This window comes from Brassica napus, chromosome C5 (genome assembly GCF_020379485.1).
Source record: "Brassica napus cultivar Da-Ae chromosome C5, Da-Ae, whole genome shotgun sequence".
Lineage (NCBI taxonomy): Eukaryota > Viridiplantae > Streptophyta > Magnoliopsida > Brassicales > Brassicaceae > Brassica > Brassica napus.
Window position 1 is genome coordinate 43,902,752 of NC_063448.1, and position 138,953 is coordinate 44,041,704.

Below are 138,953 nucleotides of genomic sequence, written 5' to 3' on the forward strand. Positions count from 1 at the left end.
AACCACTACTCCCTCCGGTCCGAAATGCAAGATCTTTAGAATAATTTTTATGTACCAATATATAAGATGTTTTTATCTTTCTAGGTAACTTTAAGTTTATCAAAAACTGTATAATCAATAAAATTTAATAGTTCTATTTTGTAATTGGTTGAATAGTTTTTAGTTTATAATTTTAATGATATATTTTAGGTAAAAAATAATTTTCTTCATAAGTATGTAATACCCAAAACATTTTACATTTCAGAACAGAAAGAATATTTAAATAATAATCCTACCACCCAAGATTCAAAATGTCAAATGCTAACACCCAAAGTATTTAAAATGTCAAATGAAAAAAAAAAAATCAACAGAAGCGCTAAAATATGAGACTTTATCCGTGACTTTTTCCTAACTTTATAAAAAACATAAGTTTCGAACTTTTTACCAAAAAATAAGAAAAGGGCATATCTTATAAGCGAAGGGATTGCGAATTTTGGAACATGATGTGCCCACTACAAAAGGATAACAATCATGAATCATATATTCAATTCAACAATCCTACTTGTCCAATACATGAAAACACTAATAAATAATACATTACATAAATTACTTATACTTATACTTATTATAAAAAAGTGGAAATGAAAAGAAGGAAAACGTAGACAGTTGTGATCTGAAAAACCAAAAAAAGGTCATTAATTTAACCAAAAGCAGAAAGTTAGTCCCCGAACATTGAAAGAGGGTCAAAATGGACCCTCACCTTCATTTTCAAGAAGTCATCCCCACAGCATTCAATTAAATACACCAAAATAAATATTCTAGGATTTAATGAAGGTTTAAGAAGTAAGTATCTTTCATTAAATATGACACGGTTTTCAATGGAAGCATGTGTTAAACCAATTGCACAAACTATTTGTATATGAAATTGCTAAAACCATGAAAATGAGATTTTAGAGTGTGAATTGTCATAAATGTGGCCGTGTGTGTGGACTCGACTCTAGAGGGGTCATCTTACTCTTTCATTATTTGCCAAACAAGTAGGATATGTTCACATTATTAACTTATTATTACTATGAATTAATGATAAATCAATACTATTAAAACACCAAAATGTTCATATTATCTTGATGAATATGAAACCTGTGAACATTATCTTGATGAATGTGAAACCTTATTTGATTTATTCTCTTTAGACTCTTTCTTATTTTGTTCACAGTATATTCTTCACTTTCTTCTACAAGTGGATGGGATCACGGCAGAGAAAGCAGATAAGAAAAAGCTAAAAAGAAACCAAACATATCTCCATAGATTGAAAAGAAAGATGAACAATATCAAGATTCGTCGTTAGACAATTGATTTAACACACTTAATGGTAGAAGTAAAAGCAGCAGGCAATTCTCCTTCTCTTGCCTTCACCTTACTCAAAATATTGAAGGTGAGAATTAAAGAAAAACTCAAACTGAAAACCAAATCCAAACTCCATACCATTATCATGTGACTAGTGAAAAAAGAAGAAGATCCATTTGGATCCAGTTTGAACCATTGTCTTCCGTTATGCTAATAAACCTGATTCCTAATCCAATGAAGCTCGCTAAAAAGGGTTAGCTTGAGTTACCGGCATATAAACACATTGCATCTAATCTTAGAATCGCCAATCATCATCAGCTAATGCTACCTTCAAGGGTTGTTTTAGTCATAAGCTTTAGACATCAACCTAGCGGTTAGCTTCAAAGCTCCCATTCTCCAATGCTGCAACTTTAGCCCTGTGAGCAGCAGACAACACGACAGCATTATTGTTCTTCCCTATCTCCTCTTGTGGGTATTCGGTTACAGAACCGGTCTTTAAATCAGCTGGCGGTATAAAGCAATCAAGAGACAGACCAGGAACATTAAACGCAACTTCCTCAATGGTCCAGCTCTCTTCCATCTTAGTCCTCGTGTGGCTCATCGCCTCTTCCCCAAACCTGAAAAGCGTCACAACCGAGTGTCCTGAGTGAGCGATCATGATCCCTTCCACCTGGCGATAATCGTCTAGGGACGAGTTGTAAGTTGTCTCCCAGAAAACAGTATCTCCACCGTTGGATTGGATCCTGGTCAGATGCGAGTCCTCGATGTGAACCAAGAGTCCAGTTTTCTGACTAAAGTAGCCGGAAAGGACGTGTCTTATGATCTCAGCTGGTCCTTCACTCCTCGCCTTCAGCGTCTCAGGGTCAGTGCATAGCTTGAGGATAAAGCAATCTTCACCGTTCACATTCTTTTCTCCTATACACTTGGCCTCCGCAAACATGGCAGCAGTAGTCCTCGGATCAAGCCCCTGAGATCACCCACACACCCAAAAAAAAAATCACTATTTGATCTCGTAGATTTGGATCTTGAAGATTTTTTACCTGAAGCCCACGGCGGAGAGGCCTAACGGGTCCTTTAGCGGAGTGAGAACCAAGCCAAGGAGTGTGTCGCCACACGAGCTTCCCGTTACAGCCAGCACGAACTTTATTACCACCAACAGAGAGCTCAACGTACCACATGTCCGGATCCATCTGCCAGAGAACGAAACCGCCGCTCTCAGCCTTCGACGGGTTCCGGTTCCTAACGGTTCTTGAAGCAGTTTCGATCTCGGAAGTGATCATCTTGAGCTTCCCCATAGCGTAAGCGTTCTTGACGGAGCTCTGAAGCTTCTGTCCGCCAGAAGCCGCAGTGTACTGTTGGAGAATGTACTGAGCAGACGATGTCTCCTGCAAAAAACGAAACGATGACGTCACTCTTTCACCAAAAAACGAGACCCTCTGAGAGAGAGAGAGAGAGAGAGAGGCTTACGATTGGAGTGTTTTTGATGCTGAGATGAGGCAAAGGATCGGAGGAAGAGACGTGGATGGGAGCGAGAGGAGCTCCCATGACTCCTAAAAGAAGCCTCAGATCATTTCTCCGACAAACGGCAGTCGCGGCGACGGAAGGAGCGCGTGACAGCTGTCCCTTGACCCAGTGGCCTAGACCCGACCCGAGCCGTTTCGAGTCTCCTACGTTCTCTCCTCCTCCTATTCCTCCTTCTTCGTCTGGATCGGGGCCTTCCATCACAGGTCTCAAGCTTCCGGATCTCCCGATTGAAAACTCCGGCTGAGACAGACAGTACCCGCCGGCGGTGGAGCTCTTCTTCCCCCAGGAGAGAGCTTTCATCGGGGAGCTAGACCGAGCGGGGCTAACTGAGCGAGACCGAGCCCTTGAACGTGCCGGAGAGAGACCTCTGAGAGCAGAGAAAAATCCTTGCTTTTTCTCCATTTTTCCAAAAAAACTCTGTTTCTTCTCTTCTTCTTCGCAACGTAAGCTTAGCACTACACACTTGAGAGCACTCAGAGAAGAAAGTTTTGATTTTTTTGTTCCGAGTCCTCGCAAGTGACCCGGAGAAAGAGAGAGTCTGTTTAATTTTAAGAACGGAGAGAGAGAGAGAGAGGGGAAAGCGAGAAGACAGAGATCTCCGGGTGAAATGACTATTTTGCCCTCTGTTTGTTAGCGGAATCTCCAGGTGGGAAAGACCACGCGCTCCCTGATGATACACGCGTTGATACGCGCGCAGAGGATATATTCTTTCCAACCTGGCTACCATGATGGACACGTGGACGGAGAGAGATTGCGAGTTTTCTGGTTTGACCGTACTCGCAGTAGTGTTGGAGTTTTGTGAGGTTCGCGCCGTTAAGAGTAGTGGTGGATGGCTATTGATTCTGAATTTCTGATGTTCTTTTTTTTAACAGTCGCATTGAAAAAAAATGTTGCAGCGGTAAATTAGGGATATGTTTGTTACTATTTTTTTTAATAAACTGCATAAATTCGCTTTGTACTCCCCGTCTTGCAATTTTATCTGACCAAAAATGATTTCCCAAATTCTTTCTTCTGTACTGTTCTTAAAACATTTCTATAAATGTTTCTTGCCAAAAATTGTTGGTCTCTTCTGATGGTTGGTATAGTAACTGTTTACTGTCGATGGTTTATAAATTTCATTTTTATGGGTTTAAATTTTTTTTTTTTCATTGACGTCGAATGGTCATTTTATTACTCAAGCTTGAGGTGGTATGAATAGCCAAACCGGAATAGAATAACCAATAAAATGTAACTTTTTGTGGAAGGATCTAGCAGTCTTAGCTAAAAAGTCTGAAATCTGGTTGTGCGCTCGTGGAACATGGATGATGTTGAAATTCGGGAAGCATATCTGTAGCGTCTCTATCCTCTCCAATTCTGTCGCAAAGTTTGGCAAAGCCTCAGGTTCCTTTATCATTGCAATCAGCTCCTTACAGTCTGTTAGAAGCTCAGACATGTTGAATGTTAAAGCATATTCTCCATCGCCCATCGCAGTGTTTCTACTTCCGAATGCAAGGCTGATTCGCGTCGAGTGAAATTTCTTGTTCTCATAAGTTGAATGTTCTCATCACTGTCCATATAGACCCATCCGCATCCACTAAAGTGAGCAGAGGATGTCCAAGACTCATCTAACAAGCAAATATTACCCAAGCTTATGACTTGGGTTTCGTCAATATTGTTATATTGTATTACTGGTTGTACCACTTCGTTTGCATCAAACCAGGTTTGGTTTTCACTTTTTGCATGTCGAACTAGCTCCAAATGATCTCTATCTATCCCCTGCAAAATTTGTCATTCATAGCCTTCCAAATACATCATATTATCCATAGATGAGGATCCATGTCTTGTTATGGCTCGATAATGCTGTTTTTTCTCCGGAATATGTAGTCCATATTTGTGTAGACCCTTAGTACTGGAAATATCTGGGATCGTTGTAGTTGATGATAATGACCAAACTTGAAGAGTTGGTGGACATTCGAATATGGTATGTGTTACGGTTTCTTCTAGTTCTCCACATCTTAGGCAGTAGTTGTCACACTTCATATTGCGTCTTGTTAAGTTCTTCGCTACTGCCACATGACCAGTTAACAATTGTCATATAAGATGATATATGTTCTTAGGCGCCTTTAACTTCCAAGCAAAAGCTTGGAACTTAGTGATGCTTGGCTCCAAAACTTCATTTTTTTCTGCTGTCTTTAATAAATTCTGAGCCACCCAATATCTAGATTTAACTATTTATTGTTCGAAAATTTATTGTTTAAAACGCCAAAAAAGTACTCAAATTTGCATAAATTTGTTATATCTACGTCTAAGATGACTAACTATGATCCAAGAAGAACGCTTTAAAAAGCATGGCATATACAAAAATCGTTTAAACCACATAGACGACCAGTTTTATGCATGTAAAATTTGGCTGTGACTCACTGTACTTTAAGGTGATCATATATACTTTTAAGGTGATCATTCATCTCGATTAGTATTGTAATATCATAAGATGCAGTCTCATATATGTGGTAGCTCGAGTCATTTTCTCTTGGCTTAATTCAGAATTTGTCTTGGCTTAATTCAGAATACACGCATCATGGCAAAGTATACATATCTTTCTTTTTATTTATCAGCTGTTGAACAGTACACCAGTTGCAAATGGAACAAAAATTTAATCAAGTATGACATTTTGTTTTATATTTATGACATATATTCGCTGCACACAGGAGGATATTTGAAGAATTTATTTATTTTGCTAATGGATATACTCCCTCCGATTTTTTATATAAGTCATTTTAGAGAAAAAAATTTGTTTCATATGACGTTTTCGGTTTTCTATGTAAAATTTATTAACACTTAATGTTATATGACCAATGATAATATACCTTCTATTTTATCATTGGTTGATTTGTGGTTAGGTAAAAAATTAATGATGTTTTTGTTTAGAAAATATAAAAAATTAATGATTTCTTAATATATATTCACAATTCTAAAACGATTTATATTAAAAAACGGAGGAGTATATATTATTACGTGAGTACTGTGTTTCTTCGAGAGAAAGGAACAAAAAAGAGGTCATAGGAGAGGGTTTCTTCTTTATCCGACAGAGAGAGCAGCTATTTCCGTGTGTTTTCATTGGCCAATTGCGTAAAGATAGCAACTCTTCTTCTTATATATGTCTCGATTTAAATTATATCATTTATTTCACAATCTACACTTTCGTTCGGTAAATGTAGTAATGATAGGGTATAGTGTGAATATAAGCTAGCTTATTGTACACTTCAATACCATAGCTTTCTCTTATTAAAGCTTCAATATCAACATTAAAGTTATAACTTATGAGTTTGATGTACAGTTAATAATTCCAAAGCTATTAATTTTGTTGTATTGAAGTATCTTTGTGTTAGGTTTACAATATGTGCATAACGCCACAACCTCTACTTTTATAATAATGGGATAGCAACAAACACTTAAATTTAAATGTAGAGTATTGGATAATTCCAAGCTCGTGAAAACTTAACATATTATTAGATGTTTAATATGTTAAGATAAACACAATAAGGAAACCTAGAAATAAGAAAATAAAGTTTCTATTTAGGTTAGGTTTGTGTTTTCCATATCCCACATGTTAAAGGGAATTGTCTTTCATATAAATATAGGTCTAATGGAGAGTTGTTACATATGATATAAGAGAAACATATTGAGAGCTTTAGTTTTGAGTAGTTTCTAAAGCTAATAAGAAAAGTTGTTCTTATAACTCTTTGTGTTTCTAAGAGATCTGAATTGGTATCAGAGCCAGGTTGGGCCGTTACCATCATTAAAAAGCCTCAGGTTGGAGACTCGATCTAAGCTTAAGTTGTAGCTTAAGATCCCGGTGCTTGTGAACAAGAGATCGCGACGGCAAGATGGCTGACGTGACTAGGGCTCCACGCACGAAGGACTTTGGATCTACATCCATCCAATGTCTGATGTTGTCACCGACAAACTACACAGTTTGGTCGATGAGGATGAAGGTTCTACTACGTGTTCATGAAGTGTGGGACACAATCGAACCCGGTTCAGATGATCAAAAGAAGAACGATGTTGCGATAGCTCTTTTGTTTCAATCTGTTCCAGAGACTTTGATTCTCCAGGTGGGAGAACAAACCGCATCAAAAGAGATCTGGAATGCCATCAAGTCGCGACACCTAGGAGCTGATCGTGTAAGGGAGGCGAGACTTCAGACGTTGATGACGGAGTTTGATAGGTTGAAGATGGATGATGCAGATACGGTCGATGACTTCACGGGGAAGATATCGGGCCTATCATCCAAAGAAACCTCGTTGGGAGAAAACATAGAAGAATCCAAGATGGTCAAGAAGTTCTTGAAGGGTCTTCCAAGACACAAGTATATCCAGATCGTAGCATCACTTGAGCAAGTCCTAGATCTCAACTCGACGGGGTTTGAAGACATAGTTGGAAGGCTTAAGGCGTACGAGGAGCGTGTAGGAGAAGAAACTCAGAAAGAAGACCAAGGGAAACTGATGTTTTCGAACAATGAAGACCATAGTCAGAGGGGCTATGAGAATTCCCGTGGTAGAGTAAGAGGACGGAACGGTAGAGGCAGAGGTCGAGGTAGGTCACACAACCAAAACCGTGCGTCACACACCAAAGATAACAACTCGAAGAAGAATCGTTCAAAGCTGATATGTTGGAGATGTGACAAGCCTGATCACTACGCAACTGTTTGTCCCGAAAAGACAGAGAAGAATCAAGAAACCAACCTAAACAAGACAGAAGAGGCTGATGCACTCTATGTATACGAGGTGGTGTTTTTGAACGAAGATAAGGTGATTCCGAAGAATCTTAATATCGACAAAGGCAGTGCAAGTGTCTGGTATTTGGATAATGGAGCGAGCAATCACATGACAAGGAACAAGGAGTTCTTTTCGAGTTTGAATCTCAACACCAAAGGGAAGGTGAAGTTTGGTGATGGATCGTGTGTTGACATTGTAGGAAAGGGTGTGGTTACCTTTGTGTGCAAGACTGGAGAGAAGAAGGCACTCAAGGACATATACTACATACCCGATCTGAAGCACAATATATTGAGTCTTGGGCAAGCAACAGAAAACGGATGTGAGGTTAACATGAAAGATGTCTACTTAACGCTCACAGATTCGCATGGAAGGTTGCTAGTTCGTGTGACAAGATCTCCAAACCGTCTCTACAAGACCCCTATGGAGATAAGCTACCCGGAGTGTTTACATGTCAGGGACGTAGATGCTACATGGAGGTGGCATGCTCGACAAGGACATATATGCTATGGAGTGATGAACAACATGGTAAGGAAGGAGATGGTCGTAGGAATGCAGAGTGTAACACACGAAGAAGGCGTGTGTGACACATGTCTCGCAGGGAAGCAAACGAGACACTCATTCCCGAGTGTAACACACGAAGAAGACGTGTGTGACACATGTCTCGCAGGGAAGCAAACCAGAGACTCACTCCTGACTAAGGCCATGGTTCGTACATCAAAGCCATTAAGATTATTGCTTGGAGATTTGAGTGAACAAACCGCACCACCAACGACAGCAGATAATCATGAGGCATTCTATCGGTTCAAAAGATCTCACACCGATAGAGGAGGAGAGATTGCCTCAGCTATGTTCAATCTAGGTTGCACCGATAGAGGAGGAGAGGTTGCCTCAGATGTGTTCAATCTAGGATGCACCGATAGAGGATGAGAGATTGCCTCAGATGAGTTCAACTTATCTTGTGAAGAAGATTGGGTTGAAGCTATGGAAGACGAGTTGGAGTCTATCACAAGAAACAAGATATGGGAGCTTGTAGATAGACCAACTGGTTCTGAGAAAAAAAGAGAAGAGGATCGAGTTTGTGTGTTACACAAGACGTTGCATGTGTTACGCCAGGCACCCAGATCATGGAGTGTGAAACTTGATCAGGTTCTCAAGGAGATGAGATTTGAGAAGTGCACGAAGGAACCATCAGTGTACTGCAAGACTGAAGGAGGAGACGTCTTGATCATTGCCATCTACGTTGATGATCTATTTGTGACAGGAACTTCACTTAAGGTGATTAGGCAATTCAAGGAGGAGATGTCTAAGAAGTTCGAGATGTCAGATCTAGGTAAGCTAATGTACTACCTTGGCATAGAGGTGATTCAAGGAGCAGACGGAATCAGAATAAAACAAGAGAGGTATGCTCAAGGAATCCTGCGTGACACAAAGATGGAAGCGTGTAACGCAACTCAAATTCCAATGGAGGCGAATTTGAAGATCTCAAAAGCTGGAGATGAGCGAGAGATAGATGCTACCGAGTTCAGAAGAATCATAGGATGTTTGAGGTATCTGCTTCACACAAGACCCGACCTATGTTACGCAGTAGGTGTTCTTAGCCGATACATGCACAATCCGAGAGACTCTCACGGACAAGCCATCAAGCACATATTGCGGTATGTGAAAGGAACAACAAACTACGGTCTGTTCTTCAAGAGAGATGGGTCAAGGAGTGTCGTTGGTTATAGTGACAGCAGTCACAACATTGATCTCGATGACGGGAGGAGCACGTCAGGTCATGCATTCTACTACGGTTCATCACTGATCACTTGGACATCGTAGAAGCAGCAGACAGTTGCATTGTCATCATGCGAAGCAGAATTCATGGCAGCAACAGAAGCAGCAAAGCAAGCTATATGGATCAAGGAATTGTTGAGTGAGATACTAAGCAAAGAAGGCGAGAGAGTCAAGCTTAGGATCGACAACAAATCAGCCATTGCTCTAACCAAGAATCCAGTTTTCCATGAAAGGAGTAAGCATGTACTCAAGAAGTATCACTTCATTCGTGAGTGTGTGGAGAACGGGCATATCGAAGTGGAGCATGTGCCGGGTGTTGAGCAGAAGGCTGACATCCTTACCAAGCCATTAGCAAGGATTATGTTCAAGCAAATGAGGAGCTTAATCGGAGTTCAAGAAATTGATCTCCCTAATTCAAGTTGGAATTAAGGGGGTGAATGTTGGATAATTCCAAGCTTGTGGAAACTTAACATATTATTAGATGTTTAATATGTTAAGATAAACACAATAAGGAAACCTATAAATAGGAAAAGAAAGTTTCTATTTAGGTTAGGTTTGTGTTTTCCATATCCCACATGTTAAAGGAAATTGTCTTTCATATAAATATAGGTCTAATGAAGAGTTGTTCCATATGATCTAAGAGAAACATATTGAGAGCTTTAGTTTTGAGTAGTTTCTAAAGCTAATAAGAAAAATTGTTCTTATAACTCTTATATCAAACATCTATAGGAAAAATGAATGAATGCTAGTATTATTTTTGTAGAGTAATTCTTTTAAAATTTTGCAGGAATGATTCCATTCAAGTTCTTTTTTTTTCCATTCAAGTTCATTAATTCGTAAGTTTCAAAAAGGAAAAAAAAAAGTTCATTAATTCATGTGTGCTTTGAATTTACGTAATCTGTTTGATATCTCGCAGAGTTTTTACTTGTACAAGTGGAGTATCTCGTATAGTTATTAACAAGGTTATTAACAAGGTTTTCATTTCGTCCCGAACTAAATCATTAGTAAAAAACTTAACCAAGAGATAATTATGTAGGAACTAGGAACTAATTATTTCGAGCTTATATATCTCATTCCCATTCCATGTGATGCGAACTTTGTAGTCTTCAAGGTTAAACGGCCGTAATATTATTCGTGATTAATTAATTCATTATTTTTTTACTAGTTAAATGATTGATTTTGATAGTTTATCAGTTTGGTCACTTTTTTTGGTCACAGATCAGTTTGTTTACAAATACTATTAAATAGGACTTCTAGTCATGCATCCACTCAACGCTAGAACTCCACCTCGGTCCTAAGTTAACTACAGCTGAACCGATCGATGGTACCAGTACAGTATGGTTCACTTGTGAAGGATGCATATATTCTTAACCAAAAAAATACACTAATAAACTATTGATACAATCTCAATGTTTGTACGATTAAACATTATAACTTGGTTGTCTAAGAATCAATACAGATGTCATAGTATATATTTGTATTCGTTTCAACTTTTTAGCATATGTTTATTTTCCATAGTGCAACTTGTTGTATAGAAATATTGTTTTTTTTTGTCAAGCATAGAAATATTGTTTATGTATAATTTTTCATTAGCTGTACGAGTAAATATATGTATAACTAATTAAAATTAATAAATGAATGATAATAAACGTGTAAATAATGCTTGGCTCTAATAAAGATGTTTTAATATGTTTCTAGTACTCCCTCCGTTTTTAATATATGTCGTTTTAGAATTTTGCATATAGATTAAAAAATCATTAATTTTTTATATTTTCTAAACAAAAACATCATTAATTATTTACCTAACCACAAATCAACCAATAATAAAATAGAAGGTATATTATCATTGGTCATATAACATTAAGTGTTAATAAATTTTACATAGAAAATCAAAAACGTCATATAATTTAGAACATAATTTTTTTTCTAAAACGACTTATATTAAAAAACGGAGGGATTAGTATTTTTGGGACATGGTAGTACTTACTTTCATTGGAGCTCGATTTATAGTAGAAACAACTTCTATGTACTTATACGTAAGTAGGTAGACCTAAGAGCATGAGCATCAAAGGTTCAAGAGGGAAGTTCTCACACATCCCAAAAAAATATTATAATAATAAAAGCTGGTGAACTCGTCTCGCCATGCTCCTTCCGCATGAACCCGGATCGTTACTGTTTAGCGGGTCCCACGCCACGTGGCGGCCTGCTATTGGTCCGTTTTTTTTCTTTTTTAAAAAAAATCAAACGAAAAATAAAAAAAATAATAATAATAAAATCAAATTGTGAACCCCAACCGGAGGTTCATTATTGCGCTTGCTCTAAGTGAAGATCTGGTGGATGGACAGGTTTTTCCGGTCAAGCTAGTGCACTGTCAGGATTAGTTGGATTCTTATGTGCTACCGGTTGATTTATGTTAAGGGTGGTTTTTGTATAAGAGGCTGAATTCATATCCTTCACCTAGTTAAAAAAAAAATTTATACTCAACTTTCTCTTCCATCAATTTTTTTTCTTGACTCACTTTTTTTTCTCATCACTTTTTTCTCGATTCAACTTTTTCTCATCATTTTTTCTCGAGCTTTAAACTATATTGAGTTATAATTTGACGTCTTGTCGGCGCATGAGACCTCCTTTCTCTCCCTTTCGTTTTTGCTTCTACGTATGTCATCTTTCTTATTTGATATGGTTACATCTAGAGTCTGAATTGTTGCGCCGTGGGAAACCACTCGTGAAGAGACCTACGTTGGTGATGACACTAGTTCTCTGATTTCTCAGCGAGGAATGGTGGAGTTTGCACTTGTTTGGAGTCGTTTTTTTTGGCTTATGAGGAATATGTTTTCTGGTTGTCTTCCTCTTTAATTTCACTGTGTGTGGGACGATGAGGTTTAGTGTGCGGATCGAGGTTTACTCTAACCTAGATTTGTTGCCATGTTTCGTCTGTGAGGGTTAGAGTTCGTCGTTTTGCGTTGTCGTGGAGCTCCATTCTCTTTTTCTCTCACATTCAAGTGAGCTTCGGTCGATATTTCTCCAACGGAGATGTGTCAAGAGCTGCCTGATGCAAGCATGGTGGTATGGTGGTTCTGCTCGTGGCATATTAGGGTTTGGCGAGTAGTTGGACGGCAGTCGTCTATGCCACCCAATGCTTGTCTTATGCTTCTCTGATTTTGAATCTCCTCTTCCGACTTTCTCTTTTATGGTCCTTGGGTTTGGTGGCAGCCTTCTTCCAATATTGTTTCTTGAGTTTGTAGGTCACCTTCCTCCACCTGACCCCGAGTTAGGTTTTGCAAGTCGCAATTTATGCTTTTTGATTCTTGAAGACTGTGAATGTTAAAGCTGTGGTCGATTCTTACAGTTTTTCTATGATTAGTTTCATCATTTGGTATAATGCATATCTTAGTGCCGGAATTTGGTCACTTGATATTTCATTGGTAATGTTGTTAGACTATAACTGTACCGGTTGAAGAACGTTTCAAGAGTGAGTGTGGTGGGGTCGTCAATCCCACTTCTTACATTTGCTTTCGTCGCAGAGGTTAGTGGTTTGATTTTTACCTCTTTTTCGATTGGTGTTTTAACGATGATGAAAATTATTATTTTTATTAAAGTTCATCGGGCTCTTAAAACGACATGGGAAGTCCCCGACATCCAAAGAAATAAGATGAATCTCATCTTCTCGTGATTATTGTTGGACCCAATTTTGGGTAATACCTTAACGGGCCGCGATCAAAGACATGGACCTTAGGGAGCTGAAGCCCATAGCAAATGGTCGAGTTCGAAGACGAGTCGTCGAGGTCGTCGGAGATCGCAGAACAAGAGACGAAGATCTCGGAACCGTTACGAACATCATGAGGTCGACTTACTATAAAGGAAGAAGAAGGGACATGAAGATGGATAGGTGGAAAACCCTAGAGAGAGCTACACACATACATCGACCTTGTTTTCTCCTGTTCTTAGATCCTTTTATTTACCGATCTAACTTGTGTAATTCGATCAAGTTCAACTTATTGTATTTGATCATATTCATCAATAAAGTCCATTTTTGCCTACTAGAAACTATTAACATCGTTTTGTTTTAAAGATATCGTTGCCTACATCTTTTGCCTTCCCTAGATCAAACTCCCGATCACTATCAAATACTTAGTGTAGATTTTAAGTTCTACATTTTGGCGCCGACTGTGGGGGAGATAAACGAAAAATATATTTGCTAAGAAACCGATCTAAGTTTCCTAAGCACGACTATGGATCCTAACCAGACCACCGGAACCGCGCCTTCAAGAGTCAACGACATCGATCCTGTCGGGCCCGACTCGGGAACCGGAGTGACACCAACTGGGTTAATGGGAGCCAATGACGCGACCAAAACAGCCCAGACACAACGAATCCCTCCAATCGGGACTTCGAGTCAAGATCGATCTCTTTCGATCAACAAGACGTCAATCCCGGAACGAGCTGGAGCTCGAGTCTGGAACCGCCCCAGAGACAGACAATCCTCCGATGACCTGACCCTATCTCAATCCAGACCGATTTCGCCGACTCCTCTAGCCCAAACTCGAGGAGAACTAACCAAACATCGAGGAATGTTGACGACTCTAAACGACGAAATTCGTGGTCAAAGGATCGCCAATCAAACCATTGCTAACAGACTGGGCCAAGCTGAAAGGGAACTTGCAGAGCATCGAGCTGCAAACATTCAAGAAAGAAATTAAATGCCCCTCGATCTTTTAAGAGCGACGTCAAACCCCCAAAGCACCGGACTGTTCGGTACTCCAGAGATCCCAAGCGCTCGATCTGGACGCTACACGGGAGAAAATTCACAATGACCCCCGCCGCAAGGCATGACCCATCGAAGCTTAAGCTACAGTGGATTGGACGAAATCGACACTGGGCTCCAACGCCCACGAAGCACTCCGATCCAATTCCAGAACGGATCAAGGGAAAGGCAAGGGGGAGCCAAGGACACGGATCCCACCATCGAACCATTCTATCTCCGAGAATCGAACTCCATCCGCAACGAGGACCTTCCATCAAGCGGGATTCGATAACCTAACGGAACAAGCTCGGAGACACGATCTTCGCGGTCCCGTCAATATCGACCCCCGAAGGGAAGACTTAGGGATCCCGAGCGAAACTGGGACGTTTCAGAATTATATCGAAAAGAACGACGCCGAGCTCAAAAGGATACATGCGATCGTGCATATGGCAACGAGCTCTGCCCCCGATATCGACATGGTCATCGAGGAAACGAGAAAGACTCCATTCACAAACATAATTGCCAGCGTAAGGCTGCATCTCGTCGGGAAACTGAAATTCCCGGAATACTCCGGAAACACAGACCCGAAGGCCCATGTACGAGCCTTCCATTTAGCGATATCAAGAGCACACCTCACCGACGACGAAAAAGAAGCAGGTTACTGCCGCTTCTTCGCCGAGAACCTCACCGGGGCCGCCCTCGAGTGGTTCGCAGGACTAGAAGAAAATTCAATCGACAATTTCACCCAGTTGGTATCTATGTTCCTCAAACAGTACTCAGTCTTCTTAGAGACAAGAGTTACCGAAGCAGATCTCTGGAATCTTAAACAAGCGCCTTTCGAGCCATTAAGAGCATACATAAACAAATTTCGAGAAATCAAGGCCAAGATCTCACATCCGAACGAGGTCGTTGCCCTCGCGGCATTAAAGAATGGCGCCTGGTTCTCATCCAAATTCAGGGAAGAATTGGCAGTACGAGCACCTGTCTCATTGGATGACGCCCCACACCTAGCCTCTTATTTTGCCACCCACGAGGAGGAGGTCGCAGCCTTGAAAGAACAGTACAACGCGAACAAGAACAACGCAACCAAAAAGCCTGCTACTCCTAAAGAGCCAACCACCAAAGGGCAACATTCCTATGCAATAAATAATTTGCCGCAAAAGTCTTCAACATACGACCTCAGAAAATATTGTGCCTCCCATGATCGCAACGATCACTCGACTGAAAAATGTCGAGCCGCACTTCACAATCAAAACGAAAATAAGAAAACCACTGAAGAAACCAGAGAAGAAGAAGAAGAGCCAGTGACTTCGAAATCCAACCGAAAGGCCAAAGTCCCAACAAACAAAAGAGGCAGGGAGATCGAGCAGGAATCACCGAGCTCTCCACCCCCAGCTCCGAAGAAAAGAGTCGACATGATTTCGTGGGGGCCAAATAACAACGCAACCGACAAAATCAAGAACCAGACCGAAGGGAAAATTCGTTTCAAGATCACAATAGCAATCCGCACATTGGAAAACACCGATGAAGCCACTCCCCCTCCCAGTGTCACTCAGTACAACCCAGACACAGAGTCACTTCGCGGAAAAATTCCCAACTTCAAACGAAAGAACAAAATGACCAAAATTCGCGAGCCATTAGAAACACCGATCGCCCTATAGATTCAAAAAAAGACAGAATACAAACCCTTAATTGCAATCTGTCTGGGGGGCAGAAACACTACCAACCACCACTGACTAAGAGATGAAATCTCCCGCCCCACAATAAAGGCAAAAAACGAATCGACTTCATTTACGGAGGCTCCAAGTTCTGCAATTCATTCAACTCGATCAAAGGGTACCAACGAAGAGCCGAAAACAGCGTAGGAATATGAGAGCCCCTATCAGGTACCTATTATGAAATCACCTTCGACGAAAATGAGACCACAAATCTCGATAAACCACACGACGATGCTCTCGTAATACGACTCGACGTCGGCGGATGTGAACTATCTCGAGTAATGATCGACACCGGAAGCTCGGCCGATGTCCTCTTATACGACGCGTTCAAAAGAATGAGATTCACCAAAACACTCCTAAAACAAGAACGAACACCCCTCATCGGATTCACAGGAGATACCACCTATTCCCTCGGGTCAATCGAACTCGTAGTAACCGCCAGAGAAATTAGGAAAATCATAGAATTCATCGTAATAGACCGTCCAGCCCCGTTCAACGCAATCCTTGGGAAGCCTTGGCTATATACCATGAAGGCAGTTCCTTCAACATATCACCAATACCTGAAATTCCCAACCCCGAAAGGAGTCGAGACTATCAGAGGAAGTCAGAAGAGCTTCAGAACATGCTACCTCGCAAGCTTCAAAGACATCGAGCAACACCCTAGCCGAGCGGCCAAAACCAACGACAAACGTACCCATGTACACGAACCACCGACCAACAGACCCTGTCTCAGGGAAAATAATTGAACTACGTGATGACTAGATCCCTCGTTGAGGGTACGTAGGCAACTCACGACACGAGTCCAGTCACCCTCCAACAACAAAAGCTCGAAGTAAGCATACCACAGCACCCGGGAAACAACGACGCGACAATACTCAGACAGTCTTCTTTTCCTAAACCTGTAATAAAACAAAACCCAACATCTTAATAAATACAGTTCTTAGATTTTGCAGCTCAAGGATATCAGACTACCTATATCTACAAATCGCAAAACCATTACAGTTGACCAAAAACCAAGACCTTGATCAAGTCTTCGGTTGCGGCCAACTCCGCCAATAAGCGCGATAAAGTTAGATAATATAATCTTTTGTTACACCAAAACAGTCGATAAAAGTATCCATAGCATAAACTCAAAAATAACAGCCAAACAAATCGGGACTCACGATCCACTCTTTATTAATAAATAATAAATAAAGCAACAAAAGCTAAAAGGAAAAACAGAACAAAAAACCCCTAAAGCTACTCTTCGATGTCGAATTTGCCATCCTCGAACTGACCACCCGAGCACTTCGTCACGTCATCCGCACCATTCGCCGCAGAAGAGTCCCTAGCAAAGAAATCTTCTGGCAGATCCTCCGAAATTTGAGGCAAATTGAGCTTCCCAACGGAAAAATCCAAAACCGCCATCACATCGAGCTCGGGTCCGAGCTCGACCTCCTTTGTTCGAAGTCGCAACAACTTGTCCAAGGCCAAGAAGCAAGCAGACATCTAGCAGGTTTGAAGTGCTTCACCAAGTGAGCAACACTGTCTGAATCTTCCGTAATAGGGCAATCCTTAGAGTGTGAGAACTGCCAATGAAACGGTTTAGCAACAGCCACTTCACCTGAGACACCGAGACGATGGTCCGAGCCATTCGTCTTTGCCTTCTTCAGGGGGCGGTCACGCCCCTCGGAACCTGTTGGGCTACTCGACTTAACACGAGCAACAAACTTTTCACCCTCGAGGTCCTTGGCCTCTTGGGTTGAAGCCCGCAAAAGTCGGGTCTCCTCACGAAGAACTTCTGTGAGCGCTTCACTCACGTCTCTGGATCGAATGCATTCCACATTAGCACTACCAGTTCGAGTTCGTACCCTATCAGAATCGCGGGGGTTTGATCTTCTCGAAGCCATGTTCTGTTGACAAGCAAAAATTAAAATTAGAACGACATACTATCGTAAGTCCCAGAACAAAGCAAAGCTTTATAAGGATCAAGGCCCCGCCGTATCTCAACGACCCAAACAAAGAAAATCTCGAAGGTTAAAAAAAAGGAGAGATATTTCGAAACATCATGCTTATCCGTTAAGAATATCCAAGATACCACGATCAGAGATCGCGAAAAACAAAAGACGTTAGACAAAAAAAAAAAAAAAAAAAATCTAACTAGAAGCTGAATCATCGGGGACAGACGACCCCCGACCTGATCCGCCGAATCATCTGAGACTTGAGGAAGATCGAGCTCGGAGATCGACCAATCCGGCACGGCGGTTGAAGCGATGAGATCCTCACAATCTCCTTCGATCTCCTTTAAACGAGCAAGCTCTGCGTCCTCAGAACCCCCAACCAAAGGAGCCCTGTCGGTCCCCTCCAGCATAGCAAAAATGGCTCGAATCCGAGCTTGGTCAAACGTTGACCAGTTCGAACGATCTCTCCGAAGAATCCCGATCAGACCATGAATCTCATCTGACATCGAGGAGCTTCCAGAAGGAGCTGAATCGATCGAAGAAAATCGAAAAGTTGAGTCACCAATTCCCCGAATTGAAGAATCGAAAAAAAGATAAAACAAAACTAACTGATATTCTCGGCCCAACGCCGAGGAAGCCGAGAGAAGTCGAATTCACCCATAGACGACCGATCCATCTTGAAAACAAAAAACTGTCCGCGCCACTTTTCATCGCGATAAGGAATGTCTTCGATGACGTGGCGACATGGGCGTGGAGACACGAGGAAGGTACCAGGGTTCTGCTGGTTCTGCTTCACCAGAACGAGCTGTCGGAACTCACTAAGGCCAAAAGAAAGACCTTTCTCCCTAGCCTTAACCAAGAAGGCGATAAGATGCCTAAGAAAGTTTGGAAGGATCTGAGTAAGCGATAACCCAAGCTCCGCCAGAATCTCAAGTATTGGCTCCGGGATCGGGAAGATAAGACCACAAGAGTGAAAGAAAGAAAGATAGGCTCCGTAGTAGCCTTCTCGCACGGTTTCGGGAGTCTCATGCGTACCGGCCAAATCAAGAACGACGGTGCGATCGACCCCGTACGTCTTGTAAAGGTCCTCAAGATCATCGGCTTTAGTAGATGGACGAGGAAAATTGAACGACGAAGACATGTCGAGCTCAACGAACAGAGAATTTCAGAGCAAAGAAAAGAGACGAGAAAGAGGAAACGAAATTGAGGCAAAAAAGAAGGTCCTCTACGTATATATAAACCACCTTAACGGCTCCATCATCGCTTTCAAGAAAAACAATGATGACCTAGTCTACGCCCTAGCGGCGGCTAAGATAGCCGTTACAGATTAAAATAATAATAAGAAAACGCGCCAACAAACGGCTTTTTTCAAAGCCATCATTAAATTGAATCCGAGCGATATCGGTTACCAAGTGACGAGACACGGGTTAAATGATAACCGCCTCTTTTCTTTTTGATCAAATCAAAAGAGGCAGGGGGAAAATGTTGGACCCAATTTTGGGTAATACCTTAACGGGCCGCGATCAAAGACATGGGCCTTAGAGAGCTGAAGCCCATAGCAAATGGTCGAGTTCGAAGACGAGTCGTCGAAGTCGTCGGAGATCGCGGAACAAGAGACGAAGATTTTGGAACCGTTATGAACATCACGATGTCGACTTACTATAAAGGAAGAAGAAGGGACATGGAGAGGGATAGGTGGAAAACCCTAGAGAGCTACACACATACATCGATCTTGTTTTCTCCTGCTCTTAGATCCTTTTATTTACCGATCTCATTTGTGTAATTCGATCTAATTCAACTTATTGTATTCGATCCTATTCATCTTTGCCTATTGGAAACTGTTAACATCGTTGTGTTATAAAGATATTGTTGCATACATCTTTTGTTTTCCCTAGATCAAACTCCCGATCTCTGTCAAATATTTAGTATAGATTTTTGGTTTTACAATTATCATCTACAGTTGCGGATGATTTTAGATTTGGATTAGTAGACCGCGACATAGCTGATTTGAGTTAAGCGAAACTATTTTAGGAAATATTCAATCTGAATATTTTTGTTCGAATCGGGTTGGTAATCAGATCTCGGATAGAATTAATATATTTGTAAATGAACTTAAAAGAAGTTTTATAATCAACAATAAATACATACGTAATAACCTGAAGATATTTTAATGTGAAAATTAGTAACGTTTGAAGCGTGAGAATAGAAAGACAAACAGCATGTGAATGTCTTTGAAATTCGTTTTGAATGGTCAAACGAGCGAGCGAAGAAGAGAAAAAAAAACGCATACGCGTTAACTTTTTCAGTGTGATAGTGGTTACAGCTAAGGTAGGGCTTATTTAAAAAGTATAAAAGTTCTCTTGGTCGATGAAAACCTACTAATGACGCATCTGTGTACTATAAATTCGATGGTAGGGACACTAAGACCCACGTGTAACTCTCTAGTACTTATATTGGTCGTTCTTAATGACGAAGTGGTTGTCCTTGTATAATCAAATAAAGAACCGTTGTTTCGTCCTTTTAGTTCTTTTTAGTTTTCACTTTTCAGTATTACTAATCAAATTCTATCAACCCCAAAACTTTTTAAAATCAAAGTTACAAGAAGAGTGTGAACTCAAGGCATGTTGGTCACCCAAAGGGCCAAACATATAGTGGACTTGTAGATTATGATAACCAACAAGTCAGCAACTAGTTCAAGTTGGCATCCAAACAATCACAAGTAGGTATTCAATTAACTTTCTAGGAGTTAAAAGTCAAGAATCTATCTTTGTATAATATTTAATAGTCTCACATAGGACTGGGCAAAAAACCCGGATCCGAAGAACCGAACCGAACCCGATCCGAAAAAGTAGTACCGAACCCGAACCGAAATTGATTAAATATCCGAACGGATTCAAAATTTTGATATCTAAAGAACCGAAACTGAGCCCGATCCGAACCGAAATATCTCGGGTACCCGAATGTAACCGAAATAGATTTATATACCTAAATATATTACTTATTTTTAGATTTAATATATATTAAAAATATCCAAAATATATAAGATACTTTTAAGTTGTCTAAAATACTTGAAAATATACATAAATAGTCAAAAGTAAATGACTAAAATATATTCAAAACAGAAAAATATTTGAAATATATATTAATTTTCTATCCAAATATTCAAAACAAACCAATTTATATGTTAATTTTAGGTATTTGGACATATATTATACAAATTTATATGTATTTATTATTTTGTTTTATAGATTTTGAGAAATTTTAAGCATATAATGAATATTAAAATTTTAAAATAATTTAAATGAGTTATCCGAACCCGAACCGAACACGCAAAGATCCGAACAGAACCCGAACCAAAATTTATTTATACCCGAATGGGCCTGAAATCTTTAAACCCTGAAACCCGAATACATCTGAACCAAACTCGAATAGATCTGAACCGAACCCGAATGCCTACCCTTAGTCTTACTCTCACACAGTATAGAGTTATATTTTCTGAGCACACAATTCGAACTACTTGAACTAAGATCCAACGAAACAAAAACGTTTTTTTAAACCAGCTAACTGAACTACTAAGATAATCTCCAAAAAAAACTCTCTATTATAGAGTTTTCAAAACTCTATATTTGACGTTTTAATGTGTTTTTCTCCAAAAGCAAAACTTCAAATTTAACTTCAAAATTATTTGTAATTTACACTATGGTACTTATATTTGTCATAATTAATATAAATCCATCAAATTTTTATAAATAACTAGGACATATATAAAAATATTATAGTAATATTAATTAATAAAATCTTATACAAAAATATAAAATTATAAATAAAAATACATAGTTAAATATTAAACTACAAGAAAATACCACATTATTACATAAAATTATTTTCTTAATGCTCCATTTTTTGTTACACAAAATTTTGTTTGGACAATATTTTAGAAGTTCCAGAGCAAATTTACTAGACTATTAGTGTTGTTGTAATATTTAAATTTGTTTAATAATTATGTCTTCATATATCTTTTTAAAAATATTTTTATTAATTTTTTTTTGTAGTATTCTTGTTGTCTAATTCTACTTAAAATATTACAAATCTTATTTTTTATGTATTAAATTTCAATTTATAAAAATAATTTTGAAATATTTAAAATACTAGGTGATTCTCCCGTGCTCATTCACGGGTATAAATCTTTATAAATATAATATATTATAATTAATTGATATTTAATTTTGGTTTTAAATCAATTTTTAATTTATATGTATAATTTATATTAATAATATTATATTATTTTAATTATACATATGATTTTAGATAAGTTATATCTAGTCGGTTTGGTCGGTTTTTGAGTCAACAATCAATTTATTTATCACTTGGATATATTGGATTGCATTTATTTTCCCGAATTCAACTAAAATATTTTATTCTAATATAGCTAATTTTGATTAAATTTATTTGCATTTAGATTGGTTATTTTCTTAGATATGTAAATATATTGTTGTAAGAATATGTATAATGTAATATATATATTGTGCTTAGAACTAAATAAAAAAATAAACTGAAGTATTTGATTCAAAATTACATAAATGAAAATAACGATAATATTTTGAAGTCTCATGCATATATATAAAACTATATTGTAACAATTAGTTAATACTTTATTTTTATTTATTAATATGTTTTGAGTCATCATGTAATTTATATGTATAAAAATAAATTGGTTCTTATTATAAAATTATATTTTCTTATTGTAGTTAGATCTTTGATTTTCGATATAAGTTGAATTAGTCGAATCACTCATGTTGTGAGTATATTGAGTTATATATATTTTTTTCAAATTTAATCTCAATTATAATTAAGTCAAATCAAATTAGTTTAATTTCTCGCATAAATGTGCATGTATTTTCACAATATTTATCAAAAATATATGTTGATTTTTAAAAGATATTTGAAAATAAAGAGATTATCAATAGGAAATTACATACATAAGTATAGCTGGTAAATTTTTGTAACCTCATGAATGAATATCAATATTTATAATAATTAAAATATTTTATAACTTCTAAATAATTGTATGCCTTAGATTTATTGAAAGTTAAAATAAAATAATTTTAAATAATCTTAAAATGAGAATTTAGGTTTGCTTGGATATTTTGATTATGGGTATATTAAGTAGGTGTTATTGGTTGTCGTATTTTAATGGATTTGAAAATCCGAACTAAATCTAGTGTTATTGGTTCTATGATTTTCAAATCTGTATTAAAATCATGTGTTATTGGTTTAATGATTCATAAATTCTATATCAAATCAAGTGTTATTCAATCATACGGATTTACTAATATATTTGATTTAATAATGGATTTGAATGGATTTGTTTGGATTTTTTAGTTAAAAATACAAAGACTCAAATCCGAGGAAAAACCTCCGGATTTGCATATTTTACTTGGATTTATAAATACTATATGGATTTCTAAATCAATCAAAATATATAAACCAATAACACCTCCTAAGTTTCCACAAACATAAAGAAAATATAAAATTAAAAAGAAACAAAATATTAAGACAACATAATTTTCTTAATAATGATAAAGTATAATATATATATATACACCTCATTAAAAGTATATGCTATTTAAAAGGATTTTTTTAATTATTTGATCATAAAATGCTTATCATTAAAAAAATATTATTAGGTTCTATTTTTAATATCTCTAAAAAATCAGCACTAAAATTGTGATTGCTTTTGTGAAATCATATTATATAAGTAAAATATAATTTATGGTGTTTTTTTGTTGTAATTGTACGATATTATAGTCAACTAAAGATTATGAAAAAAAAAAAACATTTCAATAATAATAATTATAAACTATTTTTAGTTAATTAAACATAAATCGGTTTATGTTATTAGTTATTTTATGTAATCAAATCGGTTTATGTTATTAGTTATTTTATGTAATCATCTAAGAAAATATATAGATATAAAGAAAATGTTCCTATTACTTTGAAAATATATTTATTTTATATTGTATAAAGTATGTTTTAAAAGGAATAATATTTATTTTTTAATATCAAGATTATCTTTGTGAACTTGTTTTTATGAAATCACATTATATAAAGAAAAGTTTCATCTAAAAAAAATATAGATATAAAGAAAGTATTTTTATTACTCTGAAAGTATAATTATTTTTTTTGTAAAAATTGTTTTAAACGGAATATTACTATTTTGTGAAATTTCCGTTTTATTGAAATCATATTATATATACACATATTTTCGTTTTTAAATTAGTTTTAAAACTTTATAAATATTTATTTTTATTATATATGTTATTTGGAAAAGTAAAATGGAAGCTAAAAAAATTAATAATAGTTTTTAAGTTTAATATTTTTAATTCAGTAAGGGTACTTCTGTAAATAACTGTTGTTAAGAATTAACATGAACGCGACACATAAGAAACTGATTTCTCAAATAATATTATAGAGATACAAAAGTTTTAAAGATTAAAACGATGAATGACAAAATACTTAAGAATTATAAATGTGATGTATAATTAATTATAAGGACCAAGATGCAAATAAAAAGATGAAACTTCAAATTTAAAGTTCTGAGTTGTGAAACTTTAAATATGAAGTTTCACTACTCAAAACTCTAAATTTGAAGTTTTTGAATATGAAGTTTCACTAATCGAAACTCTAAATTTGAAATTTTGAAATTCTTTTTTGGAGAGCAAAAAATTATATATTTGAAGCTATAAAGTTTTTTTTGGATATGCTATAAGCCGCTCTTCTTGAGTAATTAAAGCATCAAATATCTTTGAAACCAGCAAAAAAAAAAAAATCCAATTAATTTTCACGTAAAACATATGCATGTCTAGAAATACAAGGAGAGATCGAGAGTTGCATGAGTGGCAAGGCAAAGCAGAAAGAGAAGGACGAAGTCCATATCCAAGAAACTTAACAAGAGAATTTATTGGGCATTTTCTCTTGGGTGGTACATTCTTACAAGAACAAACTAGTGATAGGATTCAGTTATTAGGAATCCTAAGTTACCACCGCCTTAATTTCTCAAACCGAAATGGTTATGTAATTTGTCTAGACGCGACAATCAAATTGGTCGATGATTGCGATTCTTGAAATGAATGCAATCTTCATTCGTCGATATGCTCGATGATGTCTCTGTCTAATCATACTATTCCGTCCTACAGTTTCAGCAACACGACACATAGCTTCATAATTAACAAAGACATTAGCGTTAGCGCCATGAGTCATGACGTCTATACCTTTTTAAGTTTTTTTTTAAACATCTATAACCAGTACTACTGTCTATAACCATTCATTTAAAATTTGTATATACTTAAACGAAATAAGGAACTACCGTCTAGATGCTATATAATGGCCAGAGATCTAATATAAACTTATATATAGCTTTGGTAGCTAGTGTGAAATCAATCAAGCATTATACATTAATTATTAACTATATTGTTAATGTGATTAGCACAGCGGCTGTTAATTTAATAGTACAAGAAAACAGTCTAAGATTTGTTAGTTTATATGCCTACTAAAATAGTGTTCTGATCCAACGTAATCAAATCTAAATAAATAGGAAAGATCGAAAGATACAGAAATCATAGAAAACAAGAACGAAAACAAGCATATGATACATGTCTAAATAAACGAGTCAAATATATCAGGCCCATTAAAAATATAATTCAATATAGAGGCCCACTAAGACGAAACACGCACCGTTTGTTCGTCCCCTTACTGGGCAAAAGGCTTTTTTTTTTTTAACAACTCATCCCGCTTCTCTTCTTCTTCTTCCTCTTCCACCCAACCAACCAACCACCACCGAGTTTCTTCTGTTTCGCGGTTATTGAAAAAATCACATTTCGCGGGCGAGGGAACAAAAGGGTAAAGTTTTTTCGTTTATTTCCGCGGCTTTACCTCTTATTTTTATTTTCGTGGAAAATTAAGAGCTCGCGGCAACTTAGAATTAGGATTCTTGGAATCGCTTATTGTATCGACTTTCTCCCCTCCCCTCCCATCGCGCATCGTGTTAGGTAGAGCGAAATCAAGGATCATCGATCTGTTTCTCGTCTAAAATCTACACTAAGCAAAATCCGAGAGTTTAATTACGAACCTGCCATCTTTCTTTGTAGGTTTCTTGCGTTTTGCTTAATATATCAATTCAGATCTATGTGAGCTTTTGTTTCACGATTCTGATTTACTTTTCTTTTTTTTTTGTCTTTTGCATCTCTGGAGGCAAGTATTTAACATAAACATGGATAGAGCTATTAGAAGGAGAACGACGAGTAGTGGATCTGGTTTGGATCAGACTAATGGAGCAGAGGTTACTCCAACTCCTAACAAAGTACCAGAGGCAGAAAGTCACATGAAACATGAATCGACCAATGATGTAAACGGTAATGTAAAGATAGCCAATGGGGTTTCTGGTGAAGAAGAACAAGAATCAAGAACCCCTGTAACCGTAAAGAAGAGTTCTGGTACTAAATTTACAGGTTCGCATCGTGAACTTGTCCTTGGTCTTCCTTGCCGTGGACAATTTGAGATCAAACGGAGTTCCAAGAAGCTAGGAGGTGGTGGTGGTAGTGGTAAAAAGAATGTGCTGGCTTCAAGTCACAAGAGAGCTCAGGGATCTAAAGAAGCTGCTTCTGTTCATGCTAATCCTACGCCTGTAAATGAATCAAAGAAAAGGAAGAATTATACGAAGAAAGTAGAAGTTAGAGAAGATGATGAGTACACAAGGATCAAGAAGAAACTTCGGTACTTTCTAAACCGGATCAGCTACGAGCAAAGCCTTATTGATGCTTATTCTTTAGAAGGCTGGAAAGGTTCAAGGTTTGTCTCTTTCTTATCATTTCATTTTTCTCCTTTGTCCTGTGTGAGATTGATATTTGATTATGTGTTCTTTTGTTAGCGCGGAAAAGCTAAGGCCAGAGAAAGAGCTTGAACGAGCCAAGAAGGAGATTCTACGACGCAAAGTTAAAATCAGAGAGCTTATTCAGCATCTGGACACACTCTGCGCCGAAGGGAACATTCCAGAGTCTTTATTTAATTCTCATGGAGAGATCTCTAGTGAGGATGTAAGACCAAATATTCATTCTGAAACTCGAGCTTTGTGTCTCTAGGAAGTACTTGCTAATAGGAGCAGTTGTTTGATTTCAGATATTCTGTTCAAAATGTGGTTCGAAGGACGTACATATTGATAACGATATCGTACTATGCGATGGGTTTTGTGACCGAGGCTTTCACCAGTACTGTGTTGAACCTCCTTTGCGGAAAGAAGATAGTAATCACTTCTGCCTTACGTACTTGGTATTGTGTTTTTGAGCACTTCTTGCTGGTTCTTATGAATTGTTTGTCTGTTTTGTAGTTCCTCCGGATGATGAGAGCTGGTTATGCCCTGGATGTGCTTGCAAAGATTATAGCTTTGAGTTGCTCAATGATTCTTTAGGGACAAAACTCTCGGTCAGCGACAGTTGGGAGGTATATTAGACAATGTTTTAAATGTTAAACAGAAGTATAAACTTTAATAAGACACCTGACTTGATGCTTTGTGTAGAAAGTATTTCCTGAGGCAGCAGCAGCGATGGCTGGTGGTGGAGGTTCAAATCTGGACTGTGATCTTCCTTCAGATGATTCTGAGGATGAAGAGTACGATCCGGAGGGTTTGAATGATAATGAAGGTGATGAAGATGGCAGTGATGAGTCTGAGAACGAAGATGGGAGTTCGGATGAATCTGCATCTGCATCTGAGGAAATGATTGGATCATTTAAAGATGCAAAAGATATAATGAACCTTCCGTCTGATGATTCTGAGGATGATGACTATGATCCTGATGCTCCAGCTCGTGATGAAGATAAAATGCAAGAAAGTTCAAATTCAGACGATTCAGACTCTGATGATGTGGAAGCTAACTCAAAAGGAGATGAGTCTGATCAGCAAGATGAAGTTACGCCACGTGGGAAGCTAGGCAGAAAAAAATCTAAGCTCCCAGATGTTTCCATCTTAGAGTCAGATGCTGGGATTGGTGAAGATGTTCCGGGGAGGAGGAAGGTTGAAAGGCTGGACTACAAAAAGCTCTATGATGTGAGTGTTCTATCACATTTTATATAATTAATCTTCTACTTGGTTTTTCAGAACCCTATGCTGATGTATCTTATATGTGCAGGAGGAATATGAGAACGTTCCTACGTCATCAAGTGATGATGAGGATTGGGATAAAATTGCGGGAAAAGAAGATTTCGAGTCAGCAGATGAAGGGGACACTGTACCTCTGGAACAGCCTTCCATAGCAGAAGATCAGAAACCGAAAAGAGAAAATAAAAAGGTTACTTTGAAAGCGCCACAAGAAGCACACAGAGAAGATGGTTGTTCTGGCAAACAAAGCAGCTCTGCATCATCTAAACAGACAAATCCCAAAACTCAGGTAAACAAAGTATAGTTGTCTTTATGCTAAGGCATTATGAGAAAGATTCCGGTTTAAAGCTTCCTCTTTTATGCAGAGATTATTTGAGTCTTTTCATGAGAATCGATATCCAGACATTAGCACAAGGGAGAACTTAGCCAAAGAGCTACAGATGACAGTTAAACAAGTAAAGAGTTACCTCCTAGTAAATGGTTTCTTTCTCTCTTTTTTAGTTGATTTCATTTCAGCTTATAAGCTGTGTTTATGTATTGTGTAGGTTAATAACTGGTTTAGGAATACACGTTTTTCAACAAGCAAAACAATGTCTTCAAAGGAAGATGTTGAGAAGTTAAGAACATGTAAGCAATCTGAAGGTGAGACATCTGTTGCTGGAAGTAGCAAACAAACCGAACCAGTCACAGAGAATAAGAGTGGAGCATCGGAGTCAACTAGTAGTGGATCAAGAAAAAGAAGGAGAAGGTTGACTTAGAGATTCTTAATCATGAAGGGTTTTAGTTAACTTGTGGATTATGAAGACTTCGAAGTTGTAGCATTGCAAGAATCAGTGATGCTAAAGTGAAAAGTTGAGGCAACATAAAGATATACTCCCTCTGTTCCTTAATATTACATATTCTAGAAAAAAAATTTGTTTTTAATAGATCAATTTTTTACATTTTCAAGACATGTTTTATTAACTAATTACAAATTTCGAAAAACTTAATTGCACTTACTGAATTGTTATTGGTTTAAAATTATGAAACAAAGATAAACACAAAAAAATATGCAAATTTAATGTGTTTTATTAAAATGTGTGAAAAATCTAGAATATGTAACATTAAAAAACAGAGGGAGTATTTGGTCAGATAAAAAATTGGATAGGTTCATTTTGATTTATGTTATGAATTTATGATTATGAAATTTTTTGTTTATGTTATGAACCACATTGTGGATGGCTTATAACCAAGAAATTATGATTTGTAATCTTTCCATTTATTTATGACGGGGTAATCTCCTATATAAGGAACCTCTATGTTATAAATAAAGATAGACTTTTCCATTACTTTTATAACACGTTATCATCACAAAACTCTAAATCCCTAAGCTAATACCCAAATCGAAAAATCCTAAAACCCTAACCCTAGCCGGCGATCCGACGAACCCTAAACCCCGATCGCGTCTCTTGTTCCCGCATCTGTTGCAGCTCGCGTCCCCGATCAGCTTCAGCCCAAGGCGTTCCTGATCCTAGCTCAGACGTTCGCGACCCGAGAGCAGCTCTAGCACGCGACCTCTTCCTCGTTCGGGACAGCATCAGACAGCTCGCGTCCGACGATCAAGGCGTTCCCGATCAAGCAACAAAGGACGTCTGCGACCCGATAGAAGCGACTCGATCCATTCCAGCTCGCGTCCCGTTCGTGTCCAGCTCGCGGCTCAACTCCTTTGGTGGTCTGATTCAACAATCATCTAAGGTTAAAAGGTAATTCAAAACCTAAGAACCCATAATCGAACATGGATTGATTGATAAAGAATGAAACCCTAAAACCCTAATCTTTATGAATCAAAACCATAGAGTAATAGATCAAAAATCCTAATTGAGTAAATCGAAGCTCTAAAAGTTCGATACCCCAAACCCTAAATCATGTTCCTACATGATTAAACCCCCAAATCGGTTTTTACAAGTTAAAATCCGATAAACCCTAACCCTATATCTATAAACCCTAAATAATATAAGTATCAGAATTAATTATACTATAATTATCAAATCACATATTAAAACCCTAATCAAATATTTTGAAATCAAAACTGTTTTCGGTTTTGATCATTGAGGTTTTAAATCTGATTGAATCTGATGCTATGTTGCTAGAATTGTTTGAGCGTTAAATTGATAGATTTATTTTCTCATCCTACTTGGTTAATTGTTCATCTGATTTAAAATTGTTTAAACCGACCAACATGTTAAAACATTGATTGAATCCGATAGGTTGATAGATTGATTGAGGTTTACTTGTTTAAAATCCGAATGATCTGATTGCATGATTCTTGAGGTTTAATATCATCTGCTAGGATTGATAGTTTTGTAATCTGATCTGTTTTAAATAGAAACCCTAAATAATCCGTATGATAGGTTATATTGATCTGATTTGAATGTCTTTGAGAATTGAGAATCCGTATGCTAGGTTGATAGATTCATGATAAAATCTAATGTCTTGAAGTTTAAGATTGTATGCTAAGTTTGATTGATCTGATTATATGTTTTTGAGGTTTGATAAATTCGGATACTAGATAAATTATTTACACATGGTTTATGCTAAATACCAATCAGCTTTGAAACTGATTCATTGAAATTCATGCTTGAAATCTATATTCTAGTATTGCTAAAATCAGCCTTGAAACTAATTCATTGAAATTCATGCTTGAAATCTATATTCTAGTATTGCTAAAATCAGCCTTGAAACTGATTGAGTGATTAATAAATCTTTTTACTTGTCTTGCTAAAATCCATTGATTGTTAAACCTTAATTGCATGATTAATTGAATCCGTTTTTGCTAGTCTTGATAAACCATAATATTATGAGCACATAGAAATAGTATTGCTGAGACTTGCTAGAAATTGACTGATTGATTAAATGCCTTTAAGATTGATAGTCTCATTGTCCTCACAAGATTGAAATCCGAATTGATTGTTTTTAAGAGTAAGGCTGCATGAAAATTATATCTAAATATTGAGTGATATATGATTTGAGATATCGAAAATCAACTTGGATTTTGCTGCCCTAAATCTCTCTGGAGATAATTATTTACGGTGGGCATTGGATACAAAGATTATCCTAAAGTCAAAAAGACTTGGTGAATGTATCATAGAATGCAATAATGCCAATGAGAAAGATTGATACAAGACAATATTAATTATTAGCCATCATCTTATTAAGAGTCTCAAAGATCAGTATCTGACTATAGAGAATCCTCTAGACCTTTGGACAGAGTTAAAAAATCGAGATATGATCACCAAAGAACAGTGTTATTACCAAATACCCTATTTGATTGGAGGAATTCCAGAATCCAGGACTATAAGTCCGTGGATGAGTCTATTGCTAGCTGGGCAAAATAATGGATTACTAATGAGAAACATTGAATTGAGACCTCCTGGATTAACCCCATTACCTGATACCAATAAGACCGCAAAAGAAGAAAAAATGGGTAACCAGGTCCAGAATGATAGACCACATGGTCATGGCCGTGGAGGGTGGAAAGGACGTGGCCATGGCCACTATAACACATTTGTTCGTGGGAATCACTATGGTAGAGGCCGTGGGTATCAACCCAATTTGAGCCATGGTCAAGGCAGTGGCCGTGGTGTATCCTTTAAATCACAAAGCTCGACCAAATCAGTGTGCCATAGATGTGGAATGGGGAGCCATTGGGCTAAGATATGAAGGACTCCCAAACATTTTTGTGACCTCTATCAAAGAGAGTCTGAAAGGGAAGAATCCTGAAACCTATTTGGTCTATAAAGATGGTGAAAATAATTTCGAACATGATCAAGATGATCTTATGGAATATGAGACTTATGATTGCCTAAAATAATCAAGTTGATAATCTGATTTCGACATCAAACTTGTGTGATTGTTTTGCTTGTATGATTTCTCTGATTTTTATCTCCTTGAATTTATTTCTATTACATTGTCTGCTTAGATTAAATGAATGAATGATTTTTCTATATGAGTACACTGAAAAACGCCAATATAAGTACTAAATCAGGTATCGCCAGTCTGAAAGAAGACTATGGCTAGGCTAATATATTATTGCCGAAGGGTATGCATCTAGAAATCAGTGATGCCTTATATTCACCCAGCTCTAAGAGCAAGAGCAGCCGATTGAGTTTTAAAGATATAAGAATGAATGATTTCCATATTGAAACAATAGGTGAAAGAAACAAAGAGTTTCTTCAGCTATATGTATAAAATCGCCTAAGGCCATAATAAGTCCTAAAGACTATACCTTCATTCTCTACTGACCTAGACTATGCATAGATCATTATGATAGAGGCTAAAAGCCAGCGAAAATATACACTTTATGGCACGACCGGATTGGCCATCCTTGTCCAAACATGATGCAAAAATTGATATTCAAAAGACACACATTAAAAAATAAGAAGAGTTATCCCAAAGAATCTCACGTGTGTAGCATGTACACAAGGGAAACTCATTATGCCATCACCAGTAAAACGGCTACGAGCCCCTTTTTCATAATAAAGACTATATGTCTAGATACTGGTGAATACATGTCTCAAGCGTTTAAATGATTATGGTATGTCCATGGGGGTAAGTGTGGAAATTCTGTGATACATGTCCATACCAAGAACGGCTTGGCCAAAATCTTTTAAAACGCAAAATAGCTGATTGATAGACCATAACTTATGAGGTCAAAACTCCCATTCACAGCTTGGGCCACACGAAATTTACATGCACCTAAGTTAATACGCATCAGGCCATTTAGTGAGCATACATATCCCCTATCACAATTATTAACGGGTCAAGAGCCAGACATACCCCATCATAAGACATTTGGATGTGCTGTCTATGTACTAATTGCTCCACCACAGAGAACTAAGATGGGACCTCAAAAGAAAGATGGGGATATATGTTGGATATGATTCTCCCACAATAATAAAGTACTTTGAGCCAACTATGAGTGATTATATTTGAGGCCAGGTACACAGATTATTTTAAGACCAGGAGGAGAAAAAAATAATAAAGCTGGTAAAAGAATGGTAAAAGAAATAGAATGGAATCAACCATCAATGTCTTGGCAAGATCCTCGGACTAAAGAATGTGAAATAGACGTCCAAAGATTATACATTTACAAAGCTAGCTAATCAAATGTCACACATTTGCTGACCCGAAAAAGAATGACTAAGTCATATATAAACCAGCTTGTAAAGCACTAACGAATTTGATGTCCAAGAAGAGACACAGTCAAGTTGCTACGGAGTCTAGACAACGTATGAAAAGTGGTAGACCAAATAGGTTCCAAAAGATAAGAATCCTCGGAAACAAAAGAAAGGTGCAGAGAATGATAATCAAAATCCAAATTCGAGGTTACTAAGGAAACCATCCCAGACATGGAGATAAGGCCGACCGGCTCTATGGTACAGGTACCAAACAATGTAGCTTGGGACGCCAAGCTGCAAAGTATTAAAGGTCCTGATAATAATGAATCTCAATCGATTATATCATGTCTGGAACATAATGGAACCAATAAGGAATGTCGACATAAGATGATTTATTTGCATACAAGGTAGCACTTGAATTTATGAATATAAGCGAGGATCATGAACCCACGTCAATATAAGAGTGCGCATTCGTAGAACATATTTGATTGAATGGAAACGTGGGGTTAAATAGTTTAAAGAAGAAAAGCGGATTTGGCCGTATGATTAAGACGCCATATGATGTTAAAACCAGTGGATATAAATGAGTCTTGTGAGGAATAGAAATCGTGAGATATAAAGCTGATGTTGCACAACGATTCTCACAAAGACCAGTAATAGATTATGAGGAGACATACTCCCATGTGGTGGATGCAACTACTTTTAGATTTCTCATAAGTCTGGCTATATAAGAGAGAAAATTAGACTTGCAGCAAGTTGATGTAGTGACTGCATATTTATATGGTACACTGGATAATGAAAGTACTAGAGAGTATTGAGCTGAAAGTACAACAAGTTTTCGAGAACAATATTGATAATCATCAAAGTATATGATCTGAATATCCTAGGAACCTCTGGATACAATTTTCCAAACAGTTGAATATCTCAAGAAAGAGTTTGAGATGAAAGATCTTGGAAAACAAAGTTTTGTTTGAGATTAGAGTTTGAGTACATTAACAATGAAATCCTTGGGCATCAAATAATATATACAGAAAATGGTACTCAAGAGATTTAATATGGACCAGTCTCATCCATTATCTAGTACATGGGCGTGAGATCACTTGTATTGGACACTGATCCATTCAGTCCAAAGGTGGACGATAAAGAAGTCTATTTAGTCCTGAGATGGACGATGCAGAAGTCTTGTTTTAGACACTGATCTGATTGGTCCATAAGAAGGACGATGAAGAAGCCTTTGATTTTGGTTTATTTTATACTAACCAGCCCAAAGAGGGGTTATTTGGTTTTGTTGATTTTTTTTTCAGATGGTGGTACACGCATATCACAACAACATCATCCAACATTTCGTGTGTGTGTATTTGAGGTCGATGACTCAATATGTTCGATCAGATTGTGGCATGGCCGATGGTAAAGAAGAACCAACTATCATGTTCGAGGACGAAACATATTCTGCCCAAGATCTTCATCACCCACGGATTGCAGAAAATTGGAGAGGTCTAAGGGACCTTCAGTAATGTCCAAATCAGGGAGAGTAATGTGTGTTGTATTCTTTTTCCTTCACTATGGTTTTGTCCCAATTGAGTTTTCCTGGTAAAGTTTTAATGAGACAACATTAAAGCACATTACAAGCTCTAAATGGTTATGGCATCCAAGGGAGAGTGTTATGAACGAGATTGTGGATGGCTCATAACCAAGAGATTATGATTTGTAATCTTTCTATTTATTTATGACGGTGTAATCTCCTATATAAGGAACCTCTATGTCATGAATAAATATAGACTTTTCCATTACTATTACGACGTTTTAAATTTTTGACAGTTTTTTTTCCGTTGTTTGTGTAATGGATCGAGAAACCGGTTTACTATTTGCGGACATGAGTTAATAAGTTTAAACCGGTATGAAATGTCTTTAATCAAGATGGGCCCATCATGGGATTATACAAAGCCCCATAAAAGCCTAGGCTTGTCTGACGTGCTGCAGAAGGTAGTGGGAAATGAAGAAGGTGCTTAGAGTATACGGCGGCGTTTTAAGGCTAGTTCGGCTTTTGCCGGCGGACACGAGGCCATACTACGCCAAGTACGCGAGGGAGAACTTCGTTAACTACCGTGACGTCGACGTAAGCGAAACACCCCTTGATGAACTCTTCCAACGGGCTTATAATCACTCACTATGGGTACTCAAAAAGGTACATAGATTCTTTTTTTTTTGTTCTTTTTGAACTGTAGATTCTAGATACTCTTTCGCTTGCTTATGAGTTCTTAATCGTTTGCAGTATTCAATCGACGAATCTGCTGCCAAGAAGCTAAAAGAGATTTGTTTTGAATAATCACGCACACCACCTGTTCGACGTTATTCCCATGAGAGATTTCGAACAAGTTTTTTCCTAAGGCTTCAATGATTTGTTAAACGGGTACCATCAATTATACTACTTTTGATCTTAGTGTAATAGCTATATCAAGAACAGAGGTTGCTCATATGTCGTTTTCTTTCCTTTTGTTTCTCTTGACTTTTGCTGCAGGCATTTGTTGACTGCTCAATCAGTCATGTCTTGTTTGAGTAGTTTCTTGTTTGTTTGCTTCATCCTCAATAAATCGCTATGATTTTTACATTCTTATAGTCAAAAACATCCCATTACTTGACAAGAAATAATATCATCCATCTTTAGTAATGAAAGAAACTCATCATAGCGAAGTGGCAGTGATGTAATAACGAACAAGAGAGTAGGGATTGTTTGGGTACGAGTGATTTATCATGTAGCTAAGGACAATACACAGTGACGGTAGAGTTTTAGTCCACACCTAAGTCTTTAGGTCCTTGTCGGAACTCGAAAATGGTTACATGAAACGAACCTAACCAAACCAAACTGTGTCTGAAGATTGTTTTTGCTTCTCAAGAGTCAGAACAGGCTAAAAAACAAGTTGGGCTGGTTAATAATTAGAGTTTTCTCCTCACGCGTGTCTGCAGTATTTGCACGTGTCAAACCTGGTACATGTCAGTATGTTAAAATTTCTTCCTTTCTTTTGTTTATTTGATATAGTATCTGTTGTATCATGTGAAGCCATAGTGTCATTATGTTAATGATAGACATGATAAAGGCAATTTTTTTTAAAAAACTACTAGTATATGGTTTTGTAGTAATGTAATGTAATATAGCACGGGTTTATTGAACAACGGATATGAATGCGTGTGTGTGACATTAATTAGTTGTCTAACTTCCAGAAAGAGAGAAAAGAAGCAGCAGTTTAAGAAACGAACATCAGCTTCGAGTGAATCAAATCTACAGTTTCCTCGGGCCAGGTGGATTTGACCAACATTATCTTCAAATTTATATATTTCCCTTTCTACCCCTCTCTTAGCAAGTATCAATCATGTAATCAACACTAGTCCCCTTACTTAACCAGTACGGTAAAGAGTCGATTTGATTAGGATCTGAAGTTGTAAATCCAATCAGTACTTTTTTTCTTGCATATTCACTAATAAAAGTATCATTTTCTTTCTATCATTCAAAAACCCAATTTATGTTACACCCAATAGATAGATTGTAATTTATGTGATTTCAGGAAAATTTTCTCTTTAAAAATTTTATGTATAAGCAAAAAAAAAAATAATAATTGGGTTTATGTGGAAATAAATACATCAACCATCAAGCAAGTAAAACCAGTTATAAAAAGCCCAAAAAGGTAGAGAGAAACCATTTACCAACGATTATCTTCTAGTTCATGGTTCTCACCTTCTCTCATTCTCCAGCTCAGCTTCTTCCACGAAAGTACTTGTAAATAAATACTTAAGAAAAATCACAATGGGAGATACAGCAGACGACCAAGCTATGGTGGAAGCTCCCGGAGTCCCGAGCTTCTCGGAGCTTCTTATGTTGTCTGACGGGTTTCTTAGCTCCTCTGAAGACCACCGCCGCGAAATTAACGGCGGCGATGGTGGAGAAGACAGCTTCGGTTTTGTATTCTCCGGTACAAGTGGGTCAAAAATGCTCTGTTTCAGCGGAGACTGCCAAAACGGCGACGAATCGCTCTTCCAAGAACCTTCTTTTCCTTCCGGAGTATCCGTTTCTGATCCTTCTTCATGCACTATTAACACTTGCAAGAACTCGAATGACACATGTACTGACGAGAGATCAATTAAATCTTCAAACGTAAGGCTCTGATTTTTTATTCCTTTGCGCATTTTGGTTAGAAAATAAGAAATAAAAATTGGTCTTGTGCATATCTGCATGCAAAAAAAAGCACAATGTTTTATTTTTTCGATATTTTGTGCCTTATCAAACGTTTAAAGATGATTCTTGTGTGCCTTTTCGCTGTTGTGAAGAAGAAGAGAACCGGGTCGGGTAATGGGCAAAACATGGATCATAACCAAAAACCAAGCAAGAAATGCAAGAAAAATCAGGATAAATCAACAGTTGGAATTGCAAAGGTGTGTCATTAGAACTTACATTTTTATGTTTTATAATGTTATAAAGGTTACTCTTATCTTATCATTTGTTACTGTTAATATCCAATTAATACTTTAAAAATAGGTAAGGAAAGAAAGGTTAGGGGAAAGAATTGCAGCGTTGCAGCAATTGGTTTCTCCATACGGAAAGGTAATTTTTATTTCTACTCATGCTTCAATTTCTATCACCAAACAAGTGAAAAACATTTTATAAATTTTCTTTTAATAGTATTTTGATGTAGAATATTATAAAATTTATCAGTTTTTATTTAGTTTTCCAAAAGTTAAGAAGTCGCGATTTGGGGTATAGTGTAAAACTGGCATCCAATGTGAAAATCAAAAAGACATCAAAGACTATGAAACTTGGTCATAGACTAAAGTAGATTTGTTTTTCTTTACTCTTTATTTTGATTAATGATATGTGTACTTTTTTAGAGGAGTGAACCACTCTACCCAAATAGGAACTTGACTTTTCTGATTACTGATGAGAACCAAATGGGAAATAACCATTTTTGTCACTTTGACAGACAGATGCAGCTTCTGTGCTGCATGAAGCCATGGGTTACATCAAATTCTTACAAGACCAGATCCAAGTCCTTTGCTCTCCTTACCTGATCAACTATTCTCTTGTAATAAGTCTCTATGATTTTCTATTTTATTTAAATTATATATTTGATTAATAACTTAATGATTTTCCGTCTGACTTGCCGGTGTTCAGGACGGTGGAGCTGTTACCGGAGATGTAACGCCGGGGAAGAAAGTGAGAGACTTGAGAAGCAGAGGATTATGCCTAGCACCCGTCTCGTCCACTGTACACGTTGAAAACTCCAATGGTGCGGATCTATGGTCACCTGCTACTGCTAGTATGGGTCACACTATGTCACCCTCTCAATGAATCAAGGGATATTGGATTTACTTTCCTAGGATGATATTATCATATAGTCTTTGTTTTTGATTTTTGTTCAAGAACTACTATTTACAAAATTTCACCCATTTCTTTATGTATTTTGAGGATCATCTGGGTGATATAAGAAAGAATCTGGTTAAATTTTTTTAATGATTATAACACTAAATATTCGAATTCCAAGTGTTTTCTCAATGTTTCTCCAATCGCGCCTAGGAGTGGAACTGAGATGCTAAGATTTGCTCACGTTGTCACACATAACGCTGCTACCAAACTAGAACACTGCTTCTGCGACGTGCTAAACGTTTTATTTTATTCCTTTTTTTTTATTTTTTTCTGAAGACAACGAAATGCTGAGCCAAAAGTCCATAATCCATCTAAACCAAAACTACATAATGTAAACTTTAAAGGATATTTTTCAAGATGAACTAATAACACTTGGTTTTATTCCTACTTTCACAAAGCAAAAGCAAAGAAAAAGAAAAAGTTTTGTAAACAATCTTAATCCTGATGTTTGTCTAAAGATAAATCATGTTACCTGAGGTTTAAAATATTCAGAATGGGATTATACCTTTTTAATAAGGGTTAAATTGTAAAAAGACAAGATTTTGAGGATAAATTGAAAATCAAAACTCACTTCAGTCGCCAGCGACGACAGATAATAATCTCACTCCTTCGCCGTACGACCGTAGATTCTCCCCCCCCCCCCCCTCTCTGTCTCTCTGTCTCTCTGTCTCTCTCCAGTGTTCGCCGATGGCGGTGTTACCAATCGGCTCTCACTTTGCCCCGCCGCACAAACTGACAAAGCGACACGCCGTCTCGACTTCATCCCCTATCTCTCTCTCAACCCGATTGCCTCAAAACGTCTCCGTTTCCAAACTCTCCGGAATCACAGGCTCGAGGCTGTCCAGACACAGCGTTCTCGTGAGGGCCGAGGATAAGATCAGAGTCTCATCTCCTTCTTCTTCTCTCGAGGAACCATCTCAACCACTCGATGAGTCAGAGCTTGAGGTTTGAGTTTTCCTCAATATCATCAAAAAATTGACAAGTACCCATTTCCTCTCATCGATCAAACTAATCGAAAGTTCATTTCTTTACGTATGATTCCACGTATGATCAGGATTTGCTGGACGCATCAGGATCATGTGACCCTATTTGCTCAGTTGATGAGCCTAGCTCGAGCTACTTCGAAGCGAATTATCAACCAAAGACGGATATAGTCAAAGCTATTGCTATTCTCGCAGCTGCTCTCACAGGAACAGCTGCCATTAATCATTCATGGGTCGCTGCTAACCAGGATCTTGCTATGGCGTTGTTGTTTGGAATAGGATACGCTGGAATCATCTTTGAAGAGTCTTTAGCTTTTAATAAAAGTGGAGTGGGGCTTCTGATGGCTGTCAGTCTGTGGGTTGTGAGGGGCATAGGGGTAAGTAAGAAACTACATATGAGTTTTTTTTATGATTAATTTGTTGGATATATTAATTTATATTCCTCCTTGTGACAGGCTCCTTCTACTGAAATAGCTGTTGCAGAGCTTCAACATGCAACAGCTGAAGTAAGTGAGATTGTGTTTTTCATACTGGGGGCAATGACCATTGTGGAGATTGTTGATGCTCACCAAGGGTTTAAGCTGGTTACTGACAATATAACCACTCGGAAGCCAAAGACGCTTTTATGGGTGGTAGGGTGATTTTTATCTCTCTAGCTTTGAAAGTTATCTCCTTCTTCGAAGGGTTTACTCTTTAGTTGACTTGTGGCGTCGCAGGTCGGCTTTGTGACTTTTTTCCTCAGTTCGATTCTAGACAACCTGACCTCTACCATTGTCATGGTTTCTTTGCTCAGGAAACTGGTTCCTCAATCAGAATACCGCAAGTATGAACAACTTTTTTCTTTATGCTCCTCATTAGTTAAGTTGTTCACAGTGGGGGAACGTATTAGCTCTGTATATATAGACCTCTTAAGATTCTGAAGGAAACATGTTTTACCCGTTGCTGGGATAATCTGTTTTGTGTTTCAGTATTATTGTCACATTGACGTTAGTTTTAATGTTTAATAACCAATGGGCAGACTTCTAGGAGCTGTTGTGGTGATAGCAGCAAATGCAGGAGGAGCATGGACTCCAATTGGTGATGTTACTACAACTATGCTATGGATTCATGGTCAGATATCCACCTTGCCGACTATACAGGTTCTCCTTCTCTTCTGAGATAAGTCACATAATGTTATCAGAGTACCTTTCTTCCTCAAGCATAACTGGTATCATTAATATATGTTACAGGGTTAGAGTCTACTTAAGAAAAACGAATGTTTGGAAGTGGGACTAGATAGTCTAGGTTACAGGCTTGTATAAGTAGTTAAAGTATTCACCTGCTTGGTCATTTCAACTGTCAACTATTCTATTCTGACATTCTTGATGGAGGTTTACGTGCTTTCCTTTTAGGGCCTTTTCATACCTTCAGCCATTTCTCTTGCTGTTCCGCTAGCACTCATGTCCTTGAGCAGGTTATAAACTCTTCCTTGCATTCTCGAACAGAAATAATAATGTTTTGACTTCAATTGTAGCGTGACTGCAGAGGCTGATTGTTGTAAGTTTGTTTATTTTCTTCCTCAGTGAGGTAAACGAAAAGGGGCAGGATTCTTCAGATGTATTAGCTTCTGAAAAGATGGCTCCAAGAGGGAAGCTAGTGTTTGGAGTTGGCCTCGGAGCATTGGTTTTTGTTCCAGTCTTCAAAGCTCTAACTGGATTGCCTCCTTACATGGGCATCTTGCTAGGTCTTGGAGTTCTCTGGGTCTTGACAGATGCCATCCATTACGGTGAATCAGAAAGACAAAAGCTCAAAGTACCTCAAGCCTTGTCTCGAATCGACACACAAGGCGCTTTGTTTTTCCTTGGCATCCTTTTATCCGTTAGCAGGTATAACTTAAATTAAACTAATCTTATGAATTAGAAAACCTTTTGTGATGTTGTTCTTTGCTCTATTTTTCTTTCAGCCTTGAAGCAGCTGGGATCCTCAGGGAGATTGCAAACTACCTTGATGCTAATATACCAAACGTTGAGCTAATAGCTAGTGCAATAGGTGTTGTGTCTGCAATCATAGACAATGTTCCGTTGGTTGCAGCGACCATGGGGATGTACGACCTCACATCCTTCCCTCAAGACTCCGAGTTTTGGCAGCTGGTTGCGTTCTGCGCCGGTACTGGTGGTTCGATGCTTATCATTGGTTCTGCTGCTGGTGTGGCCTTCATGGGGATGGAGAAAATTGATTTCTTTTGGTACTTCCGGAAGGTAAAAGATACATTTATTTTTTGCTTGTGTAAGACTTGATACTCTTTAGAGGCTCTGAGCAAGAAACTCTGTTGATTTTCTCCATGCAGGTGAGTGGTTTTGCTTTTGCTGGTTATGCTGCTGGTATCGCGGCTTACTTGGCAATTCAAAGTGTTCATTTTTCGATCCCAACAACGGTGGCTCAGTTCCCATTTCTCACTGGTTCGTAAGCTTGCATTGTGGCTCTTCTCTGTGAAAAGAAAAGAACAGTACAGAAGTGAAGTCTCTTGCTGGCTGCAATAATAAAGAAACACATCACTTCGTCGACAACCTTATTTGTTTCATATATACTCGGTTCTATCATTGCTTGACTAGTACAGAATGAATCCATCCAGTAAAATATATGATTCTCTGAGGTTTTTATGTATCTTTGGAAAGTGTAAGACTATAGTTTGAGGGAAACAAACTCTTCAATTGCAGAAATGTCTCCCATCTTTTTCAAAGTTTATTTGCTAGGTTGTTTCATTTACACTTCAATCACGTAGAAGTCCTGTGTCGAGATCTTGAAGAAGCATACGTCACTTTCACAGCATATGTGATACTTCTTAATCAGTCAACGACAATCTTCAAGAAAAAGCAATTGTTATTGGACAATAACCACTCAAACTGTATTAGTTTTTTATCTTTCTTGATTCTACTGCAACAACAATCCCACAAAGCATTCGTGTGTAGACTAAAAGACGAATAGTCAGCCAAACGGAAAACCCCCCAGAAACTCATGAACATAGAACAGAGGCTAAGAAGAACTTAATTTAAAAAAAAAAAAAAAACCCAAGGAAAGCCAAATCAGAAAGAAATGAACAAAAAAACTGTACTGCGATTCACTTTGATCCGCTGCTTGATCATCCTCTTAGAGCAAGCAATCCAGTAATGGGGCTCTTTCTTGTGTGTTTAAAAAGCTGCTGTAATTAGTCTTGTGAACAAATCCGCAATTGTTTCCACCTGCAGCTACTGAACATACAATGAAGCCCGTTCAGTAAAAAAGCAGTCAAAAAACTAAACCATCTTGGACGAGTCATGACCAGAAACGTTGTCAGATGATAAGGCTTACTTACTTACACTAACTACTGGTACTTCTTTTCTTTGCTTACGGGCATCATCGGAATCTTCATTGAGATACTGCGAATGACTTTAGAAGTCGAGTTCAGTTTATCGTCGATGTGGTCTTGGTACTTCTCGTACACAAGAGGAACAGAAAGACTGAGAAGAATCCCTGTTATAGATAAACCAGTAACTCATATAGACTGAGAGATTATACATATTCTAGACAAGAAAAAAAGATAAGACGCTCACCAATGTAGACAAGAGTGAGGGAGTTGATAAACGTCCCCACATAGGATATAGCCCACAAGACCAGTGACACCTATTCAACAGCAAAAGCCAACACGAGAATGATTTAGACTATATACAAGCAAAAAAAAAAAAAAAAAAGATTTGAAAGAAATAGTTCAGCCAAGTTATGAAAACTGAAAAGACTAAAGTATTAACCTGAAGGAGACGGATGGGATTTCTAGCAATGGTGATATCACTTGCAATTGACAACACACGATTGATCCAAACACGAATATCATCAGCAGCCTTAACTGCAAGCTCCTCAGGGATCTCCATATTGGGAACTGGTGGTAGAGGTCTGAAACAAAATCAATACATGAGTCAGTTTCTCATAGCATCGTTCCAATTAATTTTTCAAATAGTGAAACAGAAAGTCCATATTGTTACCGGTTGAGTAGGGAAGCAGACTTGGCCCATAGGAAGAGGATGGCAACAAGAAGAAGCACAACGTTGGAGACGAAAGACAAGAGATTGTAACCAGCTCTCTCAAACAGAAACCAGAACACAGTAGAGGAGACTAGGACAATGACTGCACCAGTCCGGTTTCTCCACAGCAGCAAATCGGCAACTGCACACCAAAAAGGGAAAACTCAAAACTTCAAATTCAAGCTCTGCTCTAAGGACACAAGACACTATCTACATGTCGAACGATTACTAATATCTCTAAATAACTAAAATTGTTTTTTTTTTTTTTTTTTAAAAAAACGTAGTCATAACTAATGATCCCCAAATGCCCAAAACAACCAAACTAAACCCCTAATAACCGATCAATCCAGAAAAATCAAGCAACTCCGCAATAAACACGAACGTAGAAACGGATAATCTCAATGATTCTTCATTGAATCGAGAGCCAAACTCGAAAAATCCCGATTTCGAGAGACGATGCGAAGGGAGAGAGACTTGCCTGAACCACCGCCGAGAGAATTGTGAACAGAAACGCGTGTTGAAGAAGAAGAAGAAGAAGAAGCGGAATCTCCCATGGCGATTTATCAGTTAGGGTTCTTCTGCATAGAGTTTTCAAGGTAAAAAGGATCGAAGCTTTTGGATGAATCGTGTCTCTCTCTCTCTCTCTCTCTTTCTAAACCAGAGAGAGATCAAAGCTTCTTCCTTTACGCTTCCGCCACAAAGTTTTTAATTAAAAGTATTTTATATTGTGTATTGTATTTCGTAAAGGTTTTATTTAGTTTTCTCTTTTTATTATACCTTTTTAAATTAAAAAAAAGCCTAAGGATTTTTTTGAATTAGAACTTGACCTATCACCTATGTGCCTATGTAGTTCCTAGAATCAATTTGTTCAAGATCCTAGTTCAAATTCTGAGTTTTGAGTTTTATTTTTAATTCATGGATGATTTAATAACTGTGAGTCATGAACTTTGTAGACTCCACTGTAACAAAACAATTATAATAATTCAGGGTACAAGAAAATGATTAGCCACAATGGTTCCTAATCGAACTAACACAAAAAAAAAAAAAAAAAAAGGAACTTCAAATACATAAATATGCTCATATTAATATTTATTCTTTCTCTTAAAGTGAAAAAGACAGTGGCATAAATTCACATTTGAAGCAAAAGTAAACATTAAATGATACACCAAAGCATTCGTTCAGAACAATTGAAAAACAAGACACCACAACACATATTAGGACCCATATCACATTTGTATATAGTTACTCTTTCATTTTGTAGTTGTTGTTGCAGCCTCCTCGACGAGATTGCTTCCGGCAACATCAACCACAAATCTGTAACGAACATCGTTCTTGTGAAGCCTCTCAAACGCAGTGTTAAGCTCATCAATCTTCACCACTTCAATTGTCGACGTAAGCCCTTTCTCTTTGCAGAAAGCCAATACTTCCTCTGTCTCCTTAATGCTCCCAATAAAGCTTCCTGATATCACTTTCCTCCCTATCATCAAAAACAAAAGAATCAAGACTTTGCTAGACAGACATCATTAATTTAAAACAAAACAAGAAATGCCAACCAAGAATGACGAGAGGGGTGATGAACTGAAGAGGAGTGTTAATAACACCCATGAGGATCAGTTTCCCATCGAGTTTAAGACTAGCCAAGTAAGGCTCCAGAGGGTGAAACACCGGTACGGTATCGATGATATAGTCAAGAGAGTCTGCGATTCTTTGCATCTCTGCTTGATCAGAGCTCACTACATAGTCGTCAGCTCCTAGATGATCCATTGCTTCTTCTCTTTTCCTCTCTGATGAGCTTATCACAGTCACGTGATGTCCCATTGCTTTAGCTATCTTCACACCCATGTGTCCAACTCCTCCTAACCCTAGAATCCCTCCTCTGAGCCCGCTTGACATTAGACCGAAGTGGCTCAACGGGCTGTAAACAGTTACTCCCGCGCAGAGCAGCGGGGCAGCTTGTTCCACCGGCATGCCTTCCGGGATCTTCACGACAAATCTTTATGAAACAAAATTGGGGAAAAAATGAGATTACGTGTAGAGGAAGAAACAATGCTCTGTGTTTTCTTGTGAAACAAGAAAGGTTTATTTGTTTGTGTGTGTGCTTACTTCTGATTGACGATCATAGTGTCAGCGAAGCCACCTTGAGTTGGTTTGCCGTCGGTGTAGACGTCATTATAACTCCAGATTCTCTTGTTACAGTACTGTTCGAGATCTGAGCTGCAGGGTTTGCATCTACCGCAGCATCCGACGATAACGCCGACTCCGACCACATCTCCTACGGTGAACTTGCTCACATCTGTTCCCACTTCAACCACTTCACCTACCACCTCGTGTCTGTAAATCAAAATTCATATTTAGTTTATTGCTTTTAGCTATTAATGTACAAATTCCACATTGACTATGTTAATTGAAAAATATTAAACAGTTAAGTGTGAGACAGCTTGTACTGTTAGGACTTTGGAGTTATCTCTAGCACGCATAGAAAATAACAAAGCTAGTCACAAGTGTATTATTTCAGTTACACGCAAACAAATTTTCACATAACTCCATAGAAAAAGGACTTGGTTCCTTTCAAGATCTAAAACATATTGGTTATGATTGGGATCTAAACTTAAGGCAATAGATAACTATGGGATCCATTTTAACAGATGAAAAGAAAACTACAATTCATGGAAAAGATATTAACAGCATAAGCAAAAAGAAATGAGCATAGAATAGAAAAAGAGCAGAAAAATAAAAGAGAAAAAGAGGGTGAAAGAAGAAATTACCCAGGAACCATAGGATAATTGGACATTCCAAGGTCATTTTTAATCTGGTGAATATCAGTATGGCAGATTCCACAGCATATAACCTTTATATACACATCATCTGGCCCTGTGCTCCTATTAACAAATCCAAGATTGTTTTCATCGAATAAACAAAATAAAAAAGTTCAATAACTCTTGAAGAGATAAGAACTATATTACTTCTCTAAAAAAATCTCATAAAAGAAGAAGAGAACCCTTTATATAAAGAGAAAACAAGGAGTAGATAAAATAAAACCTCAAAGTGTAGGAGTAAGGAGAGAGAACACCAGAAGGATCTCTTGCAGCCCACCCTAAAGCCTTCTTTTCTCCACCTTCTCCACTTCCCATTTTTCTATTTCTTTCTTGGTTTCTCTGACTTTTTTGTGTGGTTGTTCTTTCTTGCAGAGAAAACTGTTTTGAGAGATGACTCTACGGACTTATAAAGGCACCTATTGGAATATGTATATATAGTGCAAAGTAAATGGGGGAGATAAAAAATTTGTTCAATAATACCAAAAAAGAACAGTAAAAATTTGATTTCTGGTGGGCATGCCTTTTTAATCAGTAATCTCGACCAACCAAACCTCTGATCTTTTTCTTTTCGAACCGGTGGTACAACCAAACTTCTTATATACAATACAAATTTACAACTCAAGAGTAATGAGTATGAATGGAGATAATCGAATCAAATGGAAGAAGTCTGGTTTTAGTTTTGATAAGTTTTTTTTATAAAACCAAACGAAAATAAAAGGAGTAAATTAATCTAACAAACCAAGAAAGAAATCAAAATACACTCTTTTTAATGTACTGATCTTCCATTACTAATAACATCAATATGTGGTGTAAGTTGGCCAAATTACACTTTGAACATAGATGTAAATAAAATCTGGACCACAATAGTTAGGTCTGGGTATAAAATCCGGAACCTGAAATCCGAATCGAACCCGAACCGAAAAACCCGACCCGTTATCCGACCTGAAATGTAAAAATACCCGAACGGATCTTGTAGGGTGGTACAAAAAAATATCCGAACCCGAAGTGTTATTAACCGAACCCGAACGAGTAACCCGAAAAATCTGAAATTAATAGTCAATATAAATATTTTAAAATATATATAAGTATTTCAATTATTAAATTCAACATTTGTGGTAATATGATATATACTAATAAATATTAAAATTTTAATAAATATTTTAGGTACACAATTAGTTATAAATAAGTATTTTATAATTTGCTTATTGAAATAAAAAGTCTACTCTCTATAAGGCAATACATATTGTTTACAAATGAAGTTTGTTTTCATGCTTGATTTAACATTTTATTGTTATTTTATCAATTTTATGTGTGATAGATTAATTTTTATTTAATTTAGATGTTTTTCTTTATGTTTTGCTTCAAAATTTTTGTTTTTTAATTCGATTATATCCGAACCGAACTGATATAATCCGAATCCGTACGATATATGATTACTTTATGGGTTTTAGGAAGCAATACAATTTTGAACCGAATCCGATCCGTACTAATAAAATTTTAGTATGAGATCTAGAAGCGTAAACCTGAAAATCAAAAAACCTGAAAAACCCGATCCTAACACTCAGACCCAACAATAGTTGTTGAAAGGGAAACACGGATATAAGCATGACAACTAAATTGGGACATGCATATATAAATAAATAAATATATATATATATATATATATATATATATATTTATATACAGAAACAAATATAACTCAATGAGAAAGTTACATTAACTAATAAAACTAAATGAGAAAGAGATATGACACCATAAGTTTAGGTGGATATTCCCTTTTCCTTATACAATACACAACTAAATTGGCTTTTGGTGGCGTTGCTGGACACATGTTTGCTAATATCTAATCTTATTCAAAGATAAATCTTGTATTATTCAATTATAACGTATTTACAGAGTTTTAATTGCTGGATTATTTTACAGATTTCCTATAAATAGAAACATTTGTAATAGTTTAAATTTATTATATAACAATTGATCAAAAAATTATTTACTTTTGTGAAATTAAGACATATTTTCAATTTATTACAGGTAATTTTAATTGACAAAATAAAATAAAAGAAATAATGGAGCAAACATTGATTGTATCGTTGGAAAGAGACGTTTGGTCAGGTATGTAGTAGGTACTACAATAGTGTGGTTGGTGGAAGATTCGACGCTACTCTTCTGTTCTTAATCCATCCAACCATACAACGCCACGTCATCGAACAGTTTTTCAGATAGGATAATTCACAATTATTCTTTACTTTTTTCCAATCAAAATTAATATAAAATATTAAAAAACTAACCAGTCTTTGTTTGGTTAGGTATTGAACTACTTGTATTTATTCATAGCGTCACCCCCTTCCGTTTTCCAGAGCTTAAACAGATTATTTTTTGGTGAACAACCACAATTATCTAGATAAAATGATATCACTCTTAGTTTATTTATATCAATTAAACTAATAATACACTAGCATAACTAAAGTATCTATACCACAAGACTATAAAAGTCTGCTGCTTGTTTCGAGTCGAAACAACTTTTTTTCTATGGAGTCAAACAAATATAGTGACAACTAATAAGTGGGAATACAAAGGGAATCAAGATGTTTGGCAGATCGATATGTGAACACAATGATTCGTCTTTGTATGATACTGATTCAGGTCCAAAAGCGACATAAAGCACGTACTTGGGGGACCTTGAGAACACAAAAGAATATATAGTCTAACAATAGTCACAAGTTTCGACTCTAGATTTCAACAAGTTGAAGCTTAGCTGCATATGAGTAGGCAACGGAGCATCGAATTTAAGGCTATCGAGATCCGAGATATCAGAGTCGGAAGAAACCTCCAATTTCTCCAAGAGCTGACAGATGTTTGGCAGATCGATTTGCTTAGAATGGAGATGAAGGTGTGGCTGTTTTGAAGATACATCTCCACCTTCCATATCGAGGCCAAAAGGAGATGATGTCTTGGTCCGGGTGTTTTCTGGAGACACAAAAGGTTCCCTGGTTTTATGAGCTTGCCAACCGTATTTATAGTCCCCGAGTATCGGTGTTCCTAGCACTTCTGCGCAGTGTACACGGAGCTGATGTTTTCTGCCGGTTAAAGGACGAAGCTCCAGCCATGTGTATCCTATAAAGCAACAGTATGCTATAAAAGGCCAAACCATTTGATTCTAAGTTAAGTGAAACGATAGCAACAGTGTACACTAACCATGTGGTGAAGATTCGACCACTCGGTATTCAGTGATAGCGTGCTGAGTGGAAACTAGTTCTCCATTGTCATTAACTGTGATGCGATCAGATTTTCCATCATCCACAACAAGCTACACAGACATTCCACATATGTTTTAGCAAAGAATTTTACTCCAGTAAAACAACATAAGCAATGGATTGAATGTGCACAGACTAATCATCTCTTGGATCGAACCAAAGTGGACAAAACTTAGACGGGTGAAACATTCTGATAGCTAAAACAGAGTGTAAAATCACCTTTCTGAGTGGCGCTGAGATCTGTCCCCTTTGACGTCTTGGGCACCCGATCACGAGTGCCAGATATTTTCTTTTCAAGGATTTTATGTTCTTCTTGACACCCTAAAGAAATAAAGGAAAGGTCACCGAAAGAGACATTTTTTTACGATTTCTCAGAAATCATATGACAAGAAAACTTATTTCAAAGTAAGAAAAACTTCTAAGAGAAAGCATATGACTTACATAGGCGGAAGCACCAGATGTTTTCTCGCGGAATATAGAATGAAGAAGTGTTGCAGCTGTTTGTGTTCTTCCCAACACCAAAAGCCCACTACAGTCTCTGTCAAGTCTGTGCACCTAATACATACACCACCATACTTGCATAAGCCAAGAGATTCATAAACTTCTTCCATATAAGCTAGGACTTAACAGAAAGCCTTGGTGCACTACTATATGATTTCGCTACTAACCAGCCGGGGAGATTCTGACTTATCAAAAGTCAAACAAGTGGCAGCGAGTTCATCAATGCTGGTTTTCACCCCAGTCCCTCCCTGTTTAAGAGAAAAAGTCTATCAGCTCCACGAATACGATGCATCAGAAAGCATGGAGAATATATGACTTACTTGAACAGCCATACCATGAGGTTTATTCAAGACAATAATGGCTGGATCCTGGCAAATTAACCCACAGTTACAAATCTATCAATCTATATAACATTTTCTTGCAAAAAAAAAACAAACAAACAAACCTTGTACAACACTAAACTGCAAACGAATTTGCGCTCTTCTTCACTGCAAAGAAAGCGTTCTTTCTTAGCAGGCTGGGGAGCATCATTGCCAACAGATAGAGGAAGGTAAATTCTATCTCCCACATTCAATGACTCCTTGGCTGCCACCTTCAATCAGTACCATCAGACAGCATCAGCTTCTCAAAAAAAAAAAAAAAAAAAAAAAAAAAAACAGCACCAAGAGATAGACAGAAGAACAATTTACCCTTTTAAGTTGGCTTCTTTGTAGTTCACAACTCATAGGCACTACTACTACTACTTGTCTTCTAACCTGAAAACATTTACAAATATCTTATCCCCTGTAACTTCAATCATCAAAAAAATACAATCTTTACACGGACCTGTCTTAAACGAAAGAGTTTCTGTACGAGGTTTCTAGGTAGGTCAGGACGGCAACGAAGAATCCACCTCAGCGCCGTCGTTGAGCCATCATTTGAGCCTTTGACGACAGAGTCTCCGTCGTCGAAAGAGAGCTCCTTTCCTACCGCGGCGGCGTCGATGGTGGGAGAGAAAGGAGGTAGCGTGAGCCATTTCCCTCTCGGATCATCATCAGCGAGAGCTGTCGTGTAGCTACGACGCTGATTAGCCGCGGATAAGGCTCCGGTGGACTCCCTGAAGGCGGCAAAGATAATAGGCGGTGGGGATAGGAGATGACGACGGAGGGCCGCGGTCGCAACTCTCCAATTGGCCGCCATTTAGGGTTTTTAATCTCAAATTTAATTTAGGGTTTAAGGCACGGAAAGTTTGTTTTAGAGAATCTTTTTTTGTTTGTGTGGTTTCTGTAAACCGGCAGCTTTTCTCTAATTTCCTTAACCAAACAGTTGAACCGGCTTGATGATATTTGAATGGAGGAGCCTAGCAACTAGGCACAGTACTTTTATCCGATATTCGATCCGGATTCGATCCGAAAATTCGGATATCCGGAGGAGCCGAATCCGGATCCGGATAATAAAATGTTGGATCCATCAAAGCCGGATTCAGATCCAGATATTTTAATTTTTTAGTCCGGATATCCGGATGCGTAAGTTTTATTAATAACTATTTCAAAAATAATAATATCTATATATAAAAATTAATTTTATTTAATATATTTCATTTTTATAATAGTATATATAAATTTTATGTAAATTTTGTAATATTATACATATAAATAATTAAAAACATTGTATATATTTTTATTTTAAAATTATTGTTAATATTTTATATATATTAATATTATTTTGTATTTATTTTAAGGATCCAAATCCGGATCCGGATATCCGCCAGATATTACAATTTTTAGAAGGATATCCGACATCCGGATATTCGAGAACCCCGGATCCAAATAAGAATAGTAAAATTATGGATCCGCCGGATAAAGATCCGGATCCAGATACCTTAAAATTGTTCGGATACCCGATCCGTCCGTCCGAGGTCTACTAGTAACGACATGATTAATTTACAAATTGATTTCAATTTCTTGTTTGGAGAGGAAGTTGGAATCCAGTCAACAATTATCTTGTAGAGTTCTGTTTCAAACTGGCCCGGTTCAAATTGTTTCTGAATCAACCCGTTTTGGTGAGGTTCCCAATTTTCATCGGTTCTAGTGCAATATGAGCTTTTTTTTTCTCTTATGAAAACCAGACCGGTATTATTTTTGATGGGATTTTTCACATTCAAATTTTCACACTAAAAATTATACTGACTAATGTCGTTATTATATTAATAAATAATTTATTAATTTATTAAATTATTGATTATAAACTAATAAAAAAATAGTTAAAATATAAAATTTTATTTGATATAATAAAATTAACCAAAATTAAAATGTATTCTAAAAATAAAAAAATATTTTTTATGCTGTTATCCGAAAAGGGTATCTTTTAATAAATTTTAAAAACAAAAATTACTTTTTATATATATTGTGTTGTTATCCAAAAAAATATTTTAATCAAAAAATTAAAAAAATAAGAAACATAAGATGCATAATTAAATACTAATTAAGTAAAAATTTAAAATATTAATAATGAATGTATTATTTAAAAAAAAATCAAAATATTTATGATACGTTAAAATTTTTCTACATTTTTTGAAGCAGTAACAAATAAATAAATAAATAAATAAATAAATAAATATATATATATATATATATATATATATATATATATTTGATGAATAATTGTCGTATATAAATAATTTAGCATTTAATTTAAAAAAATTGAAGACATAAATTATATTTTATTTGATAATATTTGAATAAAGAGAAATTCCTTAGGATATACTCTTTTAATTTTTAGGCTTTTTGTAAAATTGACCTACAACTCAAAGTCAAACACAAAACTAACCTACTTTTTTTTTGGAAATTAGTTTTGCCCTATTCACCCCACAAGTTCATATAATTCACGAAAATGCCATTAATTTTTTTTTTCTTTCGAAAATGACATTTTACTCTCTCACCCTCACCATTTTCAAGTAATTACAAGATTGTCATTGTCATCAATACCCCAACTACCATGAACAACCAATTTGAAGCTCTTAATGCTCCCAAAATCGAGTTACCCTTCTTCTTTTTCCATTCTTGTGAACTAAACACAAGATATCTCTCACTTTCTCTCCACAATGACCTAAAAAAACCCAAGATTTTGATTCTACATTTTTTATGGTTCATAGAGTCATAGAAGCTAACGATTGTGGGTGGGTCACTTTCGTTTGAGATTATGTGTGCTTGGAGAAGCCTTATGTGTGCTAAGGAAGTTATCTCACCAATTTAAGGTATGACATCGAGTTTTTTTCCAGATCTGTTCGTCAGACGACTTACATGGGAAGTCGTCTGGCTGTAGACGACTTACCTGGAAGTCGTCTGGTCAACGCAGAGGTTATTTTTGCAATTGACTTTGAAATCTGTTTTCTGAGACGACTGAAAGTTAAGTCGTCTGATTTTGTTTGGTTACAAAAAAATCTCCAAAGAACCTAGACGACTTACATTTCAGTCGTCATAGGTTAGTTTTGCATTTGGCTGGATTATTTCAGAAATTTGACTTTCCCGGACGACTTACATTTCAGTCGTCTGGTGAAAATTGAAATATCAATATTTTATTAATACTAGACGACTTACAATTAAGTAGTCATAGGTTAGTTTTGCAATTGAAAAAAAAAATTCAATATTTAATTATACCCAGACGACTTACAATTCAGTCATCCGCCCACAACTTACATGTAAGTCGTCCAGAATTTTATTCCGAGATTCTGGTCAAACCTCGTAAATCCTAGACGACTTACATGTAAGTCGTCTGACGGACGACTGAATTGTAAGTCGTATATATATAATTAACTATTGAATTTTTTTTTTTCAATTGCAAAACTAACCTATGACGACTTAATTGTAAGTCGTCTAGTTTTAAAAAAATGTTATTATTTTAATTTTCACGAGACGACTGAAATGTTAGTCGTCCAGGAAAGTCAAACTTCTGAAATAATCCAGTCAAATGCAAAACTAACCTATGACAACTGAAATGTAAGTCGTCTAGCCTTTTTGGAGTTTTTTTTAACCAAACAAAAGTAGACGACTTATTTTTCAGTCGTCTGAAATAACAGATTTCAAAGTCAATTGCAAAAATAACCTCTGCGTTGACCAGACGACGTATATTTTAGTCGTCAGGAGGACTTAGATTGAAGTCGTCCGCTTCGATCTTTAATAAACTTTCATTTTCTTTGTTCCAAGTTTGCTAATGTGTTTTATTTTGACTTTTTCAGATGATGCGTCAGTTATATGCAGTGTATGGAGAATGGTTGTTGAAAGATGGATGTTGGAATTTTGTGGTTGATCATTTCAAAGGAGCGAGAATGTTATTTTTGAGTGAAGGTTCGACACATGCTGATCTTATTGCAATGACTCAAGAAGATTATAACCTGGACATGAACACATAGTCTGTGGAGTTAACCTACTCATTACAACAGATGGCTCCAGACCTTCCTCCTATTCATGTTACAAGTGATAGACAAGTTCAGAACTTGCTCGAGTAACTAAAACGCATGAAGTACGTCTTTGTCATAGACACTAATGATGATTATTGTATGAGTTGGAAGAAGGGTTAAAATGCTTCTTAAAATGTTGTATCAATATGAAGCTACCAACATTCTTGTTTATTAAGATGAAAAAAATGCCATTGGAGTTTATTATTGCATATGAGAAATCCAAAGATAAGAAAAAGGCTATTGAAGTCTATAATTTCATTGATTTGTAAATGTGTAAACACATTGTTAACACATGTATTACATCTTGGGAAACATTATTAATGATTTTACAAAAAATTCACAACTAAAAGAGTAGACATGCAAATCACAAAACAGACCACAAACAACACTATTATAGATCATTCATCTACAAAGACAAGCTTGGACTCCACTTGATATGGAAGAAGACTTTGTCAGAAGACTTTCAGGAAGTCCAGACGATTTCCAGGAAGTCCAGACGACTTCCAGATGACTTCCAAGAAGTCCAGACGACTGAAATGGAAGTCGTCTGGAAGACTTCCTGGAAGTCGTCTAGTGCATAATATTTTTGACGACTAACAGGTAAATCGTCCCAGAAGTCTTCCAGATCTGAAAAACTTGCATATCAAATCCAGATCTGACTGTTATCTCTGTGTTTTCTCTGTTCATGGCTGAGTGGTCAACTTGCTTAGTCTAGGGTGTTAGATCCGTGAGTTAAACATAGATAAGTTAATCCATTGATTGTCTTCATTCATAACGGTTCTTAATACTTTTATTAAACTGGCCGCTTAATGTTAGATCCTAGGTTTAACCTGTTCATTAACCGTGTAATAGGTTGCTAGATCTGTTATGAATGAACATTGCATCCCTAATCAGCAAGAGTAGATATTAGGGTGTATTATGAACATATCGGACTTGATCTCTAAAGCTTGCTAGCGCGTCTTGATCCAAACGAGAGTTTAGGCATCAAGACCGACTTGCAAAGGAATCAATACCACGAGAGTGGGTTGATTCAACCTGAGTGATCCGAGTTCTGGACTTACTCTTAATTGAACTTGAATAATTGTTTGGCTCACACTTGTTTAACACCCGATCAAACCACCCTAGGCTAACATTCTTAATCATCTGAAAAACCTTAAACCAATATCTTACTTGCTTGTTACGAAATCAACTTTAAAACCCCCATATTGTTTTAGCTTGATATTGATCCTATAGAAATAAAGTGTAATCATTGGTCTCTGTGGATTCGATCCTAAAGTGCTACATCGACATACCATTCGATTGTGGTAGTGTGCACATTAGGTTAATTGGTGTGTGTATACACGTAATATCAATTTGGCGCCGTTGCCGGGGACCATCTTTTTATCTTTATTTTTTTGGTTATTTATTTAGTCTAAGACCTCTAACTTGTTATATCCTTTTTGTTGTAACTAATGTTCCAGGTGCATGACCAGTAGACATACTCGGAGAAACGCACGAGGAGAATTGGTTACACTTACCAACCAGGAGCTAACAAGGTTAGAAAGAACAAATCGTCAATAACCAAGGCAAACCGAGACCACTATGGGTGATCATGCCAATCAGGATGATCTTATTGCTGCAATGGCACTCATGCAGCAACAGATGCAACAGTTGCAGTAGACCATTCAAGCGCAGGAACAAGCTGCTCAGCAGCAACAGGAACAGCAGGCACAGACTGTTCCGATCGGGAAGAGAAACCTTCCTCGTAACATCCCTACTACGCGCTCTGCCATTGTTCCTCCACCCTGCACCAGGGAGGACTTCGAGATCAAGCCTGCTTTGATCGGTCTAGTACAGAGAAAGGTGTTCTCTGGTATCTCTACAGAAATTCCAATGGAGCATATTGAGAGCTTTGAAAGAGTCTGCAGTTTCACTCGCGCGAATGGCGTACCGCCAGACTACATCAAGTGCATGCTATTCCCATTCTCTCTTGATGGAAAAGCTGCACGGTGGTTGAACTCCCTCCCTACCGACTCTCTTACTTCATGGGAACAGGTCCGATCAGCGTTTCTCAACCATTTCTACTCTAAGGCGAGAACAGCTGCATTGAGGAACAAGATCACCTTTTTCAAACAGCTCACCGATGAGCCTTTCTGCGACGCATGGGAGCGCTTCAATGACTATCGCAGAGAATGTCCTCACCATGGATTTGATGATGACTACCTCTTGGGAATTTTCTATGATGGAGTTGACTGGAAATTTCAGAGTACCGTGAACTCTGCCAGCAATGGAGACTTCATGACTCAGAACACTGATGGAGCGTTTGAGCTGATTGAGAACATGGCTGCCACCTCAGCCAATAAGAACGAGGAGAGTGATTGCTCCAAGAAAGGGAACAGTTCTGACACCCAGAAGATAGATGAGCTGACTGCCAAGGTTGATCAACTACTGAAAAACAACCAAGGGCACGTCTTCAGCATGGACCAAGCTACGACCGGGCAGATTCAGAACCAGAACCAGCGACAACCGCAGAGTAATCGGCAAGCTGTTCCAGCTACCGGGAACAGTCAACCAGATGAGCTGAAGGGTCTGGGTATGATGATGCAACAACTATTGCAAGGTATGCAAATTCAGGGCAAGGCATTGAATCAGGTTTCTACAGACATCAACGCAAGGATGGACAACATGTTCACCGAGCTGAATACAAAGTATGACGCTGTGAGCAACCACATTAAGAGGATTGATGTTCAGCTTGCTCAAACAGCTGAGAGTGTCAAGAGGCAGCAATGTACCCTTCCTGGAAAGAGTGTGATGAATCCTAGAGTTGAGCACTGTAATGCAGCAGAGCTAAGATGTGAGAAAGCTGAGGGAAAAGAAACAGAGCAACTGTCTGCTAAGACTGCTCCAGGCGCAGAAGAGAGAACAGAGCATCATGCTAGCTCTGAAGTGACTGCTTCCGACGAACCTATTGAGATTCCACCAGTGCGAGTCTATGTTTCTAAGGTTCTATATCCAATTCCACCTAAACATCTGATGGATCCTATTAGTGCCGAGCAGCTGGCTGGGTTTAAGAAGATGGTAAGAAGGCTTCCTCAAAATATCTCATTTGAACATGCTTGGGAGATTAGGCCATTGCACATGTTCTTCAAAAATCTTAGGGGGAAATCAAGGCACTATTTACTGAAGCATTGACACCATCGCTGAAGGTACTGCCTAAGGTTATTGACCCTGGAAAGTTTGTTTTTCCTTGTTCCCTTGCTGGAGTAGAATTCAAGGAAGCTCCTTGTGATTCTGGGTCTAGTGTGAACCTTTTCTCAAAAGCGATTGTAGACGAGCTGGGCATTGTTGATGTTGAGCCTTCTCTTGTGACCCTGGCTTTTGCAAACTCTTCCATGACAGTCCCTTATAGTACAATTTGCAACCTTCATGTCCAAGTTGGGAACTGTATTCTCCATACTGAATTTCAGGTTGTTGAGATGAGCAAGGATCATGAGATGGCTTTAATCTTTGGAAGATCATTTATGGCTACAGTAGGAGTAGTCGTCGACATGCCTAATAAGAGAGTCTCCTTCTCCAACATCAACAAGAAGGTTTTCTACAAGGATTTCCCAACCAGATCACAAATCTGCTACGCCTCTTGCATCTCAGTGGTTAGTGGAGAACAACTGGAAATTGTTCCTAAAAAGGAACTTGGTAAAAAGGGTGAGATCCAAGAAGTCCTGGATGGAGATCCTCACACTGATACCAAGAAACTCAGTGGGAATGCAAGGGTGAAAGAAAAAGTCTAGAAGAAAAGGGTCAAGGGTGACCCTATGATAACTTTGATACCTCGCTTGTGTGATGAGAAATCCATTGAGTATGAGGTAAAGTGCAAGGATACCTCTAAACCTTTCTCTAAAGCCAGAGTAATTCTCACACATGAGCTGAAAGAGAAAGGAGAAGCTGATGTGAAGGGGTTGCTAAGCAGAGTTCTGAAGTTGAACATATCTGATTGTGGAATTTGTTTTGGAACAAGCCCTCATGATCAACCCGACTGATCCCTGTCACCAAGTCAAGCTAGTGACATAAACCAAGCGCTTGGTGGGAGGCAACCCACTTGTAAGTGTAAATATAAGTTAGTTTTGTTTTTGTTTACTTATTTTTTGTTTTAGTTTATTGAGTCTCAGGTCAAAAAAAAATCCAAGATACTTCAAAAATTCTAGGTGGCAGCAACAGAACAATCTGCCCTCTGAAAAGAGCGGCTGTTCCAGGCGACCATCTGACGATAGAACACCCAGAATTTTCACAAAAAATATTTATTCTTGTTTTCACCTTCTCTCTGATTTATTTTCACACCAGGGACGTTGTGAAGTAAGTCTGGGGGAGGGTTTTCGTCGTTTACTAACTCGTTTCTTTCTTTTGTTTTTCTTTTGAGTTAGTTTGAGTCAGTTTTTATGGTCGAGTCAGTCAAAACTTTGTGGGAATTAGGACCTTATTCTGTGTTAATCACTAACCACCTTGTGCTTTAGTTATCCTATTCAGTGACCTTAGCGGTGGCGAAAGACACACATGTGGACCTGGAACACTCTGACATATCTCACTTGATTCTCCAGAAGTTCTCAGCCGATCAGGTTACACTGGGTAGATTTAACTCTACCTAACTTGAACCTAATCTTGACTGAAATTCTTCTTGTTATGGGCATTAGATCATGGAAACGAGAACACACTCAGGACTTCTTATCCTTTTTATCCATCTTGCTGATCCTGAGTGGCTAGCTCATCTTTAGCTAGTTCCCACCCTGCACCTTAGCCTTTATTCCACCTTCATGCATTTGTTTTTCAGTGTCATATGTGCAGATCTGTGCAAAAAGGTCGGAGAGGAAAAGATCGACGCAGCCTCTTACTCGTTATTGCTGCAGAAATTCAGTCAGAAAGGAGAACAAGCAGATTAAGGGAGCAACCGCTCCATAACCAATGAACTGTGCAAGAGCAGGGTTGGAGAATCAGAACCAGCAGTGGCACTCAGAAACATCATGTATTACCTCCTTCTTTGTCACATCACCATATCAGTATTCAAAAAAAAAAACGAAAATGAGGTGATGGAGAAGGGGAAGAAATCAAAGAAACATGAGCAACTGGGAAGGTCAAGCAAAAGAGTGGGTACCAAGTTGAAAGATTGGAGAGCAGGCAGATGATCTGATCATCCAGATGGCTGATCCAAAACGGAGCATTCGTTCCAGATATAGCAAAAACGAGTAGAGGCTGTGGACATCAATGGATCTATCCTCTCTTGCCATTTTGTGCGATATCATGCATCCTCTACAATGAAATGGTAGCCCCTAAACACTTTTAACACCACCATTAAATGGTCTGTTTAACACCTAGCCCGTCTATCCCGAATAGTGCCTGTGATGAGAAGCTCACGCTACTCTTAAATGAATGTAGGGAGTTTTTTCTCGATAGTGTTGCTTTTTCAGGTTTGAGATGTAGAGTATGGAGCCGATTTTTGAACAGCAGTCAGTGGGGTTCCGGTAAGGGTGTGTTGTCATAGTTTTACTGCTTATATGGTTCAGAGATTCGTGGTTAAAGTATGGTTGCTGAGAATATGAGAGTTCTCACACTTTCAAACCTTTCTCCCTGTTCTTGATACTTGACATTGTTTGAGGACAAACAAAGATCTAAGTCTGGGGGAATTGATATATGGTGTTTTTGGCATCTTGTATATATGTTTTCTAATTGGTTTTCAAGTCTTTATCGAGTATTCCTAGTCATTTTCGAGTCATTACAGGTCTGGAATTGCATTGGATGGGAGATAAACCAGTTGGAGGAAAAGAAGAGGAAAATAGTGCAATTTGGAGTTTTTTCATGCAGAGCAGTCGTGCGGAGCAGTCTGGCATGCATGTTCCAGCGACAGAGATTTGTAAGGAAGTTTCCAAATATTTCGGGATTTTACCTAGGGCTTCCCCCTTTTTCTCCTGCAGCCGCCAGAGACCTGCAATATATATTTTCTTATTATTCTAGACATTCTACGTTACTTATTAGAGAGATTTTGCAGAGAGAAAACTTGTACTCTTGTTAAGGGAGAAGAATATCTACATCATTTGGAGAAGATTTCTAAACCCTCTTTGCTTTTTATTATTTATTCAGACATGTTTTCTTCATATGTTATCTCTGTGTTATCTTTGTTTATGGCTGAGTAGTCAACTTGCTTAGTCTAGGATGTTAGGGTGTTAGATCCGTGAGTTAAACATAGACAAGTGAATCCATTGATTGTCTTCATTCATAACAGTTCTTAATGCTTTCATTAAACTGGCCGCTTAATGTTAGATCCTATGTTTAACCTGTTCATTAACCGTGTAATAGGTTGCTAGATCTGTTATGAATGAGCATTGCATCCCTAATCAGCGAGAGTAGATATTAGGGTGTATTGTGAACATATCGGACTTGATCTCTAAAGCTTGCTAGCGCGTCTTGATCCAAACGAGAGTTTAGGCATCAAGACCGACTTGCAAAGGAATCAATACCACGAGAGTGGGTTGATTCAACCTGAGTGATCCGAGTTCTGGACTTACTCTTAATTGAACTTGAATAATTGTTTGGCTCACACTTGTTTAACACCCGATCAAACCACCCTAGGTTAGCATTCTTAATCATCTGAAAAACCTTAAATCAATCTCTTACTTGCTTGTTATGAAATCAACTTTAAAACCCCCATATTATTTTAGCTTGATATTGATCCTATAGAAATAAAGTGTAATCATTGGTCTCTGTGGATTCGATCCTAAAGTGATACATCGACATACCATTCGATTGTGGTAGTGTGCACATTAGGTTAATTGGTGTGCGTATACACGTAATATCAGGAATGAAGCAACTCCAACGCATACTTCCTCTGACAAATGGAAATACCTTCGGTATTTCGAGATATCTCCAAACCCAAGAAAAACTTCAGAGTACCAAGATCACGAAGCTTGAAGAAAACCTTGAGATCACTGATAAGTTGAGTTGTAATAACCTCACTAGTACTAGCAATGATAATATCATCCACATACACCAAAATGGCAACAAAATCATCACCAATCTGTCTGACAAAGAGAGTATGATCACCATGTGCTTTTGTAAAACCAAGAACAAGCAGAGCATTTGAGAATTTCTTAAACCACTGATGAGAAGCTTGGTTCCATAAATGGACTTCTTGAGTTTACAAACAGTATTGTTAGGTATTGAATCTCCCAAGCGATCCTCATAACCCTCCGGAAGTTTCATATATATATCTCTTCTTCCAAGTCACCATTGAGAAAAGCATTAGAGATATCTAACTGATGGAGAAACCACTGTTTAGAGGCAGAGATCTTCGATAACAACTTGATTGTAGCCATCTTTGTCACTGGATAAAAAATTTCATTGTAATCTAAGCTCTCCTTTTGTGTATAACCCTTCGCCACCAGTCTAGATTTTCTCCTTTCCAATGTACCATCTGCATTGAACTTCAACGTATGCAACCATCTACAACCAATTGCCTTCTTCCCTTTCGGTAAAGATACAACATCCCAAGTATTATTTTCTTCCATTGCATCAAGCTCCTTTGATGCAGTCCATTCTTTAGACTTCCGCACTTCAGCATATGATTTAGGTATGAGAATATTAGTAATGTTGTTGATATAAGCAAGATGATGTGAAGAAATTTTAGAGTAAGAGAGCTCAGAAGAAGATTGATATGAAGGATCATCGACTGCATAACAATGAAAGTCCTTAAGATGAACAGGAACAGTGCGATGCCTTTTAGAATTTTGTGGTGATAGAGATGAAAGAGGAAAAGATGGAATGGGTGAAGCTGAAGATACGGAATCCTTGGGAGGAAAGAAGTGAAGTGATGAATCATCTACATCTGACTTCACCATAGGAAAAATGTCTTCATGAAAAGTAACATTCCTAGAGATGTAGATAGTGTTACTCTCCAAATCCAGAAGCTTATAACCCTTATAGCCAGATGGATATCCAAGAAATAAACAAGCTCTGGCTCGAGGCATGAACTTATGACGTTGTTTTGGTGAAGTAGATCCATAACATAGACATCCAAACGTTCTCAGTTGATCATAAACTGGAACTTCCCCAGTCAGCACTTCATAAGGAGATTTATTTGACAATAGAGGAGATGGTGTTCTGTTTATAAGGAAAGCCGCCGTGAGAACACAGTAACCCCAATACTAAAGTGGGACTTGAGATTGAAACATCAAAGCACGAGCAACGTTCAGTAGACGCTGATGTTTCCTCTCAACGACTGAGTTTTGTTTTGGTGTTTCCGAATAAGACAGATATGAGACTATACCCTTCTCTCTGAAAAGTTTATCAAATTTTAGCTCAGGTGCATTATCTCTTCTCACAGATTTAATCTTCTCGTTGTACTGAGTTTTAATTTTATTGATGAAAGCAGGGAAGACATGAAGAACATCACTTTTGGTTCGAAGCAAGTATATCCATGTTGCACGAGAATGATCATCAAAAATGGTGAAAAAATACTTAAAACCATCCAAAGTCTCCACTGAAAAGGGTCCCCAAATATCAATATGTATCATCTGAAATCTTGAAGTACAAACATTGTTCTGTGAAGAATAAGATAATTTCTTCTGTTTGGCAAGATGACAAACTCGACAATGTGCCACTCCTTTATTCTTGTGCTTCATAGTTCCCAAAGTAGTAGAAATAGTGTCCAGTCTTGAATAAGAAGGATGCCCAAACCTCTTGTGCCATAAACTGATGTCCACCACTGCATTGATCCGAACTGGTGAGACTTGAACATCTAGCACATAAAGGTTGCCGATTCTCCTACCCTGTCCAATCATCCAACCCTTGGCAGGATCCTGAATTTCACAAGAAGAGACATCAAAGACTATGCGAGAGCCAAGATCATCTGTCAAAGAACTGATACTGAATAATTGAGACGGAATTCAGGTATATATAAGACGTTGTGGAGAGTAATATGTTCATTCAGTTGAACCATACCCACACCACTTATCTTAACCATCACTCCAGTAGGGAGATTCACATTACTTGTAGCAGAAGAATCAATAGATTTTAACAAACTTCGATCATGACAAACATGATGAGATGCACCAAAGTCAATCAACCAAGTATCATTAGACAGAGTATGCTTCGCAACATTTAGAATACCAACGAAAGCAAGAGTAGATGGAGTAAAAATGATACCAGTGTTATCCATCGGTTGCTTAGATGTACTTGCTTCATTAGATCCAGTGGTGGTGGAAGGGAGTTGTGAGCTGAAGAGAGCAATGAACTGTTGAAGTTGATCTTTACTCAAATTACTAACCAAGATGTCCAGAGTTGATGGTTTTGTCTCAGATACCATTGGACTCAGCGAGATTTGTGCAGCAACAAGACGAGGTTTGAGAGGCTTATCTTGAGAACTCTTGGACTTGGAAACAAAACCAGGAGGGAAGCCATGCTTCTTGTAGCACCTTTCAGCAATGTTACCCACTCGGTTACAGAATGAACAGATAGGAAGCCCTTTATTAGGTCCATTCTGAACATAACAAACCGCAAATTCTACCAGAGATGGAGGAACATTCTCAGTGACAGCAAACGCAGCAGGAGTAACCACACTGGAGAAACCACGCTGACTGTCATCTTGATCCAGAATGTTGTACACTTCCACCAGAGAAGGTAGGACTTTCTTCATGATAATCTGTCTACGAATAATAGCGTAAGATTCATTAAGTCCAGCAAGAAACTTAACAATCTTAGCTATATCCGCCTTTTGTTGTAACTTGATAGCATTGCCACGAACGCATGGTGTATCTGGTTCATCAACACTTTCCAAGTTGTCCCAAAGAGTCTTCAGAGTAGTATAATAATCAGATAACGACATCGAACCTTGCTTGAGATCCTGAATCTCTTGAGTCAGGTTGAAAGTGCAAGGCAAGTTCGTCATATGGAAACGACCATGGAGATCACGCCAGATATCTGACGCATCGTTCAAACGGAGAATACTGCGATAGATCTGAGGAGAAACTGAATTCAATATCCATGATTTCACCATACTGTTGCATCTAGACCACAAACGAAATGTAGGTTCCGATGTATCAGGACGAGTCAAAGTTCCATCTACAAAACCTATCTTATTCTTTGCATCTAGAGCAATCTTCATCGCCGCATTCCAATCATCGTAGTTTAAGCCATCAAGACAAAGAGAGATAAGCTGTAAACCTGGATGATCGGCGTTATGCATAAACAGAGGAGATTGATTGGGATCCATCGAATCTGGGACATTCACCGCTCGCGGAGCACCGATGTTGCGATCTGCAGCTACCGGAGAAGATTGCAGAGGTGAATCATCGTTTTCAATGGATCGAATCGTACGACGAGCTACTCGAGTTGATTTTCGCGGAATTTTCTTCATGGAAACCATCGTAGAGGAGGAGAATTGATCAAAGAACACAAATCAAGCTCTATCAATGGAAGAATCAAACGAAAACCAGTTCAGATGGCTCTGATACCATATTAGTTGAACAAGAGGATCAACATTAGAGAGAAAGTTTGTTATAAAGATATTTCTCATTACGTAAAGAAGAGTACAATGTACCGATTATATACAAACTACACTAAACCAAAAATGATTAAACTGCCAAAAGTAAACCGGAAATAACCGATATAATTAACTCAATAGAGCACATATCTAATCTATTAAAAGGGAAGTACATTTTATACTTAGCCCTAAATTTTCCTCAATAATTATCATCCAATGCCACTGCCTTAATAACAAAACAACTAACTGATTTCTGTTTAATTAAATTAACTTTCAAACCAAAAAAATGTATAACTATTTTATTCCTATTAATTACAATCGACATCCACTTAAAACATTAAATCATTTTGAGATTAAACCATAAAATTAAACAGCGACACAATAAAGATGATCACTAAATCTATTTTAACTAAACCATTAAACCATTATCGAGTTCGTCACAACCAACTTGAATTATAAATGTCATTCCCTAGCATTGTTTTCACGATCTAAGGAAACCTATCTTTGGAAATCAACTCTAAATAACAAACTAACACAAACATTATTGATAAAATATTGCTGATATCGACATATTACCTATATAACATAGTTTTAGTTATTGTATATTTTATTTATAGCATTGAAACTAAACTTATGATTCTTTAAAAGAGTCATGCATATCAATTATCAAACTTACGATTCTTTGATAGAGTCATGACTATCGTCGATTATATTTACATTTACTATAAGTTTCTTTATACACAACTTTTTGAATAATGTCACAATCAATATTCTCAAATCATATCTTCACCATAATCAATCAATATCTAACTATGTTATGCCTAAATCACCAAAAAATCTAAACTTCTTTATTAAATTACCTTTTTTGTTATAACAATCGATTTCTATTTTAAAAAAAATATTTTTTAAAAATTTAATCACGCCTAAAATCAAGCAATATATTTATATTAAGTGCCTAATTAAGCGTTAAAAATCACCAAAAATCATTCTTAATTATATTAGATTTCTGTTATATGGTGTTCGATTATTTTTAAAAAAAATATTCTTAATTATATTACACTTAACAATCAAACAATATTTTACTATTAATCTAAGTATTAAATATTAAATATCCGTTTGATCTATTTATACGTCCATGTATATTAAGTGCATTAAACTAATACAGATGTCAAAATGAATGTATATTATTGAAATTATATGAACAGTAAACTATTTGAGTGACCAATCTAATATATTAAAATAGAAGTCTAATATATTAAAATAGAATTACAAATAAAAAATCGTTCTGATTTTTCCTCAATAATTACCGATCTATGCCACTGTCATCACAACACAGTCGTTTTAACAGCTTTAGATCACCCCTTTCTTTTGGTTCTCTCCCCTCTTCTAAAGAGAGAGAGTTTTCTCTCGATATTTCATTGTTTTTATCAAACTATTATCTTTCGGAAGGATAAATCTATTTCCCCTTTTTTGTGTGTTAAAATAATTTTCGATCATCTAGATCGATTTTTTTTCTTCGCTTACCAATACTTTGTAGTGTTTTCGGCCTAAATCTGAGCAATTCTTCCATTCTCTGATCTTGCGTCGATGTAATAAAGGTTCCGATCTATAATCGGAAAGCATGCCGTAGCCCTCTGTTGCTTCACTCAATCCCGACCAACATCTCTTCAACTAAATATTCTATCTTTGTTTGGGTAACGTTGCATGAATTGGTATTGGAGTTTAGAGAAGTGTTCGTGAGGTTCCAAATCTTTGTTACGGTGAAGAAAGAGCAAAAGCGAAATCGGAAAATTTCACAGTGGCGAAGAGCTCCGGCGGCCATGATGTTTTCAGCATGAAGGACACGTTGCTTGATACACTTATCAGAAACAGCTTTTGTGTTATGGGCTTTGTAATTTGTTTTTTTTTTACTTGGATCTCATGTAGTCCATTACCAATTCTAATGAAAAATATTGCCGACAAAGAAGAAATCATTCCTTTTTTCTTTCATTAATAATAATTTTAATTCTCAACGGTTTTTTCTTTTTCTCTCGCGCCTCTGTATTTCACAGAAAGAGAAAAGGAAGCTTTTTATGTTCTTTCCGTAACATTGTGAAATCTTAAGTGATTTCTAAAGATCAGATTGACATATTTATATAGTGTAACTTGCGTATACTTTAAAATTTGTTCTTTATCTTTGTTACAACCATTGGGCTTTAGGTAAGTCTCTCGTAATGTTTGTTGTAATGGGCCATTAAGTAAATTTGATTGAGCAAAACTTAGACACACAAGACGTACTTGATCGATTTTATTAAAATAAACCGTTTTGGACCTTTGTTGATGAAAAAAGACTGTTTGTTGCTTAAACCATTGTTTAAAGTTAGATTCAGTAGAAGATTAATTTGTAAATCATACATATATTTGGTTAATATAACTATAACCACTATTCTTAAACTAAGGTATGGTTAATAAAATTTGAACGCTCCCATCTTTTTATTTTCCACAAAATATTTTCAATATATATAACATAGTTAATCTTTAACCGTCAATTTACCTGATTTATAGCTACCGCATCAATTTTTAAGATTGCAATATTTCATTTCCTAAAAGAAAATCGAAATATAAAAGCAAATGATCAAATATTATTATACGAATACCAAAATATATTCGATCATTTGCTTTTATATTTTGATTTTCTTTTAGGAAATGAAATATTGCAATCTTAAAAATTAATAAAAATGGTAATCACATTTAAATTTAAAATATATATTAAGTATAATATTATTTTTACATGTTATGCTGCATATATATTTTATATAAATATTAGGCCAAAGAATATATAATTCAATAAAAATATGAGAAATTGTTTAAACTACTACATTCTTAGTACCATTTTTAATGTTTAATTTAACCATATTTACCTTTAACTTTAAAGAGACAAATATATAGTTATAACCCTAAGATTAACTAATCTACATTTATTATTTAGATTTGAGAGGTGAAGTTTTAGATTGTGAGGTTTATGATTTTAATAAATAAATAAATACTTAAAATTATTAATAAAAAGCTTTAAAATAGTTTTCAAAAATAAACTAGAAAAATAATTTTGATTTTTTATAAGAAAGTTCGAATTTGAAAGCATATATATAATTTTATAACTATATAATTATTTTATTAAAATAATTATTTGTATTTATAGATTTATAAAGCAAATATAGAAGAGTCTTTTGTTTTTTAACGAAAATTCATACTTTGGTATTTGTGAAAATGTTTTTCTAGAAAAAGTAAGCATTAATAATAGTATCAAAAGTGAGGAAAATTGGAAATCTTGTGAAAATATATAAACAAATGACTTATGCAATTCATGACTAGAAACAAATGAATAAATTTATTGTAAACGAAAATTATATTAAACAAATATAACTATTTAAAATATATTTTACCAAAAATATAGAAAAGATGTTGAATCTAAATGAAAAATTCACATCCGCACGGGCATGCGGGTCAAAATCTAGCGTAGAATTAAAATAACAGACTTAGACGGTCATACCTATAGTCGCTGTCTCCTATGAATCACGGATACATGCATGCAAGTGAATTACATATAAAGCTTGTTAGTTAAAGACGAAAATATTCGATAGTATTAATTTCGACGGAATGTTAACGCTACTATGTCTCTGGACACTCCACACGGATATGAGTCTATGCTTTAGGACCTATTTGTATACCCGGAAAGAGGGTCTATCCGTGGACTGCACATTCTATTGGGAATTAGTCTGGGCCCTTACATAGGCCCGGGATACCCCAGGTTAAACAAAAAACATTAGATGCGAGTTTTCTATTTTTCTTCAAATAGAAGACAAATTATAAAAATGAAACATAGCTGTAAAGGTGTTTTCATGGCTTAACTTATCATTGTTGTTTTCATCATGTGATCCCCCACCCCCAAAGTCAAAGGTTCTGCTCTCGATTGTCATTCGTCTCTTTACGAATAAACTAAATGACGTTTTTTTTTGTAAAAACTAAATGACGTTTAGTACACGATCTACATCTTAATAAATCTATTAGCATAATGTAAATTACAGTATTACCAGGGACAAAACCCGCATAGTGTAAATTATATGTATAAACTCGCTGTTAACGTCTAACTCAAATTTTACAGGATTTACTCAAGTATAGGGAATTGTCAGCTAGGTTTACCCAAAGTAGAATTGAACTGGATCATAACAAAAACTTGAACTTCTTTTTTTTGTTAAAGAACTTTAACATGAGTTATATATATATGGTTTACTTTTTTATTTGTAGAGTAAATCCCAATTAAAATGAGCTAAACTGAACTAGACTAATTTTTTCAAAGTGCAAACTTTGTTAGAAAAATGGAACATGATATTAAAATAAACGAAACAAAATTGTGGTTTCACTTTGCTGCATTTAAGAATAACCAAATTACGCATTTAGTTTTTTTTTTCCATTAGAAAAAAATTATTTTACTTAATCATTAAATTTAAAATTTTCATATAATTTAAATAGGGAAAAATTGCCAAAACAGAGCAAAAAAAAACAACATAATTGTCCCTATGGTGTAAAACTATATTTGTCCATTTATTCTCTATTTTACCCTTTCAATTTCTGAGATTTAATGAAACAAATAGTTTTATGAATCCAAAAAAATATTAAAAATATAAACAATTAATAAAACACCTATATACACAAACACATATTTTTTTTTTGGTTAAAAAACTTGATAAATAAAATTTTAAAATTACGTTCCAATAAAAGTAAAATTCATCTTCTACGGAAAATGAGTTAGTAGAAAACGAATTCCAGAATAAACAAGTCCATCCACTTTTTTTTAGAAGAAACCATCTAAAAATGATTAAAATTCTAAATATGGAGAATGCAAATTCTACTAATTGTAAAGATCGCTACTTTTCTTTTAAATGTAATTTCTACTTTTATGAAGTATTCTAAAATTTCAGGTATGCGAAATCTAAACTTACCACGAACGTCTACAAAAAGTAGAAATTATATTCATAATTTTTGTCATAGTTCTACACAGTGTAGAAGGCGCATTCTACGGATAAAAAACCCAGTTTTTCTGAAAATTAAAGAAGTTTCAGTTAAAAAAATATTCTAAAAACATTCTAATTTCCTAAAACGTGTCCTGATCGATTTTTTTTGTCAAAATATAAAAAAAACGATTTTGTTTTTTCTTCTTCATCAATCTATGATTTCTCCATAGTTTGTCTTGTGGTTTTCACAAACTCTTGTTCTATGATGCATATCTATACAATATGTGGTGTTTGAGAATTTAGTGCAAGCACGAGATTGATTTTTTTGGCTGATGATAAAGGGGGGTAGGCTACTGTTATTGGAATCAAATTCTACCTTAGAGGATTTTAAAAGAGGTTACGTGATATTTTTAATTTGTGTCGTGTGTTCTTTTTTTTTAAAATTATTTTTACATTTTTTTTTCTTTCTAAAACATTATGGGATTACCTTATTTTTTATATTTTTCATTAAACTTTTTTAAAATGGTTTTAATTTATGTTTAATGTGATTAAGGAAATATTAGTTTTGGGATTATGAAAAATATTATACTATAGGAACAACTTAGCGATGGTTTTATACCATATGGACAACTATATTGTTTTTTTGTTCCGTTTTTGTAATTTTCCCTTTAAATAATATCTGAACTTCAGCAAAATGCGCTACAACAAAAAGTAGCATGCGGTTCACTTTGTAGCAAAGTGATTCCCCCTAAACTTGCATGTAAAAATACATATAAGTTAGCATTAATTTAAACTTGTTATATCCATTAATTTATATTACTTGGAACTGCATAAAGTGGAATCTAAACTCTTCTTAACAATTTTGTTAGATATATCGTCATACATGAAAGTGTATCGATTGGCCAGTTTAATATGAGGTTGACTTGACGGTAAGATTGATTACCTATCACAACTAAGGATCATGCTTGTTTCTCTCTTTTGTTTTCATTCAAAATTCAATTGATATTTACAATATTCCAACAAATAATATCTTTCGGGATCATTTATATTCAGTGTAATAAGGTCATCGATATACTGTTGTATGTTTTCCACTTTGTGTCTATATAAAATATTGGCCATATTATACATTTTTGATGATAATTAGTGATTAGGCAAATAAAAACTACTATATCATACACATATATATATAATTAAATTTTTTTAACAACCCCAATTTCTAATTTTTAAACCGAAATCTCAAACCAAATTGATGATCGTATTCGTATATACCATCAGATTTTAATTCAACCTAAATTTTAACCAGATCATCAGTGATATCTTGCATATTTCTAATGTTTTATCCATTCACCCATATGCATTTTGATCATATAGATTAGGATTTAGCCATGTTTAGGTTGCATTTTGCATACATGAGTCCTTATCAGGTATTGGAGTACCACATGGAGTTCTTGGAGACATTTGGGTGCAATTGGAGTCCAAAAGAAGTGTTTAAAGTGATCATTGGGCGAACACCTTACCGGAGCGACCAGTCCGGAGCGACACCTCGAAGTCGCTCTGATCTCCCTATCAGAGCGACCTTACCAGAGCGACAGGGAAGAGTCGCTCGCGTTTTGATTACCCGGAGATGCGAGAACGAGTCCGGAGCGACCTCTCGCAGCGACACAGCGAGGTCGCTCCCGAAGCATGGAGCGACTACTCGGAGCGACGAGCGGAGGTCGCTCCGCGTCTTATTTCTGCTCGAACTTATGATTTCTCAAGGGCCTTTTGGTCATTTCATGATGCACGTTTTTTATTTTCTAAACCTATGTTTTAATACTCTGTAAGCCACCAGGAGGAGATCATCTTTTGTTCTTAAGAAAAACCACCAAAAACTCTTGGAAAGTCATCTCTTGAATCAATTGATCAGTTTTGTTATTGAAATTCTGTGTTCTTATATTTATTTTCTTTGTGTTTCTCTACATGATTAATCTGAAATCCAACATGAGTTTAAGAGGAATCATGGAGATTAGAGTGAGTAATCCCCCTTTGAATTCATGGGTTAGGGAGATTAAGGGTGATTAGGTTAGAGCTAGGATGTTTTAGTGTAGATCATTCATATTTCCTTGCTAGCAGAGTGAACCTAATGCATTTTCTGAGTTGGCCACTCAGTTGTTGATTCTTAGGCATTTCTCACCCGAAAGGTGTTCGAGGAAATGCCCGAGACAACTCTTCCTAGCTTTTAGCATACTTTGCCAAAGACATTTGTTGTTAGAGGTGCTAAGATAGCCATTGGACTTGCTAGTTATGATTACTTTCATATCATTCAACCAAAGACATTTGATGCTTGGATTGTGTTAGTAAATGAACATTCATCTAGACATAGAGTTTGTTTAGGATTGTGTCTAAGCTTAAGGTTGATAGTTTGATTGATCGTTTGCCATCCTTAGTTCGAAACTTGATCACCCGATGTCTAATCCCTATATCCATGAGTTCTCTTTTCCCATAGTTAAGAGAGTATCATTTAGTTATTCCTTTTAGTTAGTTATAGTTTAAAAACCCTTTTAAAAACCATTGGTTGCACTTAGATTAAGTGATTACTTGCATTCTCGGTGCTTTCACATCTCTCAGAACTGGTTCGACAATCATTTATACTACAACATTTGTCTTAGGAGCCTTGAAAACTCCTAACATCAAATTGGCGCCGTTGCCAAATTCTGAGTAGATTTAAACATTGAGATTTAGTCAATTGCTTGAGACTAAGTCATTTTTATTTTCTTTTGTTACTGACTCTTTTTCACCTCCTCTTATTCTACAGGTGTATGAACTTGCGGAGCAACGGTCCATCAAACCTAGTTCCACGAGCTGCAGACATCAGAGCTTTAGAGAGAGAGTGTGCTAGAAAGAGAAGAGAAGAAGAGCAACAGGCTCAACTGCAAAGACTGAACACTGATATGGGAGACGTTCATCAGCATGATGCAGGCGTCAATGGCGCTAATAACAATGCTCCAGCTAACCAACAGCGAGCAGCTCGACCCATTGGCACTTACGATCGCCCCAACATTCATGGTCATAGATTGGGAATCCGAGCACCCGCTGTGGCAGCCAACAACTTTGAGATCAAATCAGGACTCCTCAACGTGATCGAGAACAACAAGTATCATGGCTTGGCTCTAGAGGATCCATTTGATCACTTGGACAGGTTCGACAGCTACTGTGGGTTGTCAAAAACCAATGGTGTGTCCGAAGATGCCTTAAAGCTCAAGCTATTCCCTTTCTCTTTGGGGGATAAGGCACGTCAGTGGGAGAAGTCTCTACCCAGCGACTCTATCACCACTTGGGATGATTGCAAGAGAGCATTCTTGGAGAAGTTCTTCTCTACTTCAAGAACTGCTAAGCTGAGAAATGAGATTTCCAGCTTTCAACAGAAGGGCTTGGAAGGATTCAGTGAAGCCTGGGAGAGATTCAAGGGCTACCAAGCTCAATGCCCACACCATGGTTTCTCTAAGGAGAGTTTGCTGAGCACATTCTACCGTGGTGCTCTTCCTAAGTACAGGGCCAGACTGGATACAGCTAGCAATGGGTTCTTCTTGGGGAGAACTGAGGAGGATGCAGAGGAGCTGGTTGACAACATGGTTAAAAGTGATGCAGTCTACAGTGGAGACCACGACAGAGGTAGTAGAACAGATGATAAGCAGACGAGGAAGGAGTTGAAGGCTCTACAAGATAAGATAGACATCCTCATTGCTGACAAAGCTACCCAAGAGCAGCTGCACTTTGTTGGCAACCCAAGCCAAGAGACACCAGTTGTTGTCCATGAAGTTGAGGGTTTGGAAGGTCAGGAAGAGCTGTGTTTCATCAACAACAATGGTAGCTGGTACAAGAAAGAGCCCAACTTTCAGTACAACAACTACCAACAGAAATCCTATTCCAACAACCAACAGAGTGGTTATCAGCCTCGGAATAATCAGCAAGGCAGCTATCAACCTCAGCAAAACCCTCCTCCTGGTTTCAACAACAAGGGCAACCATTCTTCCCAACAGCAATCTAATCCCTCTACCTCAACTCCTCAGGTCAACACCACTGAAGCTCTACTGAAACAAATCCTGGAGTCTCAAACAAGAAGTGAGAAGCATGTTGGCTATGAGTTGAAGAACCTTCACTCAAAGATTGATGGGAGCTACAATGAGCTCAACAACAAGTTCAGAGCTTTGGAGAACCAGTTTGCTGCCATGAACACTCAACAAAATCGCCAACAAGGTTCTCTACCTGGAAAATCTGAGCAAAACCCAAAGGAAACCATGAAATCTATCACTCTCAGGAGTGGTAAGGAGTTACCTCAGAGAACTCTCACCAAGGATGCTGAGAAACAAAGTGAGGGGGTTGCCATCAACATAGATGATGAAGTGGTGATTGTTGATGAGAAGATCAATGACGAGATCTTAGAGAAGATAGTGGAAGCCAAAGGAAAAGGAAAGGTTGGAGAAGAGAAGAAAACAGTTAAGGATGGTGAAGTTGTCACTCCTGCCAGTGAAAGTTCTTTTGTTCCTCCTGCCTATGAGCCCAAGCTCCCATTCCCAGGTCGATTCAAGAGGCAGCTGCTAGAGAAGTACCAAGCTCTATTTGAAAAGCAAATGAGTGAAGTCCAGATCACAATGCCCATTATTGATGCTTTCATGCTGATTCCTCAATACAGCAAGTTCCTGAAAGATGCTGTAGCTGCAAAGAAGAAAGAGATGGAGGGCATGGTGATTCTCACTCATGAGTGCAGTGCTATCATTCAGAGGCTTGTCATTCCAAAGAAGCTAGAAGATCCAGGATGCTTCACATTACCTTGTGCTCTTGGACCTATGGTATTTGATAGATGTCTCTGCGATTTGGGAGCTAGTGTCAGCTTGATGCCTCTATCTGTTGCTAAGAAGCTCGGCTTCACTCAGTACAAGAAGTGTAGACTTTCTCTGGTATTGGCTGATCGTTCAGTGAAGTACCCTGTGGGTATCTTAGAGGACCTCCCAGTGATGGTTGGAAATTATGAGATCCCTACAGACTTTGTGGTGCTTGAAATGGGTGAAGAAGCTCAAGACCCTTTAATCCTTGGAAGGCCTTTCTTAGCAACAGCAGGAGCTATTGTTAATGTGAAAGAAGGCAAGATTGATCTCCATCTGGGTAAAGGGCACATTCTCCATTTTGACATCAAAGAGGTAATGAGGAGGCCAACAGTTCAAGGGCAAGTGTTCTACATTGAAGAGATGGACGCCCTTGCTGATGAACTCCTTGAAGAGTTGTCACTAGAGGACCCTCTACAGCATGCTTTGACTGTAGAGAGAGAGGCTGTGGTGATTGAGAACCTGGAGAGTACTGCCTACGGGATGATGCTGGATTCACACCAGGGGTTTGTCAGTAAGGATCAGTACGAGGAGTTTCCACAGATGGTTCACCAAGAAGTCTCAGCCACTCAGCAAGATGACACCCAGCAGAATGACTGGAGTGAGCTTAAGGCACCTAAAGTGGAGCTTAAACCTCTACCCCATGGTGTAAGGTATGCATTCCTTGGTCCTAATGAAACTTATCCTGTCATTGTGAGTAGTGAACTTACTGAAACTGAGCTATCTGAACTTTTGAAAACGCTTAAAAGATTTAGAAAGGCAATAGGTTACTCACTGGATGACATCAAGGGAATATCACCCTCTTTGTGCATGCATAGGATACATCTTGAGGATGAATCAATGACTTCTATCGAGCATCAAAGAAGGTTAAACCCTAACCTGAAGGATGTTGTAAAGAAAGAGATTCTTAAACTCTTAGATGCTGGTGTTATTTACCCTATCTCAGATTCTAAATGGGTATCACCTGTGCATGTTGTACCAAAGAAAGGTGGTATCACTGTGATTAAAAATGACAAGGATGAATTGATACCAACAAGAACCATCACAGGTCATAGAATGTGCATTGATTACCGAAAACTAAACTCCGCATCTAGAAAAGATCATTTCCCATTACCATTTATTGATCAGATGCTTGAGAGACTTGCAAATCACCCATTCTACTGCTTTCTTGATGGGTACTCAGGATTTTTCCAAATCCCCATACACCCCAATGATCAAGAGAAAACGACATTCACATGTCCCTATGGTACCTTTGCATATCGAAGGATGCCATTTGGTCTATGTAATGCTCCAGCCACCTTTCAAAGGTGTATGATGTCAATTTTCTCTGATCTGATTGAGGATGTTGTGGAGGTATTTATGGATGATTTCTCTGTCTACGGATCTTCGTTTTCTGCTTGTTTGTCAAACTTGTGCAGGGTCCTACAGAGATGTGAAGACACCAACCTTGTGCTGAATTGGGAGAAGTGTCACTTCATGGTCAAGGAAGGGATTGTGCTGGGACACAAGATTTCAGAGAAGGGGATTGAAGTGGATAAAGCCAAGATCGATGTTATGGTTGGTTTGCCCCCACCAAAGACAGTGAAAGACATCCGGAGTTTTCTTGGTCATGCTGGGTTCTACAGGAGGTTCATCAAGGACTTCTCCATGATCACTAGACCTTTGACCAGGCTGCTGTGCAAGGAAGCCACTTTCAGTTTTGATGTGGAATGTCTACAAGCTTTCAAGAAGCTGAAAGGTGAACTCATTAGTGCTCCAATTGTCCAGCCACCTGATTGGGATCTCCCTTTTGAGATCATGTGTGACGCTAGTGACTATGCTGTGGGAGCTGTTTTGGGGCAGAAGAAAGATGGCAAAACCCATGTGATCTACTATGCCAGCCAAACCCTCAATGATGCTCAGATACGGTATGCCACAACAGAGAAGGAGATGCTGGCAATTGTTTTTGCCTTTGAGAAATTCAGGAGCTACTTGGTTGGGTCTAAAGTCATTGTCTACACAGATCATGCTGCTTTGAGACACCTTTTGGCCAAGAAGGATGCAAAACCCAGGCTTTTGAGGTGGATCCTTTTGCTTCAAGAGTTTGATATGGAGATTAAAGACAAGCCCGGAGTTGAGAATGGTGTAGCTGATCATTTGTCCAGGTTGAGGGTAGAGTCTGGTATTCCTATTGACGAAGGACTTCCTGAGGAGCAGATCATGGCTATTGAAGCAGTGATAGCAGTTTGTGAGACTGGTAGGAAGCTGGAAGAAGTCAAAGCAACAGAAGAGAAGGAACCTTGGTATGCTGATTTGGTGAACTACCTAGCCACAGGAAGAGAACCTTTGAATCTTGTGGGCTATGCCAAGAAGAAGTTCTACAAGGATGTGAAGAGATACTACTGGGATGAACCCTATCTCTACATTCTCTGCAAGGATCAGCTTTATAGAAGAGTGGTTGCAAATGAGGAGATTGATGGGATCCTTACACAGTGTCATGGATCATCTTATGGAGGCCACTTTGCCACCTTCAAGACAGTTGCGAAAGTATTACAAGCTGGATTCTGGTGGCCACATATGTTCAAGGATACACAAGACTTTGTCTCAAAGTGTGATTCTTGCCAAAGAAGAGGAAACATCACAAAGAGGAATGAGATGCCTCAGAATCCAATCCTTGAAGTTGAAGTGTTTGATGTGTGGGGTATTGACTTCATGGGACCGTTTCCATCATCTTTTGGAAACAAATACATCCTTGTGGCTGTCGATTATGTCTCCAAATGGGTGGAAGCTATTGCAAGCCCCACCAATGATGCTAGAGTTGTAACCAAGATGTTCAAGAGCAACATTTTTCCAAGGTTTGGAGTCCCAAGAGTTGTGATCAGTGACGGAGGTTCCCACTTCATTAACAAACTGCTTGAGGGACTTCTCAAGAAGAATGGTGTGAAGCACAAGGTGGCAACCCCTTATCACCCCCAAACAAGTGGCCAAGTTGAGATTTCTAACAGGGAGATCAAGTCTATCTTGGAGAAGATTGTGGGGATCACAAGGAAGGATTGGTCCAATAAGCTCGATGATGCACTTTGGGCTTATAGGACAGCGTACAAGACACCACTGGGCACCACACCTTTCAACCTAGTGTATGGGAAAGCTTGCCATCTGCCAGTGGAGCTTGAGTACAAGGCACTATGGGCAATAAAGTTGCTGAACTTTGACATCAAGAGTGCCAAGGAGAAAAGGATTTTTCAGCTACATGAGCTTGATGAGATAAGAATGGATGCTTTTGAGAACTCAAGGATCTACAAGGAGAAGACTAAAGCTTTCCATGACAAGAATATCCTGAAGAGAGAGTTTAAAGAAGGAGATCAAGTTCTTCTCTACAACTCTAGGCTGAAGCTATTTCCAGGAAAGCTTAAGTCAAGGTGGTCAGGTCCTTTCAAAGTCAAAGAGGTTAGGCCATATGGAGCAATAGTTTTGTGGAGTACTGATGGAAGAGACTTCACAGTCAATGGGCAAAGGGTTAAGCTCTACATGGCTACTGCACCAGAGGAAGATGGGGTTTCAACTCCACTGTCTGACCCTACCCCGGCCTAATCCAAAAAGAGGCAAAGTCAAGCTAGAGACTTAAAACAAGCTCACTTGGGAGGAAGTCCCATGCGTATCCTTGTATATATTGCATTGGTATTTTCATTTTCATCTTATAAAAAAAAAAAAAAAAAAAAGGGAGAGAGAAGTCGTGTGCAGGTGCTTGATCGATGCAGGTTCGAGCAAATGTCGTGCATGGGAGCGACCTCACACAGCGACACTTCGAAGTCGCTCCAGCTGGGAGCGACGTTACGGGAGCGACACCTCGAGGTCGCTCGGCTTAAAGACGTTTTGTGCTCCAAAAACGCTCTCGGAGCGACCTCTCAGAGCGAGCACATGAAGTCGCTCCAACTGGGAGCGACGTTACGGGAGCGACACCTCGAAGTCGCTCGCGTTTTCGTCGTCACGGAGCTCAAAAACTGGCTCGGAGCGACGTCCTAGAGCGACACCTCGAAGTCGCTCCAGCTCCAGAGCGAGGTTTCGAGAGCGACACTCCAGAGTCGCTCGCGTTTTCGTCGAATCACGACGCGAGAGAAGGACTCGGGAGCGACCTCTCGCAGCGACACCCTCACGTCGCTCCCGAACCGGTCCAGGTAAGTTTTCTGACTCTAAACCCCGGTTTACTTCAAGTAAACCGACCCTAACCACCCTAGACCGAACCGGACGACCCTAAACCTACCCCCAGCCCCCGCGAATCCATCTCTATCACTCTCCCCTCCTCTCACAAACTCTCAAACTCTCTCAAACTCACCCACACCAAAAATCCCAAAACTTTCTCAATTCTCACCCAAATCGACTAGTTCTTGTTTCTAAATCCAAGCTTTCGCCCCTGTAGCCTATTCCTCACCACCCATTCACCATTTCTTTTCATCCAAAGCAAGGTATTGAGTTTTAAAATTCAAATTCGTAGGTCCATGAACCCTAGGATTTAAAAATCGAAATTTGGTCATTTTCTTGCTAGATTGTGGTGAAATAGACTAGGGAAAGCTTATCTATCAAGTTGGGTTGTCGAATAAACGGTGAAATTGAGTTTAATTTGCACTTTGGCAAAGTTAGGGTTCATGGATTTGGGGGTTTTCGAATTTGACCTTAATTGGGTGTGTCTGTGAGTGAACTAGATGCGTTAAGGTGTTACAAGAGTGAGAATCATTGCATTGTGTTGAACTTGAGTTTAAATTGATAATTCATTTGTTAAGTTCACTTTTGCAATTTTCACTTGCAAAGTCTTGCCCTTCTTTACTTCCATCTACTTATCCCTTTTCAAGTTTTTAATTTTTCAGGTGAAAATGGTTAAGAAGACAAGGGGAAAGTTGGAAGCTGAGAGGCAAGAAGCTGAAAGACAAGAGTTTGCACTAAGAGGAAAAGCTTTGCCCTCCAAGCCAACTGGCTCAGGGACGCAGAAGACTGTTCGACAGCAGACTTTGGCTGCAAGGAAATCGAAAGAACAGGAGAAGAGGGCAGGGAAAAGTGTAGCAGTTTCCATCCATGAGGAAAGTGAAACTGAGAGTGCTGATGAGCAGGCACCTACGAAGAAAGCCAAGATGTCCAAAGGCAAAGGGGTTGCGGTTGATCGAGATAGGGCGAAAACTCCATCTGTGGAGGAGCTGTATGATCACTTGAAGAATGAGGTCACTTGGACTCCAACCAGGTTCGCCGACCTTGATCTGCTGAAGGAGTTGGGTCTTGACTCTGACATTGAAGAGATGCTAGGACATTTGAAGATGCCAAAACTCCTCACCATGGCATATCCTTTCTACAAGGATGTCACTTGTCAGTTCTTATCTTCTCTTGCGGTCACTTACCACGACACCGCGCATGTGAGGCAAGGATGGGGAAAAATCAGTTTTAAGGTCAATGGACGAGAATACAACATGAACTTCAAGGACATTGGGAGAGTCATGGGGTTCCAAGACCTAGAAGACCACTCCCTACCCAAGTGTGAGAACCTTCCCACGGAGCTTTGGAAGTTGATCACTGGAAACAAACACACTACCGGGGCTGACAAGAATTCACACATCCGACACCCGTCCGTACGTTACCTCCACAGGATGCTAGTCCATGCATTCTACCCACGGAAGCAAGCTGGTACGGTTACTGAGGAAGACATGCGACTGCTCTGTCCGGCTATCCGTCCCTACGCCCAACCTGGAGTTTTACCCCTTCCCAGCACCGACATCTATGCTACCTTCGGGATGGTCAGTTTCTTTGTGGGTCGTCTCCAGCACTACAGAGACTGGGCGTGGTCCACCACTGACTCGCGCCCAAAGATGGGGATAGGTGGAATGATCACACCACTGCTCCAATTTCTGAATGTTCCCTTGGGAAAGGACGCAGTGGGACCGAAGTTCATTGATGGCACCTACTTGAGGATTGCTACCTATTTTAGTGGGATGTATGGGAAGGACTACGTCTACCACTACTATTTGCAGGGCAAGCCAGTCGAAGTGGTTCTTCCAAACCGGAACCTGACGAGTTTAGAGATACCTGGAGCTATTAGCTTCAACATACCCCAGGAGTACTTTCTTGGAGAACACGGGCCTCTCGATCCAGTTAATGCTGCTCCATCAAGGAGAAGAAGTGTTCCTACGCGACATGACTCGCCTGTTGCAGACCCTTCTGAGCATATCTATGGACCTCCGCGCTACTACTTCAAGCCACATGACGGAGTTCTTCCCCCTGGAGCTCTTCGTGATGCTCATGACCACATTAGTCGCCTTCAGAGGTGGAACAAGGCTCAGGACAGAACGATAGAAAAGCTGAAGGATAAGTGCAAGGCGCTAAGCAAGACGGTAAAGAAGCAGGCAAAGACCTCAGCCAAATTCATGAAGAAAGTAGCTGATGTCTTAACCAGGGGGGGGATAGCTGGATGTAGCTCAGCAGACTTCGCTTTCGCGAACACCTCGAACCCCCAGCCTCCACCTCCGCCTGATGCTCTTGGCTTCCCCCTCACTGCTGCGCAGCTTCAGCGTAAGTGGAGGAACCCACCAACTAAACCTTCCATTTCCGTTAACAAGTCCCCATCCCTCGCTTCTTCTGATAGTGAGGACGAGATTGACGAGGTTGAGAGCCAGCCATGGTATGGAGGCTCCGGTTCAGCATCCGGTGATTACTATACCACCTTCCCACCTGACGACGACGATGCTGGGGCTTCAGCCCCCACCTACTATCCATAGGAGGTACTTCTTTCTCTCCCTTGTATATACCATTCCCTTTTTGCATATTAGTTTTCATTTCGGTATCTCTCTCTTTACTTGACAACACAGAGACTGTGTAACTCAAGTTTGGGGGAGGTACCAAGCATTTGATCATGTTTGCTTTGATGTTGTTTCATGAGTCATGCATTGCATACCTATTTGCATAAAAAAAAAAAACAAATTCATTTAGTTTGCATCATTTTGCATTTCTAGGAGAGTCTAGGGCATATAGGTTGCATTCACTTGCACTGGGAGCAATGATTTTAAATGCCTTATAAAGAACACTACGTTTCACCTGAAAAGCTATGCACCTCTCGAAAAGACTTGTATGTTTCGTGCCTTGAAAACTCTTCTTGAAACTTGTTGATTGCTGAAACCTACTCTTTGAAGCCAACTACAACCCTATTTGAACTAAACGAACTTAATGCTTCTTGCTTAGGGTCCCTTGTGTACCGAGTCATGGATATACACACTTGAGTTGTCACATCTTTTATGCCAATCTTTTTTGACAAACTCTAGTGGTAGATCACTCCCAAAAACCTTTCCCTCCTTTTAAGCTTTCATTGTTTGATGAGTGAGGCCTTCTTAGGAAAGTCTTACATGTGCATAATGTTGAGAGTATCGGGAACGACAATGCTTGATCTTCATTCTTGCTAGATTAGGCACATCATTGTCTAGCCATAGATGGGGGTGAGTGTTGTAAAGTTTGATTTGGGAGTTTGAGAAAATGGAAGGAAAAGAGTGAACTCTTGTGCTTAATTGGCTAGTCCTCAGTTTATGAAAAGTCTTGGCCCCCGAAAAAAAAAAAAAAAAAAAAAAAGAAAAAAAAAAAAAAAAAAAAAGAAAGAAAGGGGGCTAGCAAAACTGTTTAGAGCTAAGTTTTGTTTTGAAGTTGAGAAAAATCCTTATGAGATTTCAAAGAAAAGAGTTTTGTTGTGCAAGGTGTTCTTGAGATCTTTTGGTGAGAGATGTGAGTTGGGCTTGACATTTGGAAAAAATTGTGTAATTGTATGTTTGGGAAAATGGTAGAACAATGGAGATTGAGCATTGTATGCATGAGTTGGTCCCTTTCTTAGATATATTATGTGCAATGTCAAGGCTACTTGTTTCGCGGGTAAACCACCGTAAAGATTTTATGTTTCGAACCTTTTGAATCACTTGAATAAAAGCCTTCCCTTACCCAAATGACTTGGACCGACTGACCTTTGCAAGAATTCACTAGATGTTTTGTTCTTAATGAATATGAGAGTTGGTTGATTTGAATGTGTGGATGCTTGATGATGAGTGTAGGGACAAAAGGAGTTGAGATAGGCCTAGAGAAGCTAGAGTGTAATAAGAGAGTGTGCTAATCGTGTTTGCTAGTTGTGTTTCTTTTGGCTATGAGCTCCCACCTTCAAACCTCTCTCCCTATGAGTTCTAGAAAGTTCACTTGTGGACAAGTAAAGAACAAATTTGGGGGAGTTGATATCTTGCATATTTCTAATGTTTTATCCATTCACCCATGTGCATTTTGATCATATAGATTAGGATTTAGCCATGTTTAGGTTGCATTTTGCATATATGAGTCCTTATCAGGTATTGGAGTACCACATGGAGTTCTTGGAGACATTTGGGTGCAATTGGAGTCCAAAAGAAGTGTTTAAAGTGATCATTGGGCGAACACCTTACCGGAGCGACCAGTCCGGAGCGACACCTCGAAGTCGCTCTGATCTCCCTATCAGAGCGACAGGGAAGAGTCGCTCGCGTTTTGATTACCCGGAGATGCGAGAACGAGTCCGGAGCGACTTCTCGCAGCGACACAGCGAGGTCGCTCCCGAAGCATGGAGCGACTACTCGGAGCGACGAGCGGAGGTCGCTCCGCGTCTTATTTCTGCTCGAACTTATGATTTCTCAAGGGCCTTTTGGTTATTTCATGATGCACGTTTTTTATTTTCTAAACCTATGTTTTAATACTCTGTAAGCCACCAGGAGGAGATTATCTTTTGTTCTTAAGAAAAACCACCAAAAACTCTTGGAAAGTCATCTCTTGAATCAATTGATCAGTTTTGTTATTGAAATTCTGTGTTCTTATATTTATTTTCTTTGTGTTTCTCTACATGATTAATCTGAAATCCAACATGGGTTTAAGAGGAATCATGGAGATTAGTGAGTAATCCCCCTTTGAATTCATGGGTTAGGGAGATTAAGGGTGATTAGGTTAGAGCTAGGATGTTTTAGTGTAGATCATTCATATTTCCTTGCTAGCAGAGTGAACCTAATGCATCTTCTGAGTTGGCCACTCAGTTGTTGATTCTTAGGCATTTCTCACCCGAAAGGTGTTCGAGGAAATGCCCGAGACAACTCTTCCTAGCTTTTAGCATACTTTGCCAAAGACATTTGTTGTTAGAGGTGCTAAGATAGCCATTGGACTTGCTAGTTATGATTACTTTCATATATTCAACCAAAGACATTTGATGCTTGGATTGTGTTAGTAAATGAACATTCATCTAGACATAGAGTTTGTTTAGGATTGTGTCTAAGCTTAAGGTTGATAGTTTGATTGATCGTTTGCCATCCTTAGTTCGAAACTTGATCACCCGATGTCTAATCCCTATATCCATGAGTTCTCTTTTCCCATAGTTAAGAGAGTATCATTTAGTTATTCCTTTTAGTTAGTTATAGTTTAAAAACCCTTTTAAAAACCATTGGTTGCACTTAGATTAAGTGATTACTTGCATTCTCGGTGCTTTCACATCTCTCAGAACTGGTTCGACAATCATTTATACTATAACATTTGTCTTAGGAGCCTTGAAAACTCCTAACATCAATCAGCTTATGATGGCATCCCTCACGATTCACTACAAGAAAACACAAGCTTAACGAGGAAACCTAACGAGGAAAAATAATTCTCGTAAATTTACGTCGATTTTACGAGGAACTTACGTGGAAAAATAGTGTCATCGTTATTTCTTCGTAAAGTAACGACAAAAGCGTTTCGTCGTAAAATCGATGTAAATTGACGTGTCTTTTACGAGGAAATACTATTTCCTCGTAAATACGACGTAAACTTTGCGTGTTATTTACGAGGAAATAATTTACGTGTATTTAGCGATGAAATTTTGAATCCACCAACTTTGTAGGTGTTACACGTTTTTTTTCCCACCTAATTAATTTTCGTCGTAAATTCATAGGAAAATTACAACTACCAGATTCGAAATTTCCTAAAAATATGGATGTTTGAACATCATTTTAAACACACCAACAACAAAAAAACGTGAAAGAAAAAAAAATGGCTGGCTCCGGGACTATTTACGAGTTGCGGAAGTGGATGTATATGCATAGAGATGCTAACGGGAGAGTGACGAAATAATACCTCGCGGGGCTGGAGACACTTATGCATCAAGCAGATTCAACACCGCTCGCCCAAGAAAGTGGTAAGATGTTCTGTCCTTGTCGGAAATGCAACAATTCGAAACTGGCAAACCGTGAAAATGTTTGGAAGCATTTAATAAATAGAAGTTTCACGCCAAATTACTATATCTGGTTTAAACATGGAGAAAGTTTTAATTATGATCAGAATGGAGCTAGTAGTAGCAATAGCAATTTTCAGGAAAAAGAACCGGTTGATCATCATTTGCATAATGAACATAGTTACCATCAGGAGGAGATGGTAGATTATGATAGGGTTCATGATATGGTAGCTGATGCATTCGTAGTTCATGATGAAGATGAAGAACCTAATATAGATGCAAAAAAGTTTTACGAAATGTTAAACGCGGCGAATCAACCACTTTACAGTGGTTGTAGAGAAGGTCTCTCTAAATTGTCGTTGGCTGCTAGAATGATGAATATTAAAACTGATCACAATATACCTGAAAGTTGCGTGAACGAATGGGCGGACTTGTTTAAAGAGTATTTGCCGGAAGACAATGTATCTGCTGATTCTTATTATGAGATTCAGAAACTGGTTTATAGTCTTGGGTTGCCTTCGGAGATGATAGATGTTTGCATCGACAACTGCATGATCTATTGGAGAGATGATGAGAAGCTAGAAGAATGTCGATTCTGCAAGAAGCCATGATTCAAACCGCAAGGACGGGGACATAATAGGGTACCGTACGAAAGGATGTGGTACCTACCAATTACAGACAGATTGAACAAATCGTATCAATCAGAGCAGACTGCTGGAAAGATGAGATGGCATGCCGAGTATACTCAGACGGATGGTAAGATGACTCATCCATCAGATGCAAAAGCCTGGAAACATTTCAACAAAGTACATCCGGATTTCGCTAGCAATATCCGGAATGTGTATCTCGGACTATGCACATATGGATTTAGTCCGTTCGGAATGTCAGGGAGACAATATTCATTGTGGCCAGTCTTTCTTACACCATACAACCTGCCACCGGAGATGTGCATGCAACGGGAGTTGCTATTCTTGACCATATTAATACCTGGTCCGAACCATCCTAAAAGGTCCCTGGATGTTTTCCTACAACCACTGATAAAAGATTTGAAATATTTGTGGTCAACAGGGGTGAGGACGTATGACTGTTCAACGAAGACGAATTTTACGATGCGAGTGATGCTTTTGTGGACCATAAGTGATTTTCCTGCCTATGGGATGTTGTCTGGATGGACTACACATGGGAGATTAGCTTGTCCATATTGTAATGGAACTACAGATGCGTTTCAACTGAAGAATGGTAGGAAGACAAGTTGGTTTGATTGTCACCGTCGATTTCTTCCCATTGGCCATCCTTACCGAAGAAACAAGAATTTGTTTAGGCACAAAAAGGTTGTGAGAGACACTCCTCCTCCATATCTAACTGGAGAACAAATTGAAGCGCAAATCGACTACTACGGAGCTAACGAAACAGTTCGTTGGGGTGGTAATTGGCATGTCCCTCGTAAAATGCATGATTCTTACGGTGTTCATCACAACTGGCACAAGAAGAGTATATTTTGGGAGTTGCCATATTGGAAGGATCTTCTTCTGTGCCACAACCTCGATGTGATGCATATAGAGAAGAATTTCTTTGAGAACATCATGAATACAATATTGAATGTCCAGGGAAGACAAAAGACAACATAAAATCGAGGTTGAACTTACCGGATATTTGCTCAAGAAGCGAGTTACATATTAAAAGCAATGGACAAGTTCCCGTTCCGATATTCAGATTATCTTCAGAAAAAAAGTCGGTGTTGTTCAACCGGGTGGCATCAGAAGTGAAGTTCCCCGATGGGTATGTTTCGAATCTCTCTAGATGTGTTCAAAAAGGGTCAAAAGTTCTCCGGGATGAAGAGTCATGATTGTCATGTCTTTATGCAACGACTACTGCACTTTGCATTTGCGGAGCTACTTCCAACAAACGTACATGAAGCACTTGCAGGTACGTAGTGTATTATATCACAATAATTTTATAACGGTCTAATTTGCAAAATAATATATGACTAACAATGTGTTTAATTTTTTTTGGAATATAAAAGGCATTGGAGCATTTTTCAGGGATCTGAGCACATGCACTCTTAAAGAAGAAGTTGTGGAACAGCTTCAGGAGAACATTCCCATCTTATTGTGCAACTTGGAGAAGATATTTCCTCCCGGATTTTTTAATGTCATGGAGCATCTAGTCGTGGACCTGTACATTACAGATGGATGTATCAGTATGAGCGAGCCATAAAATATTTGAAGGGAAAAGCAAAGAACCTCGCCAAAGTTGAAGGTTCTATAATTGCTGGAAGTTTGACGGAAGAAGTTTCTCACTTCACATCGTAATACTTTGCGTCAAAAGTACGTACCCGAAGAAGAGCTCCAAGAAGATATGATGATGGTGGTGTTGCGCCAACATATGCAGTTGCTGGTGTTCCAGACATCTTTAGCCAGATTGGGCGACTCGGTGGAAAGTCTAAAGAGGTTTGGTGGTCGAGTGAACAAGACGCTCATAGTGCACACACCTTATTCTACTCAATTGCAAGGAACCATTGATGCGTTATTTTGAAAGGTAACATATATGGACACTTCGAAACACATATAAGTATAATTAATTATATAATTGCGAGAGATTCATTCCTATAAAATGTGATTTTACAGCCTATTTGTTTCTCAAGTCGAAGAAACATTTCCTGGTATATCCACAAGTGACGTAGACAAAAGGAAAGATCAACACTTCATTAAGTGGTTGCGGAATCATGTATTAACTCAAACTCTTTTTTCATACATGATCTGTATTTCATTAACATTTTCTTTATTTTTGCAGGTTGATTATGACGACGATGCAGATTATCCTAAGTGGTTACACGAAGTAATTCAATCTCCCCTTGTAAAGGTCACCACATCACAGATGTATTTCACACGAGGCTATACTTTTCACACATATGAGTATGGTAGACAGCGGGCGACCAGTAACTATGGAATATGTGTGAAAGGGGAAACAGATTTCTACGGGATCTTGACGGAGATTATTGAAGTCGAATTTCCAGGGATACTGAAGCTGAAATGCGTCCTCTTCAAATGTGAATGGTTCGACCCCGTCGTCAACAGAGGTGTTCGGTCTAACAAATTCGGTGTAGTTGATGTCAACGGTGGACGAAGGTACAACAAATTCGAGTCTTTCATCTTAGCTTCACAAGCAGACCAAGTTAGCTTCCTTCCATACCCTCGGATGAGAGATTCAGGTATAAATTGGTTAGCAGTGATCAAAGTTACACCTCGAGGATGAATCATCAGTGGAGAAGAACCACCATTGCAAGAAGAACAGATAAATAAAGTCGAGGAACCTGAACAAGAAATTGATGACATCCTTCTCATTGATCCACATAATCACGAGTACGAAGATCTTACCGATGATACCACATACGAAGCTGTTGAAGACGAGTTTAATGAAAATGATGATGTTTCTAGTGATGACGAGAATGTCGATGTATCCGATTGATGTATTTGATTTTGTGTAGTGTGTTTTATGAATAAGATGTGGGAGTTTGTTTTATGAATAAGGTAATGTGGGGTTTGTTTTATGAATAAGGTAATGTGGGAGTTTGTTTTATGAATAAGCAAATGTGGGAATTATGGTTTGGAATGGAAATAAAGACGGGGTTTGGAATATATGAAGTAGAAAATAAGGAATATAGGGTTTGGGGTTTCGGATTTTAGGGATTTAAACATAACACTCGTTAATTCCTCGTAAAGCGACGTCGAACTTACGACGTGGGCCTCATTAATTCCACGTAAGAAAAAATCGTCGTAAAGGACTCGTAAGAATACGAGGAAATAACGATGAAACAAAAAAAAAAAGAAAGCGACCCCCGTTAAATCCACGTAGGACGGAATCGTCGTAAACACCACGTATGACGAAATCGTCGTAAACACCACGTAGGATGAAGTCGTCGTAAACACCACGTATGACGAAATCGTCGTAAACACCACGTATGAAGAAATCGTCGTAACCACCACGTAGGACGGAATCGTCGTAAACACCACGTAGGACGAAATCGTCGTAAATACCTCGTAGTGTAAAAACTAGAAAAAAAAGAAAAAAGAGAAAAATACCAGATTCACATGTGGCAAGACTTCCAGCAATTATAATACGTAAGTCTCACCCAAATGAATTCTAATATCTTTTTCTTTTCCTTTTTTTTTCAAATATTTATAATTTGAATAGGATTTTGCTGAGGAGAGTGATTTGAGATAGGGTGTGATTTGGAAGTTTGTGTGTGGTTTGAGAATGAGAGTTGTGGGTATATTTATAGGAAAACGCGGCTCGTCAATTCCACGTAAGCAAAATCGTCGTTAATACCTCGTATATAAAAACACGGGCCTTTGTAATTCCTCGCTATTTCCTCGTACAATAAAACACGGGCCTTTGTAATTGCTCGCTATTTCGTCGTAACCTTACGAGGAATTTGCGATGATATGTAATCTTATATATACCCCCGAGCGCTCACTCTTTCTTTCCTCTCTACTTCCTCTCCACTTCCTCTCCATTTCGTAGTAATGGTAAGCCTCTCTAATTCCTCTCTAATTTGGTTAGTTTAAGATAAATTAGGTGGTTAGTATAGGGAATTTAGATAGGTTTAGGCATTTTATGTTATTTAGTGTTGATTAGGTGGATAATGTTGGGAAATATACTTTTGATGTTAATTTTAAAAATTAAATTTTTTTTCCTAGGTTCGAAAAGGAAGACTTACTGCCCATTACAGAGAGATGTTCGGTTAGCCGGGTAGTCGTTTAGACCCGTCTTCTTCAGCTCCAGGTTCTTCGGGTCAGGAGACTGTCCCCGAGACTCAGTACACTCAGAGAGTCTCTGGGTCTACTTCTTCTAGTGCACCATCGGCTCCTCATGTGCCTTCCCCGATGGCTCATCCGACGATGCCTCCTCATGTGCCTCCTTTGATGGCACCTCCGATGCCCGCCGAGATTCATCCCGATTTGATGGTGCCTCCGAGTGCTCCTTACTCGCAGTACACTGTAGAGGACATTCTCTGTCTGCCAGATAGATTTCTAAAATTTTAATTTTTACGAGGAGGTAAATTTTCTAAAATTTTAATTTTTTATTATTCATTTAATTTAACTTTACATTTTTACTAACAATATTTATTTTTTATTTTTAAGGTGTCCCTAAAAAAAGGGATGGACATTGGTGATTGGTTCCGTCAACGATGTTCCGAGAGCGACATCGTCTTAAGGTCAGCGACGGGATGATGAAGTCACTGAGCTGCGTAACGAGTTGGCCGCGACAAAAGCTCGTATGGGTGGAGTCGAGAGCTTCTTGGACGTTATAGCAGCCACAAATCCGGAATGGGAGTCCATGTTGAGGAACATGCGACAACAACATCCAATTCCAGGCGAGTCATCCGACACACATAACGAGGCGGATGTTGCGAGGAGGAGTGAGGAATTCTACCAGGCGATGAACGGGCCTTAGTTCTTTTTTTTTCCGGTTGTTGTATTATAAATTCAAAACTTATTTATATATAAAATATTTTCGTATTGATTTGATTTTTATTTTAAATTATAATTTTATTAATAAATTAAATAATTTTAATTATTTTTTAATTATATTTTTAAATTCTGTAAAATAAAAAAAAGGAAGTAAATTCGTAGCTAATTTACGACTTATTTACGTGGAAACTTTACGAGGAAATGACGAGAAAAAATAAACGAGTATTTTACGAGGAAACATTTACGAGGAAAGATAAACGAGTATTTTACGAGGAAATACTTTCGTGGTAGTTACGTATATTTTGCGAGGAAACACTTTCAAGGTATTTACGTGTAGTTTACGAGGAACACGTTTCGAGGTATTTACGAGGAAAAATAGCGACCTCCTTACGTGGAATATTTACGTGGTCTTTACGACGAAATGATGTACTTCGTCTTTACGATAAAATATTTTCTTCGCTAAGTTACGACGAATTGGCGAGGAAATATGTGTTACGACGGATGAGTAACGAGAAAACGTGTTTCCTCGCTAATTCCTCGTAAAACCTCTTTTACGACGAACTCACGAGGAAAGCCGCCCTCGTTAAGCTTATGTTTTCTCGTAGTGATTGTGAAGACATACTCACTGGTCAAGGCTTTTGATGTATACTAGTCAATTATTGTGAAATTTTAATAATTATAGTTGAGATTCTAATTGTAATCTCAACTATATTGTGAAATTTTTAGCCTACTGGTTAACATAATACTATTTTAGAGACCTATTTGCGATCAACAAAAGAGCTTGAAGCATGTATAGAAAATAATGCTGTTTTGTTATGTATATAAATTAAAGCCAATGTGTTAATATTTGTTTAATTGACCATCCTTAGAAATAGGAACAGTTTTTTTTTTATATATCAGGAACAGCTTACTTACAAGATTACAAAACCCCAACTTGATAATAAAGAAATCTACATATTTATCTATATAAACCCTATCAGAGTACTTGAACCACATCAGAAAACTATCAAATCCTAAAGCACCCAACAATTGAAAAAAAAAAACAAATTTCTCTCTTTTTTTGTTAGGTTCGGCAATGGCTCTAGCCAAACACACAAGAGTTCAGATATTGGGATGCATACTCCTTGCATCACTCGCACTAACAATGGCTGATACACCACCGGGCATAGCCAAAAACCCAAGCCATGCAACATGTAAGATCAAGAAGTACAAACATTGCTACAACTTGGAACATGTTTGTCCCAAGTTCTGCCCTGACTCTTGTCATGTTGAATGTGCTTCTTGCAAACCCATATGTGGCCCTCCTTCCCCCGGCAGTGATGATGATGGTGGCGATGGTGGCGATGATGACGGTGGATACACTCCTCCGGCTCCAGTTCCACCTGTTTCACCACCACCTCCTACACCTTCTGTGCCAAGCCCTACTCCCCCAGTTTCACCACCACCTCCAACACCTACACCAGCCGTTCCAAGTCCCACTCCGCCGGTTTCACCACCACCTCCAACTCCTACACCGGCTGTGCCAAGTCCCACGCCACCGGTTTCACCACCACCACCTTCTCCTACACCAGCTGTGCCAAGTCCAACTCCACCATCTTCACCACCACCTCCTACAACACCTCCTACACCGTCTGTGCCAAGTCCTCCAGGTACTCCCACTGCACCAGTCCCTCCATATTCCCCACCTGCGACTCCTACTCCCTCCATTCCAAGTCCTACTCCTACACCTCCCGGCTCTACTCCTCCTTATGTCCCTCCGTCCTCTCCTACTCCATCCCCGCCATCAGATGGAGAGGCAGGAGCAGGAGTAAGAAGAGCCAGGTGTAAGAAGAAGGGCTCTCCTTGTTACGGAGTTGAGTATAGTTGCCCGGCCGATTGTCCCCGTTCTTGTGAAGTTGACTGCGTTACTTGCAAACCTCTTTGCAGTATGTCCTCATTTACATCCAACTCCGCTTTAATTCCTTCTTATACGATCAATAAATACATGCTAACTAATGATATTACGTTGCGATGCAGATTGCGACAAACCGGGATCGGTTTGCCAAGACCCACGTTTTATTGGAGGAGATGGTCTAACCTTTTACTTCCACGGCAAGAAAGACTCCAACTTCTGCCTCATCTCCGATTCTAACCTTCACATCAACGCACATTTCATCGGTAAACGAAGGTCTGGTATGGCACGTGACTTCACATGGGTCCAATCCATTGCTATCCTCTTCGGCACTCACCGTTTCTACGTCGGAGCCCTTAAGACCTCCACGTGGGACGATTCTGTTGACCGGATCTCCGCCTCTTTTGATGGACATGTTATCTCACTCGCTCAACTAGATGGTGCCACGTGGACTTCTTCCCCTGGAGTATACCCTCAGGTCTCGGTCAAACGAGTCAACGCTGACACTAACAACCTCGAGGTATAAACTTTTGTTATATTTGTAATATTTTAGATATAGTCTGAACTGAGATTCTTGATAACCAGTTAATAACTTGGTGTAACGCATTTATTCAGGTTGAAGTAGAGGGCATGCTTAAGATCACAGCAAGAGTGGTGCCAATAACAGTGGAAGATTCAAGAATTCATGGTTACAATGTAACGGAAGACGACTGTCTCGCTCATCTCGACTTAGGCTTTAAGTTCCAAGACCTTAGCGACAACGTCGATGGTGTTTTGGGACAAACGTATAGGTCTAACTACGTAAGCCGAGTCAAGATCGGAGTCCACATGCCTGTGATGGGTGGTGATAGGGAATTCCAGACCAGCGGACTTTTTGAACCTGACTGCTCAGCCGCAAGGTTCCCTGGTAACAGAGGTAGCAACGGTGGCCGGAGTAAAATGGAGCTCCCTGAGATGAGTTGTGCAAGTGGCGTAGGTGGCAAGGGAGTGGTCTGCAAGAGATAGACGTTTCTTTGCTCTAAATTTTATTACTATTATACTAAAATATACCACTATACAATATGGTAAGTGGTAACTATAATATTATAACTAATTAATAAATTTGTAACACGGTTTTTTTTTTCTGTAACAATAATATCATGGAGAAAGGAAATGTGATTTTACTATTCTTGAACTGAATGAATTTGAATTTATGTTTAATCTCTAGTGTTTTAATAATTAATGATTTGAGAAAATTGTAAAATATGATCATGTTAAGTTATGGAACAAAATTAGATACATGTCGAGTAAAAAAACATTACCTTTTAGATCATGTGAGTTGTAATTTATATTCTACTAGCAAAATATTGTTTTGCTAGAATATTAATTTCTTAGTAACTTTGGTTAATGTGCTACCACGTAAAGGTAGCGCATGCCGACCACTAAGTCGCTTCACAATTGTAGCGCATGCCGACCACTAAGCACCCACATCAATGAACCCCCTCTTAGGATTCATCTTTTCAATTTTTTATTATTAAATCTTTTTTTTTTGTTTAAAAAAAAAAAAAATTAGACCAATCGCTGACCGCCACAATACGTGGGGCCCGCGCTACAGTGATGAACTTTAGGAGAGAAGGGTTCATCCCAAAGAGCTTTAGGAGAGAGGGGTTCATGAGATTGAATTATATTTTATTATTTTTTTTTCTTGATTTCTGTGTGAACTCCCCCCCATAAACTTTCAATGCGGATGCTCTAAGTCGCTTCACAATGAAGTGATCCCATAAAGATGGAAAACATGCATGATTCAAATTGTTATCGCTAATAAAACGTAATACATGTCTTGTTTCCAATTCCAATTGAATAACTTGATTTTGTTTTAGTTACCAAAAGAAACTTGATTTTTTTTCTTAACTCTAAGGGCATCCGCATTGCTAGGACCAAAAAATTAGTAAATTGGTCCTTAGATTAATTTATTGTTTTTGTTATGTTAAGAGATTTAGCTAAGGACAATTAGAAAAAGAAAGATTATTGGTAGGACCAAAATATTGGTTGGAGAGCTTCGTTGGAGAGATTTAGGGCGAGGGATTGAGGGCGACAGATTGGGATCGACAGAGAGATGGGAAAGATGGGAGAGATGGGACAGATGGGACAGACCGCCGGAGGGTTCGACGGAGTCCGCGGTCGAGAGCTCGGTGGAGGGAAACCGTCGAGAGAGATGGGAGACGATGCGAATGATTTCGTCGAGAGAGATGGAAGACTTTCCCAACACCGAACACTCCTTCCCTTCTCTCTGTGACACGTGCAGCTAAGGACACAAACTTAAAACTTCTTAATTAACATATGTGAGCTAACGTTTTCTGTATTATTGATTTAAATTGATTTAAATTAATTACCTATTATGCTAAGGACGCGCTAACAACCGCGCGATACAGATGCCCTAAAAATCTAAAACCAAGAAAAGTTACACAACCTTGGTTTCTGTGTCTGTTAAAAATAAGGATTTTAACATATACAAATGTGGATTTTGGATTATCTTTTACACAATGCGAATCATATTGGCCTATTGTATTTCCATTTTACTCTCTCTGTTCTCCGAAAGTAAGATTTTCTAAAGTGTTTATGCTTATTAAGAATTCAATAAATGTTTATAATTTAATTTTTATTTTTACTTTATTATACACTTTACAATAACTTTTCACTAATGAAATTTAATCGATTCAAATATTTTCGTTTAATGTTTCTTAAAAGTATAAAAAAGTACTTTAAACATATAGAAAAACTATCTTTGTGATACAAATAAAAAATCTAAAACATCTTACTTTTTACATTCAGGGGAAGAGAGGGAGTATATCATTAATGTCGTCTCCAGGTCTCTCTTCCAATACACAACCGGAAACATCTACTACTTTATCAAAGACAGACTGAAACTATAGATAAACCATGAAGTGTTTTAAGATGTGCAGTAATATTCAAGAAAAGAAGGAAAAGAAAACATATCGTAAAAATCCAAGATCAACAACAAGAAACCACAACACAATGAATGGATTTCATTATCTCATTGATTTAAACACATCAACGTCTGTCTATAAAGAACCTCTCTCTAATTAAGATTAACTCCTTTCTGGCTTCACTGGTTGCCAAACGGTTCTTCGGAGATTCTTCACAACACCTAAGTCCCACCTTAAAAACCATTATCAAGTACTCATCAAGAGGGAAACCAGCTCTGAGACCGCTATTAAGAATAGAATTATCTGCAATGTCCAACACCCTCTCTGGCAACGCCAACTTGATGTAGCTGTTTAGGGTAACGTTTCCCCCAAATAAATCATTTGTTGGTCGTTTTCCAGTGAACATTTCCAAAAGAAGAACACCGAAGCTATACACATCACCATATATTGATGGTTGTCCTTGAGATTTTATGAGAATTAAGAAAGAAAAGAGAAATTAAATGAAGAACATGAAGATTAATGAGAGACTTTCTTGAAAGATAATGAGAAAGAAGGAATTGAATTGCTTGATTGTTTCATGTATCAAGAGTACCTATATATACATCAAATGGGGAGCCAAAACAAAGAGGCTCTCATGCACTAAGTGAGGCTCCCTTGCACTAAGTGAGGCTCCCTTGCACTAAGGAGAGGCTCTCATACACTAACTAAATAAAGAAATGATAGTGCATGATATGTGGGCATAATACTCCACTCACCAAGCAACCTCATTTTACATTTACAACAATTTACATTCATAAGTTTACTTATCTTTGCTTTATGATCAACACTCCCCCTCAAGCTTGACACAGGTAGGTATCAATCTTGGAAACCATGAAGCATTCCCTCATTAAAACCTTTAGCTTGGAAAAACCACATGGGATAAAAACCAAGCTAAGGAAAAAGAGTAGAACACTTCATGGCTAAGGATCAGTGTGATGGGAGATCCACGAGTCCCAACTTAGAATGTATGAATTCACAAACCTTAGTGCTTGCAGCCTTGGTAAAGATGTCAGCCAGCTGATCTTCACTTCTTGTGTAACAAGGGAGGATGATTTTCTGTTTCACAGCTTGCCTCACCTTGTGACAATCTACTTCAATGTGTTTAGTCCTCTCATGAAAGACTGAGTTGCTAGCGATGTGTATGGCAGCCTGATTATCACAATGCATAGTGATTGGTGTTGTAGTCTCAATCCCCAAGTCTTTAAGCAGCCCCTTGATCCATATCAGTTCACTTGTGAGTTTTCTCATAGCTCTATATTCTGCTTCAGCACTTGAGCATGACACTACTTTCTGCTTCTTGCTCTTCCAAGTCACAAGGTTGCCACCAATAAATGTGCAATATCCAGTGGTTGATCTTCTATCAACTCTATCTCCTGCCCAATCAGCATCACAATATCCCACTATTTCAGTGCTCTTGTTGCATCCCATCCAAACTCCTTGGCCTGGTGCCTCTCTTAGGTACCTTAATATCCTTTCCACCATGTTCCAATGGTGAATTTTTGGCGCCTGCATCTGCTGGCTTACTTGGTTCACAGCAAAGCAAATATCAGGTCTTGTAATTGTGAGGTAGATGAGCTTTCCCACCATTCTTCTGTACTTCTTCTCATCTCCAAAAGGCTTATTTTCAAACTCCCCCTGTCGCAGCACTTTGTAACCATCTTCCAGTGGGGTCTTTGCTTTCTTTTCTCCAAGATCACCTGCCTCACTCAACAAATCAAGTATGTACTTTCTTTGAGATATGAATAGCCCCTCTTTAGATCGGCATATCTCAATCCCTAGAAAGTACTTTAGCTCACCCAAGTCTTTAATATCAAAAGAGGATTTAAGAAAGGCTTTGGTTAAGATGATACCTTCCTTATCACTTCCGGTAATGATAATGTCATCCACATAGATCAATATGACTACAATCCCACGCTGAGATGTGTGGGTGAATAGGGTGTGATCAGCTTCAGACTTGCTGAATCCTCTTCCATTAAGAGTTGTACTCAGCTTGTGGTACCATGCTCTTGGTGATTGCTTTAACCCATAGATTGCTTTCTTTAGCCTCAGCACATTCCCTGGTTTGACAAGGTTTTCAAGCCCTGGTGGTGGTCTCATGTAGACTTCATCATCCAATTCTCCTTGAAGAAAGGCATTCTTCACGTCCATCTGCCATAAGTCCCACTCTAGGTTGACAGCCAATGAGAGAATGATCCTTATAGTTTGAAGCTTGGCTACTGGTGCAAAAGTATCCAAATAATCCTCTCCATACACCTGAGTATATCCCCTTGCTACTAGCCTTGTCTTCTTTCTTTCTGGCTTTCCATTTGCTAAGTACTTGATAGTGTGTATCATGCGGCTTGTCACTGCTCTCTTGCCTTTAGGGAGTTCAGTTTCATACCAAGTGTCATTTCTGATCATGGCATTGACCTCATCCTCGACGGATGCTCTCCATTCATCATCTACCATTGCTTCTTCATAAGACCTTGGAATGTACTCTTGATCTAAGTTGGTGATGAAAGCTTGATGCTCTGTGGGATAGTGAGCAAGAGAACATACTGCTTGTATAGGATGAGCTACTGCTTGGCTGTTGAAGTAAAATTTTTTGTTGATCCAGTTTGAGGCAGGCTTTCTCTCCCTTGTACTTCTCCTAAGTGGTTGGACTTCTTCAGTAACATGCTGCTCATGTTCATCTCCACCTGAATGTACCTCAGTGACCTCAGTGTGCGGCTCCTCCACTGTCTCTTCTTGTTGTCTCACATCCTGATCATGATCCTGACCAGTATGTGTATCATCTTGTCTCCCCCCTTCAGGATCAGGATAGGGATTGTCTCCAGCGTGATCAACCACTTCAATCACAGTCCTTGGAACCTGTGTATCCTCTTGATCAGTTCCAGTCTCTGATGGTTGAGCCATATTGATGCCAAGACTCTCCATTATACGCTTCAGATTGTTTGCCCTATCAGAAGATGATTGAGAGATGTCCTTGAGTTTATCCCAACTCTTCTCTTCATAATATCCCCTTGATTCCACAAACTTTACATCTCTCGAGACCAGTACCTTTCTCATGTCTGGGTCATAGCACTTGTAGCCTTTTTGGGTTGAAGAATAACCAAGGAACACAGCCTTAGTACTTCTAGCCTCAAGCTTATTTCTTTGCTCCATTGGCTGCAAAACATAACACAAGCAACCAAACACACGAAAGTGATCAATAGATGGTTTTCTATTGTTTAGTACCTCATATGGCGTGAGATCATCTAGCACCCTTGTTGGTGTTCTGTTGATGAGGTAGCATGCTGTCATGACCGCATCACTCCAGAACTGCTTAGGTACATTAGTCTGGAACATCATAGATCTTGCCACTTCCATGAGGTGTCTGTTCTTCCTCTCTGCTACACCATTTTGTTGTGGTGTGTATGGACAACTGGTTTGGTGTATGATCCCATTCTTGGCTAAGTAATTTTTGAACGCATTGCTTGTATACTCCCCTCCATTATCTGACCTGAATACTTTGATCTTAACATTAAATTGGTTAGTTATGTGGTTCTGGAAATTAATAAAGGCATCTAGCACTCTATCTTTAGTTTGAATCATAGTTAGCCAAGTATATTTTGATTTTTGATCAATAAAAGTGACAAAATATCTATGATTCTCCCTAGATATGCATGGTGCAGTCCAAACATCAGAATGTATAAGATCAAAGCAATTTTCATAGATAGTAGATGACTTAGGAAACACAGTCTTGCAATGTTTGCCTAGGATACACGCTTCACAGCCATCATTTTTAAAGAAAATATCAGGAAGCAGCAGGTTTAGTGCACGAGAATGGGGATGACCTAGTCTAGCATGCCATAAAACACTTTTATCTAAAACAGGAATTGAACTGAAAGCTGAAGATAAATTTGAAACAGTCTTGGTGTCTTCAAGTAGGTACAAGTCATCCTTTGTAACACCTTTTCCAATCAACTTAAGAGTCTCAATATCCTGAAAAACAACCTCATTAGGACTAAAAATCACATTACAATTTAAATCAGTGGTAGCTCTTTTGACAGATAATAAATTTGATGCAAAAGATGGCATGTAAAATGCTTTTGTATCTTTTTCAAATAGCTTAAGAGTTTCTACACCTTTAATTGGTATTTTATCTCCATTTGCAATCACTACATTACCTAATACGGGTTCTACATTACTAATCAACTTAGCATCACTAATCATGTGGTGAGAGGCTCCTGAGTCTATGACTAAAGGTTTAATACCACTAGATGAATGAGATGCATGTAGAGAAGTAACCATAACTCTAGGCGGTTTATATGATGCACTAAGGGAAATACCAAGTGTGTTACCAGACTCTTTTAGAGCTTTGATGAGAGCCTCAAGGTCTGACTTCTTGATAGATTCATCTCGTGTAGTTCTCACAGCTGAGCAGCCACTGAAAGACAGTGTCTTTCCTTCACTAGCACCATTAGTGCGCTTAGGAGTAGATGGCTCTCCTACTTCACCAGAGAAGTTTGCCCTTGCATCTGCATATGGAGTCCGAAATTTCTGAGGTTTGAGGTGTGGATGGAGGATCCAACATTTGTCTTTGCCATGACCCTTCTTCTTACAGTGATCACACACCCAAATCTTCTTATCTTCTGGTTTGTAGTATCCCTTGTTAGCTACGCCTTCTGGTTTGGTCTCTGCCCCTTCAGCTTGATTTACCATGATGAGCTCTCCCTTTCTCCCAAAGAGTCCAACTGATCCTTGCTCCTTTTGGATCTGAGAGCACACTTCATCTAGAGATGGGAGCTCATGTCCTCTTAGGATGTGTTTGATCAAGTCATTATACGCGGGGTTTAGAGTGAAGAGAAGCGCAAAGACTTTATCTTGCTCTCTTCTCTGGTTCAGTACTTCAGGATCCAAAGTACTTGGCCTCAACATCTCTAGTTCAGCCCACAAAGACCTAAACTTTCCAAAGTGTTTATCAAACTCATTATCCTCTTGACACAAGTTGTTGATAGCCCTCTTGACTTCAAACACTCTACTGATGTTGGAGACATTTCCAAACACCTTTTGAAGTGTATCCCACAGATCTTTAGAAGTTTCACAGTAGGAGTAAGCTTCCAAGATTGCGGGTTCAAGACTGTTGTGGATGATAGATAACACCATGAGATCTTCTTGAACTCTTTTCTTATCACCAGCTTCAGCCACCACTATCTCCTTACCATCCTCTCCTAGGATAGTCTTCTTCTTAAGGCCTCTGCCTTCTTCAACAATTTCCCAGAGACCTCGGCCTCCAAGAGCTGTCTTAGTTAGCCTTGCCCAAAGTAAGTAGTTAGCTCCCTTGAGAGTAACTGGAATCACAACCATCTTTGAATTTCCTCCAGAATCCATTAAGAACAGCTTTGCAATGAGAAGAACAAAGTAAATTTTTTTTTTTTTTTTTTTTTTAAAGAAAAAATAAATAAATAGAAACAAAGTGAAAGATTGCGGAAGACTTAGGTTTCAAGAGCTTGTGGCTCTGATACCATGAGATTTTATGAGAATTAAGAAAGAAAAGAGAAATTAAATGAAGAACATGAAGATTAATGAGAGACTTTCTTGAAAGATAATGAGAAAGAAGGAATTGAATTGCTTGATTGTTTCATGTATCAAGAGTACCTATATATACATCAAATGGGGAGCCAAAACAAAGAGGCTCTCATGCACTAAGTGAGGCTCCCTTGCACTAAGGAGAGGCTCTCATACACTAACTAAATAAAGAAATGATAGTGCATGATATGTGGGCATAATACTCCACTCACCAAGCAACCTCATTTTACATTTATAACAATTTACATTCATAAGTTTACTTATGTTTGCTTTATGATCAACAGTCCTCCCATTCCATATTCTTCCCCATAATTCACAGAAACAAGAGTATAATTAAAAAAAAGAGAGAGTATAATCATTTTCTTCACTCAAACAGTACTGATGCGTGATAGAGTTTTACCTGGTGCGGCATAGCCGATGGTTCCTCTGACGCCGGCCGAGCTTAGATGGTTGAAGAAAGACTCCTGATCAAGTTTCATGAGCAGCCGAGCAATGCCAAAGTCGCTAACATGGCCAGTCAGGTCTTTGTCTAGGAGGACGTTGCTCGGCTTGAGATCGCAATGAGCTATAGGTTCATGGCAATAAACATGAATATACTCCAAAACAGAAATCACATCTGTGGCTATGTTGAGCCTTTCAAAGAGGGTCAAGGTTCTTGAGGGTCTACGAATCTCTTCCACTTCCTCTGGATGCAGCCACATATCTAGGCTTCCGTTCGGCATTAACTCATAGATAAGAGCTCTGAAATAGTTTCCTTGAAGATCAGTACTCGAACAAGCCGTCAATAGTTTCACGAGATTACGATGCCTTATGTCCTTGAGAGCTTCACATTCTGTCATAAAGCTCTTCATAGCTCCACGTCTCTGAAGGTTTAGAACTTTCACTGCAACGACCTTGTTCTCTGTTGGAAGAAATGCCTTAAACACCGTACCAAAACTACCTGATCCAATCAAATTGCTGGAAGAGAAGCCATCTGTCGCATTTCTTAGATATGCATAACTTATCTTTTCATGGACAACCTCTCGTGCGGAAGAAGAAGTTGAATTACTGCTAAGCTGGTTATTCTTTATTTTTCTGGACCAACATAAAGAAATATACGCCATGAGCACCATCAAAAGCAAAGCTATGCCTATGCTTAACTCAATGGCAACTTTATTCGAACTAGATGAATGGCTTGGTTGTGCTTGCACGATACATTGATTTAGTTTCAGCTCCTTGATACCTCCACAGAGATATTGGTAACCAAATACTAAAACAACAGTAGCATTCCTAAATTTTCCTTCTGTTGGCACCTCTCCCACGAAATTGTTAATGGATAGATTTAGATACTCCAACAAGGAAAAGTTTCCAAAATATCCAGGTATACTTCCAGAGAAATCATTGTTCGAGAAATCAAGTCTTTTAGCACCCATCAACCCTTTTATATTTGGAATATCACCATAAAAAAAAATTCCTTGTAGATAAAGATTCTCCAGTGAGAGACAGTTTCCCAAGACTTGAGGGAGTTGCCCATATAATTTATTATGCGCGACAGACAGTGTGCAAAGACGTTCTAGTGCTCGGGAAGAGAGCCTGTCAAGGAATTATTTGACAAGTCGAGCTCAACAAGGGACTGAATTTGCATAATCTCCTGAGGTATAGTCCCGTTCAACTTATTAGACCCAATACACAAATATAATATGACTTTGCACTGACCAATACTTGGAGGAATAGTTCCTTCAAAACTATTGTTGGACAAATAGAGTTTTTCTAACCAGATGATGTTGCCTATTGAAGAAGGCCTCTCCTGACATTCTATTTGACGTGAGGTTTAAGAACACCAATCTAGAAAGCTTTCCAATGGAACTTGGCAGTGGTCCGGTCAACAAGTTTTCGCGTAACACAAGTTTTTGTAGGCTTACGAGATTCCCAATGTCATAAGGAATGGTTCCAGAGATGAAATTAGTTCCAAGGTCTAATTTCCAGAGGTTGGTGGACAGGTTCGTTATAGAGGTAGGCAAGTCACCTCCAAGTTTATTTCTGTTAACAAGTAATGTAAGAAGTTGGGTACAATTACTCAAAGCCTTAAGAAAGTCAAGGTCTCCAGAAGAGTAACTTCCCAAAGAATTATTGTTAAGTCTTAGTTTTTGCAAATTCTTTAGTTTTCCAAAGCTCAAAGGAATGCTTCCTATCATTTTGTTATATTCGATTCCAAACTCTTGAAGATTTGAGATCTTTGAAAGTGTTGTTGGGATGGGTCCTGTGAAACTATTAGCTCCCATATGTAAAAGTTGAAGTTTTGGTAGTAGATTACCAAAATCAGGCTTTAGGCTACCCGAAAACACATTACCAAACATGTTCAAGTACTCAAGCAAGGAAAAATTGTAGATTGAAAGAGGAAAACCACCTGAGAATTTGTTCGATCCTAATACCAGACGCACCAATTGAGTCAATTTAGCTAGATCATCAGGAATATTTCCTTCTAAATTGTTATGTGAAAATCTAACTCGCATGAGTGATGTCAAGTTTCCTAGAGATGCAGGTAACTTCCCTCTAAGGTTGTTTACACCAAGATTTAAAATTTCAAGCTTCTCCAGTGATTCTAGTTCTGAAGGAACACCTCCTCCAAGATGATTATCAGATAAATCAAGGCCCAACAATCTAGAGCAGTTAAATAGATTGACTGGAATTTCTCCTCCGAGAAAATTAGAGCTCATATTCAAGTACTTAAGTCTAAACAAGTTTCCCACCTCGTAAGGGATGGTTCCACCAATAGAGTTTTCAGATAGATCAAGTGATATGAGAAAGGAAAGATTACCAATAGATGGCGGTATCATTCCGCTTAACTGCCATCCTCCAAGGTCCAAACGGGTAACTCTCTTGTGTTTGAGGCCGCATGTGACCCCTTTCCAATTACAGAGAGGGGATGAGTTATTCCATGAGGACAATACATCTTGATTCTCTTCAGAAACTTGAGATTTGATGTCGAGCAATGCTTTCCTATCAGGTTCATCGGTAAAACCATATGCTTCATGTAACAAGAGAGCACTGAAAGAAAATAAAAGAAACAATCTCATTCTTCTCTCTCTTTTTCTTGGGTTAAAAGCTTTTCGTGCAGGAAAGTGAATATATGGCACGAAGCATATGCATATTGTATTTATCTTATTGTTGTTGCTATGCAACGCAGAAGATATTCATTGGCTCACAACCACATATAGAAAACTGCAAGACTTTTTAAAATTCTCGTGTACTTGTCGTCAACCTCCTTGTCCTCGGAGTCAAGTATCCCACTAGTCTCGTGTCTTATTATTTTCCAAAAACAAGTTTCTTGATGTATTTTTCCCAAACGGTTTATTTACAAGAAAGTTACTCTATGAGTACAACACAAGTCTTTTTTCTTCAGAGACTTATACTCGAGCAATCTTTGCTTATCAGTTTCATCAGTAATTTGAAGCAAATGTAGCATGCGAGCAACCAAAAGAAACAGTTCCATGCTTGTCACCTTTTTTATAAAAAAGTACACAAATTCGTTTTTGGTCAAAATGTTTTGGTCTTTCTCATATTTTGCAGTAAAGTAAATAGATACATCATACATGACTGGAAAATAAGAACATTGCATTATGACAGGTGAGAAGTCCAAATAAAAAGTGGGGATTAAACGGGGGGAATATAAATAGTAGCACAACATTCATCAGGGTGCAGAGAAGCAACAAAAAGATATAATTTAAGCTCATCCCTAAATCCTAACTCTTCTAGAACCCATTAAAATATGTAATGAATCCTTTTTAAACCCCTTATCTTTTTTTTCTATATGAATACATTTTGTATAATCTCTTACAAAATACATATTATTTCATATATTAACATAAATCAAAGAAAATGGTTTTTGCATAAAATATTCCTTGTTCTTAATCTAAAAAATTGTGATGATGGCGAAAAAACATAATACTCGATTTTGTTGTTTTGGCAAGAAAACTCGTTTTTACGGTTATGATGGAAAAACTCGATTTAGTGATTTTGGAAAGAAAAATCATTTTGTAGTTTTGGCGGGAAAATTTGATTTTACAGTTTTGGCGGGAAAACTCGATTTTACGATTTTCTCAGGAAAATCTCATTTTTGCCATTTTGGCGGAAAATCTCGATTTTACTTTTCTGGCGGAAAATCTCATTTTTACGGTTTAGGCGGAAATTTTTATTTTGCCAGAAAAACTCAAATTTACGGTTTTAACGGGATAACTCAATGTTACGATTTTGGAGAAAAATCTCGTTTTACGGTTTTAGTGGAAAATCTTGTTTTGGCATGAAAACTCAATTTTATGGTTTTGGACGGAAAAGCGAGAAATCTTATTTTTTGTGGTTTTGGCAGAAAATCTCATTTTGACGGAAAAACTCGATTTTACCATTTTAGCGAGAAAATTCAATTTTATGGTTTTGGCAAGAAAACTTGGTTTTGTGGTTTTAACGGAAAATTTCACAGTTGAGGTTTGGTGAAAAAACTCGTTTTGGTGGAAAACTCTATTTGGCGGAAAAAAAACGATTTGGCAAAAAAACTCGATTTGGTAGAAAGACTCTTTTTCACTTTTGACGAAATACCTTGTTTTTAATGATTTTGGCGAAAAAATCAATTGTACACTTTTGTAAGGAAAACTCATTTTTGAAGTATTAACTCTAACAGTGTTCAACAAAAAAAAAGTATTAACTCTAACCAAATCATTGTTGTTTAAAAAAAAACAAAAAAAATATTTATCTAATAGTGTTCAACTCTATCAAAACTCCTTACGTTTTAAACCTAGTCCTAAATTGGCCTTGGGAACTAAATACAAGCGTCCCTAGAATGGGCATTCGTTTTCTCTCTCAAGCTGAAATAAGATAGTGGAGTGTGGGGCCCGAAAAAAGCAAGGAAAACACGGTTTCTTTCATCATTTCAACCACTTTGTGGTTCTTTTCAGCTTATTTCAAACGGAGGAAAGGAAAAGATCTAGTGTTCTTAACTTCTGAGATTGGGTTCAGTGTTCTTTTTGGTTTCTAACCGGTAAAATCTTTGGGATTAAGAGAGCTTGACAGTGTGAGACCCGTCTGTAGCTATGTCGGCTGCAATGGATAGAGCTTTGATGGCTCTGTCTTTGGAGGAAGAAGATAAACCGTTCGACATGCCGGATCTGCCGGGGTTTTGTTCGAATGAGAAGAATAAGCTAAGTTTGGTGGGTAGAATGTTAAATCCAGAGTGTCAGAAGATGTCTACTCTGATCTGGAGAATGCCCGGAAAGTGGTCAAAGGAAGGCAAATGTCGAGGAGTGGCTCTGTCTCAGGAGCGGTTTCAGTTCTTCTTCGACCATGAACATGACCTGCTCGATGTTTTGGAGAAGGGGGTCCATACGTTTAATGAGTGGGCTTTGGCGATTGAGAGGTGGGTGGAAGAGCCACCGGATGATTATCTGCAGTTTATTTCTTTGTGGGTTCGTATAAGCAACATCCCGATAAACTATTACACAAAGGAAGCTATTATGGCGCTTGGTGACTTGGTTGGAGAAGTGAAGGAGTTTATCTTCGACCCCACAAAGCCTCAGACACAACCTTACCAGAGGGTTCTAGTTAAGTTCAATGTGGCGAACTCATTGAAGATGTCTAGAGTCATAAACATCAAAGGAGCTAAACCGGTGACCATCCACTACAACTATGAAAAGATCCAGAAGAGGTGTTTCACCTGCTTCAGGCTTAACCATGAGCAAAGTAGATGTCCTTTGGTTGTGAAGAGAAGAAAAGATGAAGCTTTTGCGAGGCGTCAAGCGATCTCTAAGGAGTTGGAACTAAAAAAGGTTGTATTACATGAAGACGATCCTCTCTATGGGATTCTCACTGAAGATCAGGTGGGGACTGGTGCGGTGACAGGGAAGCCGAAAATTGTGAAAGAAGTTCTGGATGAGATGAGACAGTACTTGATGCTGGCAACAGATGAGGATCGGATTATTAGGGAAGAAAGAGTGAGAAGCTCGGTAGCAGCGGTGGAGCAAGACCCTATGCTGCAGCGTACTGTTCTAAGACTCGAGGCTCCTCCTGTTATTTCTCAAGATTTTAATAAAGGAAAAGGAGTGGTTTACAGCTATGAGGAGCTTCAGAAACCGAAAGAGGGCAAGTTGCAGTCAGAGAAATTTATGGCATCTGCAATCAGAGCTGGTTCAGCAGGGCAGTGGAACGCTGGGAATATGGATAGGACGTTAAGTGATGAGGTGTACGTTGGCTATAATTTTATGGCCACTACTGAAGGTTCAACGGTATTTAGCACTGGTTCCTTAGAACCTTGTGCTTCGGCCGGGACCAAGAAGAAAGTGTACCAGCGAAGACGGCCCCCAAAATCAAGGAGAAAGCCTAGACCTTTGTTGTTGGCTGATAAGACGGAGGGGGTGATGTGGGACAAAGCAGCAGATAAGAGTGTTGTGGGGAGCAAAAAGAGAAAGGCGGAGACTGAAGTTGGGGAACTTCTAGTTTCGGCGAAGTCTAAAACCCCAAAGGTGATCCCAAGGGAGGGATCGCCCAACGCTTAAATGAGCATTTTCAGCTGGAATTGCCAGGGCTTGGGGCGTACTCAAGACCTGACAATCCAGAGACTCCGGGAGATTCGGCGTACGTATTTTCCGGAGATCATGTTCTTGATGGAGACTAAGAAGTGTAGGGATATTTTGGTGGATTTACAGCAGTGGTTAGGTTATGATAGGGTGTTTACGGTGGAGCCTAGAGGCTTGAGTGGTGGCTTGGCAGTATTTTGGAAAAATGAGATCAAGTTGGACTTCAAATTTGCGGATAAGAATCTCATTGACATGCAGGTTCAGTTTGGAGAAGTCACTTTTTATCTTTCTTGTATATATGGAGAACCCAGTTCTGAAGGGAAGAATATAGTATGGGAGAGAATCTCAAGGATTGGAGTCAATAGAAGAGAAAAGTGGTGTATGCTTGGGGATTTTAACGAGATCCTCAATAATGATGAAAAGATTGGAGGACCTATGAGATCAGAAGAATCGTTCAAACCTTTTGGGGATATGTTGTCTGCATGTGGAATGGAAGAGCTGGAGTCATCGGGGATCAGGTTTACTTGGGCTGGTCAAAGGTGGAAAAAGTGGATTCAGAGTTGCTTGGACAGAGCTTTTGGTAACAGGGAGTGGCTGAGAGTATTCCCGGGATCTAATCAGAAATTTTTGGCCAAACGTGGGTCTGATCACAGACCTGTCTTGTTAATGTTGCAAGCGTCACAGTCAAAAAACAGGGGTCAGTTCAGGTATGACAAAAAATTCTTGTTCCAGCCGGGGGTTAAGGAAAAAATCATTGAAGCCTGGAGGGGAACAGAGGGGGGATCTGATAATTGTTGTGTGGCAAAACGATTGCGTGATTGTAGAGGTGCTTTGAGTGTGTGGAAGAAAGAGAAGGACTTCAATGCCAAAGACAGGATTCATATTTTGGAAGATCGATTGGAGTGGTTCCAATCAAGAAATTACCCCTGTTGGCATGCTATCAGAGTGATTAAGAAGGAGCTGGGTAGAGCCTATAAGGAAGAAGAGCTCTTTTGGCAGCAGAAGAGTATGGAAAAATGGCTGAAGTATGGGGATCGCAACTCTAATTTCTTCCATGAAACGGTTAAAGCGAACAGAGAGAAGAGGAAGCTCATCAAATTGAAGGATGGCAGCGGGTTGGAGCATTGGTCTGAAGAATCTAAGGCTCTGGTGGCTTTGGATTATTTTAAGGAGCTCTTCAAATCTTCTGACCCCCCTAGCTACCAACCTGTGATTCAGAGTATGAGACCAAGAGTGACAGATTCGATGAATCAGAGGTTATTGGCTGCTGTTACAGATAAAGAGATCAGAGATGCAGTTTTTGGCATAAAATCTTCGAGTGCTCCTGGCCCAGATGGGATGTCGGGCCTCTTCTTTCAACAATATTGAAGAGAAATTGGCCCCAAAGTGTCCTTTGAAGTGAAGAGATTTTTTGAAAGAAGAAGGATGCCAGTGGATTGGAACTTCACCTTTATCTGCCTCATACCAAAAGTACAAGATCCGGAGACGATGACTGACTTACGGCCGATCAGTCTCTGTTCGGTCTTGTATAAAATCATCTCTAAGATTATGGTGAAACGGTTGAAGCCCATTCTTCCTGAGCTTATCTCGGTCAATCAATCAGCCTTTGTGGCAGAGAGACTGATCACTGATAACATTGGCATTGCGCATGAAGTGGTACATGGCCTTAGAGTCAATCCGATGCTCATGTACGACGGTATGGTGGTGAAGACCGATATGTCAAAAGCGTATGATAGAGTCAAGTGGAGTTATCTGAGGAGTTTGTTGGACGCTCTTGGGTTTGATGCGAGATGGATCTCTCTGGTCATGGAGTGTGTTTCGTCAGTTTCTTATGCAGTGCTTATGAACGACCAGCCTTTTGGTTTGATCAAGCCTCAACGGGGTTTGCGCCAGGGTGATCCGCTATCCCCAAATTTGTTTGTTCTTTGCACTGAGGGACTTACCCATTTGATGAATTATGTGGAAAGTGCTTCTCTCCTCTCAGGCGTAAAATTTGCAGAATCAGGGCCCTCAGTGAATCATCTCTTGTTTGCAGATGATAGTTTGTTCATGTGTAAGGCGACTCAAAATCAGGCTGTGGCTCTTTATGAGGTGTTGAAGGTGTATGAAAGAGCAACAGGACAAACTATCAATTTGCAGAAATCGGCAATCTCTTTTGGAGATCAGGTGGATTCCATGTCTAAACTGGCGATTCGAGGGATTCTTGGCATTGATAATGAAGGAGGATCTAGCAAGTACTTAGGTCTGCCGGAATGCTTCAGTGGATCAAAAATTGAACTCCTGGATTATCTTCGAGGGAGGGTTAATGGCAGGTTGAATGCATGGTACCTAAGGAAGCTATCACAAGGGGGGAAAGAAATTTTATTGAAAACTTCTGCCTCTGCTCAGCCTGTCTTTGCGATGTCAGTTTTCAAGCTTCCGAAAACGCTTTGTGCAAATATTTCAAGTGTGATGGCGAATTTTTGGTGGGGATCAGATGCGCATATTAGGAAAATCCATTGGATTTCTTGGGATAAACTTTGTCTGCCAAAGGAGAGTGGAGGAATGGGTTTCAGAGATTTGGAGGCATTTAATCAAGCTCTCTTGGCAAAGCAGGCGTGGAAAGTACTCTCTGAACCTATTGCTTGCTGGCTCAGATGCTTAAGAGCAGATATTTCCCTCGCACAGGTTTTTTGGAAGCCAAATTGGGTGATAGACCGTCCTTTGCTTGGAGAAGTCTGCTCTTTGGAAGGGACCTCCTCGACAAGGGCCTACGAAAAAGGGTGGGTGATGGAAACTCTATCTTTGTTTGGACTGATAAATGGCTGGAAGATGAAGAGGATGGTTTTGGCCTTCGTGCTCCGTGGATTAAAAATTGCACTTTCAATGTTAATCTGAGAGCTAGGGAGCTGATTGATTTTCAGAGTAGAAGATGGAACCTTCAAGCTCTGGAGGAGGTCTTCGTGCCTTCCGACATTCAGATCCTGATCAAGAACCAACCGGTGGTTTCTAAGGAAGATTTTTGGTTTTGGAAATTCAATAAATCTGGAGCTTACTCGGTCAAATCTGGTTACTGGTTGGCGGTTTGGGACAAATCCAAAGAGTTACGAAGAGTTATGGAGGCTCTGCCTTCGATCAATGCACTTAAAGCCAACACTTGGAAGGTTCAGACGGCTCCTAAGATTAAGACCTTCATTTGGAAGGCTCTTTCACAAGCTCTGCCCGTTGCTGTTTGCTTAATAGAAAGAGGTATGAAATGTGATGACAGATGTCAGTTGTGTGGCTTTGAGGGTGAATCAGTGAACCATGTGCTGTTTAGTTGCCATATTGCTCGAATATGTTGGGCTCTCTCCAACATCCCGTGCCCTTGTGGGGGATTTAGTGTATCGTCGATCTATGAGAACATTTCATACTTGTTGAGAATCAAACCTGTTAGAAGGTATGGAGCGGTCTCTGTTCGAAGCTGGCCGTGGCTTCTTTGGTTTTTGTGGAAGAAGAGGAACTCCCTTATTTTCGAAGGAAAAACTTTTGAAGCTGAGGAAATTGTTGTGAAAGCTAAACATGAAGCTGAGGTTTGGTTCTTAGCGCAACAAGTGCAGAGTGGAATGGAACTAGAAGAGGACAAGGTAGTTTCTGAAACGGTTCCATGTACGTTGCAGAATGTTCCGGTTGGTTGGGTTCAGTGTGAGTGTGCGATGGATTGGGCAAGCCGAGGTGAGAGCATGGGAGCTTCATGGATTGTAAAAGATGAGAAAGGTAAAGTCTTGGAGCATAGTAGGCGTGCATTTGTGGAGGTGGGATCTTTGCCTGAGGCTAAATTGTAACTGTGGTTATGGGTTCTGGAAAGTATGAGAAGTTTGAAGAAAAAGAAGGTTAGGTTTGTCTCATCTTTTGGGGACCTGATAGAAGCAATTGAAAAACCTTCTTTCTGGTCTGCGTTGCAGTTTGAGGTGGGAGAGATCAAGAGAGAGCTGCGGGTTTTTGAAGCGTGGGAACTAAGGATTGGGTCTTGGAATACAATCAGATGTGCATCCTTCATTGCTCAGAGTGTGAGGAACTTAGGTCTCACTCAGTCTTATGTAGCTGCTGGTCATCCAAGATGGTTGGATCATATCTATGCGAATGTCAGAAGTGCATCTGGTGGTAACTAATTATTTCGCTGATTTCTTGGTATCCGCCTTTGTAGGCTTGGATGTGTAGTTGGATGAGTTTTTCTAATTATTTTCTTTTTGGGTACTGGTTGTGAAGTAAGCTGTGTTGCTTGGCTGTGTTGTTGTGTTGAACCAAGTTAGTATATATATGATTTCAATTTGGAAAAAAAAAAAAAAAAAAAATTGGGCTTGGGAATAATGCATCAGAGCATCTCCAATGTAAAACTTCATTTTTTTTTTCTTAAAAATAGAGTAAAATAGAGATGTTTTACTCGAACTAAGATTCGATGAGCTTTTCCGATGAGAATCGGGGAAATCAAGTGGCTATTATGAGGCGGGGATGGAAGGATCCAGTCAAGGACAGAGGATTTGGAAAGTTACAAAGAGAATTGAAGGGCGGGGAGGATTGGGCATTCTCGGATCTTGATTCGGATCTGGAAAACAAGGGATGCTTTTGTTTACGGAAACTTGTGGTACTAAAGGGTTGTGAGGATCTATTTGTTTATGGGAAGAATAAGGTCTTAGGGATGCAATCTCTTCAGCAAATAATCAGACAAGGTATAATCTCTTCAAAACTTGATCTGATATCGGATCTGCTTATTGTGATGAGACAAGTTATTACTTGCTTGCGATTTGGTATTAAAAGTTGGATTCACGGGGTATTGTGAGTTTGGAAAGATCTAAAGGGATTTCTAAGGATACTTGGTAGTAGAGGATCTTGCGAAATCATTTTGGTATCCATCATAGTGGCTAGTTGGAAATTAAAGATTGTAATAGGAATCTTGGTCTTTACAGTTTTGATACGACTGATTATTGCTCTAGGAATGGTTGGAGCCAAAAACTATCCCTCTGATATCATTTTCTTGGTCCGTGTTTTGGGAGTTCCGTTACAGTTCTGGACGGCTCCGTTGTTTGAGAGTATAGGGAATGATCTGGGTGAAGTTATGGAGGTCGATTTGGATACTGGTAGGATAAGGGTGAGGATTGACGGATTTCAGAACTTATGTTTTGAAACTACGGTGGATCTCCGAGGTGGGGAGTTCTACGAAGGTGAAGAACTAACTGTATCACTAAGATATGAGAAGCTCTTTGGGTATTGCAGAACCTGCTTCAGCCTGTGCCACGACATTCACAAGTGTCCATTGGGTAAAGGAAGTGTAGAAGAAAAGAGTGAGAACCGAGAGACCCATACAGGACGACTTGAGGAACGTAGCTCCAGCTACAAAGGCGTGGTGATTCATGGGAGTGTGGACACCAAAGAGAAGGAGATGGAGAGAAGAGGGTATCATGGAAAGGGGAAAGAAAAGATGTACGAGGAGCCGGATTCAAAATGGGTTAAGGTGGGAGACAGAGATAACAGGAGATCATCTGATGGTCGTGGCAAACACAGAGGATCAGAGGGGGGGGGTCAAGCAAATTTGTAGCGAGAAGCTCGTTTAAGGAGGACCGCACGCGAACTTTGCACCGTGGAGTACAGAGAGAAAGGAGCCCCAGAGAACATGTTTATTCAAGAGGTTGTCTGCTTGAGCGCAGGCAGGAAACAAACTCAGAGGCAAGGTCTACAGGTTCTGAAGAAGGTGAGCTCCAGATGTCACACCATGAGCCTATCAATGAGCTTCCTTTGGAGATAGGGGAATCTACGGAGGCAACTAAAGAGGGTAAGGAAATTGAAAAGATAGAGAACGATTTAGATTTGATGAACGAGGTCCTAGGAGAGGAGGATGGTTTACTAGGAGAGAATGATTTACTAGATGAGAATGAGATGGACATTGACGAGCAGGAAGCTCGAGCCTTTTGGGATGATATTACTGAAGACGTTGCAAACGCTGAGGCTGAAAATGAAGACGTTGGGGAAGATTTCCAAGAGCTAACTGATGAAGAGTTGGAGAAGGAGGCAGAAGACAAGGAAGATGCAGGGGAACAGGTTGCTGTGGATGAGTCTGAGACACAGATTGGACGTAAGGAGGAGGGGAAAAATGATGGGAAGAGGAAGAAGGAGAAGAAACCGGGGGCAAAGAAGCAGTTATTCAAACAGGGAATTGCAGCAGGTGGTACCAAGAAAAGACTGGTTCAGTCGCTCCTGTCTCCCCGCAAGAGAGGTGTGGCCAAGACTGCGTCCCGTCAAGGTGGAGAGGAAGTGAAGCAGGTGGAGGAGAGGGGCCCTTCAAACCCCAATCCAAGCAATACCAAACCTTAATGTTTTATGGATCAAGTTCAAGAGGAGAAGAAACTCTGGGGGTGTTTGTTTACTTATGGTTTTTTAATAAGCTCTATGAGCAGTGTTAGTTGTTTTTCTATGGGTTTTTATTTTGCTTTGGTTCAATCTCTTTATTTGTATGAGTCACGATCTGCGTTTGTGTGGGTCACTGAGAATAAAAGGTTCTTTCTTTACTTGGTCGGCTCCTTGTGGTTTGATGAGTTCTCAAGAAGGATAGAACGGCATCACGTGTTGACTTCGGGACAAACACAAGATCATGTATGGTTTATGGAGGATAATGGTTTATTTAAGGAATTATCTCAGGCTAGAAGGCAAGGCTGTTTTTTTGTGGTCGTCAGATTGGTGTTAATGGTTTCTTTAGACCAGATAAAAGAATATTTTTGGTTTTATCAAGTAATACTGGTTGCAGAGAAGAGGGTGAGGACCATATTCAATGAAATAGATATGAAACAATGTTTACAGGACACTATTTTTGGTTCGGTGATATCGTTTCATGATAATCATACAAGGAATATGGTTCCAACACTTTTTGTCTTAGAACAGATTAATTTAACGGACGTGAGAAAACGTTATGCGTACGTCTCATTACAACATCAAAGTCAACATAGGGCATTTGTGGCTAGCGTTAGAGGTTTGTCCAAGGACATGGGAATCTCATATATCTTAATTTTAAGATGTAGTCACTTTGCTTTGGCGTGTAGCAGCGGGTTTGATTGGGGTTCTTGGATTCAGTTTTCTCCTCGGAGTGAAAACCACCAGTATAGAGAGGTTTCTATTTATTCAGGGTCTCATTATACCCGCGGAAATCGCTCGTCTGAGCAAATCAAAGCTATTTTTTTACGAGGATCTTAAGTTGGAATTGCAGAGGTATGGGCAGTCATTGGACGATCAGTTATCTCAGAGAAATTTGGCATAATCATAGACCAAATTTTTTATTTTTATCGGAAACAAAACAAGAATTTAATTTTGTGCAAGGATTTCAAGCGCATTTCGGATTTGATAATTTGGTGACAGTGGACCCAATTGGCACAAGTGGAGGTCTAGCCTTATATTTTAACAATGATTATCAGGTTAAGGTTCTATATTCAAATAACCGCATGATTGATATTGAGGCGATGATCCTGGGGAAACACGTTTTTCTAACTTTTGTTTATGGAGACCCGGTTCCAAAATTGCGAGAACAAGTATGGGAGAGACTAATGAGATATTGCCTAGCTTGGTCGGAACCGTGGTTCGTTATTGGGGATCTCAATGAGATTAATGGTAATCATGAGAAAGAAGGTGGCTCATTAAGACCTGCAGGATCTTTTGTGCCTTTTAATAACATGATCCGAAATTGTGGTCTTTTGGAATTCCCAGCCAAAGGGAATCAAATGTCATGGCGAGGGAAAAGAAAAAACGGAGTAATTCGATGCCGACTAGACCGAGCATTAGCAAATGAAGTCTGGCATACTTTATTCCCATGCTCCTTTACGGAATATTTAGGAATGGTAGGATCGGACCACATACCAGTAGTGGCTTTCCTTGAGGATAAGATGCCTAAGCGATGGGGTCAATTCCGTTTTGATAAACGATGGATTGGCCAAGATGGTTTATTGGAGTCCATTGATAGGGGTTGGAAATATCCAGGAGAAAGAGGAACCAGGGACTTCGTTGCAAAAGTTAGTAATTGTCGACATGAGATTTCTAGGTGGAGAAAGAATAATCCACCTTATGGAAAAGAGAAAATAAGTGAACTTCAGCAAGCTTTAGAAGAAGTCCAATCGGATAACAATAGAACCCAGGAGGAAATAGTGGAAGTATCCAGGAAACTGCAAGAAGCTTACAAAGATGAAGATGACTATTGGCAGCAGAAAAGCAGGAATTTATGGCACATAGGAGGAGATTGTAATACTAAATTCTATCATGCCTTGACGAAACAACGGTGTACTCGCAATAGGATTGTAGGTCTACATGATGAAGGGGGAAATTGGATTACTGAAGATAAAAGTATTGAGAAGGTAGCAGTTGACTATTTCGATGATTTATTATGTACTACTTCACCCACAGAATTTGAAGGTTTTTTGGAGGAGATTACACAATGCATAACACAGCAGATGAATCAGAGGCTGATTAGACCAGCAACAGAGGAGGAAATCTATCAAGCTTTATTTATGATGCATCCGGAGAAAGCTCCTGGACCGGATGGAATGACAACACTTTTCTACCAGCATTCGTGGCCTATCATCAAACATGATTTGCTGGATTTGGTAAATAATTTTTTAACTACTGGGACGTTGGATCCAAGGTTAAATGTTACAAATATATGTTTGATTCCAAAGACGGAGAGGCCTAGAAGAATGACGGAGCTGAGACCGATAAGTCTTTGCAATGTAGGTTACAAAATTATTTCTAAGGTTTTATGTCAAAGGTTGAAGACTTGTCTTCCAATCTTGATTTCGGAGACTCAGTCGGCTTTCATGGCAGGGAGATTAATATCGGATAATATTCTTATCGCTCAGGAAATGTTTCATGGTTTAAGGACTAACAAGTCATGTCAGAATAAGTTCATGGCTATAAAAACAGATATGAGCAAGGCTTATGATAGAAAGGAATGGAGTTTTATTCAAGCTTTACTCCTTAAGATGGGATTTGACCCCATGTGGACCCAACTAATGATGGAATGCATATCTTCGGTTCAATACCGGGTTCTTTTGAATGGTCACCAGCGAGGGCACATTACTCCACAGAGAGGATTGCGCCAGGGGGATCCTCTTTCTCCATATTTATTTATCATGTACACAGAAGCTTTAATAGCATATATTAAAAAGGCTGAAAGGGAAAAACAACTCACAGGAATGAAGGTTGCAAGGGCTTGCCAGGCGGTATCTCACTTGTTATTTGCGGATAATAGTCTATTTTTTTGTAAGGCCCAAAAGGAGGAATGCCAGACCATACTCAGGATTCTGAAAGAGTATAAGGCGGTGTCGGGGCAATTGATAAACTTCCAAAAATCTTCGATCCAATTTGGGCATAGCATTGAGGAAACTAATCGACAAGAGCTAAGAGATATTTTATGGATCCAAAATATAGGAGGTATGAGAACATATTTGGGGTTACAAGAGAGCTTGGGTGGCTCGAAAACACAAGTTTTTGGGTTTGTTCAGGATCGTTTGAGAAACAGAGTAAATGGGTGGACTTTCAAATTCTTTACGAAAGGAGGCAAGGAGGTGATCATCAAGACAGTGGTCACAGCTATACCTAATCATCTTATGTCATGCTACCGTCTCCCTAAGACAGTAGTGAAGAAACTAACAAGTTCGACTGCACAATTCTGGTGGAGCTCGGGAGGAAACACAAGAGGGCTTCATTGGAAATCATGGGATAAGGTATGTCATTCTAAAGAAGAGGGAGGATTGGGTTTCAAGGATCTCACGGATTTTAGCACAGCCATGTTGGGAAAACAATTGTGGCGTCTGATTGAGAAGCCTCATACTTTATTTTCACGAGTGTTCAAAGGCCGGTATTTCCGGAATGCATCACCTCTGGAACCGATCCGTTCGTATTCGCCGTCTTATGGATGGCGCAGTATCGTATCTGCTAGATCTCTGGTTAGCAAATGACTAATAAAAAGGGTGAGATCAGGATCATCTATCTCAGTATGAAACGATCTTTGGCTCCCAACCACACGCCCGAGACCAGCAAACAACAATCAACTTACTAGTAACCTTAACCTGGACCTTACTGTGGATTATTTTATCGATCCTACTTCACGGACGTGGAATACTCAAGCAATCCGATCCATGGTTGGCGCACAAGATGCGAAGATTATAGAGAGTATACCATTGAGTCGGACTCATATGGTTGACAGAGATGGATGGCATTTCACTAATAATGGCAGGTATACAGTGAAATCTGGTTACCAGGTAGAGCGGGTTTACCCGGATGGGGAGGAATCACTACCGTTACATGGTCCAAATGTCACACCTCTTAAGACTTTTTCCTGGAAAATCAGATGCCCACCAAAGATAAAACACTTTTTGTGGCAGATAGTTTCGGGTTGTATTTTGATAATGAAAAATTTGAGGATTAGAGGGATACAAAGGGATACACAATGTGCAAGATGTGGAGCTGCCAAAGAATCAATAAATCATGTGTTTTTTGAATGTCCACAGGCAGTCCAAGTATGGGCTCTATCAAGGATTCCCTCAAATCCAGAAAACTTTCCTACTCAGTCGTTCTACACAAACATGGATTATTTGTACCGGCACTACAAAAAAGTAGAGTTATTGTGACGAATATTTAAGACCGAAATTATTCGTCACATGATTGTGACGTTATAGATGCCATATTGTAACGAAAATTTTGTGTCACAAATGTGTAGCAGTTTCGTTATAATAGTGTGACGGAATAAAACGTAGTAAAAGTTTGTTTCAACTTGATACAAAATTGTGACGGAAATAACTGCGGTAACAATTGTGACTGTATGTCTGTATTGTGACCATTGTTAGTTGCAAATTAGTTATGAAACTGTGACATAATACATAGTATCAATTTACGACTATAAAGGTGACTAATTATGAGTCACTAATTAGTAATAATAATAACTGTGACTGTATTTTTTTTTTTAAACTGGTTTTAACTGTGACTGTATTTTTGACAACATTTTTCGTTTATTACTAACGTATCGATGTAACAAATTTACATTACTATTTGACTGTTTTATGCTATCATAAATTGTAACATAATAGCTACAACAATATGTCATAGTTAAGATACAACCACATTACATTTAAAAAATAATAATAATGGGTTATTAGAAATTAGGTTAACGTTCATTACGAAGATCATTAGTTAAAAGGAGAACTAGTGCTAATGATTTATGCTTTTATCAGATATACTTGTTATTTTTTATGTAAGCTACTTTTATTTTATAAATTTTGATAATGAAATCCTATATTCGGGCTGTTATTGCTGTTTTTTATTTTTAAAGATATCCCCTTGTTTGAGTTGGAAGAAGAAACGAAATCATAAATTCAATAAGATGGATGATCTAAGCTTAACAACGAACTTTAAAAAAAATAAAGAACTGACTATATGGCTCATTTTGATCCCTAATGATGAACTTCCATCATATATCTCAATCTTATTTGGTTCTCAAATTAAGTATTTAATCCTTTCGTGAATTTACCAAAAAAAAGATTAAAATATAGGATTCTCGGTTGTACTTTGGGCCAGCGAAGCCCATTTTCCTTTTCTATTCTTTTTCTGCCAAAAAGCTGTGTATATAAATATGTAAGCATCTTCCTCAACCTAGAACCCAATATCTAGCCGTCAATGATTGAGAGCATGCGAGGTACCGTTCTCGTCCTTTCTTTTTCTCTTCCCCTTCATATATTTTTCTAGTTATCTCCTATCCCTTCTTCTTCTCATGATTTCGTTGGTCTCATACCTAAGGGAGAGATTTGTTATCTTTATTAACAGTTACCACTGAGCAACGTTCCCGAAAAGAAGATTTAGTGTGCCACTAACCTAGAGGAGCGGAGATATATGGTGAACCCTAGACATTTCTTGCACATGAAGCAACCAAGATCCCTTTCTGATCCAATCTGCCTTCGCGGACATGCGACCCGCTGTCTCTTCTGATATGCTCTGCTCGTCTCAATCCATTCGCCACATTTGGTTGAACGCTTCTCTATTTACTTTGTAGTTTATCTTCAGATTGTTAATCTTGTTATTATATTGTTTTACAATTTATATGTTTCATCTAATTAAACCCAGAAAAGCAACAATGTATAACAACAGTGTAATAAACAATGGTTGTAACATTTTTTAGTTACTATTGTTGCACTTAGAGATGAATTGTGACAAACATGAGATGAATAATTCTTAACTAATTAAGACTAATTGCTAACAAAAAATTGGTAACGATTTATACATATTAGATGTGAAACCAGATGCTAAATACGATCGATTCCCAGAGAAATTTTGGTGATAGTGTAACAGAATTAATACTAAAAAATAGTCGTATAAATTAAGACAGGCTAGCTACGAATTATGAATCCTTATTTTGTAACAATTTAAGACTAAATTTCCATCATAATCAGTGACGAGCTTGAGACGTAATAGCAGTTGCATAATCCAACGATTTTGTTACGCTATAATTAGTTGGTAATTGTGGTGTTTTTATTACTTTCGTATTTGTCACAGCTTGTGATGAAATAGCTACTACGTAAGTTTGTCACAATTTTGTAACGGTTTTTGTTACCAAAGAGATTTGTGACGACAGTATTGTAACTGTTTATAAACTGTTACAAATACGTAACAATAATCATATTGTGACTGAATACTTTTTATTGTGAAGAAATTTTTTGTAACAATATTCATATTTTCTTGTAGTGCGGAGGGTAGTTCCGCAGATGGAAGACCACCATTTTGCTTGGATTCTATGGTATATTTGGAAGGCCAGGAATAACAAGGTTTTTAGCAACATAGATATTGATCCAAGAGATTCTTTAAAATTGGCAGAAACTGAATCGTTGATTTGGAGAGAAGCCCAAGCATCGATAACTGAGAGGGTTATACAAACTAGGGAGGTGGAGTTACAAGTCTTACCTAATATACCAGTTACAAGTCTTACCTAATATACCAGGGAGATGGTGTTTCACGGATGAGTCATGGAAGGAGAATGATATTCTTTCCGGACAAGGATGGTATAGTATTCTTGAAGGTTTTGCACGACTAATGGGAGCAAGAAACACAAGGGCAAGTTTAACACCACTTCACTCGGAAGTCGAAGCCCTTATCTGGGCAATGGAATGCATGAAGATCTTAAGGCAGTATCAGTTGGAAGACATCAAGATACTGAAGGAAAGTTTCAATCACTCAGGGCTCATTCATATACCCCGGACGCTTAATACAAGGGCGGACAGTCTTGCACGGAGTGCTAGGCAGCAATCGTCGTTTGTCGTTCATATGGATGCCGAGTTACCGGTGTAGTTTGCAGAGTCTTAGTTGAGTCTGTGTTTGATGTCGACAAAAAAAAAAAAAATATGGAGTAAAAATGTTTCAATCCTATTTCATTTTTCATTCTATAATGGAATAATGAACAAACAAAAATTATATTACTATATAAATAGAATAAATTTCATTATGGAGTGAGATATAGAGTTTGGTGAGCATTTTGTATTTCATATTCCATTTTATTCCATTTCAGAGTAAAAATTACAATAAAATTGGAAATGCCTTTACGATTAGAACTAATAAATTATTTGGAAGGGCTAGGCCAACCTTAAATCTCTAAAACCTATGTAAACATCCCTAACTGTACTGATACAAACATACAAATATTAGGAGTAGCCATGACAAATCTGTGATTTCAACATAGATCAACTTGCTTCTACAGTCTTCAGCAAATCCAATTATAATAACCGCATAAATTATTGTCAAATTCAAATATCTGAGATGGCAAAAGTATCAATCACTTTTTCAATCTTGAACAAATGGGTAGGCTTTTTTTGGTCTAGATATAAAAAGAATATTATTCAGGTTGAGGTAGACGGCATGCTTAAGATCATAGCACGAGTGGTGCAAATAACAGTGGAAGATTCGAGAATTCATGGTTACAACGTAACTGAAGACGACTGTGGGTCCATATGATCTATCTGGATAAAGATGAAATTGTTGTTCTTTAGACTTAAAATAACGAATTATTTAGATAATTTTTATAAATTTAAGTTTAATTTTTAAAATCACCTTGATGAACCAAATTGAACCATCTCCATGGAGATGGTTTCGTTAAATTGTAGAATGTCGATTATACCATTAAAACAATTCACAACTTACACAATGATCTAAAACCAAAAATCACATTTTCCGTCAAAACGATAAAATCGTGTTTTTCCGTTAAAACTAAAAATCGCATTTTCTCACCAAAATCGTGAAATCTAGTTTTTCCGCCAAAACAAAAAAAAAACATATTTTTCCCGCCAAACCAGAAAGTATCATTTTTCCATCAAACCCGAAAAATCTATTTTTCTGTCAAAACTGAAATGTGTTGTTTTCCAGCCAAAAAAAAAAAAAAATCTTGTTTTCTTGTCAAACCCAAAAGATATTTTTCCGCCAAAACCGAAAATGTGTTTTTTCTGCAAAAACAAAAAAAAATGTTTTTCCATCAAACAAAAAAAATGTTTTTCTGTCAAAGTCAGACAATCTTGTTTTTCCGCCAAAATAAAAAATTTGGGTTTTCCGCCAAAAAAAAAAAAAAAAATCTTGTTTCCTGCCAAAACCAAAATTTATATTTTCTCGTCAAAGCTGGAAAGTCTTGTTTTCCTGCAAAAACCAAAAAAATCTTGTTTTTCCACGTGAATCGAAAATCACATTTTCCTGCCAAAATAAAAAATTGTGTGTTTACGGCTTTCCGCCTAAACCAAAAAATTCTCTTTTCTGCCTAACCCAAAAAAAAATCATTTTTCCGCCAAAACCAGAAAATCTCGTTTTCCGGCCAAAACCGGAAAATCCCGAAAAATCCTATTTTTTGACAAAACTGGAAAATTGTGTTTTCCCAAAAAAAAAAAAAAAAAAATCTTTTTTTGCCCAAAAAAAAAAAAATAGTGTTTCCGCCAAAACCAGAAAATCTCATTTTCACGCCAAACCCGTAAAATTACTTTTTCCCGCCTAAATTTAAAAAAATCGTGTTTTCCCTCCAAAATCGTGAAATCATAATTTTTTGCCAATAACGGAAATTGCATTTTCCACAAAAAAAAAAACTAATTTTAGATATATTTTTTGAATATTATAATCAGTTTATTATTAATACCCCTTTTAGGTGTTGCATGAAATACAAAAATAAACATTGTCTAAATAATAAATGTTAATATAGTTAAAATTAATATCAAACATATGACTAAATCAAAACAAAAGTATATTAGTCATTTATTTACTAAACTCATTATTTGTACCGAGTTTGGTCGGAAGCAAGTGAGCGAGACGAAACCCGTCGGTGGGTTAGCAACAAAGACATTATAATAGATCGGCAGAAATTTTGTTGGTTTACAAATAAGGAAACAAGTGGTGAAACAAGCCGGTGAAGATGAGTTCACCGGAAAAATACAAGTCGGCAAGAATTAAAAAAAGGTAAAACTCTAATTCTATCCGCCAGGTGTGTGTAGTCAATTTCAGATCCATTTCTTGATGTCTTCTTGTCTCCTTATATAGCTGGTCTTTACTTCTCCTTACCCTAGGTCACCTTGTTTGATGGGCTTCAGACTGTCAGGCTGAATGGTTAGGCCATTTTAGTCGGCTACTTGAGTCGGCTAAAAGCAGTCACGAGCCGAGTTGGTGTTTCGTCGCTCGGCTCGTAGAGCCAAACTGATACCTAATTATGATGGGGCGGACCTACTATCTGATGGGTCTTGTGGAGGGGTGTAATCCACCTCCTACACTCATCTAGATGATAATTGAGATAAAGAAAAGAACATAAGTCCATTCAGATGGATGAACAAACGAACGGTTCCAACAATATATGAATTGATCATTTGGATGGATCATGTACATAGATTATCTGGATGGAAATGACAGATTCCGAAACGAACAGCCCTTGTCTCTTTCATCTTGACTTGGGCTTCAAGTTCCAAGACCTTTGCGAGACAATGTCGATGGTGTTTTGGGATAAACGTATAGGTCTAACTACGTAAGCCGAGTCAAGATCTGAGTCCACATGCCTGTAATGGGTGGTGACAGTGACTTCCAGACAACCAGACTTTTTGCACCTGACTGCTCAGCTGCAAGGTTCACCGGTAACAGAGGCAGCAGCGGTGGCCGGAGCAAGTGGAGTAGGTGGCAAGAGAGTGGCCTGCAAGAGATAGATGTTTCTTTGCTCTAAACTTTATTACTTCTACAAATATACCACTATACATTATGGTAAGTGGTGACTATAATATTACAACTTAATAAATTTGTATTTTGTAACATGGTTTTTTCTGTATTAATAATATTTTGGAGAAAGGAAATTGTAATTGTATTATTCTTAAATTGAATGAATTTCAATTTCTTAATATTAACAAAATTTAGTTGGAGTATTTTTGTGAAATTTTCTCAATATTATTTTGCTTGATTATTAATTTCCTAGTAACTTTGGTTTTACACTACAACAAAATGTGCTACCACGTAAAGGTAACATACCGACCACTGATTCGCTTCATAATGAAGTGATTCGCCCATAAAGATGGAAAACATACATTAATCAAATTATTTTCTCCCATAAAGACTTCTCTTGTTTTCAAATCCAATTGAATAATTTGATTTTTTCTTAACTCTAAAGTCTTAAACCAAGAAAAGATACAACGTTGGTTTCTTTGTCTAAGGATTTTAACATATACAAAAAGTGGATTTTGGATTATCTTTTACACAATGCAACTCATATCGGCCACTTGTATTTCCATTTTATTTTTCATTAACATCGCCTCCAAATCTCTCTTGCAATACACAACAAGAAACATCTAATTTATCGAAGACAAAGACTGAACTATTTGATAGACCATGAATTGTTTTATGTTTCCAACGTATAATTTTGTGCAGTAATATTCGAGAAAAGAAGAAAAAAAATAACTGTAAAATCCAACATCAACAGCAAGAAACGACAACACAATGAATGGATTCCATCATCTCATTAATTTAAACATCCCTTGTTTTTTCTTTAGGTACACATCTTCCTTCTTTTAAACAATCATTCTTCAATCGCTTTCAAACTCGTCTTCATCTCCAAACGAGAACACAGATGCATCAGCCGCCATAACCTTGAACTCACTACTCTCTGAGCTTGACACGTTTACCCCTGACCCAGTGGGTTTCTCTGCCGCTTCAGCCTTGCTAACCGTTCCTTGCACCGGCTGTGATGATGATGATGATCCCTTGTTTCCAGAAATAGACACTTTCTCAGTCGCACGAGTCAGACCAGCGGTTTCATCTGCGCTCTGCTTGGCTTCTGGGGTTTGAGAAGAAACAGATGATGTGGTTTTGGTTGGACCAGTTGAGTCTGCTTCGTTGTCAGAGAAGACATCGTCCTTATCAGGGTTCTCTGTTTCTTTCTTAGGTGCTGGAACAGGTGTAACAACCTCTGCAGGGGAAGAATTAGCTGCTGAAGTTTCTTCAGGTGCCTTGGATGCTGGTTCAGAACTTGGTTTTGGAGGGATTGTTGAGTCAATATCAGCAAGAACAACTTCGACCATAAACCCAGGCGAAGGTAGCTTCCTCTGTATTGGAACAAAGATAAAATACAAATGAATATATATCATTTCAAATCCAAGAACTGATGGAGCAGTAGCTCAACTTAGACTTAAAACACAAAGTAAAACATTCAGTAAATTACCTTGTCAAACCCGTCAAGCTCACTGGTTTTTAGGATCACTCTGTTTTCCATCATTGTCGTGTTTAACCAGCTGAGAAGAAAAAGAAAAGAAAAGATTCGTGAGTGACATTGAAAGGAATATTATTTTGGATTTGGATAACAAGGTGCTAGATTCCTAACCAGTAAAAATCTCCTTGGCGGTCGTGGAAATGGATTTTGAAGTCCCCAGCCAATTCTGTTAGACCAGGCTCTCCGGGTAAGGCAAAGACCATAACCCCTTTCTTTGGCGCACTGAACCAAAAGTCTTCTGGCTGCAAAAGCATGAAAAATCCTAAATGATACCAGTGCAAATTCACAAAGGCTTCTTCAATAAAAACCTGATATAGCAATGAAGTAATAACAGTGGCTTACCGATAAATCCTTGGTTCGAAGATGCTTTTTCGTGGTAAAGAGAACACCTGCATATAAGTTAGAAGCAGACATTAGCTCAGCATGATACTTGTCAATGAACAATGATCGACCAACACACCATTGTGATCTGAAATGGTGACGGATGGCCTGATCCAATAGGGACACCTGTGGAGCCGGAATCCCCTAAGCATACACCTAAATAAAAGGAATCGTACGACGTCAACACACAACTGTATGCTACATTAAGGTATATCAATAAGCAGCTTACTTGCGGCCTGGTTGGTTTTCCCCGTTGAAGTATGTTAATATTCGTTCAAAGTATTTCACATATCTCTACACAATAATAATAAAGTAGACTCACTAGTCAGCAGAAGAGCAAAGAAAGTTTTAATATAGGCGGTTTAATTATATAAATTGCAAATTTTAACTTACAATTTGGCTAGGTAGCACAAGTCCTTTTCCATCCACACATCGTTTCTGATTGTAGAAGTCCATGCACTCTTCCGCAGTTGGAAAAAACTATTCAAGCGAAGGAAACATGATTAGTTTCCCTGTGTTTGACTATGTTTTTTCACAAAGTTACGATATATGCTTTACCTTCAGATAGAGAAGAAGACTACATATCATAAGCCCTGTCCTGGCCATTCCCGCCTTACAGTGAACAACCACAACATTCTCTATGTCCTCCTTCAACCACGAATATGCACTTTGGCAAAAGGAGGTAATCAAATGGATTGGTGGACAATTGTGATCATCAAATGGGAAACTGGCCACCTGGAGGCAAAATTATTAGTGCAAAAAAAAAGATGTTTAGGGACATTGAAATGGCAAAACAAGCAGGGAAACTAGTTTTACTATTGTGCTTGCATAATCTGAATATAGCTATCAACCTAGAAACAGAATTCGAACATAAAATTGAGCCACTACATTGCAGCAGGTTTTTTACATGATAATGTATAATAGTCTAGGAAAGAAGCAAATTGTTACAATCTTGTACATAACCATTTTTTATCCAACTGTTCCATAAGTACCTCGGAGTTAAAGTAACTTACAATAGTGCAGTACTGCAGTGGGTGATCTATGGAGCTATTTTCCTAAGTATTAACTAAGGAAAAGAGGAAGAAAAAGAAAATAGGATATAACATACCTTCCCTTCAAATAGTGATACATCATACAACCTCTCTGAACAAAGATTGTAAACCTTGTATTTTCCCTACAAAACAAAAATAAGAAATTATAAGAAAGCAACACAACTAGGACACTTGCAAGTTTTTAAGAAACACATTAGCTGTTTCTGACATATGAACATCGAAATGCCGACTAAAGTTATAAGTAGTACTACCTTGTGTTGAGTTTCAAGAAAGTTAATAACTTCTTCCATCTGGTTGCGGTAGAAACCCTGCATTGATGTTTTAAACAAACATAGGCCAGATTAACTTCAACTCGAATCAGGAAGCAAAAACTAAAATAGAGCAAATCCAGGGGAAAGGATTACAAGCATACTAATTGACTCCTCTTACCTCGACATATCCAAAAAAGCCAGAACTCATATCACCAGCAGGAAACCCCATAGCAATAATGTTCTCTGTTATGTAAGTCAGATCCAAATCAAACCCTCCTTCCTACACCACAAGAAACATTTAATTTCAGATAAGAAAGACAGCTAACATGGAAGTAGCTTAAATTGTATAAGTCAACTCTACCTGGTATCTTCTTTTGTTCTGAGACACAGCATGACGAGCCTTGACCTGAACTGCCTTGACAGCGTTCTTTGACGTATCAACCAAACCCTTCGTAATCGCCCCAAACAAACCGGGTTGTGCAGAAGAAGAAGCTCCGTCCGTGGTCTCATCTGGCTGAGGAGATTTGGGAGACAAACGAAGCCCTAACCCGCTTGTAAACTTGGCAAAGGCGGACTTTTCAGTATTATCCCCATCATCAGAGGTGGAAGCAAAGGGCTGGGGAACTTTCAAGCTTTTGGCCCACGTTGAGATCCCAGAGGCAGATAGCTTTGACGCTACGCCTTTAGGTGAATCATCGCTTCCAGCTTCTACAGCAGCAGGAGGAGGGTGAGCATCTGGTGTGACCGTAGCAGGGAGATTCGGTGATTCAGATGACATTGTTTTCAATCTTCTCCAAAGAGGAAAACACTAAAGCTTGATCCTAGAATCCAAAATGTGAATAACCGATATTGCAAATCCTCTTTCTGCAAAAGAGAAAAAGAACACAATGAGTGGGATTATTTCATTAATCTAATCTAAAAAGTCAGATATTGATACTTCAGCATCAAAATCAAAATAAAATGCAGAAAACAATGATTTGGGTGTAACTAATTCAAACCATTTCCTCTAAATCATGCAATTAATCAAATACCATATTATAACCGAAGCCATTTCAGCTTTGGCAAGAACATGAACATTCGACGATTTAATCAAATTCATAGCCACAATAACTAATTGTGGCGATCAAGACATGGGAAAGCTAGAAACTTAGCAACATATCGGACCCAAAACGGAAAAAAAAAAATCAGATCACCAAAAAGGAAATCATACGTAAAAATCACGACATCCAAAAGTAATAAGAGCTAGGAAAAACCTCATGGATCGAGAACCAAATCCAATTTCGACGCGCGCGAGGTCACGGAGTCTAGGGCTCGAGGAGACGGAGAGATTTGGGGAAAACAAACAAACAAACAAAACTGGTTTTGGTTTGGAGGAGATCCAAAGTCACGTGAGAGTTGCGGTAAATAATTAATCTCGACCGTTAGATCTGGAGATCTTGATGGCCTTTCGATCTAAATTCAACTTTGCACGTGATATCTCTTTCTTTCGATTTTTTTTTTTTCGGGCAAACTATTTCATTGATATCAAATGGGAAAATTTGCAGAATGACTAAAATCTCAAGTGTAATCTTTATATATAAAGTAGAGCTATTTCACTCCTGAGAGCGCCACCTAGGATTCCAGGTCACAAATTCAAGCTCTATGGTATCGACACCTGTCCCTCTCACCAAAACTCACCGTATCATTTTATCGTTCGTCGCTTTCTATTTATTTTCCATTAGACCTTTACGTTTCTACTTATTCTTCATAATTGGGCCTTTACATTACAAGAAAGAGGTCTCCAATTTATTTTCCATTGGGTCTTTACGTTGTTTTCTACTTATTCTTCAAAATTGGGCCTTTACATTACAAGAAAGAGGTCTCCATGACGCTCAATTTTGTCGGGATATCATCGGAAGGCGTCTTCTCCGAGGCTTTAAAACTACCTGTGAGGAAGGAGCTACGAGCGTACGGCGGTGATGGTGGTGGTGGAAAATGGCAAAGGCGGTGGCTTTGGAAGAAACGATGGTGCTCAGTAGCAAAGATGGTGAATCTAAGCAGCATAGGTTCGGTTGTCTTCTCCCAAAAAGACAGATCTGAAACAAGGAGATGAAAGCATCAAAGCTGAACGATTGACACAATAAAAGAATAGAATAGACGAAAGAAGAAACGTACCGCAGAAAAGAAAGGCGTAGATTTCATGAGTTAATGTAGAATTGTAGATACTGGATTTGTAAGGAAATAATAAATGATTGACGAAAAAAAAAAGAAATCAAGGAAAGATCGAGAGATTTGAAGAAGTTGAGGAAAGACTTGGAGAAATTGAAGAAAGAGGAACGCAGGAGAAAAGTAAGAAAGGAAATGGAGAAGAAAATAAAATAAGATAAAGAAAAAGATCGTTTAATGAATAAATCAAATATGAAATACATTTATGACTTATTTTTTATATATCTAATATAACAATTAACTAAGTTTGTCAGAAAATAATTAAAAAATCAAAATAAAATTAGATGGTAACTGTTCACATACGTTACCGAGAAAGCTCTGATAAGTTTAAACAAAAATTAATTCATAATTTGTGTGTTACAGAAATTTCATTCTGCTTATTATCATAATACATGTAGAACCAACTTATTTAAATGTAAAACAATTACATATACATGACAATCTTTTATATGGTAAAAGATGAATCATATGATTTCTGATAAAATTAACAAAATATAAATAATGAAAGCCAATATTATTTCAAGCTGAACAAAAATTAAAATTGTTAGATGGAAACTAAAAATCAAAATATCTTATATTGATTATTGTATATGTAAAGTAACAAACGAAGACCATGGATTTTTGGACGAAAAAATCATACTCATTACTCATTAGACCCACAAACCACATACTTCGAAGCCCAACATAACGAAATCCCAATTTAACCAACCAATATGTATACGCATAACCAATAACATTCAACCAAGAAACCCACAGAAACCTCACCAAAACTATATATAGTAGTATTCTATATGGTCCGAACTCTTAAAACAATACACAACCACCCCTGCATAACGTACATAATCTAAAAACTAATAAACCATCTACGGCCTAACATACACACCTAAAAACATCAAAGTAATTATAATCCTACTTTCAAATCTTAACATAAAAAATACAATATAGTTATATACATTATACGACCATCAAATTGTATATGAAAAATAACATGTTTAATTAATTGGTCAAACTTTTTTAAAAAAATTGTATGTATATTAAACCAAGATTGCAAACTACAAACTTAGTTGGCCCGATAAAAATAATTTTTAACTAAACCAAAAAGATGGTTTACGTAAAACCTAAATGATCAAAAAAAAAAGAAGATCAAAATGAACAATTAGTTAATTTCTAACTCATATCATTAAATCTATAATTTCAAATAATAAAACCCACAACAAACTATGAGTTCTAACATTTCAGATTTAATACAAAAAGTAACAAAATGGTTTCAAATTTCTATACTACCTTATTTTATAATCAATTCTTATCTATATATATATATATATATATATATATATATATATTCAAATAAAATGCAAAGAAAATTAAATTAAAATTTGAACAAACTCCCGCGCGATTTGAAATGTTGAAAGACTATGATTTCATCATGAAAAGTAATTACTCTTATAACATACACAAAAGAATTATTCATAATCTAATTTTTCCGAACCCAAAATATTACAAACCACAAATAACGCACCGAATATGAGATTAAGATTTTGTTAAAGAAACAACATGAAAACTATTGGAAAAATTGCCAAAAGAGAACAAGAAAACAGCATAGTTGTCCCTACGGTATAAATCCATTTTTTTATTCATTTTTTCTCTCTTTTACAATTTCCATATGTTAAAATTAATGAAATAAATAGTTATAAGAATCAAAAAAATTATTAAAAATATAAACAATTAATAAAACACCCATTTACACAAACACATATTTTTTTTGGGTTGAAAAACATAATAAATCATGTTTTTAAATTACATTCTACTAAAAGTAGAATTCTGCTTCTACACAAAACAGGTGAGTAGAAAGTGAATTCTAGAATGAAAATATCCATCTACTTGTTTTAGAACGTACAAACTACTTTTTACTATAATTCTAAATATGGGGAATACGAATTCTACTATTTGTAATGATCGCTACTTTTATTCAGAAAGATGTTTCTACTTTTATTGAGTATTCTAAGTTATCAGGAATGCAAAATCTAAAACATACACGAACGTCCACTTAGTGTACAAATTACATTATGGAATTTTGTTATGTTCTACACAGTGTCGAAGGTGCCTTCTACGGATAAAAAACCATATTTTCGAAAATTAAGGAAGTTGCCATTTTAAAAATATTCTAAAAATATTCTAATTTCCTAAAACGTGTTTTCATTTATTTGCTTCGTGAAAAATAAAAAAAAATGATTTTTAATGTTCTTCTTCACCAATCTATGATTTCCCTATGATTTCTCTATAGTTTGTCTTGTGATTTTCACAAACTCTTGTTCTATGATGCATATCTATACAACATGTGGTGTTTGGGAGTTTGGAGCAACCACGGGATGGGTTTTTTTCGGCTGATGAGAAAGGGGCTAGGCTACTGTTATTGGAATCAAGTTCTACCTTAGAGGTTTTTAAAAGAATGGTTTTGGAGGATTTTGATATGGAAGAAGATAGCTTACCCGATTTAGAGTTGAGTTATCTACCTACTGAGTTGATCAATACATCAACTTGTCCACCTGTGATCATTGCAAATGATCGACAGCTTCAAAATTTTGTTGGTTTTGTTCAAAAGTGTGTTTCTACTCGATTGTGTGTAACATCTAAAGCCAAAGTTGAGAATCTGAATGAACCAGACTTTGATCTTAACAAGTCGCCAGCTGATTCAAGTACTGCTCAAGAGGAGGGAAACTCGGTTGATAGGGGGAACGAACCAGCTCCTGTGTTTGTTGAGAGGCAGTGCGAGAAAAAGAAAGAAAAGATTAGCAGAGTCGAAGTTGATGAGGATGCCTATCATGCTGATACCATGATCTCGGCCAAAGAGGACATACATAAGATGTCAAAGTTTTCTGTGTTCAATGTTGTTAAGAAGGGACAATTGTTTGAGAACAAAACTTTGCTGAAGGCGACTTTCGAGATATGTGCAATGAAGCATAACTTTCACTACGAGGTTATCAAAACGGATAGACAGCTTTGGTATGTTAGATGTGAGGATAATGCATGCAATTGGTGTGTTCGAGTAGAGTGTTTGAAGGATTCTGCATATTTCATTATCAAAAAGTATGTCGGTGAACATACATGCGCACCTTCAAGCAAAACCAAACCGGGTAGGACTGCTTCAACCAAAACTATAGGTAGTCTGATTATGCATAGGTATGAAGGGGTTAAGGAAGGGCCGAAATGCAATGATATAATACATATTATGCTTATGGATCATGGCTGTGAGATCACGAAATCTTTAGCATGGGATGCTCGTGAATATGCGGTTAATGATGTTAGAGGTATACAAGAGAGAAGTTATAGAAAAATACTGAAATACTTGCACATGCTGAGAGAGGCTAATCCGGGTACACATTCATCGTATGAGATTGACAGCAAAGGGAGATTTCGGTACCTGTTTATTGCATTTGGGCAATCGATACGAGGATTTAACAGAGTCATAAGGAGGGTTATTGTGGTTGATGGCACTTTTCTGAAGAACAAATACAAAGGAGTTCTATTGGTAGCAACTGCCATAGACGGAAATTCTAATTTGTATCCTCTTCTTGCATTCTGATGTTAGGAGTTTTCAAGGCTCCTAAGACAAATGTTGTAGTATAGTGATTGTCGAACCTGTTCTGAGGGATATCAAAGCACTGAGAATGCAAGTACTCACTTAATCTAAGTGCAACCAATGATTTAGATTTTAAAAGGGTTTTTAAACTATAACTAACAAAAAGGAATAACTAAATGATACTTTCTTGACTAAGGGAAAAGAGAACTCATGGGCATAGGGATTAGACCTCGGGTGATCAAGTATCGAACTAAGGATGGCAAACGATCAATCAAACTATCAACCTTAAGCCTAGACACAATTCTAAGCAAGCTCTATGTCTAGATAAATGCTCATTTGCTAACATATCTCAAACATCAAATGTCTTTGGTTGAAAAATATGAAAGCAATCATTACTAACAAGTCTATTAGCTATCTTAGCACCTTTAACAACAAATGTCTTTGGCAAAGTATACTAAAAGCCTAGGAGAGTTGTCTCAGGCATTTCATCAAACACCTTTCGGGTGGGAAATGCCTATTGATCAACTTTTGAGTGGCCAACTCAGAAGATGCATTAGGAATACTCTACTAGCAAGGAACAAGAATGATCTACACTAAAACATCCTAGAACTAACCTAATCACCCTTAATCTCCCTAACCCATGAATTCAAAAGGTGATTACTCACTAATCTCCATGATTCCTCTTAAACCCATATTGGATTTCAGATTAATCATGTACAGAAATAGATAAGAAATCAACAATAACACAAGAACATAACAATCAAAATCCAAGAGATGAACTTCTCAAGAGAGTTTTTGTGTATTTCTCAATAGATCCAAAGATAATATGCCTGGTGGCTACAAAAAGGTCTTTAAAATATAGGTTTTTCCAAGTGCAAAACGTCCAAAATAAATTGCAAAAAGGTCCTCGGGAAATCATGATTTTCGGCAGCAAAGTAACGCGGAGCGACTTGCAGGTGTCGCTCCGGGAAGTCGCTCCAAGGCCAATTTTTGGTGTCTCCGGGTGAGAGGTCGCGAGCGACTTTGGTGTGTCGCTCCAACGGGTCGCTCTGGATCGGGAGCGACCTTGGTAGGTCGCTCTGAGAGGTCGCTCCAGGGTCATCTAAGACGGTTCGGAGTAACGAGAACGCGAGCGACTTCATGGCGTCGCTTTAGGAAGGTCGCTCTGAGATCTGGGACACAGCGACTTCGTGATGTCGCTCCGGGAGGTCGCTCCCATGCTCTGCTCGTTTAATGATCACCTATTTCACCTCCTTTGAGCTCCAAATGCATCCAAATGTCCCCAAGAACTCCATGTGGCACTCCAGTACCTAATAGAGACTCATGTATGCAAAATGCAACCTAAACATGTCTAAATCCTAATCTCTATGATGAAAATGTTTATGAATGAATGGATAAAACAATGCAAATATGCAAGATATCACATTCGGAGTAGTCGACTCAGAGAATAAAAATTCTTGGGAATGGTTTATGAGACAACTAAATATTGTCATTGCTGATGATCATTATTTGGCTTTCATTTCGGACAGACATGCGGCCATTGCTAAGGCGCTTGAGACTGTGTATCCAACAGCTAAACATGGTATTTGCATTCATCATTTGTTGAATAATGTGGTAACATATTACCATGGGAAATGACTTGTTGGGTTGGTTGCAAAGGCATCCAAGGTTTATAGAGTTGCTGAGTTTGAAAAGATATTTGCTAATGTGTGTAATATCGGTCCGGCAATTGGAAAATACCTAAGGGATGCTGAAGTCCAAAAGTGGGCAAGATGTCAATTCTCTGGATATAGATATGACATAAGGACAACAAACCCTGCCGAATCCATCAACTCTGCTTTGCGTTCGCCGAGAGAGTATCCAATCATTCCCTTGTTGGACAGTATCAGGGAAATGCTGACTCGGTGGTTTTATAACCGTAAAAAAAAAAGATTTCAAAGCATAATCATCCTCTTACCATAGATGTGGAGAAAAAGATTGAAAGCAGAACCGAGAAAGGCAAAAGATTTGCAGTTTACCCTGTCAGCGATGGTCGATTGCTTGTTAGAGGTGATAAAATCGACTGCTTAGTTGATTTGGATAGACGTACTTGCTCATGTGGGAAGTACAACCTGATGAAGATACCTTGTCGGCACACAATTAAAGCTGGTTTTCATGTTGGCAGACAGCCACACACATTGACTGATTTATTTTACACTACAGAAGCTTGGCGAGAAGCTTATCATGAAAGCATCAATCCTATTGCTGTTCCTGAGGATGCTTGGTCCATGCCAGAAGATGTTGTCGTGGTCAATGTGCTACCACTAGAGTCAAGAAAATCAGTTGAAAGGAATAGAAAACCCAGATATGAAACTGTTGAAGATAAAATTTGGTCATCGCAAACATCACAAAAGAGGCAGCCTCACAAGTGTAGTAGATGTGGTATTAGTGGGCACAACAGAGCAACTTGTAAAATACCAATATAGCCAGTCACATATGGTAAGGGTCAGCTTATATAGCCAGTTCGTTTATATGTTTTTCAATCTCGATTTAATTGTGTTTCATGTATGGGTGTTTCTGTTACAGGTTGGTCTGTTCAAGTATGCAAGTTGTGGTGTTTGAAAGTGCAGTATTGCCTTGTCTCGTATGGTTTTTTCTTCTAAAAACAATCAACTTTGTTTTCATTTTGATTGTTATACTTTGGATAATTCTCGTATGGTTATTTTCTCAGTTTCATTGTTATATATTGACATTATTTTCTCATCACTTCTCTATCTCTCTGTTTGTTTAGTTATGTTATGTTCAGCTATGCTTTTGAGTTTGAGTTTGAATTTGAGTTTGAGTTTGTTTGACAATAGCTGCTGCCCGATTTTTCAACAAGGAAGGTGGATTGTAAGAACAGAACACTGAGCACAAAAAATAAAGAACCACTAGAATGGTTAAGTCGACACAAACAATGTAACAACAAAACACAAATTGAAGCCAATACTGGTAAAGACGACAAGAAAACACTAAGAATAAGATACTTAGAACCAGTAGACTGATTTCACTCATTCTTGGCTTCTTAATCTTCCAAAAGACCATAGAATGCTTCCTAAGCAACCTAATTCGAGGGAATTTTTCTGCTTCCTAACTTCTTCTTCTATTGTCTGTGTGATACTACTTTTCAGATCTTCAATCTCTTCGACAATTCTCCCTTGCTCAGCCTCTACCCTTCGAATCACATCAAGCAGGGCGTCATCAACCCACTTAAATAAATGATTTTCCTTCTTTCGCTACATAGAAACGAAAATCAAGTTAGGAGAAACAAAATGGAATGAAAAAACAGCATGTTTGTCCTACACAAACGAATATCGAATCAGACAAAAAAAGAACATAACAAATCAAAAATCGAATCAGACTATGAACCTGTGCCCCTATTTCACATCTATAGAACCGTCGGTAAGGATTGTCATCAGTTCTCAAATAGAATATCACAACCCCTTTCCCGCACCAGCACCTAGATGGCACCCCGTACGAATGTCGCCTTGAAGTATTCATGGGTGTGAGAAACTGATTCAGAGAGAAAAAGGAGATTGAAGGCAAATAAGATCTGAAAAAATGTGAAAAGTCGGGTTTCATTGCTGAGTTGATCTTAAATATGTCGGGTTTTAGGTTTATTGTGGATCTAGTTCTGGTCGGGTTTGATTGTTGAGTTGGATCAAAAGTCTGGTTTACAAGAAACCAAGTTAAGTGTATTACATTTGATTCGATTTATTTACTCCTACGAGATGATCTAGTAAAACAGTTTTGATAACTGTTCTTGTAGTCTTGTTCCGTGTTTTGGTTTCGTTTAGGGTATGTTTAGGGTTTAGGTTAGGGTTGATTGTGGTCTTGTTATGGGTTTTGGTTTCGTTTAGGGTATGTTTAGGGTTTTGGTTAGGGTTCTAATTTAAAACAGTGTTAAATTCTAGCATTCTTCAGCTAAAAACTCTTAATAATAAAACCACAAGATGTACATCAGATTAGAAGAGTCGATCCTAAAAATCATAATAAAACACTAGAAGTTGTACAATAGACTAAGCATTCTTGTTCCTAAAAATGATAATAAAACACTAGAAGTTCTACATCAGATTAAGCAATCTTGTTCATTACATTAGAACTAGAAACCAAGCAGTCTCACAGAATCTCCTCTACAGTCGAAGAGAGACACTCTGGGGATTGATACTTTGACATCCTGTCAATCAATTCCGGATCATTAGCTGCTTCCCAAAGATCCAATAAAATCCTGTGGCGAGCTTCGATAATGTTACCATCATGCAACAACGACAACTCCAATCCAAGCGCATGGCACTCAATGAACTTCACTGCATAGACGCCACAGTCACATGCACTTTTATTCAGATTCCCAACGGGGACATAGGAAACAGTATATGCACCGACTGCGAAATCCTTCTGGTGTCTCATAGGCTGAACTGCCTTGACAATACGCGGAATAAGGTTTGCGAACCCATCCACCTCCTTGTACCTTTTCCTACCCGAGCAGCCGAACACATCAATGCTCCTCGTCACGAAACTGATGCACAAGGTTATCCAATGATTCCCACTGACAAGAGCAGGGACATACAGCCGATCCACATCTATATTCCATATCTCATTTGTCCTGCCATGTGGTGGAAGGACCCCTTTACCGTACTGCAGTAGCAAATTATGAAGCATGTAGCTCTTTCTACCCTGAGCTTCTAAATGACCATACTCTTTTTTAATCTTATCGCTGAAGACGACAGTCATGAAGGCGACACAATGAGGTCTCCATCGTTTCAAAGATGTTCTCTCCCGGAATACGTACATTGCGGCGTCAATCTCCTGCATATTTCGAAAATCTTAGCACACACAATGTATTTAAAAGACACAAATGGAAGCTAATAGTCTCTAAGGTTTACCAAGCTATCAACCCACTCAGATTTATCCATAAGACGATTAGCAATCTCAAAATCTAAAGTGGCAGGTCCAATCCGTAGACGTCTGGAACCAAATACAATGATAAAATTATAAAACAATTATACATTTTATTTAAAATATATCAATACATGACAGATGAATGAGAATAGAGTACTTACGTGGAGGAAGTTGACCAAGTTCTAACTTTTTCCCAATCCTCTTCACGGAAAAACACCGACGCGGCATCTGGCGAGTCTTCTTTGGTTCGATCTATTTGCTCATCATTCCACTGCAGTGGAGCCATGTTCAATGGTTTTGATTTACTTGAGGTCTCAACTTTCACTTGAAACAGATCAAAACCCTCAACAAATGTAACTTGGGACAGGTCCCGCAAGTCTTGTGTACTCAATCCGAAATCAAAATCATTAGTTTCTGTAGCAATCTTTTTCCCATCCTATTCATTAAAATTTAAAACCATGCATATAAGAAGAAGCCATTTATTCATAACACAAACAAAGCATTACATTCACAGAGTTTCATACACAAACAGTCAAACATATTATACTTTAGAAACCTATTACACAAAGTTTCACATTCCATATTACATAATATTACACAGTCAATATGAAGTTCCAAAAGCCTAGCTCCAGCACCCTAACTCAAGCATCGTAGTTCCAAGTTCATCAAGTTCTACACTTTCTCTTAGGTAGTACCTTTTTTGTTGGAGTAGGTTGATCGCCTTTGCGCTTAGGTGGAGCTTGAGCGCCTTTACTCTTAGGTGGAGCTTGAGCGCCTTTGCTCTCATCTGGAGCTTGCTTGGCTTTGCTGTTTAGTGGAGCTTCTTCAGCTTCTTTCTTGCTAGGATAGTTTCCTTCACCAGTCAAACTGATTGCGTCCCTGAGCTGTGAAACATCAATCTCCATCTTCTCCATCCTCTCTGTAAACACCCTCTCCATATTCACCATTTGCATACTGAGCACATCTCCCAATGAAGTGACAGATGTGCGGATAAGACCCTCAATGAAACTCTTAGTTTCAGGACCAAAAGTCAGATACTTTTCTGCTGATCGCTTACACATCACCTTCTTCTTTCTTGTCTCTGCTCCTTCATCAAGAAACTTTCTCTTGCCTTTTCCTGCAATCTTAACCGAAGAGGTCTCCTCGTCTGCTACAACATCCGTATGATCCACGCTCTTATCAGCTTCTGACCCTCTATCATGGCAGTCGGGTTCCTCCATTTTAGTTTTTTCAGGGTCTAAAACTGGCCAGTCTGTGCTGCTCCAATCATACTTGTTCCTGATCCTCTCCAAAAGAAGGTCCACTCGTTCATC

The 138,953-nt window shown here is 38.1% G+C and overlaps 19 protein-coding genes and 2 non-coding genes across 27 annotated transcripts in view; 11 read left to right on the top strand and 10 right to left on the bottom strand.

Annotated features, from left to right (window-relative positions):
* Window positions 1-1,265: 1,265 nt before the first annotated feature.
* LOC106377209 lies at window positions 1,266-3,406 on the bottom strand. 2 transcript variants are annotated; one of them, XM_013817394.3, is made up of 4 exons: window positions 2,794-3,406; window positions 2,367-2,711; window positions 1,861-2,293; window positions 1,266-1,742 (listed from the first exon to the last, which is right to left on the bottom strand). In XM_013817394.3, the coding sequence occupies exons 1-4, from the start codon at window positions 3,250-3,252 to the stop codon at window positions 1,669-1,671; spliced, it is 1,311 nt and encodes a 436-aa protein (XP_013672848.1). In that variant the 5' UTR covers window positions 3,253-3,406; the 3' UTR covers window positions 1,266-1,668. The 2 variants fall into 2 exon arrangements, with proteins under 2 accessions (XP_013672848.1, XP_013672847.1); XM_013817393.3 differs by having other exon boundaries at window positions 1,266-2,293; window positions 2,794-3,405.
* Window positions 3,407-6,716: 3,310 nt separating this feature from the next.
* Window positions 6,717-8,534, top strand: LOC125587287. The gene has a single exon (XM_048757519.1). The coding sequence runs from the start codon at window positions 6,717-6,719 to the stop codon at window positions 8,532-8,534; it is 1,818 nt and encodes a 605-aa protein (XP_048613476.1).
* Window positions 8,535-14,573: 6,039 nt separating this feature from the next.
* LOC106374021 lies at window positions 14,574-15,788 on the top strand. The gene has a single exon (XM_013814126.1). The coding sequence runs from the start codon at window positions 14,574-14,576 to the stop codon at window positions 15,786-15,788; it is 1,215 nt and encodes a 404-aa protein (XP_013669580.1).
* Window positions 15,789-17,251: 1,463 nt separating this feature from the next.
* On the bottom strand, window positions 17,252-18,926 carry LOC106374022. The gene is made up of 3 exons (XM_013814127.1): window positions 18,395-18,926; window positions 18,022-18,311; window positions 17,252-17,737 (listed from the first exon to the last, which is right to left on the bottom strand). The coding sequence occupies exons 1-3, from the start codon at window positions 18,924-18,926 to the stop codon at window positions 17,252-17,254; spliced, it is 1,308 nt and encodes a 435-aa protein (XP_013669581.1).
* Window positions 18,927-25,563: 6,637 nt separating this feature from the next.
* Window positions 25,564-28,883, top strand: LOC106377210 (homeobox protein HAT3.1). 4 transcript variants are annotated; one of them, XM_013817398.3, is made up of 9 exons: window positions 25,564-25,684; window positions 26,036-26,632; window positions 26,712-26,877; window positions 26,960-27,083; window positions 27,168-27,280; window positions 27,357-27,884; window positions 27,967-28,224; window positions 28,301-28,390; window positions 28,481-28,883. In XM_013817398.3, exons 2-9 carry the CDS (start codon window positions 26,055-26,057, stop codon window positions 28,691-28,693), a joined length of 2,070 nt encoding a protein of 689 aa, XP_013672852.1. In that variant the 5' UTR covers window positions 25,564-25,684; window positions 26,036-26,054; the 3' UTR covers window positions 28,694-28,883. The 4 variants fall into 4 exon arrangements, with proteins under 4 accessions (XP_013672852.1, XP_013672850.1, XP_013672851.1 ...); XM_013817396.3 differs by having other exon boundaries at window positions 25,594-25,928; XM_013817397.3 differs by having other exon boundaries at window positions 25,594-25,928; window positions 26,041-26,632.
* Window positions 28,884-35,047: 6,164 nt separating this feature from the next.
* Window positions 35,048-35,699, top strand: LOC106374982 (LYR motif-containing protein At3g19508). Its single transcript, XM_013814888.3, has 2 exons — window positions 35,048-35,276; window positions 35,364-35,699. The coding sequence occupies exons 1-2, from the start codon at window positions 35,085-35,087 to the stop codon at window positions 35,415-35,417; spliced, it is 246 nt and encodes an 81-aa protein (XP_013670342.1). The 5' UTR covers window positions 35,048-35,084; the 3' UTR covers window positions 35,418-35,699.
* A 962-nt stretch (window positions 35,700-36,661) lies between these two features.
* LOC106377211 (transcription factor bHLH113) lies at window positions 36,662-38,584 on the top strand. Of its 2 annotated transcripts, none has more exons than XM_013817400.3 (5): window positions 36,662-37,238; window positions 37,412-37,516; window positions 37,620-37,685; window positions 38,062-38,163; window positions 38,253-38,584. In XM_013817400.3, the coding sequence occupies exons 1-5, from the start codon at window positions 36,891-36,893 to the stop codon at window positions 38,427-38,429; spliced, it is 798 nt and encodes a 265-aa protein (XP_013672854.1). In that variant the 5' UTR covers window positions 36,662-36,890; the 3' UTR covers window positions 38,430-38,584. The 2 variants fall into 2 exon arrangements, with proteins under 2 accessions (XP_013672854.1, XP_013672855.1); XM_013817401.3 differs by having other exon boundaries at window positions 37,415-37,516.
* A 503-nt stretch (window positions 38,585-39,087) lies between these two features.
* On the top strand, window positions 39,088-42,186 carry LOC106377212 (sodium/proton antiporter 1). Its single transcript, XM_013817402.3, has 9 exons — window positions 39,088-39,449; window positions 39,559-39,864; window positions 39,943-40,119; window positions 40,204-40,310; window positions 40,506-40,626; window positions 40,879-40,940; window positions 41,050-41,352; window positions 41,430-41,724; window positions 41,814-42,186. Exons 1-9 carry the CDS (start codon window positions 39,192-39,194, stop codon window positions 41,931-41,933), a joined length of 1,749 nt encoding a protein of 582 aa, XP_013672856.1. The 5' UTR covers window positions 39,088-39,191; the 3' UTR covers window positions 41,934-42,186.
* A 142-nt stretch (window positions 42,187-42,328) lies between these two features.
* LOC106377213 (reticulon-like protein B11) lies at window positions 42,329-44,252 on the bottom strand. Of its 2 annotated transcripts, none has more exons than XM_013817404.3 (6): window positions 44,000-44,252; window positions 43,483-43,663; window positions 43,252-43,393; window positions 43,057-43,126; window positions 42,823-42,976; window positions 42,329-42,714 (listed from the first exon to the last, which is right to left on the bottom strand). In XM_013817404.3, the coding sequence occupies exons 1-5, from the start codon at window positions 44,073-44,075 to the stop codon at window positions 42,828-42,830; spliced, it is 618 nt and encodes a 205-aa protein (XP_013672858.1). In that variant the 5' UTR covers window positions 44,076-44,252; the 3' UTR covers window positions 42,329-42,714; window positions 42,823-42,827. The 2 variants fall into 2 exon arrangements, with proteins under 2 accessions (XP_013672858.1, XP_013672857.1); XM_013817403.3 differs by having other exon boundaries at window positions 42,819-42,976; window positions 44,000-44,243.
* Window positions 44,253-44,585: 333 nt separating this feature from the next.
* On the bottom strand, window positions 44,586-46,899 carry LOC106377215 (cinnamyl alcohol dehydrogenase 4). The gene is made up of 5 exons (XM_013817405.3): window positions 46,561-46,899; window positions 46,287-46,400; window positions 45,625-45,852; window positions 45,075-45,514; window positions 44,586-44,998 (listed from the first exon to the last, which is right to left on the bottom strand). Exons 1-5 carry the CDS (start codon window positions 46,650-46,652, stop codon window positions 44,772-44,774), a joined length of 1,101 nt encoding a protein of 366 aa, XP_013672859.1. The 5' UTR covers window positions 46,653-46,899; the 3' UTR covers window positions 44,586-44,771.
* Window positions 46,900-48,906: 2,007 nt separating this feature from the next.
* LOC106377216 (RNA pseudouridine synthase 4, mitochondrial) lies at window positions 48,907-51,329 on the bottom strand. The gene is made up of 9 exons (XM_013817406.3): window positions 50,918-51,329; window positions 50,782-50,847; window positions 50,538-50,684; window positions 50,413-50,460; window positions 50,260-50,340; window positions 50,033-50,146; window positions 49,811-49,912; window positions 49,533-49,644; window positions 48,907-49,451 (listed from the first exon to the last, which is right to left on the bottom strand). The coding sequence occupies exons 1-9, from the start codon at window positions 51,269-51,271 to the stop codon at window positions 49,042-49,044; spliced, it is 1,434 nt and encodes a 477-aa protein (XP_013672860.1). The 5' UTR covers window positions 51,272-51,329; the 3' UTR covers window positions 48,907-49,041.
* Window positions 51,330-56,612: 5,283 nt separating this feature from the next.
* On the bottom strand, window positions 56,613-56,719 carry LOC125588115. The gene has a single exon (XR_007324509.1). It is a non-coding gene; the product is annotated as a small nucleolar RNA R71 (small nucleolar RNA).
* Window positions 56,720-73,393: 16,674 nt separating this feature from the next.
* Window positions 73,394-73,500, bottom strand: LOC125588051. Its single transcript, XR_007324447.1, has one exon. It is a non-coding gene; the product is annotated as a small nucleolar RNA R71 (small nucleolar RNA).
* A 17,435-nt stretch (window positions 73,501-90,935) lies between these two features.
* On the top strand, window positions 90,936-95,464 carry LOC106400873 (IgA FC receptor-like). Its single transcript, XM_013841270.3, has 3 exons — window positions 90,936-92,487; window positions 92,579-92,973; window positions 93,069-95,464. Exons 1-3 carry the CDS (start codon window positions 91,638-91,640, stop codon window positions 93,456-93,458), a joined length of 1,635 nt encoding a protein of 544 aa, XP_013696724.1. The 5' UTR covers window positions 90,936-91,637; the 3' UTR covers window positions 93,459-95,464.
* A 459-nt stretch (window positions 95,465-95,923) lies between these two features.
* On the bottom strand, window positions 95,924-104,152 carry LOC106398126 (probable LRR receptor-like serine/threonine-protein kinase At3g47570). The gene is made up of 2 exons (XM_048758739.1): window positions 101,190-104,152; window positions 95,924-96,143 (listed from the first exon to the last, which is right to left on the bottom strand). Exon 1 carries the CDS (start codon window positions 104,023-104,025, stop codon window positions 102,694-102,696), a length of 1,332 nt encoding a protein of 443 aa, XP_048614696.1. The 5' UTR covers window positions 104,026-104,152; the 3' UTR covers window positions 95,924-96,143; window positions 101,190-102,693.
* A 1,880-nt stretch (window positions 104,153-106,032) lies between these two features.
* On the top strand, window positions 106,033-107,490 carry LOC106398127. The gene has a single exon (XM_048757520.1). It carries the CDS (start codon window positions 106,033-106,035, stop codon window positions 107,488-107,490), a length of 1,458 nt encoding a protein of 485 aa, XP_048613477.1.
* On the top strand, window positions 107,491-108,879 carry LOC106413085. The gene has a single exon (XM_013853918.2). The coding sequence runs from the start codon at window positions 107,491-107,493 to the stop codon at window positions 108,877-108,879; it is 1,389 nt and encodes a 462-aa protein (XP_013709372.2).
* A 3,586-nt stretch (window positions 108,880-112,465) lies between these two features.
* Window positions 112,466-113,838, top strand: LOC111205615 (spliceosome-associated protein CWC27 homolog). The gene is made up of 2 exons (XM_022701720.1): window positions 112,466-113,061; window positions 113,175-113,838. The coding sequence occupies exons 1-2, from the start codon at window positions 112,466-112,468 to the stop codon at window positions 113,836-113,838; spliced, it is 1,260 nt and encodes a 419-aa protein (XP_022557441.1).
* A 10,503-nt stretch (window positions 113,839-124,341) lies between these two features.
* LOC106401420 (phosphatidylinositol 3,4,5-trisphosphate 3-phosphatase and protein-tyrosine-phosphatase PTEN2A) lies at window positions 124,342-128,439 on the bottom strand. The gene is made up of 13 exons (XM_013841933.3): window positions 128,192-128,439; window positions 127,300-127,802; window positions 127,117-127,218; window positions 126,939-126,995; window positions 126,744-126,809; window positions 126,194-126,370; window positions 126,029-126,115; window positions 125,865-125,929; window positions 125,715-125,791; window positions 125,597-125,643; window positions 125,366-125,496; window positions 125,207-125,276; window positions 124,342-125,090 (listed from the first exon to the last, which is right to left on the bottom strand). The coding sequence occupies exons 2-13, from the start codon at window positions 127,714-127,716 to the stop codon at window positions 124,572-124,574; spliced, it is 1,815 nt and encodes a 604-aa protein (XP_013697387.1). The 5' UTR covers window positions 127,717-127,802; window positions 128,192-128,439; the 3' UTR covers window positions 124,342-124,571.
* Window positions 128,440-131,592: 3,153 nt separating this feature from the next.
* On the top strand, window positions 131,593-132,726 carry LOC106398129. Its single transcript, XM_013838726.1, has one exon. The coding sequence runs from the start codon at window positions 131,593-131,595 to the stop codon at window positions 132,724-132,726; it is 1,134 nt and encodes a 377-aa protein (XP_013694180.1).
* Window positions 132,727-136,860: 4,134 nt separating this feature from the next.
* Window positions 136,861-138,953, bottom strand: part of LOC106384797 — a 3,109-nt gene continuing 1,016 nt past the window's right edge. Inside the window, exons 2-5 of the mRNA XM_013824707.1 lie at window positions 138,336-138,953; window positions 137,802-138,076; window positions 137,625-137,706; window positions 136,861-137,547 (exon numbers count right to left, since the gene is read on the bottom strand). The exon at window positions 138,336-138,953 is cut by the window's right edge and continues 84 nt beyond it. Of these exons, the coding sequence (XP_013680161.1) occupies window positions 136,861-137,547; window positions 137,625-137,706; window positions 137,802-138,076; window positions 138,336-138,953 (1,662 nt within the window). The remainder of the gene's footprint in view (window positions 137,548-137,624; window positions 137,707-137,801; window positions 138,077-138,335) is intronic.

What these genes read in the sequence shown, in the direction of transcription:
- LOC106377209 (XM_013817393.3), bottom strand. Translation starts at nt 3,252, where the DNA reads ATGGAGAAAAAGCAAGGATTTTTCTCTGCTCTCAGAGGTCTCTCTCCG. An exon ending in GCATCAAAAACACTCCAATC is followed by an intron (nt 2,712 to 2,793) that starts GTAAGCCTCTCT and finishes CGTTTTTTGCAG; the next exon opens with GAGACATCGTCTGCTCAGTA. An exon ending in CTCTCCGCCGTGGGCTTCAG is followed by an intron (nt 2,294 to 2,366) that starts GTAAAAAATCTT and finishes GGGTGATCTCAG; the next exon opens with GGGCTTGATCCGAGGACTAC.
- LOC125587287 (XM_048757519.1), top strand. Translation starts at nt 6,717, where the DNA reads ATGGCTGACGTGACTAGGGCTCCACGCACGAAGGACTTTGGATCTACA.
- LOC106374021 (XM_013814126.1), top strand. Translation starts at nt 14,574, where the DNA reads ATGGCAACGAGCTCTGCCCCCGATATCGACATGGTCATCGAGGAAACG.
- LOC106374022 (XM_013814127.1), bottom strand. Translation starts at nt 18,926, where the DNA reads ATGTCTTCGTCGTTCAATTTTCCTCGTCCATCTACTAAAGCCGATGAT. An exon ending in GCGTTGGGCCGAGAATATCA is followed by an intron (nt 18,312 to 18,394) that starts GTTAGTTTTGTT and finishes CGATCGATTCAG; the next exon opens with CTCCTTCTGGAAGCTCCTCG. An exon ending in CAGATGATTCGGCGGATCAG is followed by an intron (nt 17,738 to 18,021) that starts GTCGGGGGTCGT and finishes GCTTGTCAACAG; the next exon opens with AACATGGCTTCGAGAAGATC.
- LOC106377210 (XM_013817398.3), top strand. Translation starts at nt 26,055, where the DNA reads ATGGATAGAGCTATTAGAAGGAGAACGACGAGTAGTGGATCTGGTTTG. An exon ending in GAGAGATCTCTAGTGAGGAT is followed by an intron (nt 26,878 to 26,959) that starts GTAAGACCAAAT and finishes GTTTGATTTCAG; the next exon opens with ATATTCTGTTCAAAATGTGG. An exon ending in CGGTCAGCGACAGTTGGGAG is followed by an intron (nt 27,281 to 27,356) that starts GTATATTAGACA and finishes TGCTTTGTGTAG; the next exon opens with AAAGTATTTCCTGAGGCAGC.
- LOC106374982 (XM_013814888.3), top strand. Translation starts at nt 35,085, where the DNA reads ATGAAGAAGGTGCTTAGAGTATACGGCGGCGTTTTAAGGCTAGTTCGG. An exon ending in CACTATGGGTACTCAAAAAG is followed by an intron (nt 35,277 to 35,363) that starts GTACATAGATTC and finishes AATCGTTTGCAG; the next exon opens with TATTCAATCGACGAATCTGC.
- LOC106377211 (XM_013817400.3), top strand. Translation starts at nt 36,891, where the DNA reads ATGGGAGATACAGCAGACGACCAAGCTATGGTGGAAGCTCCCGGAGTC. An exon ending in GATCAATTAAATCTTCAAAC is followed by an intron (nt 37,239 to 37,411) that starts GTAAGGCTCTGA and finishes GCTGTTGTGAAG; the next exon opens with AAGAAGAGAACCGGGTCGGG. An exon ending in TGGTTTCTCCATACGGAAAG is followed by an intron (nt 37,686 to 38,061) that starts GTAATTTTTATT and finishes TCACTTTGACAG; the next exon opens with ACAGATGCAGCTTCTGTGCT.
- LOC106377212 (XM_013817402.3), top strand. Translation starts at nt 39,192, where the DNA reads ATGGCGGTGTTACCAATCGGCTCTCACTTTGCCCCGCCGCACAAACTG. An exon ending in CCTCAATCAGAATACCGCAA is followed by an intron (nt 40,311 to 40,505) that starts GTATGAACAACT and finishes ACCAATGGGCAG; the next exon opens with ACTTCTAGGAGCTGTTGTGG. An exon ending in ATCCTTTTATCCGTTAGCAG is followed by an intron (nt 41,353 to 41,429) that starts GTATAACTTAAA and finishes TTTTTCTTTCAG; the next exon opens with CCTTGAAGCAGCTGGGATCC.
- LOC106377213 (XM_013817404.3), bottom strand. Translation starts at nt 44,075, where the DNA reads ATGGGAGATTCCGCTTCTTCTTCTTCTTCTTCTTCAACACGCGTTTCT. An exon ending in TTCTCTCGGCGGTGGTTCAG is followed by an intron (nt 43,664 to 43,999) that starts GCAAGTCTCTCT and finishes TTTGGTGTGCAG; the next exon opens with TTGCCGATTTGCTGCTGTGG. An exon ending in CCTCACTCTTGTCTACATTG is followed by an intron (nt 42,977 to 43,056) that starts GTGAGCGTCTTA and finishes TATCTATAACAG; the next exon opens with GGATTCTTCTCAGTCTTTCT.
- LOC106377215 (XM_013817405.3), bottom strand. Translation starts at nt 46,652, where the DNA reads ATGGGAAGTGGAGAAGGTGGAGAAAAGAAGGCTTTAGGGTGGGCTGCA. An exon ending in CCTTACTCCTACACTTTGAG is followed by an intron (nt 46,401 to 46,560) that starts GTTTTATTTTAT and finishes ATTTGTTAATAG; the next exon opens with GAGCACAGGGCCAGATGATG. An exon ending in ACTATGATCGTCAATCAGAA is followed by an intron (nt 45,515 to 45,624) that starts GTAAGCACACAC and finishes TGTTTCATAAAG; the next exon opens with ATTTGTCGTGAAGATCCCGG.
- LOC106377216 (XM_013817406.3), bottom strand. Translation starts at nt 51,271, where the DNA reads ATGGCGGCCAATTGGAGAGTTGCGACCGCGGCCCTCCGTCGTCATCTC. An exon ending in AAAGAAGCCAACTTAAAAGG is followed by an intron (nt 50,685 to 50,781) that starts GTAAATTGTTCT and finishes TACTGATTGAAG; the next exon opens with GTGGCAGCCAAGGAGTCATT. An exon ending in TCTCAGCGCCACTCAGAAAG is followed by an intron (nt 49,645 to 49,810) that starts GTGATTTTACAC and finishes ATGTCTGTGTAG; the next exon opens with CTTGTTGTGGATGATGGAAA.
- LOC106400873 (XM_013841270.3), top strand. Translation starts at nt 91,638, where the DNA reads ATGGCTCTAGCCAAACACACAAGAGTTCAGATATTGGGATGCATACTC. An exon ending in TACTTGCAAACCTCTTTGCA is followed by an intron (nt 92,488 to 92,578) that starts GTATGTCCTCAT and finishes GTTGCGATGCAG; the next exon opens with ATTGCGACAAACCGGGATCG. An exon ending in CTGACACTAACAACCTCGAG is followed by an intron (nt 92,974 to 93,068) that starts GTATAAACTTTT and finishes GCATTTATTCAG; the next exon opens with GTTGAAGTAGAGGGCATGCT.
- LOC106398126 (XM_048758739.1), bottom strand. Translation starts at nt 104,025, where the DNA reads ATGAGATTGTTTCTTTTATTTTCTTTCAGTGCTCTCTTGTTACATGAA.
- LOC106398127 (XM_048757520.1), top strand. Translation starts at nt 106,033, where the DNA reads ATGTCGGCTGCAATGGATAGAGCTTTGATGGCTCTGTCTTTGGAGGAA.
- LOC106413085 (XM_013853918.2), top strand. Translation starts at nt 107,491, where the DNA reads ATGAGCATTTTCAGCTGGAATTGCCAGGGCTTGGGGCGTACTCAAGAC.
- LOC111205615 (XM_022701720.1), top strand. Translation starts at nt 112,466, where the DNA reads ATGGTTGGAGCCAAAAACTATCCCTCTGATATCATTTTCTTGGTCCGT. An exon ending in GGGGGGGGTCAAGCAAATTT is followed by an intron (nt 113,062 to 113,174) that starts GTAGCGAGAAGC and finishes GCTTGAGCGCAG; the next exon opens with GCAGGAAACAAACTCAGAGG.
- LOC106401420 (XM_013841933.3), bottom strand. Translation starts at nt 127,716, where the DNA reads ATGTCATCTGAATCACCGAATCTCCCTGCTACGGTCACACCAGATGCT. An exon ending in TATCACTATTTGAAGGGAAG is followed by an intron (nt 126,371 to 126,743) that starts GTATGTTATATC and finishes TTTTGCCTCCAG; the next exon opens with GTGGCCAGTTTCCCATTTGA. An exon ending in GTCTTCTTCTCTATCTGAAG is followed by an intron (nt 126,116 to 126,193) that starts GTAAAGCATATA and finishes TCGCTTGAATAG; the next exon opens with TTTTTTCCAACTGCGGAAGA.
- LOC106398129 (XM_013838726.1), top strand. Translation starts at nt 131,593, where the DNA reads ATGGTTTTGGAGGATTTTGATATGGAAGAAGATAGCTTACCCGATTTA.